The sequence below is a fragment of the Crocodylus siamensis genome, chromosome 9, assembly GCF_052110815.1.
Source record: "Crocodylus siamensis isolate JL-2025a chromosome 9, ASM5211081v1, whole genome shotgun sequence".
NCBI lineage: Eukaryota > Metazoa > Chordata > Crocodylia > Crocodylidae > Crocodylus > Crocodylus siamensis.
In genome coordinates, this window is record NC_143403.1 from 48807855 (window position 1) to 48950584 (window position 142730).

The 142730-nt window shown below is 47.4% G+C and overlaps 3 protein-coding genes across 5 annotated transcripts; all 3 read left to right on the top strand.

Moving 5' to 3' along the window:
- Positions 1–2239: 2239 nt before the first annotated feature.
- CASTOR1 (cytosolic arginine sensor for mTORC1 subunit 1) lies at positions 2240–30981 on the top strand. 2 transcript variants are annotated; one of them, XM_090061962.1, is made up of 9 exons: positions 2240–2416; positions 3580–3650; positions 21287–21480; positions 22690–22822; positions 25514–25637; positions 25961–26074; positions 26461–26543; positions 27361–27455; positions 28433–30981. In XM_090061962.1, the coding sequence occupies exons 1-9, from the start codon at positions 2304–2306 to the stop codon at positions 28496–28498; spliced, it is 993 nt and encodes a 330-aa protein (XP_089918088.1). In that variant the 5' UTR covers positions 2240–2303; the 3' UTR covers positions 28499–30981. The 2 variants fall into 2 exon arrangements, with proteins under 2 accessions (XP_089918088.1, XP_089918089.1); XM_090061963.1 differs by lacking the exon at positions 2240–2416 and adding an exon at positions 2461–2916.
- Positions 30982–36051: 5070 nt separating this feature from the next.
- On the top strand, positions 36052–71572 carry LOC149857518 (leukemia inhibitory factor-like). 2 transcript variants are annotated; one of them, XM_090061964.1, is made up of 5 exons: positions 36052–41376; positions 44239–46092; positions 46620–46696; positions 66074–66222; positions 67826–71572. In XM_090061964.1, exons 4-5 carry the CDS (start codon positions 66103–66105, stop codon positions 68309–68311), a joined length of 606 nt encoding a protein of 201 aa, XP_089918090.1. In that variant the 5' UTR covers positions 36052–41376; positions 44239–46092; positions 46620–46696; positions 66074–66102; the 3' UTR covers positions 68312–71572. The 2 variants fall into 2 exon arrangements, with proteins under 2 accessions (XP_089918090.1, XP_089918091.1); XM_090061965.1 differs by lacking the exons at positions 36052–41376; positions 44239–46092; positions 46620–46696 and adding an exon at positions 61708–61798.
- A 26078-nt stretch (positions 71573–97650) lies between these two features.
- Positions 97651–106768, top strand: LIF (LIF interleukin 6 family cytokine). The gene is made up of 3 exons (XM_090062753.1): positions 97651–97688; positions 101519–101697; positions 103620–106768. Exons 1-3 carry the CDS (start codon positions 97670–97672, stop codon positions 104055–104057), a joined length of 636 nt encoding a protein of 211 aa, XP_089918879.1. The 5' UTR covers positions 97651–97669; the 3' UTR covers positions 104058–106768.
- Positions 106769–142730: the final 35962 nt, after the last annotated feature.

Sequence of the window (142730 nt, forward strand, 5' to 3'; positions counted from 1 at the left end):
AAGTAAGTAGAGCATAGTTTCAAGCTCAGGCTCAGGATGAAACTATTTAACAGTGTTGCTTACAAGGAATGTGCTGCATGCATTGAATTATGAAGTTGGGTCTGGAATCAGCACAAACTCACCACAAAGGCCAAACTCCACTGTCACTGTATAATCGTGATTTCCGGCAAACGTTAACACTGAAACACAGACAAGCTTTTACTGGCATGTAAAGGAGCTAGGAACTTTCCATCAATGGCAATCTTCAAATGGGAAGATAAAATCAGAGGGAGAGGTTGTGCAACCAGCATGGAAACAATGCTCATTAAAGGACCACACAACACTACTGTAGCCACGTCCTGCAAACCAAATACACAATTACTAGATAATAAATCACAGGCAAGCTGGGAACGAAAACCCTGGTGCACAGCACCCGCACTGTAGGCCTCTGTAGTATGAGTTAATGTACAACTTGGATAGTTGGCAGCATGAGTAACCGCATTAGCCCTTTGACTCAGACATTAGAAGGCAACCCTACATACTTTCTTCTTAAGAAAAGATAGGTTATGAGCCACTCTTCAAACTGTATGATTTGTTGCAAAATAAAGCCTTAAACTGACTGCATTTGAAATCCACGACAAATACACTGAGCTGAATAAGAGCAGGAAGAGGGTAACAGTCAGAGCCACCCTAGGGGTGTGAGAGGTCCGGGGGTGGGGGGGGAGGTGTGGCAAGCAGGCGGAGATGGTGTGGGGGGCAGTGGGTGGCAAGCAGCCAGAGCTGGTGGCACTCGGCAGCAGCCGTGCATGGCAGCCGCAATGGGGCCTATACTGCACTCACCGCGGAGCCCCCCCAAAGCATGGGACCTGGGGCAATTGCCCCAATTCGCGCCCCCCCCCGGGGAAGGGACGGCCCTGGTAACAGCGGATGGATTCCTGCACGCTGGTGAGTATTTGTGAGCCCCATGGGGGTCTTCACACGTTCTCTGGGGCTGGGGAGGTGCTTTAATTAGAGCTGCTTTAATTAAAGCGCCTGTGGCATCTCTTGTATTCAGCATCCTGAGCTTCAAAATGGCAGTGCAGGCGCTTTAGCAAAAGCTCATTTGACGAGTGTTTGTTAGTGTCCCTGCTGCCATTTCAAAGCATGGAGCTGCTAAATACACGATGCGCGGCTGCTGGAGTGTGCTAATTAGACTTGATTAATCAAGTCCACTCCAGTGCGTTCACACGCCTCAGAGCAGGCATCCAGCACATGTGTAGGTGCATTAATTCCAATGGATTCAGGATCGGGCCCACTGACTTCACTGTGAGGTGCAGGTGCTCAGCACCTTTCTGAATTTAGGCCATTGACTACAATAAGCTCAGCATTGTGTTCCAGTGGCTGTTAATCTGGCCTTGCGTCTGTAACAAGGTTGACCAGAACACGATGCGTTTCACAGATGCAAACAAACATGTTTCTAGAATTTGTTGTCATTCTGCATCAGTGAAACAGAGACCCTGGGATGTTTAAATCGCCCACAAGAAAAAAGACAGAACCTTTGTTTTTACAAAATGGGACAGCTCCAACAGGAAAGAGTAACCGGATGTCCCAGTGGCTCCAGCTCTCAGAGGATCCCCGGGCTCCAGACTCCAGCAGGACAGACAGAGCTAGTATCTCCGAGGTCCCAGTGCGCACTCTGACCTTTGCCCAGGGTGTTCTGCTTTAGCCACGGGCCTAGGAGAGTTTCAGTTGGGATACTCAAGCACTTTCCAACTGAAAAAGTCCATTTCACTGAAAAATTCCTGGCAACCTGTCTAGTACTGCACGCCGTGAGGGCAAGCCCCTACTCCCAGCACAGCTTGCACACACAGGCTCCTGTTTACCATTTATTCGACTGCTTCTGTGTCTTTGGGGTCTAGTCAACAACGAACTAACATGTGGATGATCGGCACTGTCACTTCGGCACGCAATAACTGTGCACAGGAAGGGCTGCCTACTAGTCCCCGCTTTCACCTCAGGTTTGTCACTTCCCAGCGGCCTGTTTGGGGCTGAGGCCTTCCACGAGCGGCCTGCGCGCGCAGACCGCCCCTCCGAGCCCCCAGCCCCAAACCTTTGCGCGTGTTGCTGCAGGAGAGCCCGGCGAGGCGCGCCCGACCCAGCCGGAGCAACCGCCCACATATACACCCCGCCCCCGTGGGCGGGGCGGCCCCTTTATAGCGGCGCCGCTGAGCACCCCCCCCCGGCCCCTCCCCGTGGGCGGGGCGGCCCCTTTATAGCGGCGCCGCTGGGGGCGGGGCCCTCCTCGCAGCTCGGGCGCGGGGCGCGGGCGCGGGCGCGGGGCTGCCATGGACCTGCAGATCCTTGAGCACCGCGTGCGGGTGCTGAGCGTGGCCCGCCGCGGGCTCTGGCTCTACACGCACCCGCTGCTCAAGCTGCTCTTCCTGCCGCAGCGCAGCAGGTACCGGCGCCCGGGCCGCGCGGGGGGGAGCGGCCCCGGCTGCGTCGCCGTGGGCTCCGGGGTGACTCCGCGGAGGGCCCGGGGAGAAGGCCTTTGCTTTCCGTGGGGACGGGGGCCGCTGGCGAAGATGCCGTCCTTGCCTGCCGGCCTCGGGGTTGGTGTTTGCTCCGGAGACGGCCGCTTGGTCTTTTCCTTTTTTCCTGGCGAAGGAGCTGGCGCTCCCGACCCTGGAGAAGACTGATGTGAAGTGAGAGTTGCAGGAAGTGCCACCATAGTGGCTGCCGGGGTTTGGCGGCTGCCTGCCCTAGCGCTGTGCTGGTCAGGGCGGCGATCTCCTCCGAGCCCCTTGTCCCTGGGGGTCCCTCCGACCCTCCGACCTGCTCATGTGGTGGTGCCGGGCGGCTGCTGTGTGCTCCGCCTGCTGATTCCCTGCCTTGCATCAGGCTCCCTGGTGATTCAGCAGCTGGAGGATTTTCCTTGTTGCCATTTGCTGGCAAAATGTAAGTCTGTCTGATTGGTGTTTGGGAGTGAAATTGCCCCCAGGCCCAGACTCCTGGCTCTGTTTATGGGAGCCTGTTTATGTGCTACTGCTTGCTCTGTGTTGGGTCTAGAGAAGCGCACTTCTAAATTCATGGGTCCTCTTTAAAACTGTTCCTCTGACTGTAACAACCCTTACCCAACTCCTTCCAGCTGCCCGGAGGGTGTCTGCAGGGCATCTTATTTAAAATTGGTTCTTGTCACACTTCAAAGTCTTTGTGTAGACAGAAGAGAAAGTGTTTATAAAGCCATACTGCAGCTAAAGTTGGATTGTATCTTTACAATCCAAACTAACAGCACTGTAGGGATGCTTTCAGCTTGTGGAGAAGGGGAGTGAGGTCCTGTCTGTTTAAAAAGAAAAGTTGTGCTCACCCCACCCCATCTTGTTAAATGCTCAAGAACAGCAGTGTTCCTCATACTCATGGACCACCACAGTGTTTCATAAGTGTCATCTGCTGTATATGTGGCTTTAGTTCCATTTTTAGAAAGAAATGGGGAGGGAAACTGCTTTAGGAGGCAGGAAAGATCCTTACCTCTCCACACATAATAGGAATTGCTTTTGCCTCTGACTAATGAACAGTTCTGTAGTACTGACTCATGTGCATCACCTGTATTTGCTTTGGTAGGTGCAAGTTCTTTAGCTTGACTGAGACTCCTGAGGACTACACCATCATGCTAGATGAAGAAGGCTTTAAAGGTACAGCATGAGGACTTCTGCACATCAAAGTTGCAGTTTATGGTGATGGTGTATTTTATTTCACTGCCGTATAACTACTGTTCCCATTAAAATACCCATTGTATATCTCTGCTGCAGTGAAAACCCTGCAAGTGTTTGTATGGGGTTGTTTTCCCTTCCCTCTTCCAGAGTCTCAATACCATCATTAGTTGTATGGCCTTTTCTTTTATGTCCTCTTGTCACAGCACATGCAGGGCTATATGAATAACCTGTAAGTCCTCTGACCTATTTTTTTGTTGTGGATGCTTATGTAGAGCTGTATTGCATGTTTTGTAGCTGACTGAACATGTTAATGAGGGCTCCTCTGGTATTAGCTTATTGTATGTGAGATGCTTGCAAATATTTAAAAAAGGAAACTACGTGCATCAACCAGCTGTAGAAGGTGCTTAGTGCTTCTCAACCTAATACTTGTTAAGGAGGTTTCTGTACATTAGTAAACTCTTCAGAGCATGTGGCAATGTCCAGACTTAGAGTTATATGTCCCTGAAGAGGAGCTACTAGCTTACACTGCTGGTAAAGTTAACATCACAACAGAACATTACTGGTTTTCTTCTGGAAGTCAAATGGGTACTATTGGTGTAGTCCTGCCAAGTTTGTCATAAGCAAGGTATGACACCTTCAGACTCTTCATAGGTAATCCAGTAAGTGGTAAAACATGTATGGAAAGGCCTCAGGAGACTTTGCTATAGCACTGGGGTCAGCAACTCATTTAGGCAGAGTGGCAAAAGCAGCCCATCCTTGACTTGTAAGATGTCGGCATGCCAGGGGCCAGATGGTGGGGCAGCTGTAAGGGGCCTGATCCTTGTTTTGGCAGTGCAGCTTGGCCCCTTCTCTACTATCCGCCCTGAGGCATGTGTGTCAAGCAGAATGCCTTTGCATGCCACACTCTGGCATGTGTGCGGGGGTTGCAAACCCCTGCTCTAGCAGCTGCTGGTAGTTTTTTTTTTTTTTTTTTGCCAAGACCTGTTAAAAATGCCAGTCTGTCAGCGTGCCTAATGCAGCTGAAGAAGTGCTGGGAAATAAATGCTGAAGCTTCTCTAAAACTGGCAGGCCTGAGGGGCTGGGGGCTGGGAGAAAGGGGGTAGTAGAGGAAGGAGAAGGATAAGCAGCCTGTGGGGAAGGTTCTTTGCAGAAGCTCTATGGTGGAGTAGAGAGATGGTAGCCTAGCTACCATAGTATGGTCTCTTTTTATGCTAATATGATTCTTAATTCTGTCCAAAAAGATGTGCTATCCTTGACATGTCTTGGAATGATATTCCTGAGCCTGTCTCTCTTCCCCCAAGTGCTTCTGCTTACACACATGTAGCCTGGATATGTGGTAGGAATGCAGCTTAAGGGGCACTTTCTCCATGGTATTTCTTCAGACCAGCATCTGGGATGATGCAGGGATGGCTTCAGTACCCTATTTCCAGGTTTGGCATGAGTGGGTAGGAGTGAGTGTGCATGGGAGTTTCCCTCCAAGTCACTGGAGACCCACATAGACATGCCCAGAGTAACTAGTAAATTCTCTACCTCTTACTCTTGCTTAAAGTAATATAAATGATGATGTGTGAATCTCTAGCTATGGATACCATTCAGTACTAGGCTGTCATCACTGTCACAGCAAACCAGGGAGGGCCTGCTGCCATGCAGGAAAAAGAACCTGGCTGATGCTCAATGCCCATGATTATATGGTGTTCTTCAGTACTTGGCACAGGTGTGATGTTGTCCCAGGACACACTGATAGTATAGCTTGGGAGAAACTGGGGGTCCAGGAACCTGTTGTTTTTTATACTCGTCATGTGGGTAGCTAACCAGTTATACTAGCCGAAAAGACTCAGTGAAAACTACCAAAATGGTTTCCCTCCTCTCCCAAACAAAAACAACTGTAGGTTGGGTGATATGTTCCTATGCATAGACTTGTACTACTCACTGGAGGCTTGTCAGGTGAGGGGAAGGGACCCTGTAACTGCAACTGTGTGTCTTTTATGTGTGCTTTATGTAACTGCATCCAGTGACATGGGTGATGCTGGGGAAGGTGAAGCTGAAATAAACCTTGGTGTTGTAGCTTTCTCTGGTGTGCAACATACACATATCAGAGGCCTGGCTTGCTGGACCTGTCAGAGGCTGGGGTAGATCTCTTTGTAAACTGGATGTGTTTGAGTTCCTACACCTGTGCCTTCCTGTTGCAGGACAGCACAGGCTGGCATGGAATGAAATGAATCTTTTTGGATCTAGCCCAGAAAATGTTGCTGACCTGGATGCTTGGCTCAGGTTTCCTACTTCTTCCCAGCTGCAGCACATGGGTGTGTCGCACTTGGTGCTGCAGGCTAGACTGGGTCTGATGGCTTTGCCAGTTGGCAGCAGTTGACACTGGTTCACATAGCATAAATCTGCTACTCGGTGTTCATACTTGAGCTACTAACCTGTTACAAACTCCCCTGACCTGTTGAGGCTGGTCTGGGATCTGTCACTTTGGTGCATGGGGTAGTGTGTTGTTCAACAGAATTTTACCTTGGAAGCTAAAGTTGCTATGATGCAAAGAGCTTTAAGGTCAGGCCTCTGTCAGTCTTAGTGTAACAGCTTCTCTAAAGCTGTTTGTTTTAATGCTTCTGTATGCAAAAAACCCAGGGTGGGGAGGAAGAATGTAGAGCAGTGAATTTGAGAGGAGTGTTACAGACCCTGCTGGATTACTCTTTCTATTCCAAGCTGTAATTTCCAAGTGGGCTGTAGGCTTGGGGCCAGGAGCTGCACCAGCCTTTTCCCAGCAGGGATCCTAGGCTGGGCTTGGGATGGGCTTAACTGTGTGGGGCAGGTGATGGGAGGGTGACTATGGGGGACCTGTGGGGAATTTTAGGTCAGCTATGGCCCCCCAAGCCCTCCCTAGTGCCACCCCTGTCCAGGGCATGCCACTCTGTTGCCTTTTCCTCAAGCTCTGTGCTGGCCCCGCATGATGTGAGATGCATGTAGTCTTGTAGCAGACGGGAGTGCCCCAAGCAGGGGTGGTACTGGGGGGTTTGAGGGGCTATAGCCACCCCTCTGAGCTACTGCCACCTGCCCTGAGCCCAGCCCTGGCCCAGCTCCCCTGCCAGGAAGAGGCTGGCACAGCCCCTGACCCCAAGCCTGCGGTAGGCAGCCTGCTCTCTCCCTGCACACAAATTTGGGGAGGTACATGCCCCCCATGTTTTCCCCTGGGGATGCACGCAGCAGTGGGGAGCCACCCACCTGCACCCCCTGGATGAACTGCCCACAGCTCCATCCCACTCTTGGCCCTGGGTTCTCATTCACCACTGTGGCTGGGCAGCGTCTGACCTTGCCCCTGTCCCACTCTCCTTCACTGTGGGGGCCTTGATCTGCCACCCCATGCCTCCTTCCTGGCCCCCTCCTCCCCCACAGACTTACCGGCAGGATGCTGCTCTCTAAGTTGCCCAGCTGCATTCCTGGCCGTGTGTACGCATGTGGCTGTGCACATGCACATGGCATTTATCGGTGACATGATCAGCTACACAGGCCAAAAAAAGCTGATGGTGCATAGTTTTCCCTTTATATTGGTCACATATAAGATCAGAACCAATATCAGCACACCTCTAGTCTGGCCCCAGCATGGATACTTGGACTTCAGGAAGGCCTTTGATACGGTATCCCACCCCATACTGGTGAACAAGTTAAGGGGCTGTGACTTGGATGACTGCACAGTCCGGTGGGTGGAGAATTGGCTGGAGGGTCGCACCCAGAGAGTCGTGGTGGATGGGTCGGTTTCGACTGGGAAGGGTGTGGGCAGTGGGGTCCCGCAGGGCTCGGTCCTTGGACCGATACTCTTTAATGTCTTCATCAGTGACTTGGATGAGGGAGTGAAATGTACTCTGTCCAAGTTTGCAGATGACACTAAGCTATGGGGTGAAGTGGACGCGCCGGAGGGCAGGGAGCAGCTGCAAGCAGACCTGGACAGGTTAGACAAGTGGGCAGAAAACAACAGAATGCAGTTCAACAAGGAGAAATGCAAAGTGCTGCATCTAGGGAGGAAAAATGTCCAGCACACCTACAGCCTAGGAAATGACCTGCTGGGTGGCACGGAAGTGGAAAGGGATCTTGGAGTCCTAGTGGACTCCAAAATGAACATGAGTCGGCAGTGTGACGAAACCATCAGAAAAGCCAATGGCACTTTATCGTGCATCAGCAGATGCATGACAAATAGGTCCAAGGAGGTGATACTTCCCCTCTATCGGGCGCTGGTCAGACCGCAGCTGGAGTACTGCGTGCCATTCTGGGCGCCGCACTTTACGAAGGATGCGGATAATCTGGAGAGGGTCCAGAGAAGGGCCACTCGTATGGTTAAGGGCCTGCAGGCCAAGCCCTACGAGGAGAGACTAGAGAAACTGGACCTTTTCAGCCTCTGCAAGAGAAGGTTGAGAGGCGACCTGGTGGCTGCCTATAAGTTCATCGGGGGGCACAGAAGGGAATTGGTGAGTATTTATTCACCAAGGCCCCCCCGGGGGTTACAAGAAATAATGGCCACAAGCTAGAAGAGAGCAGATTTAGATTGGATATTAGGAGAACTTCTTCACAGTTTGAGTGGCCAAGGTCTGGAACAGGCTCCCAAGGGAGGTGGTGCTCTCCCCTACCCTGGGGGTCTTCAAGCGAAGGCTAGATGTGTATCTAGCTGGGGTAATGTAGGCCCAGCACTCTTTCCTGCTTATGCAGGGGGTCGGACTCGATGATCTATTGAGGTCCCTTCCGACCCTAGCATCTATGAATCTATGGGTTCTGGCAAACCTCCACCCCTTTACTGCTGACACTGCCAAAGCCACTGGCCTGTGCCGGACTGGTGCTGGGATGTTTTGGCCTGTAGCTTGGAAAGGTAGCTGGTTTCTGTGCTAGAGAGTAAGGCAGGTTGTATCCAAGGCAGGTTGGAAGAACAGAATGGCCAAACCTTTGCAACCAACATTAAGTTGCAGATGTTTGACTCTGAGTGCTGGAGTAAAGACTTTCTACACTTGTGATAAAGGAGTGACTCCCTTAGCTGGTGGTAGGGAGAAGTGTGGTCTGGATGCGATTCACACAGCTGGTTTGGATGTATAACTCACCCTGGCAGTGTGTCGCTGTTAGCTGAGAAAGCTAATAAGAGTCCACAGCCAGCCTCCTTACCTATAAGCAGTAGCTAGGAAGTCAGCTACCCTGGTTGTTACCTGGTTCAGAAAAAGATAACATCAAAGATTGCTATTCATTCACATCTTCCTACACAGCTAGTGTTAAATTCAAGGGAACATTACAAATGAGAAATTATGGTAAGTTTTTAAATACCAGCTCTTACCACTAGACAAATAAAAAATAATTTCTATATATGATTAAAGAGATTAGCAAGGAGGCTATAAACAAAGAGTCAAGAATATCTCTGTGTAAGGTTAATAATGCCTGGCTCATGCCACTTGTCCTGGTTCATTTACTGTCCTTCTTTTCTCCTCTAGCCCTAAGTTTCTAACTTGGAAACCAACCTTCTCCATTGAGATTCTTTTCTGCAGGAGCTGAGTCCTGTGAGAAAAGGGCCAAACAGTTTGAGAGACCTACATAGCTGTGGATTAATTAGGTCTCCTTCAGAGCTAGATGGCTGCCTCTGAGGCTTTCTTGTACACGAGCAACTTAAATGACAAGTGGGGTAGTTTGGGAAAGCATTGATAAACCTGTGATTAATTGATTATAGGACACCACTTATCTGTTGGCTTTGGAGAGTGAAGACCATTATCATTCCTGTGTTGGCAAGAATCTTTCACCCTCAACAAAGGAAGATACAAGTCCCCCAATTCCAATATACGGCAGTGTTCAGCACTCAAGTTCTGACATGGCTTTAGCAACTTGTGTCACTACTGAATCTCAAAGTAACTGTGGGAACATGATTACATTCAAGAACCAGGTTTTCAGTAGCAGAAATTATATTTGATATGTTGTAGACCCTCCAGCAAAGGGAGAAGGTAACAACCTAGTAATTGGAGTTGTGTCACTTAGAAGGCAGGATAGAAAAACCCCAATCCATGAACAGCACATGTCCCTGGTGGCTGGGGGTGGGGGCATGGCTATGCTGGTGGTAAATGTGGAGCTCCTGCAGATGCCGCCAGCAAGAAGGAGGGGTAGGTGGTGAGCGCTGTCCAGGGGTTGGCAACCACTTGTAGGTGGTGGTGGCCAGTGGCGATCATGGACCACCTGCAGATGCCTCCAGCGGTGTTGGTGGCAGGGTGGTGAGTTGCAACTGCCTGCAGGCACTGCCAACAGTGTTAGCAGCACCATTTTGCAAGGGATGCATCGCCATGCTCGGGGTGCACCTGTATGTACTACCTGCACATTGCCTCTGTCCTGATCTCTAGCCAAGTGTGCTTCCTCTCACTGATGTATGACATCCCAGCCCCCTGACTCAGCCTTCTAATCATGGTTGTCTCATGGCATCTTCCCTGTGGGTTTCCCCCCACAATCCCTAGTGATGACCTGTCTTGGTGTTTGCTGTGATAGAGAAGGTGTGCATAGATAAGAATTGTAGCTAAGGATCCTTTCTGATTCTTAGCCAGACAGTTACAGGGCTATTAGCTTCAACCATAGAGTAAGATCTGGGGGCAGACACTGAAGGAAAGGGCAGTTAAACCCAAGCTGCATTGTATGCCACTTACAATCACCTTCTGATTAAAGGTATGGAAGAAAACTGGGTCAGATGAAGTTAATAGTCTTCTATGATGAGACAAAAGTAATGCAGCGAACTTGAATCTAGACAAATTAACCAAACTTTCGATACCATGCTTCATGGTGGGGAGAATTGGCCAAACTTCAGAGGACTGGGATTAAATTGGATAAAGATCAAAGGAGTGGTCTGGGGAGTGGTTACAGAGGGCTCCATCTTGATCTAACCTGTTCCAATATGTTTATCAAACACCTTGGTACCAAGGACTTCTCTGTAAGCAGAGGGTACGTGGACTGGAGACTTCCGAGGAAATGATGGATCTGTGTATTGATCACAGGGGCTGTCCCTAAACTGCTTTATTTAAACTCTGCATGTTCCTGTGCCGAGCCCATCATATGCCCAGAAGAGGCAGTATGTTAGTTGGACCTGGCTTGTCCAACATCTGTATAGATCAGTTGCTTTAATGGGACTTTTTGGGTGCTTTTATTTAATAGCATGGGAGTTTTCAACCTTTTTGTAACAAGTGTACCTTCTGTCTTGGTTTCAGCTCATGTACCCCTTTATTTTTTCTGGTCTTTAAGGGGTGGGGCAGATCAAGACCCCTGCAGAGAGGGAGGGAGGGAGTGGGGCTGGGGCAGGGGCAGGTGCTGCACAGGCAGGGCAGAGTGAGTGATAGGACCATGAGCAGCTCATCTGGGGGATGCAGGCCTTGGGGTCGGCTCATGTTGCTGCATGCACCCTGGCAGAGCATGGTGGGGCGTGTGCATCTCTGAATATATGGGCAGGGCAAGGGTTAGCTGGGGTGATGCCAAGCTTTTCCCAGTGGGGGCTGCACTTGGGGCTGGTGGCATGGCACCTGGAGAGAGCTATGGGAGGTGCTGCAGCCATTTCAGAATTCACTGTAGTGCTCCCCCTCTCAGTGCTGCCACTGGCTGCCCCAACCAAAGCCTGGCCCAACACCCCTGCTGGGAACAGCCTGGCATTGCCCTGGCCCCAGCTTGCAGCAGCACATGCCCCACCCCAATGCCCTTCTAGGGGTACATGTAGCAGTGGGAGCTGCCCCATGTCCTTCATGAGCACAGCTCAGTCTTGTGCCCCTCCCCAGGTGGGCAGCCTCAGCCCCAGTCCCACTCCCTTCCTTCTGCACTGCTGGGGCCTTGATCTACCCCCCCCCCCCACCCCACCATGCCCCTTCCCATATAATAAAAGACTTACCAGCCAGACCTGGCTCGTCTCCGTGCTGCCGGACAGTGCTCCTGGCTGCCTGTATATTCTGCTGCAGCTGCATGCATGCACACAGCATTTATCAGCCGCATTATTGGCCACATCAGTTCTGTGTACCCCCTACAACCTTTTTAAGTATGTCTAGGGCTATGCATAGCCCCGGTTGATAACCACTGTAATAGCTGATTTCAATCAACTTTAGATAAGTGCCAAAAAGCCCTGCTGAAGCATACTGTCTATACAGATGCTGCAGAGCTAGGCTGAAGTAATGTGCTGTTGCTTATGGTAAAATGTGGCTTGTTTTTGTTTGTTTTTTATAGTTTGCAAGTAGCCAGGATGACTGAACTTGCAGTGGAACACAGCTATGGGAAAGGCTAGAGCACTGTTTGAGTATCACTGTAATACACCCTATCTTTTTGGACTCAAGGCACTTCTCACTGAACTTGAGGCAACCCTTCATAACTTTTGAGAACTGAGTGGCACAGAGTTCAAAAACTAACTTCTATATTGCAGTGCTTGCCCCCTTGCTGAGGGTCTGAGTTGGGCAGGTAGGGCGCATCTGGTGTGAAGCAGGGGATGGACCCACAAGCAGTTTATCTGGGGAGCACATAGCCTCAAAGGGCATGGCGGGGGGGATGTGACTCTGGATCTGCCTGTGGGGCAGGGTGGGCTGGGGCTGAGGTGGTGCTAGTGCTGGGAACAATGCCACGGGAGGGGGGAGGTGTAGCCCCCTCAACCACTGTTTCTAGCCCCAGTGCTGCCTGCCCCAAGTGCAGGCATGTGACAGGCCTGGCAGGAACAGTCCAACGTAGCATTCCAGCCCATAGCTGCAGCCCACCCTCCTGTGTACCCACCAGCCCCTGCCCCCCAGCCCTCGGGAGGGGCCAGACTGTGCTGGGCTGTTCTCTCGGGCCTGTCCCATGCTGGTGTTGGGGGCAAGGGAGGGCAGGTGGGCTGCAGCTGCGGGCTGGAACGCTGCTCCTGACTGCTCCCCCCCCACCCCCCCCATGGCCTCACTCCGAGTGCTGCTGCTGCTGCCACAGCAGTCCAGCAAGGAAGAGCTGGCACTGCCCTGGCCCCAGCCTGCGGCCCATCCTGCCCCATTGGCAGATCCAGGGGCACGTGCCTCCCTGTGCCCCTCTGGGCTGCATGCCCCCCATCCCTGCGTGCCTCCCTCCCGATAAGCTGCTTGCAGCTCCATCCCCCACCCCGTACCAGCTGTGTGGTGCCTACCCTTGCCTCATTCCCTACCTCAGAGCTGCTGTAGCTGCTAGTGCTGCCCCATGTTGGGGGGGGGGGGCGGGAATGTGTCCTCCCAATCTGCACAGCGGAGGCAGCTGCTGCTGTTGTGGGCTGGGCTTTGTGCCCCAAGCCTCACTGCATATGCCCCCTGGCTCCCCTACTGACTGACCTGCCGGGTGGGGGAGTGCCCGCATGCATGCAGGTGCTCAGCCTCCCCAGCCCAAGGTCAACTTCAAGAGGATCCACCGGTCGATCGAAATCAGTGGTGACCACTGATGCATGCAGTAGAGACAGGGATGTACCAAAGCCTTGTGCAGTGGTATCAGTAAGACCTCGTTTGGAATACAATGTACACTGACACAAGATCTAACAACTGCAGATTGGTTATGGATACATTTTAGGTTGGAAACAGAAGATTTCCAATGAGCAGAGGAGAGAAGTTCTGAAGCTGTCTTCCAAGTATTCAATGGCTGTCCAACATCTCGGCAGATGAAAGGAGATGTGACAAAGTCAGTCAGTCAGTGGTGTTCGGCTTTGGTGTGAGAGAAGCCTTGTCACGGTGGCTGCAGGTCTGCTCATCAGATGGAGGTTGAAGTGCACTGTTTCCTGGCTTGCCTGCAGGCCTTGGCCTGGGCTCTCTGCAGTGACTGCGTCAGCTTTGGCCTGGCTTCTCCAGACGGAGTGATTGTGGGCAGGGTTTTCCCAGTTGTAAGTGGGAATGCTGAATTTCTTGATCATGCGTGACCGTGTCACTATATTGTAGCTTTGGCCTTCCTCTGCGATGCAGGTGGTTCTCAAGTTGTCCACAGAGCACAGCCTTCAGCAGATGATCTTGAAGCCTGTACTCTGTGTTCCCCCCAGCCAGTGAAGCCTTTGAGCATCCGGAGTAGTCTGGATCCACTGTAGGCCAGTTCTCTCAAGGATCTCTCCATTGTTGATCCCAAGCCAATAGTTTTCTTCCGAGACAGTGAAGGTGGAAGCTGTTTAATCTCTGCTCCTGCTTGGCATACCTAGTAGTAAGGCAAGGAACCTGAATTACTTTAAGCTTGAACAGGACTAGTTCATGGTAGGGAGAACAGTGGGCGTACCACTGGTAAGCTGCTTTGGTGGGGAGGAGGGTCGCTAGGGAGTTGAACCAAAAGACCATGTGTCATCTTGTTTTTGGCAGCCCTCAAACTCCCAGATGAGGGCTTTTACAAATGGCTTTGACAATTTAGCTGTTTCCTCCTGACTTTTCTGCAGAGATCATTTTGGCTTGCCCCTAGTTGATTGAAGAAGGTGGGGGTGAGGTGGAGGTCACAACATCTGCTGGCAAAATCTAGTTGAGACCAGAAGTGACGAGGATCTGTTTGTGGCTTGGGAAAAGGGGGGAGCTACAGCACGGAGTGAGCAGGAAGGAAGCAACAGGGATGCCTGGCTGATGCCAACAAATGCAGCTTTTGCGTAATGAGTTCCTGGATCCTGTCCGGGGTGGACTTGGCTGAATGCTCCAAACTGATTAGAGCCGCTCATCCATTCATATCCACCTTGCTCAGGGCTGAGCCTTGCTTAATTTGGATATACCCTCTCGTTTGGAGAGGGGACCAAGTGGGAGTGGGCACTTTACCTTTGATGTATTCAAATTCCCCAGGAAGGTTGTTGGGCCTTGCTGCTCTGTCCCAAGCCTGCTTAAGTCTCCTGCGGTGCCGGACACTGCCTCAGGCTGGCAACTGCCACTGAGCTGAACATTCAGGACTGGAAGGGTGGCAGGATCTCCTAGTTCAGCAGTTCTCAACTGTTAGGCTTGAGGCACCTTGTGAAAAATGCGAGTTCTAGTTTTCACTTTTTTTTTTTTTTGGTGTGTGTGTGTGGTAAAAACAAACAAACAAAAAAAGCAACTCTTTTGTTGCAAAAAAAACTTGTAAAGACCACAGAATGTTTCTAGCACTGTGAATTTCTATCTGAAATCACTAGGTTTAGTCTGTGAATCATGTTTATGTACCTAACAGCGTGATACCTTGCAGCACCCTTGAACACCTTGTCACCCTGATTTAAGAGTTGCTGACCTAGTCTGATATTGTGTAAATTGCTGGTCACTAAGCTTTGCTCACTCGCCCTTAGAGCCGGTTAACTGAGAGAAACATTTGTGCTCTAGAGCAGGGGCAGGCAATTACTTCAGGTAGAGGACTGCTTACCCAGTTTTGGCAAGCTGTCCAGGGCCTCATGGGAGGCCCCACCCCTTGACAGACTCCCTGCCGCTTGGTCACCATCTTGCAACTGATGGGGCCCAGAGCAGGGCACCGCCTGGCAGGGGTCTGTGGAGCCGAGCTGGGCTGCACCAGCAGGGAGAGTGGGGACCTGGCCTGGCTCCATAGAGCCCCTGCCAGCTGGGACCCCGTGCTCCTGCTGGTGTTGGCCCTGGGACACTGGTGCAGACCCTGTGCTCCCATGCGCACTTACTCCCAGTCCCCCCCCAGCCACATGGTACAGGCAGGGGGCAGCGCACGGCCCCAACCCCCTGCTCACCAGCAGGGAAGGAGCTGGTGCAGAGTGGGGAAAAGCGGCCCTTTGTCCGCACCATGGCTGGTGCTCCCTGCTCCAGGTGCTCGCAGCCCGCATGGGGCTGCCTGTGCCTGCTCGGGACAGCCCCATGCGAGCTGTGAGCAGCTGTAGCGTGGGGTGCTGGCTACAAAGTGGGAGAGGGGCCACATTTCCCTGCACTCTGCACCAGCTCCTTCTCTGCCCCCCGCTTCCCCGCACCTGAGCTTCCTGTGCTGGGGCACCCACCTGGTCCCAGGCCAGAAGGTCCTGCTGGGGCTTCCAGCTGGGGGGGGGTGGTGCGGTGGGCCCTGCTGTTGCAGGAATCAACTGGTCTTCCCCTGGGTCCTGCTGCCCCTGTGTCCTGCTACTTTTGACAGGAACCAAGACAGAAAAAAAATTTTGAAAATTTAAAATTGAGGGGCCCCGCAGGCTGGATAGAATGGCCTTGCAGGTCAGATCTGGCTCGCAGGCTGCATTTTGCCCACCCGTGCTATAGAGACTAAACTGTTTTGCAGAGACCCGGGGTGTTACTGGGCTCAGACAATAGGTAGGGACAGGGATTTGGTTAGTGCCTGTAAGTGTCCCATGCAGCAGAGGACTGTGAAAGGCATTGTGGTCCTTAGCGCTCTCACTTGGAGGACATTCCTTCCTGGTTCCAAACATTAGTCTGCCACTTCAGAAGAGGTCTTGGCTAAACAAAAAAAAAAAAAATGTTTTAAATTGCTTACCTACACAGCCATGTGAGGGAACCACCTACATGAGTGGCAAAACTTCTGTGTGGAAAACACCCATAGTTTATTCCTAAGATGCCCTTCACCTTGGCATTGACACTCTATCAGAAATGCTGTTGTGCTCGCTGCCCAGAGTGTTAAGTTACAGGCAGTATTTAACAGTCAGACTAGTCATTGGATGTTATAGATGTGTCACAGATGAGTGAACGTGGCTGTTTGACTTGACAGCAGATTGGTTAAGGACAGAACTATAAACTACTGACATGTACTACCACATCTGTATGGAAGTTCTGACCAAATTTAAAGCGTCCTAAAGTCAGAATGAAATGCTTGTTAGAGCTCTGTTAGCTACATTAGACCCAAGATTTTGCTGTATTATTCTGAGTCCATATTAAAAGAATGTCGCAATTGAACTTAATTTTGTGACATCCCAAAACCATGGGAGGCTGAACCAATAGAGGACAAAAAAGGATTTCCCTGGATAACCAACTACTAACCAGTGGCACTTGGTCTCTGAGCCTGTGCCTTAAGGTTTTATGCTCTGAAAACACCAACAGCACCCTGTGTCTTAGTTCTGGCGAGTGGAAGCAAGGCGAGGAAGGTATCTTGTCCAGTATGGCACTCTGTCCTGATTGGTCTGTAAACTTCCTGTGTGATCTTTTCTCAACAGGCATAAGAGAGAGAGAAAGTTGTGTGTGATGGGGAATTGATGTTTCAAGATGAGAGAGTGCCTGGTTTGTTAAGGTAATGTCTTTTACTGGATCAGCTCTGTTGTTGAGAGAGATGTTAGACTTGGACCAACTCTATAGTTGGATGAGAAGGTATAGGAAGTATTTAACAGCTCATGCTGTGATGTGTTGCTGCAAAGGTCAATAAATAATCTGACCACTGTATTGTAAGTTTAACTTTGTTTAGGACAATGATTGTAAACCAGAAAGATGATGCGCTATGGGGTACCTTGATCCTTTTAAGTGTCCTGTGGGGTGCCATGCAGTGTTAGCACTTGGGTGTACAAACATGATTCACAAGACCAAATTCAGAGGCTTCAACTAAGAATCCGTATCATTAAAAACATTCTGACCTATTTTGATCTTTCTGAATTCTTTGCAACAGAAGAATTGTTCTATTTTTCTGTACTAACACCTCCCCCCCCCCCCCCCCCCCCCCAAAAAAAAAAAAAAAAACTGAGCTGGTATGTTGCTAGGAATGCCTGGAGTCTCATACAACCTAGTCTCAAGGTTGAAAGCCACTGGTTTAGGGGGTTGGTCCTGAAGAATCTCCAAATGTATCCTCTTGGAGATGCAGCCAGCTTTCCCAATGCATGAGACTATAGGCTTTTATTTTCCCATCTGAAAAACAAAACTATGCCTTTATTGGAATGGGGGCTTTGAATCCTGGGGGAGGAATCTCTCTCGGGGGTCAAGTCGGTCAGCTCTTGCAAACAGCCTCTGGGTTTGGTCAGGGTCTGATTTATTCAGCTTGCTGTTTCTGGATAGTTTTCCATTAGATACCAGATGTATTGGATTGCTTTTGTTTCTGGTCCTTGTTCCTTCTGGTTTTATAAGTAATGCCTTATTGTGGAATAACACTATACTGTGGAATGGTCTCAGTGAAGCAGGTGGGGTAGCTGTCCCAGTTCTACTTGGTGAAAGCTGTGGGCTGCAACTATGCTTAAGGCTGGATTGGGGCCGTCCCTGATTTATTGGGCTCCAGGGCTTCAGCTACATAAATTCTTGCCCAGGAGAGCAAAAGAACCCAGAAGATTTCTTTTGTTGTTGAGGAGGAGCACTTGGCGTATGAAAAGACCAAGTACATTAATTGTTTTAACTTGTTGGCTGTCACCTGGGGGTGCATGTACCCCTAGGGGTTCTTAAAAAGGTTGTAGGGGGTGCGCAGAACTGATGTGGCAGGGGTTTTTTTTGTTTGTTTGTTTGTTTTTAAATACTGTATGCGTGTATGCAGCCGCAGTGCAGCCTGGGAGCATGGAGAATTGTTGGGTCTGGCTGGTTAGTTGGTTTGAGGAGGGGAGGGGGGCAGATCAAGGCCCTGGGGGTGGGAATGGGGCTGCCCAGCTGCAGTAGGGCACAGGACTGAACTGTGCATGGGTAGGGGGGGCTCCCACTGCACCCCTGGGAGGGCATGGGGGGTGGGTGGAGGCAGATGTGCATGCAGGGTGAGGGCAGGCTGCCACTGGACTGGGGCCAGGGTGGTACTGGGCTGTTCCCAATGGAGTGTTGGGCTGGGCTGCGCTTGAGGCAGGCAGTGGTGGCACCAAAACGCACAAGGAACCTGTCTTTTTTCATAAATGGACTACAGGATAAACTCCCCATCTATTCTGTGCAGTTTTACTTGTATTGAATCCAAACCCAATCCCACTTGCAGTCTTGAACTGGGCCTGATCCTGGTGGAGATTGAAGGAGCCTCCTTCCTTGATCTGCATTGAGCTGGGTCTCTGAACACCATTTGGGTTAGAAGATTCTCTTCCTACTGTTGCTGTTCAATGTCTTGCTTCCCAGCATCCTTCAGACACTGGAGACAGATTCATAGATGTAGGGTTGGAGGGGACCTGAGCAGATCATCAAGTCTGACTCCCTGCCCTGGGCAGAAATTGAATGCTGGGCTCATATGACCTGTAAAACACTTGATGACTTGTAAAATGCTTATTAATTAATGTAAGGCTGGAATTCCTTTTGGCTACTTGGGGCATGATTCGGTGTCCTAAGATTTGTGCAAAGCTGGACATAAACCTTCAAGATGCACCAGGCACAGTTGATTCAGTCTAGCAAGCCCTGCCACTGGTAATGTGTGCTATACTGTGCTGTTGGAACCAAGCCATCACTCGTGGCAGCAGTGTTGCCTGTAGAGAATTCTTGAGGTGTCCTGGTCCTGCTAGTACAGTGCTTGGAGCTGGTGAGCCTTAGCAAATCAGTACTAGAGAAACTGATATCACTTGTTGTACTAGAGCAGCAGCTTCAGTACGCTCTCCTGTCAGCAGGTTGGCAATTGCTGCATGGCAAAGGGAGGGTCTTTCATGCATGTTGTTGAAGTTTTATGGATTCCTGTGATGCTCCCTGCTTTTCAACGGCTCCCAAGCCTGCCTGCTTGTTTTCCCTCAATTCAGCAGAGCTGCCTTGTTACAACCTAGAATACAGGGACTGGCTTCCTGCTGGAAATGCTGCAACTATACAGGAAGCTTGCTGGCAGGAACTCCAGCCCTGGGAAGTGTCCCAGGCAGGAAAGGTAGCTGGGTGTGGGAAGCAGCCTTGGCACCTGCTGTGGGCGCTTGTACTTGCATGGTAGTGACCTTCCTGCTGGAGATGCCGAGGAGCAAGTGTTGCAGAGCCTCCCTGCCCTGGAAGCTGGCTGGGGCATAATGGACTCCAGCTTGTGCTGTGCAGCACTTGCTTTTGTTGGCTCCGGGACTGGGAGCTGGGCATGTTCCACGCTCTTGGCAGCACTGGGAGTTCTTGCTTTTGGCAGCACTGACAGCTGCCTTGTGGGGAGGACTCACTCTACTAGTGACTGAGTACAGGCCTTCCCACACGATAATACCATTGCCATGCTGAACAGCCTGCTTAGGGGATTGGGAGCAGTTGTACGACCCCCTGGCATAGCTTAACTGGCTGTACAGTTATGTCTGAAGCTGTGAGGAAGCCATGCACAGACATCCCAACTCTCAACCCCATCCCATGAATTCCCCACTGTAGCCAAGTGGGGATTGCTTACTTGCATGTGCTCTCCAGACTTCCTGTGGTCTCCTTTGGAAAAAAATGGCAGCTTGTCATTCTTGCCCTGCTTGGAAAGGGAGAGTATTTTTTCCCTGCTGGTTACTTGTATGAATGAATGACTTTCATGCCAGCCTCCTGAGTGACCAGGCTAGAGAGCACTGTTCTGGGCATATCTCTGGTACTTACTGACCACATCCCAGTGCAGGATGGACCCAGCTGGGGTCTGCACATTCAGCTCCTTTAACCTCCCATTTGAGCTGCCATGCTCCTGCTCTAGTCCAGGTTCTCCTGTTTGCCAGGGAACTCACCACTGTGCTTAGGACACCTATACACATGCAGAGGCTGCTCCAATGCACTGTAATTGCAGTGCATTGGAGCAAGTTCAACTAATCAAGTCGGCTGGAGTTTGGTAATTACCATGCTCCAGCAGCCTCCTACATCATGTGTATCAATGTCCCTGCACTGGGTACTTTAACTAAAGCTTGTTTGAGCTTTAGTTAAAACACCCCTGTTGCAATTTTCCAGCGCAGGGATGCTGATGCACATGATGCTCCAGGTACTTTATTTAGATATGGCTCTTGGAGCTGCTGTAGTTAAAGCACACCCCCCACGTCTTGGAGTACATCTATAAATGCCCTTTAAAGCCTGGTAGGCTTGAACAGCACTAGTCTCTTGAGTCCTCTTCTCTCCAAAGCTTAATTCTGGGCCAAGCAGGGATTGCATTCACTTAGAACCAGGCACTACAGAGCAGTGTTGCACTCTGAAGAGGACAGCTTGGGGTCAGAAACTCAGGGAGTTGTTCTCACTCGGTACTGAATTGTTGGCCTGTCATATAGTAGAGAAATCCAGTGATCTAAAGACAGCAGTTGCTGGCTTGCATGTGTTTCAGCAGCTGTCAAACTGAGATGCATGAAGCAGTGTAAAAAACCAGCTGAGTCTCAGGTAGTCTTGGCACCAGAAAGAATTAAGTCAGTGTGGGTGCATGTAACCTGCAACAGTTCAGTGCTGTCCCACAGGGCATTGAGGACCTTTCAGAATCTCCCAGAATCCCATTTCAGAAAGCTTTGCCAGGATGTGGAACAGCAATGGCTGGAGAACTAAGTGAGATGGTTAGGGACACCGCAAGTAGATGTGGAGCGCGAGTGTAATGTTAATAGAAGCTTACACTCATACATGAGGGAAGTGTTCCAAGACGGTGATTTCTGCTCTAACTGCCCATGTAGCCACTCAAGTTCTGCCCCAGGAGTACCCTGCAGTCCACTTCAAAAGTAAGTTAAGATAAACCAGAGGCTAGCGCAGAATAACTGAGCACCTCCTCTATATAATGTATATCAATTTTCTGAATTGTAAACAAGCCCAATAACATCAGGTACTTTACAAAAGGTGGTTTGAAGCTCTGGGGAGAGGGGGTTATATGCCAGGTAACATAGCGACCTGACATTATCTCATGATACTGTCTTGAAGTGGAGGCAGAGCCCTTGCAAAAATTCTTACAGCCTCTTTGTATTTCAGAGCTGCCTCTATCTGAGTTCATGCAGGTGGTGGATTCCACCTGGCTGGTGCTCAACGTCTTATCCAATGGCAGATCATCTACCAGCTTCCAGGCTGCAGGAGTGACAAAGATTGCCAAGTCAGTCATTGCACCGCTGGCAGAGCACAATGTCTCAGTGCTGATGCTGTCTACCTACCAGACAGACTTCATCTTGGTGAGTCCCATGCCCATGATCTAGAGCAAGCCCTCTTGGCTATAGGGTACAAGTGGAGGCCCCTATCTGGCCTTAAGGAAGAAGATAGGGAAGCGACTTCACAAAGGTGCATTTGAGTAACAATAATGAGCTTTTGCACCATTCATCTATTGCAGAGGTGTCAAAAGTATGGTGCACAGGCTGGATCTGGTCTGCAGAGCCCTCCCATTTGGCTCCCAGTGCTGCCTCTGAGTCTGATCAGACCCACACAGGGCACAGTTTATACCCATGGTATGAGGCCAGTTTAAAAGGCCATGTCAGGCCTGGGGCACAATGCACATCTGTGGCATGGGGCCAGTCTGAGGGCCAGATTAGGCCCATGTACCCCCTTTTTTTTTTTCCCCCTTCCCCATTATACCGCATCTGACAGCTGCTCTAGTTGGTCTGGAATCAGCAATACGTGCAGCTTAGTATGGCTGGAGTGGCCGCTATGCTGCACACTGCCTGCCCTGGCCAGACTGCACTGTATATGGCTCCCACTTTGGGATGTCCACCACACGTGATGCCTATTCCAACTGGCCCAGGACCTGCATGGCACATGGCACCTGCAGGTTCTGCATGCAGCATAGGTCCTGAAGCTGCTGGGGTGGGCACCATGTGTGGTGTGGTCTGGCTGGGGTGACCACCTCAAGCAGTTCACCTGCTGTTCTGACTAGATGGTGCCATCTTGCAGCACCCATTCTGACCACTCCAGAATCTGCACCAGATGCTGCGCAGATCCCAGACTAGCTGCAGTGGCTGCTAGATCAGGTATGCTGGGGGCGGGGGGTCTGTCTGGCCTGTGGACCAGCCCATGCCACTCTTCTAGCTTGTGGGCCCTGGTGATTTTGATGCTCCTGATCTTCATAGTCAGATGAATGTATTCACTTCCTGGACACCAGGTTGTGATTCAGGGTGTTAGGTAGTGGAATGCTCTTCTGAGGGTGACAAGGGTGAGTCTTGTAATAAAAAGGGAGATCCTAGAGGGATCTTCCTTCTGTCTACAATAGTGATGCAAGGTGCTTAGTTGAAATGTGTTAGATGGGTCAGTTGGGTTAAAGAACTAGTTGAATCTTGGTTCTTCTTTCAGTGTATGAGCAGGAGGAAGGCAGAGGGGACCAGTAGACTCTGGGGGATAGTGGAAGCTAAGCTAAAGCATGAGCAAGGAAACATTTCTCCTCCCCTTCACAGGTACGGGAAAAGGACCTGCCAGTAGTGATCCATACACTGGCAGGAGAGTTTGATATTTACAAGGAAGTGAATGGAGAGTCTGTTCCTGTTAACTGTGATGATGTGAGCAATGGCTTCTTGAAGCCCAAGCCTGGTAAGTTGCCTCCCCCCGGACCCCATCTAACACTTGTCAAATGTCTACATCAAATAACTACTCAGGAGCACCATAATGAAGCACAGGCTGTGTCCTGAGCTAGCAGACAAAAGCAGTGCATCTGCCTTAATGGTGAATGCCCAGCATAATGTTAAACACTCTAAGGGAACAAGCTTACTGCAAGGCTGACACTGCACTGGGCCAAGTGTATTTCCTTTGTGTCTACTGGGTGTCATGCTTCACAGTGGCGTTCCTTTGGTGTGCAGACAGGTGAGAAACGAGGACATTGTCGCTTCTAATCAAGCATGGGTTTACTTCTGAAGTCAGTACAGACAGCAGCCCAGCACAGTCCATGCTGATGGGGCCGGTTTCTCATAGATCAAATTTTGATAGACAACGGAAATGTTTAGAGGTCAGGAAAGAGCTGCAGGCTGGTCAAAGGGTGCCAGCAGTGGTCACTTTTTTAAATTTCCATTTGTGGGTAGTTTACAGAGAATGCTTGGGTGATTTTGATTTATTTATTTTTGTTTAAATGACCTAATCAACAGTCTCTGCTATTTACCTGAATCTAAGACTACTTGAAGTTGAGAAATGCTCCCCGCCCCCTTAATTTCCATGTATACAATCAATTTTAAATTTTGTTATACTTGTTCCACATACAAAATCTGGTTATTTGAGGGTTGTCATTTTAAATTTTTGTTTTCTTAGCATCCCCCACTGCTGTGGTGTGGAAAGCAGTTTGTGTGTAAATGGAGCGGGGGGGGGGAGTTAAGAGCCACATCCCCCATGTCCTGTTGTTCCTGTCTCCTCTCTCCCTCCCCAACTTGCTGTCTGGGGTAGTTGGCAGCAGCCCTGGCCCTGGTCCTGGCCCAGCCAGGCAGAAGTTGCAGCGGCAGCTTTGGGTCTGGCTGGGTTGGAGCTGGAGGGGACAGAGCCAGAGCTCAAGGTAAGCAAGTTGGGGGGGGAGGCAAATGACCACTTGAGACGGCAGGGGCAGACTGCATGGTTCCTTCCTACAAGTGGCACACCACAGGTTTGAGTTGAGCTCCCACCTGTCCTGGGCTTGGTACTCAAGTATAGGATGAGCCCCACCGCTCCCCCGTCTCCTGGAAAATAACCTTGTTTTAGAGTCAAGTAATTACAGTAGTTGCTTCTGGCCATTCAGCAAACCTTTTCTTGGCTCGTTTATAGGAGCTAAAATACAAAATCTAGTGTCTTCAACATGGTCAAATGGTGAGCCTTGTAACCATTTATAAGCCCTCTTATATTAATAGTTTGCATATGGGATAAAAAGGTATTTTTAGTAGCACATCCACCACTAGATGGTGCCAGGACCTCATCTTTGATTCCTATTGGACCCCAGCTCATAGCAGGTGCCAGCTAAAGCTGTGTGCACATGTTTATGGAGTGTCCTGGGGTTGTGCATGACTGGCACATTAGAGTGCCTTTAGAGGCAGGCTCTCCAGCCAGGGGACTTGCCCCCACCTCCAGAGGAGCCTATCCTGGGCTCTCCTGATCTACTACTGGCACCACAGTAATACCTGATTGGGCTGCCTGAAAGCTTCAGTGCCAACAGCTAATTGGGTGGTTCATTTCCCGCCCCCCCCCCACTCCATCTGGACTGTGGCAGGTTCCTCAGTCAAGCCCAGGCCGCTCCAGGGGGGTAGCCTGGGCTGTGGCGCATATGGTGAGTCCCACCACCCCTGGGTGTGTAGTGGGACTGGGGTGACATGGCATCTGGACTTGCTTCCCAGTAGCTCCTGGCTGCAGCCCCTGCCAGCCCTGGGCCTGCTGCCCAGGCATCCCAGGAAGTCTGCCCCACACCTACTGCTGAGGGTGGGACCCATGTGGGTAGGGTGTGTCAGCAGGCAGATGGAATGGGGAGTTGTGTTCAGGAGTGGGATGAGTAAGGGAGGTTGGGACCTTGGGTCAATGACAGCTCAGGGCTGGGACAGAGCCACAAACCACTCTGGTGCCAGTCACAGGTATGCAGGCAGCGGATCACAGGTCTGCTGGGATGTGGGTCAGAGCTGGGATTTGGAGGAGCCCTTGTGGTGAGTATTGGTCCGTGGGGGAGAGGATCATGTTCTGCCCTGGCCCTTTGCTGTCACTGTTGCACAATCCCAGAGGTGCATGGCCAGGCAGAAAAGATGGAGCTGCTTGGTGAGCTGCAGCGTGGCAGGGTGAGGGGTGCTGCAGTGCTGACCTGGCTAGTGACAGCTCACCAAAAGTGTTTGTGGCCCCAATAATTGCCCACCCCTGAGCTACTGAAATCCAGACTGTTCATGGTTTCCCCCTTGCATGAGCAGGAAAGCTGGTTCATACCCAGTGTGGCCTCAAGGTGGCACTGCTGTGATGTGGCAACTGCAAGGACCAAGGCAAAGTGCTCCTTGATGAGTTTACCTGATTGCATACTCAGATTAGCTGAAACTTAAGGCATCCAGGAGGCTTGGTGTTCCCAGTACCCACTGCACAGTGCAAAGCACATCTCCCTTTGGTGCCATGTGTGGCTGTCCTATGGTGCACAGGCTGGATCTGGTCTGCAGAGCCCTCCCATTTGGCTCCCAGTGCTGCCTCTGAGTCTGATCAGACTGACATAGCCTCAGATGTATGGTGTGGAGCTTTTGTAGTGCTTATAGAAGACTGCTTGGCTGGTGCTCGGACTATGCTAATGCTTATGTCTCCTCCCAGCTGCAAACCCCACCGTGCACCCTGTGCAGAGTCCTCAAAACAAGTTCTGCATCCTGACTGTGGCTCCTGACACCCTGCCAGCTATTGCAACCACACTTATGGATGTCCTGTTCTACTCGCACAGGTAGGAGGCTGCAGGGGCTGTTCTCGGGAAGGAAAAGAAAGGCCTTAGCTTCACCTTCCAGTATTATTTCCACTGGGGTGAGCATTGCACTGGTCAGCCTCAGTGTGGCATAATGGACCATTCCTATATCTGAGATGCTGACAATGTGATCTGTTAACTCCAGCAGAGGAGATCCTACAAATGGTTCCACACTAGCTGTCCAGGAAAGCCATGCTTCATGATGTGATAGGATGGAGGGGGCAGGACAATTGTGTATCCCTGCATCTGGGGCTAACCTCTCTTCTGCCCCTTCCACCCCTCCCTCCCACCACTTTGTTTTGCAGTCCTCCAAAGGAAGCTGCCCCAGGCAGCCAGGATTTCAACTCCATCACATTTTTTGCGTTCTCGCTGATTGAGGGCTACATCTCTATTGTTATGGATGCAGAAACACAGAAGAAGTAGGTATCCTCTGGGATGCAGGTCAACCATGTACCAGGTCTCTGATACGTTCCAAGCTACAAAATTCTGCCCATATACTTTAGTACTTGATTGTGGGCGTGGGGTTTCTGAGGTGTGTATACTTCTCCTTGGTACCTATCCACTCCCTTTCTTCTTCCAGTGTCTGTCAGTTGGTGGGCCCTTCAGATGGGTAAAGCATTTAGCAAGGGAGGCCACTGATGTCAGGAATTACTGACCTGTGACTGGAACAGGCAGGAGGGTGGAGGACCCTGTAGCGGGTAGCATTTCTTGGGTATGTGCACTGGCTGTTGGGGGCTGAGGTCCAAGGTAGGGATAATGTACTCAGTGACCAGGTTTATTTGTTGGCTGTCTTCTTTTTTGGTAGGTTCCCCAGAAACCTGCTGCTGACCAGCTCCACGGGTGAGCTCTGGAGGATGGTGAGAATTGGGGGGCAGCCTCTGGGTTTTGGTAAGTGGAATCTTCACAGCACCCTCCATTCATCTGTCATCTCCCTTAAATGCTCCTATGGCCCCTGTCATGTGATACTTGACAGCCTCCATCTGTACTACAGTAGTCCTTTGGTGCATACCTGTGAGACTGGGAATAAGAGCCCTGCCTACCTTAGTGAAGAGCTGAGCCCAGATAAATGCACATCTGCAGCATATCTTGGCAGGGCTGTCCCTCAGTATGACCTGTCGATGCATGCCTATGGCCACTTTCTAAACCCAGAAGTGTGCTGGTAAAGCTGCTTGGCAGCTGCTCAAATACTGCAGACACATGGAGGGGTTCTGCAGGCATATCTCTGCCTTTGAAATGTGGTAGCAGGTGTGGGCATGACCAGTTGAGCTGGGATATGGCAGCCACAGTATAAATAAGCATGAAGTGCCATGCCTAAGGCTGCAGGAGAATTCCATGTCTGAGCAAAGAACTGAGGTCCTTGGCTAGTATTCTGTCCATCCTTCGCCTCGCCAGTATCCAGATGACAGTGATACATGAAGTGAGACTATGTGTCTTGCTGCTTCCTTCTTTCCAGACTTGTACTCCTATTGATGCTCAATGGTAGAGGGGCAAGTTTTAAGTTACCTGAGTGCCAGCTGTCCAGTAAGCCAAGATAAACTTATCTCAGTAGTCACCTTGGGAGTTGTTTTAAGTACAAGTCTAGCAGCTACATATCCAGAGGCCATGGGGGGCAAAGCTGACATGATTGAGCTGTGTGGGGGGCAAGCACTGTTTAGGCTTCTCAAGCATACTGACATTGCACTGTGCCCTCTTCCCCCTTTTGCAGAAGAGTGTGGGATCGTAGCTCAGATTGCTGAGCCCCTGGCTGATGCAGACATATCGGCCTATTACATCAGTACCTTTAACTTTGACCATGCTTTGGTAAGTCGACTTATGTCCCAGCAGACTGAAAAGGCTCAAGGGAATGAGAATGATGCTAGCAGGCTAACTTCCTGTGCCTGATTGGTGAGCTGTTTTGTACTCATTGGAGTCACTTCCTCCTGCCTTGGCAGCTGGTGGGTGTAAGGGAGAGCCCAGTTGGGAGGCTGTAGGACCAGACATTCCACAGTAGTGAGGCTGTCCTGACCTGCACTGTCTGAACAAGGCTTTCCCCGTTGGCCTTAAACCTAGACTTTTCGTATCTGCACAGTGCCAGCCTTACTCACTGTGTCTCCTAGCCTAGAGTGACTGCATGCTGGGTGGCACTTCAGTCTGGTCCTTCTCCCACCAGTGCAGGGTTCAGTTCCCCTTTGTGTGGTGACTGCCAGCCGTGGGAGGCAGTGGAATGCATCTCATTCAAAGAATGAGTGCCATTGGCCCCCACTCCCTTGTGCATAAGCTCTGAGCCTGCTCTGCAGTGTGAGAAACTACTCCTGTGGTGATGCAGAGGCCCTGGGGGTAGTGGGAGGGACCTCAAGGGGAGAGGAAGAGGTTTGTCAGCACTTGGTTGTTGTGGTGTTATGGGCTGCCTGTGCCAACTCTGCATACAGGCCTGAAAGAAGAGGTGAAGTCTGGTCTGGGTGAACCCTGCCTGGCTACCACTTCCTTCCTAAAGTGATGAAGCACCTTCTCCAAGTTGCATGAGGGTAGGAGAAGCAGAAGAGCTGCTGCCCTTGCCAAGTTGAGAGATGACAGCTTGGGAAATCAGACCTGGGTGCCCTTTAAAATGGGGAAACTAGAGCATTCCCAGTGGAACTGCCTAGGCAGCAACTCAGACATTTGTCCAATTATCTTTCCAGCTCCATCTTCCAAGCCCAATTGGTGGCAGCAAAGATGGTGACCTACAGTTGCAGAGAAGACATGCAGCCTGTATCAGGGATTGGCATTGGTAATAATAGGCCTCGCTTTCTCTCTGCCAGGTCCCAGAGGAAGGCATTTGCAGTGTCATTGAAGTGCTCCAGAAACGCCAGGAGAGTGGCAGATAACTGGCATGGTGTCTCCTCTGTGCTCTATCACCCATCTGGAAAGATGAGGGTGTAGTTCACTGCCCGACACAACGCGGTGGGATTGTCGAGCTTTCATGGGACTAGAGAGAGAACACTCCACTCCTGTTTCACAGACGGCTGGCCTGGGCCTCTTGTTAATCTTCCAGGCTTCTGGAGAGTGGTTTGAACTGCTGCACATGGGGTCAGAGGGACATGCATCTTCAGGTGGATTCCAAGAAGAGTTTTCTTGTCACTCTGCAAGAGTGTGAGCTCTCAATTCTTCCCAGAGCATCCCATGAGCTAACTCCAGTTGTTTCCTCTTGCAGGTTCAGTATTGCCTAATTCAGCACCCTTTCTATCCCCACTCTCCCCACATCCTGTCTTGAAACAAGGAGCAGAGTACATGATGCACTATGAACTGGTACTAGGGAGAGATGTTCTGCACACCCCTTGATGAGTTCTCCCAGCTCAGTTCAATTGGGCACTCTCTCTTTTTCCTTTAAGTACTTTCGTAGCCAATTTCACAGTTGCTTTGAGCTTCCTATACTTAATTTCTCCTGATTTTTGTGATGCCAGGTTCAGGCATCTGCTTTTCCTAGGCTGGGTCTGCTTTTCCTAGACTTTATCGAGTGGGCATCTCAAGGTGGATATGGCCAAAGACAAATGTTCTTTTTGTGAGTAGAAGGCAGTGGCTGATTTGCATGAGGAGACATGTTGGCCATTGGGTTGTTGTGGAAAAGGATTCTTGTGGTGGTCTCTCTCTACATGGTCATGGGTGTGGAGAGAAATGGGTTGCTCTGGGTCTTGTAGTGTTAATGACCCTGATGTTGAGAGCCTGGGATAGACATGCTGCCTCCAATACAGAAAACCATGTGCAAATTTAAGCTAAGGGGCTGAAGGTCCCTAAATTGACCTTTTACTGTAGAAGTGCCCTCCCAGGCAAGGAAGGCCGGAAAGCTTGTTAGGACAGCTTCTTCCCCTTGTGGGCTAAGCTCCTCCATGGCCTTAAAGACATTCTGGGGCTGGCTAGCTGCAGTTAATGTTACACTTTTTTTTAATCTTTTGTATTCCAAGCAGTAAATCCACTGTCTTCAGCACTAGTGGTGAAGTGGCGGATTGACAGGTATGCTCTGGACTTCCCAATTTGCCCTCGGGTGGGGTGTGTGCCATGAGGGAAGTGCTAAACAATCCCATTTCCAGAGGATCTTGGGTTGATTTGCTGCCTACTTCAGGGAATGGGCATTGCGTGAAGGGAGGATGGTGGAAATGTGCAAAGCTGCTGGTAGTGAATGATGGCAAGAATTCCCTTGATTGGAGCAGTGGTGCTGGGAAAGAAGCATGTGTCCAAGAGGTCTGAGATGAAACAGCCCATGCTGCCTTTAGTAGTCAGGGTAGTAGCTGTAGCAACACTTGTGATCTACATAGAGGTATCCAGGAGCTTAACTGTTTTTTTTATCATGCTGATTTCAAGGGATAGAATAATCCAGTCACCTTTTCCTACAGCAAAAAGTCAGTATTTCCCTTTGAAATGGGGGTGTGCTGGGAGCCTGGAATTCCATCCTCTGGAAGCCAAGGTCTGTGACCCCTGCTCTTGTTTTTGTGCCTTTTTTCCTGTGGCCTTCTTAGGACTGGACCTTCTTGGGTCTCTTGCCTGTAGTGGAATGCCCACAGCTCTGCCAGTATCCTGCTGACTTCCAGAGAGGGTGGTAGGCTTCTGGTGTGTCACTGAGGGTCTGTCTCCTGGGTGGTGGCCACCCTGTTCAGCATCAGGCTAGGGAAGCTGCTTCTTGGTGAATGGGTGATGTTTGTCTCTTTAGAGCCTGTATACACAATGTAGAGGAGTGACATGGCCCCTCAAGTTCATAGGAAAAGACTTACATGAAACACTCCTGCGCTCATTTCCCCTTTTCAGTGTAGCTGTTTCTTACAGGAAGTAGATTCATTATTTGGCAGTGACTTAGAAGCTGGAAGAATCTATTTTTCTTGGATTTCAAGCTGCTACTCTTTCTGTTTCAAAGGCTCTAACCTCTACAAAAGCCTGGCTGAGTGGACACTACCAACACTCCCAGTTGGGGTAATACTATCCTGATGTCTTACCCCTGCTGTGTTCTGTCATAGCAACCCTTTTCCCCCAAGCAAGCATCTAGCCTGGAACCAGGGCTGTTGGAAGCACTCTTTTAACTGGTGTGCTGTTTTGCAGCCATGAAGATTTAGGTGTGGGGCTTTGGTTTTTACTGGGGCTAAGCTTAGGTTCTCAGAACATATTTAGCCATGGGACAATGCCTTCTGGAAAAGGCTTCAAGTCCCTGGGCAGTGGCCTGTGCCCTCTTGGATACAGTGCCTAGAGAAGACCTTTGACTTCCTATGGAGTTTCTTGCTGATTGGAAGAATGGGTCTGCCAGCAAAACCAGGCTTCCTTTAAAACTTCTATTTTTGCATAGTTTTTAAATGAGTCAATAAAACTCCATTTTCAAAAACCTGAAGTTCTTGTGTGTCTGTCTTGTGGTGAAATGCAGGGAATAGCACCTTCAAGTGACCTGGTATTCAGTTTCACATTACTAAAGGCCAAACATTAGGGAACCTCATGGCATTCTCGAGGGATACAGCACTAAAGGATAGAGAAGCACATCCTCACCTTAAATTGAACAAAAGGAGATTGGTGGAAGATATGATCACTCTTACAAGAGCAGTCATGGAAATAATATTGAGGGTGGGAAGGCTTTAAGGCTGAAAAACCCCAAGCAGTCAAGGTCAAGTAGCTATGGACTTGCCTAGATGCAACTTGTATATAGAAATCGTATTCTAAATTGCCAGGATATCTGAGTAGTGGAGCTTGGGGATGGTCTTCCAAGCCATGTGGTGCATGTGAAGAACCAGAATTGCCTTAAGAATGATCTGTATACACTTATGAAAAACTGTGTCCTATCAGACCATTCCTATCATTCACCAGGGAGTATGTGAGATGTGGACTTGGGTGTTTGCAGTCCCCAGTTTGGGGTATTAAGGTAACTCTCATGGTGTGGAAGGTGTCTGGTAATTCCATGCCTTGGGGCTCTTGCTGGCTGCCAGTTGGTGCCAGGAAATATTATTTTTTTTTCTCTTCCCTGCCTCCCCCTCCCCCCCCAAATGCTATGTGGCTTCTGTTTGGGTGCTTTACTCTGAAGCATTGGTCTGAAATGCACTTGGTGGCTCCTGCCAGTGTTAAGAAAATGCAGCGGTTTCTGGTTGAGCAGGCTGCTTTTTCACTCAGGATCACATTTGATTGCCAAATATGCAAGAATGATTTTTTTTTTTTTTTTTTTTTTTTCTCCCCTTGGATCAGATTGGCATAGCCAGTGGGGGTTCTTTACCTTTTTCTGTACTATGAGGCATAGTCCTCTTAAGATTTGAGCATCTGCTACCCAGTTACTTTCCTGTTGTTGCAGTAGCAGGGCATTGTCTGTACTCTTTTTCTCCACTGCTTTTACCTATGGCAAGTTATGGGGATGTTCTTGGTGTTTCAGGTATTTGCCTTAATTGTGGTTGCGTGAGGATTTGAAGCAATGATTCCTCAGGTTAACAAATTGCCTGTGAATGCATGTGACTGGGCTTGATGTATGAGAAACCCCTTCCCACCCCCTTCAGTCCTACATTCCTATCCTAGTGCTATGATTTCCCAACCTTTGAAATTCTTGAATGCAGAAAATCTAGTCCCAAAGATCCAAGTTTTAAAAGTTCTTTTCAGCTAGTAGGATAGGCTTAAACTATGATGCAACTGTCCCTCCTGGCCAGTCAAGCCATGTTCAGACAATCCAGACCCACTGCTGTCCTTGGGGACAATTGTTTGAGTGTCTGGGGAAATTGGAATCAATCTTGCTGTTTCCTGACCTTTTGGGTGTGTCCAGACAAGCACAGTCGTGTGGTGTATGGTGCTGCAAACATGTTTGCATCACCATAATTTCATAGATTGTAAAGGGCTAGAAGGGACCTTGCAGAATATTAGATCCAGCCGCCACTGCTCTAAGCAGGAAGACAGCTGGGATTAGTTGACCCCAGTGAGGGACTGTCTGGTCTCCTCTTGAAAACCTCCAGAGTGGGTGACTGCACCATCTCTGGAGGGAGTTTATTCCACAACTTGGACACCCTGACTGTGAAGGAGTTTTTCCTGGCATTAAGCCTGAAGTGGTCTTCCAGGAGTTAGTGTCCACTGCTCCTGGTGTTCCCCAGGGGTGCCCTAGTTAACTGCTGTGCATCAGGAGCTCGATGCACACTGAGAGAGTGGCTTACTGCTATCAAGTCCCCTCTCAACCTTCTCTTCTTTAGGCTAAAGAGGCCCAGGTCCTCATACAGCTTGCCTTGCAAGTCCATGATCATGTAGGTGGCTCTTTTCTGGACCCTCAAGTTTTTTCTATGTCCTCATTGAAGTGTGGTGCCCAGAACTGGATGCAGTACTCCTACTGTGGTCTCACCAGTGCTGAGTACAGCTGGAGTATCACTTCCTTAGTTTTATATGAGATGCATCTGTTTCTGCATGCCAGTGGGTTGTTTGCCCTGCACTTGCACTGATTCATGCAATGGTCAATCATTACCCCTAGGTTCCTTTTGGCTGTGGTGCAAGTCGAGCTGTCACCACCAAGTATGCATGCTGAGGGTTGTTTGCCCCCAGATGGTGCACCTTACACTTGGAAGTGTTAAACTTCATCTGGGTCTGGTCTGTCCAACTCTCGAGCCTGTCCAGGTCCCACCTGTATCTGCAACTTATCTTCTGAAGTGACCACGCTGCCCCATAACTTGGTGTTGTCTGCGAACTTGGCCAATGAGCTTTTTACTCCGTCATCCAAATCATTGATAAAGATGTTGAAAAGCAGCGGTCCAAGCACAGACCCATGAGGGAGACCACTGGCCTCTTCACATCTGGATGACAGATCCATTCATGAGAACACTCTGGGTCCTACCCTGTAGCCAGCTTTCCACCCACTGAACCATCAAGCAGGTGATCTCACAATCTTCCAGTTTTCCCACAAGGATACCGTGGGATACTAGGTCAAAAGCTTTTTGGAAGTTTAGGTGTATAACTTCTACTACATCTCCCATGTCCAGGTGGCAAGAGACCTGTTTGTAGGAGGAGATGAGATTGGTAAGACCAGACCTACCCACAACAGTCGTGCTAGCTGTCGTCCAGAATCTTGCCTTCCATGAGCGTATTGCACAAAGATCTTTAATGAGCTTTTCCCAGAATTTTCCCTGGGATGGAGGTTAGGCTAATTAGCCTATAGTTGCCAGCGTCCTCCCTTTTCCCCTTCTTGAGGATGGGCACAATGTTGGCCCTCTTCCAATCCTTGGGATTTCCCCCATGCACCACGAATTTCTGAAAGAGCTTTGCCAGGGGTTCTGTGATGACCTCAGCCAGCTCCTTCAGCACTCTTGGATTGAGACCATTTGGTCCTGCTGACTTATAAATGTCATGGGCATTCAGGAGTTCAGTTTTTTTTTTTTTTCCCCCTGAATATTGGTTACCAGCTGTCTTGAAGTGTTAAGCAGGGTCCCGCACTTGCATTTATTTTCCTTTAACTGCCTGCATACCTAAAGAAGGACTTCTTATTGTCCTTGACTCCCATAACTAACTTAAACTCAGTCGCTGCCTTGGCTTTCCTGATCATTTCCCTACACATACTGGCCACTCTTGTATAGTCCTTTTTGAGGACCATCCCTAGCTTCCACTGTGCATACACTTCCTTTTTCTTGTTTGAGAGCACTGTGGGGGGGGAGCTGGATCTGGAGTTCTCTTGAGAACTGATGGAGGCCGCGTGTGTGTAGTGAGGGGAGCGTACTTGTTGTGCAGTGCCGGGGGGGAGTGGCCCTAGCTCTGCATACTCTGGACTTGGAGACGATTGTTTTCCAGGTAGCTCTGGACAGGTCGTTGTGGCCAGTCTTCTCTGTGGCCTCCTTTCCCCTTCTCCATGTTCTTCTCCTCCATTTCCCTGGAGTAGGGCCTGGCAGTAGTTGTTGATATAGTCTTCATGGGCCAGTGCTGCATAGCTAGTGTACCTCTTCCTCAAGCTCCTGCACTTGGCCCTCCAGGGACTCCGCTAAGGAGTACATCTGGCAAGTTGGGGTGCTCGGGCATCAGCAGCCATAGTTTTTAGGGGCTGGAAAGGATCTTGCAGATCATCGGGTCCAGCCCTAAATATACTGCATAGACTGGTGTTCTCTGTGCTGCAGGGGAACGCTGCTGGAGCGTGCACTGTGCTGGGTCTGTTTTCTGCGGGTGTTTTTTATTTTTTTTAAACTCTGGATATCCAAGGTGTGCCACCGCTACTTGTCCCTAGGAAACCAAATGCCCACGCACATCTGGACATGCCCCTTGAAAGCTGCTAGATTTTACCTATAAAATATGTGAATAGAACAACCATGTGTGTAGTGGTGACCATTGTAGCTGCTTGCTTGAGGCTGCTGAGCTGCCCAAAGACTTGGTACTTAAGTTAGTATGGAGAATACTTGTCAAAAGATGGTTGCTGTAATGCAAGTGGGGGAATAACTGCAATGGAAAGATCCGTCCTAGATCTGGCCATAATAGAGTAATAGGTTTATTGATGGATTTGGTGCCTCTGTAAACTCACAACCTAGGACTGTTGGAGAGGAGAGGACTTTCTAAAGTGACTTCTGTTGAAGTTCTGCACAGCTGCCCTGGCTAGAAGGGTGTTGGGTGAGCACATTGTGTATCCACGTCAACTTTTAGTTGTAATGGTGGCGATACCATGAGAACATGGCATTGGGATAGGCCATTCCAGCCCAATATCCATCTCTGCGATTTTATTAGTGGTCTCGCTCTGTGTGGTTGAAAACCCAGCAGGCTGGGACTGCTGTTGGTGAAGGAGGTGAAGGCAGATGGGTTTCCAGAAAGCTTGCTTGCCATTTCTGCTTCTGAGCCTCAAGCTCTGGCCCCAGATGCTTGTGGGAGTACTTTTACATGTTTTAGGGTTTTTTGGGAAAAAAACCCAGTGTTTAGTACACTGGCTTCACAACTTTTGAAGACTGTTAGGCTGGACATGGGATGCTTAATCTAGTGGGTATTTCTACTCCACAAATGTCTGGGAAAAATTTTGAACATGTACTAAAGAAAATGGATCTCTTAAAGATGTTTCCTAAATGGTAGCTAATAGGAAGCATTCAGAGTTGGCAACGTTCTTGGTGTCCATTGCTCCCCACTGATCAAGGGTGTGGGTGGAGTCTTCCACTTCAGTGGGACCTGCAGGGTACTAGCATAGGGCCAGGTTCACTGGAGTCCAGCGAACACAACTGAAACAGAGTTATTCATACTTCCAAGTCTGAAAGGACCATCCTAAGAGCCTCAGTTTGTTGCTTCCCCATAGCATTTCTTAAGCCTGATTTTAAAAATAAATAAATAAAGGCATTGTCCCTTCTCGAGTCCTGATACTGTAGTGTTCATTTACTAGGGATTCTGTCCAGGATAAGAGCCCTGAATGACCTTTTTGCTCCTTTTCCTTCTGCAGTCTTGTGAACTCTTTGTTGAAATAGATTTTATGCAAACTACAGATTTTGAAGCCTTTTCCACTGCTAAATTGAGCCTACCTCTTGAATGACTGTGAAAGAAGATATTACTTTGCTGGGCACTCTGGGTGTACTGGAGTGAAAAGAAAAGTAGTGGGAGTAGGAGGGAAAGGTCACTGAGCCAAAACTGTCCTGGGTTACAAGTGCATCTTGAGAGCCCAGCTATTAGAGCAGTCTGGGTAAGCTGCTTTTCTAGAGGGAGCTAGTACCTGCATGTAGACTGCAGCTAAGACCTGTTTGGAAATTTAAACAAAAAGCAGAAAACCAAAAACTCTCCTAGGAACAGAGAAGGCAGTTCTCCAACTGGTAAAACTCTCCCTGTGGCAGAGAACAAATCTACAGCCGCAAACCACAGGTCTAATTCTTTGTATTGCCCAGTACTTTTGCAAACAGGCTTTGCATTGGCTGCAGCCATAAAAGCCACTCCTGGCCTGTTCCTGGATGCAGCAGTCAGTGATTGGGATACTGCCAACCCACTTTGTGCTAAGGTTGGCTAGGTATGATTCCAGGCCAAGAGGATCTTTTCAGGTTGCTGTGTCACAATGGTGTACCCTAACTGCAACTCCTAGCTCATGCATTATGGCATTGGCCGGAGTCTGACCCAGAAAGACTAATACAACAGCCATCTGTTCTTATTGCTTGAAATGCTTTTTTCCTTTCAATTCCAAACTAGGTGGAGCAAGTTGACACAACTTGAATTTCCTCTAGGAGAAACCAAATCTGGATTATTGTGATGGTGAACATAATAACAATGATACAAGTGGGCCACTGGAGTGGACACACTGTGATTAGTGCAGAGGCTGTGACCAGTGCTAGGTTGAGAAGTTGTGCACATGTCTTGTTCATCTAGTCCCAGTGCTTGGGGGACTTGGACAATGCTGTTTTTAAAGCCTTCCGAAAAACCATGGCAGGTCCTTGGTTGTCTGCTGTGGAAGAATGGTCCCCATTGCAAAGAGGTGTGAAGCCATGTACAACACAGAAGAGTAAGAAGGAGATATATTAAGACTTAGATGGCTCTAAAGAATGGGAGTTTACCAGTAAATGAGATGGTGTTGGGAGGCTATAATGCCATTAAGGTGCAAACAGTTGAGGTTCGGCTACAGTGCGGCTTCCACTGTTGTAGCTCTCTGTAGTCCATTCTATAAAGTATCTACATGGCCCTCCCACACTGAATACCTGTGCAATTTAATCATGGAGAAGCTCTTAGCTTTGCCATTCTGCTGTAAGGCAGAGTGGTCCCCAATTCATAGAGGAGGACCTGTGGCACAAGTTGAGCAATTTTTAAGGTGATGGAGAAAACTTGAACCTAGCTTCCTGCATTAGTCCTGTATTTTCTAGATCACTTTTTTTTGTAAGACTAGCCCTGAGGGGGAGAATGGAAGAGATCTCCACCTACAAGAGTGGTGCAAGTTTAGCATCCTGTAGAAATCTGAAGGAACAGCTAGATGTGGGGTGAGAGCAGTGGGGGACTGAGGAAGGAGCAGGCAGGATAGGATGTGAGGAGGAGGTGGTGGTACCAGTATTTCAGGTGGGGACATGTCCAGCACAGGTTATGGTCTATTGGCAATGGGAGTGAAGTAGAAAAATGGGGTTTGCAAGAGCTGTGGAGACTTGACCCTGAGAACCAAGGTGAGCTAAGGTGTGCTTCGGCCAGGAGCTCAGAATGAAAGTCAGTTTCTGAACAGAAAATGCACTTTCTGTAAAGGATATGTTTAAAAAAATAAAACCACCCTTTTGATCTGTACTGGAGCAAAACCTTTCATTTCAGTTTCACCTCCTTTGTCACATTTAGTACCTGTAATAACTATCCTTTTTAGATGGTAACTGGATTCATCCTGGATTTTGAAGGCTGGTTCTGGCCAGTTGGTAAAAATTAAAATGAGCTCCAGAATCAAGAGGTGCGGGGAGGCAGAAAGGCATTGTGCATCAGGCAGCTCTACCTCCCTGCTGTACTATTGTTCTGCAAATAAAGGTTGTTGGTTAATTCTCATTCACTATATGCCTGTATCTATTTATTGTACCCAGTAATGAATACATGGCCCAGGCTAGTTATAAAATGAAAGGGCTGCTCATTTATTTTCACTTGTGGGCCTATGTCCTTCTAGGGCTACATTTTCCTAGTAGTGCTGTTCTTGAAGCAGTTGTCCCCTTTCTGTATTGCTGCCACTGGCCCACGAGTTGCTTCTCTTAACAGTAGGGGGACATTTGTAGCGGCTTTCTTCTGCAGCCCCTGGGGCAATGAGGCTGCTGCAGTCTTCCAGGTGGGCATATATCCCATCCCAACATCCTCTGGGAGGGGTCCTTCCCTCCTAACTTTGCTTATAGGGGTTCTGTCGTCTTTAGCAGGACTCTTGGGAAGCGCCTGTGGGGCAGGGGCTGGGGAAACTGCTCCTTTCAGTGTGAATGGATGTGTGCAGTGCAGGGGGTGGCAAAGCCACTGCTTGCTTTCCCCAGAGGGTTGCTTGAAGAAGAAGATGGTGGGAGCTTTGGCCTGTGGGAGTTGCTGGAACAGCTGTTAGCTTTTTTTTTCTCTGCAAATAACCCAGGATCACAATAAATCTGCAAGGGTTTTTTTATGAGGTGAAACTTCTCCCTGTTTTGAGGCACAGCTTGTTCTTTACCCTGCTGGCATGCTGGACTCTGCCAAGCAGAGGTTTTCACCCTCCAGCATGTGGCAGCAAGTCAGTCGCACCCAAATCACTTCCCTTGGTAGTAGGTGAAAGCTCAGTGTTGTCGCACTTGTAAAACTGAGCCAAGAGTCAAAGCTGAACACAAAGTTTTCTGCCAAAGGGACTTCCCCTGCCCCCACTCCCTTCCCCTCCTCCTTCACTGGGAAGGTGTCCTGGGGTAACATTGCATGGCTTAAGTTTTAATACTTATTCAGTGGGCTCCACATCACAACTTCTCATTGTTTAGCACATGGCGTGATCACCCAGGTGCCCAAGGCAGGCTGAGCAGCAGCAGGGAGGTGGTGTGCTGCATCCCTTGAGGTTTGTCTGGCCCCTCCAGGCTGTGCAGCTGCTCTGGAGTCTGGCCATTTCCACCACAATTACAGACAAATGCTTCTCCCTTGGCAGCTCAATACCAACACTGTGCAAGAGGTAGAACCTGTTAACCACAAGTTTGGCAGCTTGAGCTGGGGAAGGTGTTAAGAGAACTGATGCATCTTTCCCAGCCAGGAATCATGTTTACATGCTTATAAGGTGGAAAGTATATTCCGCATTAGCCAGCTTCCTCTTCATGCCAATGACTGTCTCTCGGGTACAATTATGGCAGCATCTGCCTTCACAACAATGCCATGTTAGCAGATGCCACTACTAGGTTGTTGAGCCAAGAAAACTTAGCAAGCTGCACTGAGCCCCCTTTCAGTCCCATGCTAGTCCCAGTCTCTTCTTCCCCTCGTGTTTGCAGATTGTGCGGTGAGGGCATGGCCTTCCCAGTTTTACTCTTGCGTGTGATGCACACCTTTCCTGTCTGAAAGCCCTGGCAGAGCTTGGAGAGAGGAGCCTCTGATCACTCTACTAGCACCAGGGGGAGCACAGTTTAGGGCAGGGGTTTTCAGCCTTTTTTTGGTTGGTGTACCCCTGGTGACCAGTCCAGAAGCAGGGACTCCCCCAGCTGCTTGACTAGCTGGGGTGGGGAGGGGTCCCCCGGAGGTGGAGTGGGAGGGAAGGGCTGGTGGCAAAACCAGAAGTGCCCCCTGCTTCACTCTGCTGCTGTATACCCTCTGGGGGATTCCCAAGTACCCCTAGGGGTATGCATATCCCCAGCTGACAATCCCTGGTCTAGGGTATAGGACAGGGGATGGGGACTTGGAAGACCTGAACCAAATTTCTGCTGGTGACCCAATATAATACATGGGGCAGGTCTGTTCCCTTTGTGCTTCAGTTTGCCCTTGGGTGTTTCTCTTTTGATTGTAACACTAATTTACCCTGAGACATCAGCTTATGCCTGTTCTTCAGCTTGAATAAGTGTGCCCATGCTTGCTGCTATGATGGCAGCTACAGCATGGAGCTCAGCTTGTGTAACTGCTGGAGTATGTCACCACCTGCTCAGATAGGTCAGCAACCTTCCCTGAGCTCAGTAGTAATGTGACTGCACTGCTAACAGTACTTAAGATGACTCGTGCAAAGCTAGCTCTGGCATGCCTACACCAGCTGCAGTGCAGTTGTACTGTTTGTATGCTACTTTGTCTAACGGACCTTGGTCTCAGCTGAGATCGGTAGGTGCTAGTGTAATAGATGGAATAATGCAATGAATGCTCAAAAATAAGCAGACCAGTGTGACAGCACATGCTCTGGGACCTGGCAGATGTGCTGTCCGCTCCTGTATGGGCTTCTCTCTCATTTTGAGAGCCTGGATAAGCTATGCAGCAGCTGTGTGCCTCCATTTCCCTTTCTGTAGAATGGAAGCTGTCCCCACTTTGCAGGAAGCTGGGAGGGTGATTGAGGGGTTGTTGTATGGTTGGTATTGTTGTTCCGTTGCTTCTCATAGCCTGACATTACCCCCACCCTTCCCCCACCACCCACTTGCCAGTCTCTTTGAAACCTTGACCAGGCTTTTCATACAACACATGAGAAACTAGTCTTAGCTTTCAGGTTTACAGACTCTGCAAGCCAGTGGGCTCAGGTAATGGAACCAAGCAAGATGCACTAATTTGAGTAATACCCAAAATGCTCTTCCTGCTTATACAGATTTCCTAACAGGTATGTGGAAAAGGGCCAGGTTGTGTTTGTGCACGAGCAGCGCTCTTTTTCACAGCTAGATAGGCAGCCTCCATGCAGACAGAAGGCAGCTGAATAAAAACCAGCTGGAGCTACAAAAGGAAGTGAAGTTTGGATGTACCTGGATGCCACAGACCTGGATTTTGTCTCTTCCTGGGTGTACGGTGCCTTATCAGCCTCAGGGGTTTTTGTAAAAAGTCAGCTATGGTGGGATCCTTGGAAGGGGTCCTGACTGCAGAGCTTTGCATTAATGGGTCTTCATCTGAAGAAACAATATTGTTTATGGCAGCAGTCAAAGAAGCAGGAACATGTGTATAAGCTGGTTCCTGGAGGATCTACATGAAGTGGTAGGTGAATTAGGGTCTGGTGGATCTTATGTCTCAAGGTGAGGAGAGGATTGTATGGGCCGTTGAGACCAGTCTCCTGTGTTCACTCACAACTATGTACTTATAACATTTATCTGACAGGGCCTGTACAGCTGTCTTCTCAAGCCCCATTTGCACACCACAGCCTCAACACAAAGCTACCTGTGCTGGAGGAAGAGATGGAGAGGCAAAGCTGTCACCTGTGTCTTGGGCCATGTGATGGCAGGAGATTTCTTAGGTAAAATATCCTCAGATGATCATAGGAGGTGAACCAAACTACACTGTGGAGGAAGGCAATACTCCAAATAGACCAGGGGCAGGCAATTATTTTGAGCGGAGGGCTGCTTACTGAATTTTGGCAAGCCATCGAGGGCTATATGACAGGCGGACCAGGGCAGATAAATATTCATTTTCTAAATTTTTTTAGGGGGCCCATGGGCCGGATAGAATGGCCTGGCAGGCTGCATCTGGCCTATGGGCCGCATTTTGCCCACCCCTGTAGACCTTGCTGTTGTGACCTGAAGGATAGTTCCTTTCAGACCCCAAACCTGACAGTTCTTCATCAGGTGATCTGGTCAGGAGTACCAGTGCATGCTACCCATAATCTCCCACTTCTGTCCTCGGTCAGTGTCCAGTGCTTCAAGGGGAAGTGGGGAAGGGATGCCATCAGAAGCCAAATAATACTTTTAGAAAGGGGAAAATAACCAGTAGCAGCCCTGAGGCACTGGGTTACCAGACTCCTTCCCATACACTTCACTCCTCTTTTGCTTCGTGTTTTCATTAAAGCTGAGTGCAAGCAGTGATTTCCTTCATTGGAAATCTCTCTATGGTCTCTAGCTCTTTCCCCCAGCACTTGTGTTTTGCAGTCTAGTGTATTTATCAACAACCCTCAAAGGTAGGGGGCAGAGCAAGGCGACAACTTAGACTAACTTGTTTAGAAAGACTTGACCTTGTGTAGGCTGCAGCCTTCTTCATCAAACACTGTGAATGGACTACCCGCTAAGGTAGGGAATGTTATTATTCCTATGGGACCAGTGGAGGACAGACCAAGTGTCATGTCCAAGGACCTGGTTGCAATCCAGGGTTGAAGCTGTTGTCATCCCATCTTCAGCGGTACGGTCTAAACTCCCCTTGGCAGGGGCACTTCCACATGGGGATAGCTTGAAACACGAGAATTTTAATGGAAATTCGTTCCACCCGTTGTTACTCTGCATTGGGAGCTCTTCCCATTTCATTTTTGCTGTGTATTGTGTCCCAGAGCAGCGAAGGTTGTTACACAGAGGGGGGGAACAGAGGCACAGAGCAAACCATTGACCTCCCCAAGGTTGTTCAGTAAGTCTGTGGTAGAGCTGGGTCAAGGAGCTGGTATGTTCCTGGATCCCAAACATTGGAGGGCAAAGGACCTGGCCAGTCTGCAGCCTCTACAAAGCCATCGACCTCCCTTAGCTGCAAATCTGCTGCAGTCCTTCTCCTCTGCCTCCAGGGGATGAATGGGTCCCAGCCCATGCACTCTCTTTGTTACCCAAAAAGTGAGGGAAGAATCTGGCCAACCTACAGACCCTCAAATCCAGCAGGCCTCTTTGGGCAGGTACCATTTGTCATTGCCCTTTGGGGAATCTTGTCTGTGGGTTGGTTGTTTAGTGTAAGGCAAGATATAAATTAAATAAATAAACCTGCTGAGTCCACTCATCCCTAAAGCTCTTCTCTCAAAGACCTGTTGTGCTGCACTAACCTCTCTCCTTGGCCTGCTCTCCTGCTGCCTGGCCCTGGGGTTGATCATAGTCCTGTGAATGTGTAGTCATGGGCTGCTGCCTTTCACATGCATGGGATTCCACTTGGCCACAGCTATGGCAGGATCTTCCTGAGTCATCAGGAGCCCAGGGCAGCCAGGAAGCCAACACAGAGCAGCGTGCAGGGGGGCAGGACTGATGTACTCCAGGGACATGGTCTGTCCTATAGTCCTGTCCCTCCCTCCCCCTGCCCTGGCTCCCCCCACAAGCAAGCACCAGCAATCCACAAGCATTACATCAGGGAGCACTGAGAATAGGAGAGCTGCGGGGCTCTTTATGCATAGAGTTCCCAAGGCCAGGAAAGGCTGCTGGGATCACTAATAACACCCACGTGGCTGCCCTCCCAGAGCCCTCCGTTCCTTCTGGGCATTCCACCCTGGGAAGGGCCTTATTGCTCAGACATTTGGAATATGTCCAAATATGAATATTCAGGAATATGAAATCAGAAAATAAAGGGGGACAGGAAGTCATAGTGCCATAGGAGACTCTCCCTGTTCCCAGGGGGGCTCAGCACGGGGCTGGTGTGACTGCCACTGCCCCCAGGTTCCTGCCTCTGCTCCAACTGCTTCATCACATCTGAGGTACCTGCAGCCTGGCCCATGCTGAGTTTATTTGCCCAGAAAGTCAGCCACGTGCAGATAGCAAAGGTCCTTTGGTGTGCCAAGAGGAAATAGTGCTGCTGCTTCAGGGTTTTCTGAAGGGCCTTTTTGAAATGGTCATGCAGAGGGTGTTGGTGGCAAAGAAGCAGCTTGCTGGGGCAGGGTTGCAGTGCCACAGCCTTAGAGTACTGCCTCAGTTTCTTTCCCTTGACACAGTCTACCCCACCAGGCTTCTCCATGGCAAGTATGTGAGTCCCCGATACCATACCCATCCTTCCCATGGGGTGTGTTAGGTCACAGCCTAGAAGTACCTTCAGTGAACCAGAAGGTCCTATGAAAGCATCTCCTGGTCCTGATGCCCCTTAAGGGGGTTTCCAGGTCTGGGTCCCTTGCCAGGGTTCATCACATTGCTGCTGATCTTGTGCAGGTGACACCTAACAGCTCCCTCTACTATGAATGCCTGTGCTGGCCTCTTGGTAACATCACTGGTTTGAAAGGGCAGTGTCCCTTGGTAATGTCACTGGTTTGAAAGGGCAGTGTCTCTGTTCAAAAGGGCAGAATTCACTCTTTGTTAAGAAAGCAAAGGAATTGCTACTGACCTGCCTCTCCCTTGTCCCTCTACTAGAGGTCTTTGTCAGGATTTTCCCATGGTACTTAAGCATCTCTCAACTATTCTTGGACCCTATCCCCACAAGTCTTCCCTTTCTACAGGTGGGGAAACGGAGGCACAGCATAGTGAGAAGTCACACTGGAAACGTACATCTGCATAGGAATTTGAATTCAAACGCCTTGAGCTCTATCCACTAAGCTATCCTTCTGGCTCAGCCATGTGTTCTGTCTAGTTGAGTACCCTGCCTCTGAAAATGGCCCTCCCAGACAGCTTGAGAGGACAAATGTGAACAACCCCTGCATTAGACTCTGGGCTCACCTGCCCCAAGGAAAGTCTTCCTAACTCCTATCATCAGAGGAAAGCTTTTATGGCAATTGCAATCTGTCATATGATCAAGCCAGGCCATCTCCACCTGCCCCACCCAGCCCCAGCTCCAGCTCCAGGCCCAAGGTCCTTTGGAAAGTGAGAGCACAACTTCCTTGGGGAGGATGGAGACTCCAAGACAGCCTGACTCCTGCCTGGACTGACCTGCCTGCAGCAGTGAAGATGAAAGGGGCTGTGTAGCAGGGAGAGGGGTGAGCTTCTGCCTGCTGAGAGAAAGGTCCCAGATTCAGCCATGTCCAAGGGCTTGACTACATGGGGACACTGACCAGAGCCACTCCTCCTGCAGCTGTGATCTGCTGGACTGTACGTCAGTTCATCCTGGAGGAATGAGTGAACTGCCAAACCAGACCAGTTATCTGCACATAGAAAATCAGGAGAAATCGGTCCAGAATACCATCACATTTGTTCTAATGGTTTTTCCACATAGCCAAGGGTTTGTCAGGTGAGGAAGCTGGCTTGTGGAGTCTCAGTCACCCTTATTCCTGTGCAGACACCCAGGGCAAGGGCTGGGCACTGCTGCCATCCCACTTGGCACTGGAATAACATTCCCCTGCGGGGAATAATTGTGCTCTGCTGTATCAGGAAATTTTCTGCTGAGGAGGAAGCGACCACCTGTTAGGTCTCAGGCTTGTCACTGCTTGCCCTCCCTTGTAGTGCCTTGCTGCTCCTTAAGAAAGGACAGGCCAGAAAAGAGTCTGGTGCTTTTGATCTGACAGGCAGAGCTGTGGGGTAGCTGTGGTGGTTCAGTGGCATTGTTAGAGCTGGTGGCCTCACAGCCCTTGTGCTATTGTTCACACATGGTATATTTTATTTCCCCTGCCCTTTGGTAATGGAAGGTGGGCACAGGTGTGCAGATTCTTCCTTTGGCGAAGGGGGTTGAAATCAGACCTGAAGCACCAGTCACTGTGTCTTGAGAGCTGGGACCCCTTTAGCTGTGACATGGTAGGAAAATTCATAGTTGTAGAGCACCAGGCAGAGTGGGTCCTGATTCATGCCTGGGACTCCTAGGTTTAGTCCCATTATTTACAGGGATTAATGATTGCACCCTACTAGATGAGAGTATTACCAGCGCTTCTTTTCATATGAGTTCAACGTGAGTATCTGCAGGCCTGCCAGGCCACATGTACCTAAGTAGCAAAGCTCGGCCTCCTTGATCGTTTGGGGTAGGATGTGCAGTCCTTTGATTGGCCACAAGAGGGAGCTGTGATCACTTGTATGACCAATCTGCCCATACCTGTTTCGCCCGCTACCCCCTCCCTTGCCCCTCTATTGAAGATACTTGGCTGGCCTCCATTATCCCATTTCCTGAGCACTTTTCTTCACAGTCCTACTGGGTCGGCAGGGCTATTTCCCTCATTTTGCACAAGGAAGGCACAGAGAATCTAAGCAACTTCCCCAAGCTCACGCAGGCCATCTGTAGCAGGACAGGGAATTTACATATTTCTCATGTTTCAGGCCAGTGCCCAAGCCCACAGATGATCCTCCCTCTCTTCTGATAAAAACTCTCCCCCAAGACGCCCGTGAGCATGATATCCAAGAGGAAGCAAATAGAACTGCCTAGGTGTGGACAAGTAAGTGCACTGCTATGAGATCTCACCTTTCTTGCATGCTGTCTCCTCCCCTCCGCCCCACACACATACCTAGTTGCTCTGTCCTCCCTGTGAATGCTTGTTGAATTCAGTGTGGAAGTGTAGTGGGGGGGAGGCATCTGTGTATTGTCAGGCTCCTTGGCCGTAGGCTGTTGAATAATTGTGTCATCCATTGCTACACCTGATACTGTGATTGATCAAAACAATCAACATAGGATGGCTATGGCTTTGCTAATGGTACCCACTCTTTGCCTTGTCCATTGAGACTGTAAACTCATCAGGGCAGGGATTGCTTTTTGCCACATGTATGGGCAGCATCCAGCAGACCAGGCACTTGGTCTGGCCTCAGCCCCAAACTCCCCCTAATACACAGAGTGAAGAAATACATTGATATTGCTAACTTGTGCTCACACCCTCATTTTTTCACTTCTCCATATGGGCTGGTCTTATGAAGTAAAATCCTCCTTGTTCTCATAGGAACATCTATGCCTGGTTATTTTCCTTTGCAGTGCATTGAGCTGATCTACCTGGCTTGAAGTGGTAGAAGCACGGAGCACCTTCCTTCTGAAAATCAAGCTTTTTGAAGGTATCTTGCACTGGGGTCCTAACATCACTAGTTCACTTCTGAAAGAGCCTTTGGTCCTTTGCCTTTCTCTCCCATGCCCTATGCAGTCACACAGAGGCCTAGGCTTGGGGTACAGGGAAAACCAAGCTCACAGGCTTCTCTGCTCTGGAAAGGATACACTAGCTGTCCCCTACTGATCTGCGTTCATGAAATACTCCTCTGCCTGGAGGGTGTTGGGAGCTCGCACAGCAGCTCTGAGCAGAGTAGGTAGTCTCGTGTTTGCTTCCTTTCACTGTCAGGCTGGGGAAGGGCTGATGGAAGAAGGGGAGAGAATACCAAGGCTAAGGGAGTGGAGCAGGAGCTACGTGGGTCAGGTTCGATTTGCTGCTTTAAGACTTGAGGGACCTGGAACAAGCTGTCTGCTTTCAATACTTCCTCTACCCTCATACATTAATGAATAACTTCTGCTTAAGTCACCAGCTAAAAATAAAGTGCCTCTAAGCTGGAGAAGGAAGTTTCTCAGGAACCAATGGCTGCAGGCACTTTGCAGGGGACAGCTGCCTTGTGATCTGGGGCAGGTCCAGCTCTTAGCAACACAGTTGTATATCTAACCTCAACCCTGCCCCTGGAGTGAGAGCAGAGTCTGTATTGCATACCCCTGCCAGCCCTGCCCCCTCACATCCTCTGTGCCAGCCAAGCCCAATGGTCCCTTTTCCCATATGTCCTCACTCAGCTCCAGGCCCAGTGTTTTCCTGACACCCACTCTCAGCTCCTGGTGGGATCTCCCTACCTCACCCCAAGCCTTTATCTAAGCTGAGAATCCAGATTGAGAACGGTGGAGCGGGGAACGTTGCTACGATGCCCTGCAAGAATTCGTCTCCTTGTTCCTCAGCTGGGGCTATCCCCGGGCCGGGGTTGATGTCAGTTCCCAGGTCTAATACCTGTGGGAATGAGTTTGTTTCCTGTTGGCTACATGTTCAGCTCCTGGGTTTTTGTCCAACTGGCCATGGAGTTGGTAGCTTGGCCAGACTTCTGTTCTATGACACTCATTTTAAAGTTGAAGAACATGGATAAAATACAACCGATTGTCCTTGGATAGAGACTGAGGAGGTACACAGACCTCAAGCCGGCCCCCTCCATGGAAGAGAAGTTCTCCTTTCATTCCCACTCATTTTTTACACAGGCATCTAAGGTTATGGGAAATTAGTTTCAGTAAGGACTTTGATAGAGCCTGTTTAGGAAACCCCTTTGGTACTACCATCATTAACCCCTCCCCCCCTTTCCTTATTGAATATACTGGACCCCTTCTGATGTAATCCTCAAGTAAGCCACTGACCTGGAGAAGGACGTGTGTCAGTGAATTGAGAAACAAAATGAATTCAGGGAAGTCTTTGTCTTATATTATACAGGAAGTCAGACTAGACGATCACATTTTTCCCTCCTGCCTTTGAAACTCTGACACTAAAAATAGAATTTGGGATTTCGTAGATTTTTAGGGTCAGACAGGACCTCAGTAGATCATCGAATCTGACCCCCTGCCCTGGACAGGAAAGAGCACTGGGGTCAGATGACCCAAGCTAGGTGCTTGTTCAGTCTCCTCTTAAAGACCCCCAAGGTAGGGGAGAGCACCACCTCCCTTGGAAGCCCATTCTGGATTTTGGCAACCCTCACTGTAAAGAAATTTTTCCTAATGTCTAATTTAAATCTGCTCTCCATCAGTTTATGGCCATTGTTCCTAGTAAGTCCAGGGGATGCCCTGATAAACAGAGTATCCCCTATTCCTTGCTGCTCCCACTCAATGAATTTGTAGATGGCCACAAGATCCCCTCTCGGCCTTTTTTTGCAGAGGCTGAAGAGCTTCAGGTCCTTCAGTCTCTCCTCATAGGGCCTGACCTGCAGGCCCCTAACTGTACAACTAGCCCTCCTCTGAACCCTCTCAAAGTTATCCACATCCCTCTTGAAGTGTGGCACTCAGAACTGGATGCAGTACTCCGGCTGCGGTTTTACCAAGGCCACATAGAGGGGAAGTATCACTTCCTTAGACCTGCTCGTGATGCACCTTCTAAAGCATGAAAGAGTGTGGTTGGCTTTACTTATCATTTTGTTACATTGACAACTTATGCTCATTTTGGAGTCAACTATGACTCTGAGATTGCTTTCTGCTGCTGTGATGTTTAGACAGTTACCTCCCAGTCTGTAGGTGTGTTGGTGATTCTTTCTCCCTAGATGCATCACTTTGCACTTATCTGTGTTAAACTGCATCCTATTCTGTTCTGCCCACAGAACACATCAGGGCACATGCACCCCTTGAGAGTGCTGGTGCACCCCCCGACTGCAGCATTCCTGGGCAGCGGTGGCAGGCGAGAGCACCGGTGCCCCCCATGAGAGAGCTGCCCGGGGAGTGCACCAGGAGAAGCAGTCCCCCCGCGGCCGATCCTGCTAACCCAGAAGTGCCAGAGACGTGCCGCTGCCAGTTGTGGGTCAGTGGGATCAGCCATGGCCTCCCTCCCCCCCGGCTGTGCGGGGCGACCTCCCCCCAGTTGCTGACTGTCCGCTGAGATGGCAAGTGCCCCCCCACCCTCCAACTCAGGAGGCACCAGCCGCCCATGCCACTTTCCCAATCTATCCAAATCCTTCTGAATCCGCTCCCTGCCCTCATCCAATCCACTGATGAAGATGCCTTGGGTCAGAGCAGTCTGAAAAATAATATATTCATAAGCTACCACTGGTGGAGAGAATGGCAGGTAGAGGTTGGATTTAAGAGAATGCCCACCACATCCCTGAAAGGAAACTGCCGGCAGAATAATACTTAACCAAAATGACTTAATTGGGATTCTTGCGAGCACCCAACCAACTCAAGTTCCTTCTGCTTAGTTTATTGCACTTTAAGGATCTTGAGTTCCTACAAAGTCTACAGCCTCCTTCCTTCCTTCCTGTCTTGCTCCCTTTTCCAGAGTCATGAGACAGTTGTGACGTGTTCCAGAGAGATTAAGAAACTACACACAGTCAGTGCAGTTACACGGGCTATTTTTAACTCAACTTGGCTTTGAAAATTCCTCTCCCCATCCATCTTTCATTTTTATCTTGTTTCAGCTAATGTAACTGAGAGGTTCTGACCCCTGATGAGCAGCCCACATTTCCCCCTCTTGGGTTTCCATGATCAAAATCTTTCTCTTTGCACTTGATTCCCACTAGTGATTGCTTGCATGTCTTTTAAGTGGTGACTAAGAGAGGAGAGCCATCTCTGTGAAGCACCACATGTACCTGGGGCATCCTCCATGCAACACAATATCCTGTGGGGCTTTCATCCTTCCTTTGGGTCTCTTCTCTTGCCATCTGGAGATTGTTGCACCCATGATGCATGTGGCTAAGTAGGTTGTTGCCTTTGACACCTCAAGCCTCTCTGAACTGGTTAGTGTCCAAGGTGCCACCTTGCCCTACCTTTTAGGGTAGGAGAGATTTCTCCTGGAACTAACCTCATCCACGTCACCAATGTTTTTCTTGTATTCTTTTAAAAAAAGTATAGCATGGCCAACATTGAGTGCAAATACTAGAATTAAGGAGAGCACAATCCCTTCCCTAACAACATTTAACTCACTCACAGAGGATGCTCTAGTATTGTAGCTGGAACATGTCAGGATCCAACTCTGGACCTTCTCTCCTAATCCATGCCCTTAACTGCCTGAGTTGAAAGAGAAGCTCCAACAACCACATGCTGGTAGTAGGACATGTCTTTTTCTTAAAGGCCTTCCACAATTACAAGGGGGGCATAATACCATATGGAAGAGAGCTAAAGAATATCCCAGCCTGATAGTAGGCATCTGTTTGTCTCCTGAGACAACAGAATTATGCTGAGGGAGACATCAGCTCGCTGCATGTAATCCTTGCTTGAAAGATAAAGTGAAGCTCAAGTGACCTCTCCGGGGTAGAGAAGCCTGGGCAGTGTGTATGGAGACACTGATCTGCCCACACACCAGTGTTTCACACTCAGCCTTGCTGGTTTAATCCAAAAGAAAGGGAGGCGCCAGTATGTTTGGAACCAGTTTAGTTGCACAAGTGACTGGAACAAAGGAGATCATCCATTTGTCCATCTGTCAGAGCTCCACTCCTAGACTGTACGCTGACCAAAGTTAAAGTCTGATGGAGACCACTGAAAACCCACCAAGGTGAATGGGGCAGTAGAGATGTGTAAAGACTGAAGAAAGACTACTTAGAGTGATAGCCAGCAACAATGGGTCCTAAGACCCTTGGCGAATGTTTAGCAGAAATGCAGGCAAATTGTGGGAAGCAATTAAAGTGATTCAGTGCTGAAAAACTAGGAAGCATGGGCACAGTAATGAATTCTCCATAGAGCTTGTGAAGTATTTGGAAGTGTAATCAATAATCATAGATTCATAGACTGTAAAGCTGGAAGGGACCTCAGAAGATCATCGGTCCAGTCCCAAAATCTCTGGGAATATATCTACCGAGAACTCTCGCTATACCTGTGAACCATGAAAATGGGACTCCTGTTTGGGAATACTACTATTTTACAGATCTGCTCATGTTTGAAATGAAAAATAAAAGTACCACATTTTTAATCCATTATGCATAGAAAATGGGCTATGGTCTGCACCTGAGGCGTGAGTATTTTTAGCTGGTGATCTATGGATCATCGGTGACCAGCAGAGTGCCGTCTGGTGGAGAAGGAATTGCAGTTTTTGAGAACTACACAATGGTGGTTTGAGAAGGTGGTAGAGAAGCTGGTTCTTAAGATCTTTCTCCTGAGTGACTCATAGGGTGGATAGGTTGGAAACATGTTATAACAACTGTAGAGTTGTCATCCACACAAGGTTACATCACTGCTCCAGCTAGTCTAGGATACTTCCCATCTACAGCAAAGGAGAAATAGTCCATCCTGACTCCCACAAATTGTATGCCCCAAAACATGCAGGGTCTTACCTCTCTACAACATCCTAACTTTGTTGAGCTGTTTGTTGTACCAATATCCTGCAGCAGTGAGTTCCACTGGTTAACCATACATTTCAGGAAAATAAGTATTTCTTCTTGAACAAGTGAATGAGTCACTTTTTCTCTTCCCCATTGTCATGGAGCTTTTATGTTTGTTTTGTCTCTTAATCTAAAATAGAAGCCACCTGCACTGAAAGTGCAGATGGGGAAAAGTGAACATTTCTTTACCCACCTCTGCAGATCTCTGTTGTCTCAGTACCTCAGGTGTTTTATGACTATTGTATGACCCTTATTTTCTAAATGAGAAACCTGAGGCATGAAATGGTTATGTGATTTGCCACTATAGGAGATAGTGACTGAACTGGGATAGAAAACATATTACTCAAATCCCATTGCCTTGGTTCACACCATATCTAAACAGGGACAGGAAGCCAGTAGGGCAAATCAACAGAAGTGATGAAGTTGTCATCATCTGTCTTTCATGAATGTCTTATCTGTGGCTCTGAAGGTGGCTGACAGGGCCAGTTCGGGATTGACAGGTTCTATTGCAACTCGGGTACATGTTTCTGTGCCGAGTGGGTGGCACTGTTTCTGCCTCTCCTGCTCTTCCATGTCCTGTTGTTGTCATAAGGTTTGAAATTACTGAGATCCTTGCAGCAGACTTTTCCTCCATTTGGGGCAATCCTGGGTGATAGTCTCTCATGAGTTGATGTCAAAGTTGCATTTTTTCAAGTTGCCCTTGAGGATGTCCTTGAAGTGATTTCTCTGCCCTTCTTTTGAGCATACACTTTGACAGAGCTGGAAAAATAAAACTTGCTTTGGGAGTCTGGAGTCAGACATCTGGATGATGTGGCCAACTCAGCAAAGGCAATGTCAAATGATTATCGGCTTGATGGATGCTCGTGGTGTTTGCTTGCAAGAGGAGGCTAAAGTCGCTCCATATGTCTTCCCACTGGATTCAAAGGATCTTTCTCAGGCAGTGTTGATGGTATGTCTCCAGTGACTTGAGGTGTCTGCTATACGTTGACTGCATCTCATGTCCGTATAGTAAGGTATGAAAGATGACTGCTTGGTAAACCATTAGCTTTGTTTTGAATCTGATGTTGTGATCTTCAAACGCCTGTTTCCTCAGCGTCCAAAGACCACATTTGGACATTTGAGGTGATGTTGGATAATTTTTGTCGACGTCAGCCTTCTGTGAGTCTCTCCATAAATCTGAATTACCAGAGCTGGCGACTGCTCATTAAGAGCTTGTTAAGGAAGGACCTTAGTCTTCTGAATGTTAAGCCTCAGTCCCATTTTCTTGTATGCCTCAGTGAAGATGTTAATGATTGCCTTAAGATCTACTTTCTAGTGAGCGCACACTACAGCATCATCAATGTACTGGAGCTTGATAACTGATTCTGGGGTAGTCATGGTTTAGGCCAGGAGTTGGCCTAGATGAAACAGTTTACCATCCATTCAGTAGTTTAGCTCCACTTTGACTGGAAGCTTGTTGGTGGTCAGATGTAGCATCGTAGTAAGGAATATCGAAAAGAGAGTTGGAGTGATGATGTGGCATTGTTTAACTCCAGTCTTAACCACAAAGGGATCAGCGATAGATCCATTACTGAGGACCACTGCTTGCATACTGCCATGGAGCAGCAGAGAGTGGTGACAAAATTTGGTGGGCATCTCTACCTCAGAAGGATCCTCCGCAGTGCTTCTCAGTTAACAGGGTCAAAGGCTTTCATGAGGTCAAAAAAGGCCATGTAGGAAGATGTATGTTGTTCCTGGCATCTTTCCTGCAGTTGATGAGCAGTGAAGATCATGTTGATTGTGCCTTTTGATGCCCTAAACCCACACTGAGATTCCAGGAAGAGCTCTTTAGCAAGTGGAAGGACGTGGTTCAGGAGGGTTCTTGCAATGATCTTTCCTGTGGTGCACAGCAAGGCGATCTCTGTGTAATTTCTCTCCCATCTTGAAGGTTAGTATGACCGTGGCATCCCTGAGGCCATCTGGGATTTCCTCGTCATTCCAGATCCTTAAGATGAGAGCATGGAGCTGTGCTGTGAGCTCCTCTCCCCCCTCCTTGAAGATTTCAGCAAGGAATCCATCTGCTCCAGGTGCCTTTTCATTTGCCATATGCTTGATGGCTTTCTTCACCGTGGAGGGATTCCAAGTTCATCTCTGACTGGGTGCTGCAGGATGGAGTTGAGAACACTCTCACCAACAACAGAGTCTCAATTGAGAAGGTCTTCAAAATGCTCCTTCCAATGGGCATTGATGGCTCCCCTTTCCTTATTCAAACCCCAATACCTTGGTTCATGCTATGTCTAAACAGGGACAGGCAGCAAGTAAAGGAAAATCAACTGAAGTGATGAAGTCAACACATAACTGAAGGCACACTGAGCCCCCATGTACAAACTCTTATTTGGGATTATGGTGTCCATAGAGAATTTCTCCCCTGAGAAAGACTAAATTATGGCAATTTTTAAATTGTTTCAGTCTAAATGAGTGCTTCCATGTCAGGAACTTAATATGCTTTAATTTATATGTAATGATTGTAGACCTGTAGATGATTTGCCTTAACTAACCTGCCCTTACCCTGGAGCTAAGCCCTCTGCAAAGGTGCTGCAAACTGATTTCATTATTTTGGGAACCAGTCTTATGATTTTTGACCGTTTCGGCTTGGCAACACTGGGAGTCAAAGGAAAGGTTTGGGTTTTACATATTCGGAATGGAAAGTCGGCTGGAGCTGTGTCCTGCTTCTCTGGCTCCCCCATTTTTTAGAAGGTCAGCATAAACAGTTCTGGCTCTAACGCTTTTATAATCACATCTCAGAGCTCCATGCTCCATGACACGACGTAATCCCAAGACTTCATCATCCAGTCCCTGCAGGAGCGGTCCTGGGAGGCCTGTGCAGTGGATATTTGGTCAAATACAGCTGCAAGAATGTCCTTTGCATCAATTAAAAACAGTTCTTATTGGATTTTGCCCAGCTGAGCTAGAATGATTGAGAAAAGACCCCAAGTACTTTAAGCATAATGTAGTAGAGAGAGAGAGTGGCAGGCAAACAGAGTATGGACACCCAATGCGGGCATTTACTATGGGTAAGAAGGAAATCTGGAGCTATCACAAATACTCACAGTCCTGGAAAGGAATTTAAACCTTGTGCTTCAGGAACATGCAGGGATCAAGATGAGACCTGGAATAGGGACTGATTATCACACATCAGCTTGTAGCTCTTCTTGGGAAGCAGCTGGAGCTGCCACTGTCAGAGGCAGGGTACTAGACTAGGAGGGCCTGGGTTCTTCCCTAATTTGGCAGTCCCTGTATACATGCAACACAGTCACAATCAGTGGCTATACCATGTCAGGCAAATCGGCTTTCATATGTAGTGCCAGGATATAAGTGTGACTGTGGACAGGGTACACTACGCTGGGTATTTCCCTTGAAGGCCTTTTTGAACACTTTTTCACTACAACAGGGAATTCGGGTGCAGTGCACAGGACCTTAATTGGAGTTTCTGAAACCTGAGCTGCTCTTTGCATTAAAGCCCTGAGAGCTTACAAACAATGGCCACATTATTACTGATTTAAGCATTCTTATGCAGCAAGAAAAGAGAGCTTCAGAACAGCCTTTAGCTCCCTGCTTTCGCTTCAGTTGTCCTTCCTGTAGCAATTTGTTGTGCAGCTGGAGCAGTACGGGTTCTGCTCCTTGCTCTGCCCCGATCAAGTGACTTCTTGCGTGTCCTTGTTTGTTAGGCTGTAAGTTCTTCAGGGCAGGGCCCATCTCTATGTGAATGGTGCCATGCACGCACTGGACAGTCCCAATCTAAGCAGTAAGTAAGATGCAGAAATTGTAGGGTATCACTTTGACTTTGCCTGTGTGTATATATATATATATATGTGTGTGTGTGTGTATATATATATATGTATGTATGTATATTTGCCCCCAACTGCTTACACAGTTTTTGTCTTCCCCTTCTCCTTCCCCTTTCTCTCTTCTGTTTTTCCCCACCTTCTTTTTATACCCCTCCACCCCCACAGCAGTGGCTCAGATATTCTCATCTACCCAGAGGAAATATAAGAACAAGGTCAGAGAGATTTCCCATTGATTCACTTATGTCAGGGATTTCACCGTGCAAGTGAAGTCGCAAGGATGGCGAGGGGACACCCCTGAGATATGAGACCTCCTGGACAGCCCCAGCCTGCTAGCTGGAGGGCAAATCAGCAGCCATGGGAGCTAGGAAGGAAACACCTGCGCTGGGGAAACTTTTTTCAGCATTTCAGTGAAACAATGACTAGGAGTCAAACTAGCAGCACCTTTGCTGGGCCAGCATTTCCTACATTGTGAGCAGAGTTGTACGTGTGAAAAGTTCATCTCTGAAAATACCCTCCCTTCACTGCACAAGCTGGCGGGAAGCAGTGCTGCCCAACGTGGCGAGAAAGCAAAGGGCCACATTTGCCCCTACACAGCACCAGGAACTTCCTGTATCTAGCAGCCTCAGGGCCGGGCTTGGGCACCAGCACAGGCTGAAGGAGCCCTGCGAGATGTGCAGTATTGCACCACTGGGGCTGCTCTGAGGAAACAGAGCAGTGAGTGTGTTGCGGGGGAGGTAAGGACTCCCGTGTCACACCCCCTCTGACCTCTTCTAGATGCCAGCCAACTGCTGGCCTGTGCAGTGCTGCTGCTGCTTCTTTTTTGTACTGTATGCAGTTTCATTTTCAAAGCTCCAGTTTCTAGAGTCATGTTATTACCTGGAAATATGTGTTTTCATTTTAGGGGGAAAAAAGGAAGTTTTTAGCCTTTGTGGTTAGGGAGAGGAGCTTAAAGTGACTGTAACTGAAAGACTCAGGAACCAGCAAGCAAATGAAATGAAACAAAAGAAATGCGAAAGCCAGTATGTAAAGAAGGATTCTGAATTGGAAGGTGATTTGGGGATTTTGGCACTTGACACTTGATTTTTCAATGCACCAAGTTCCCACAGTTCCTGCTGTCCCTTGACTGCAGGAGAAACACAGAACAGAAGGAGGGGCTTGTACCACCTCTACTATTGCCTCAGGCCACCACGGTGAGGGAAAAGTGGGCCTTGGGCAATAGGAAACAGGGCCCAGAAAGAGGAATTCCCTTTCCTGAGATGAATCTATTCCAGAGTCAGGATTAAACCCCACAGCTGTGCTATAACTACATATCTGCTTCCCCTCTCCTGCCTGCAGAGATTTGTCTCTTTTCGCTCCTTTCTGTACCTTATTTTCAGCTAGGGTTCAACAACTCCAACAGGCCCTTGGACGTTTGCATGACTTGGCCTGTCTAAGCTAACTGCTGTGGGGTTCTTGCTAGTACTCTTGCTATTGGGCTGAATGAGTTGACAGGAAGAGTAAAGTGAATTGGTTTTACTTTGTAAAGTGACTGTAAAACTAGCCCTTTTTTGCTCATCAGGTCTTCAGCCCATATATGTTTTCATTAATATTACTTCCAGAAGTGCCTAAAATGTAGTAGGCATCCTTCCTCTTATTGCTTCCAAGAGAGATGGGACTGTCCAGTGCATGGCACCATTCACATAGAGATGGGCCCTGCCCTGAAGAACTTACAGCCTAACAAACAAGGACACGCAAGAAGTCACTTGATCGGGGCAGAGCAAGGAGCAGAACCCGTACTGCTCCAGCTGCACAACGAGTTGCTACAGGAAGGACAACTGAAGCGAAAGCAGGGAGCTAAAAGCTGTTCTGAAGCTCTCTTTTCTTGCTGCATAAGAATATTTAAATCAGTAATAATGTGGCCATTGTTTGTAAGCTCTCAGGGCTTTAATGCGAAGAGCAGCTCAGGTTTCAGAAACTCCAATTAAGGTCCTGTGCAGTGCACCCGAATTCCCTGTTGCAGTAGTGAAAAAGTGTTTAGAAACATGCAGCTTGCAAAACCCATGTAAACAGGCAGACAGCCAGGGTTCAAACTTAACAGCTAGGGACAGACGTTACACATAAACTGGTTTAAGTGATGAGAAACTGGTTTAAGCCTGTAACAGAACAGATGTTCAGTGCACATAAACCAGTTTGAAAATGGCTGAAACCGGTTTGAGATAAACCTGGTTGAATGTAGTATCAGAGTTAATTGATCTGGCTCAAACCGGTTTATGCAATGTCTGTCCCAGACCCCTTCTTGGTTTAAGTTAAATCAGAATCCTCCAGCGTCCCAGTGGATTTGCAGTTCTGGGCATGGCTCTGCTCTCTGCTCCAGCCCAGCAAGGTTGGCCCTTTCCCCTGCTCCCTGACTGCAGTCTCTGTTTGGCAGAGACTGCAGATACAGCAAAGTCTGCCTGGCTTCCTCCTGCTTCCCCCCCTCCCCCTCCCCTCTGCTTTACACAGACACCTCTCAGCATTAGCTACCACATGCTGGTGAGGGTCCATGCTGTGGGAGATGGGACAAAGACAGACAGGGCAGTGTCAGGTTAGGGGTCTTTGATGCTAATCAACAGGTAGCTGGTAATGTCCCGCCTTGGAAAAAGTTGTTTAAGAAGAGCTTGAACTAATGAGCGATCTTTTTGTTTTGCCAATGGGGTGATAAAGGTTCCCTGTGTAACTTCCTGCTGTGTAAGTAAATGCTGTGCAAATCCCTGCTGGTTCCCTCACTGACTGAGGGGGAGGGGGAGGGGCACACTAAGCAAAGCATCCTGCTGGCGCCTGGCCACACCCCCCTCAGCTCAGCATTGTGGAAGGGAAGAGAGGGCTGCTCTAGTCCTGTCCTCCCCACTCCCAGCTTCTAGCCTGAGCCACTGTAGGCATGTGCCTGCAACTTTTCAGTCCAGAGGGGATGTCTGTATGGTTACAAACTGATTCAGCCTAGGCAGGTTAGACTAACCTCCAAAGATTGAATTAATTCAGGCTCAGGCTTTTTGAATGTCTGTCCCTAGCCAACATGGTCAAGTTGTTATGCCCATAGGACCATGGCTGGTCTAATCTTTAGGGAACCTATATTTGGCTTGTGAAGAGAGACTTGGGGCCCTGCTGGGAAGATGAAACCTGGAAAAGATGTGGGTGGGAATTTGGACTTGATTGGTTTTGCTCTGCTTTTTCTGATCATGGGAATGAGAACCTATTCTGGTTTGTCCATAGTTGTTAGCTATGTTCTTCCTGGAGAAGCATTATGGTCAGAGAGAGTAAGCTGGAATGAACCCTGCTTGATTCCCAAATCTCTTGCAGAGACTGCAGGGATAGTAGGTCTGGGCCTCAGTGGGTTTCAAAACACTGTGACTCAATAAACATGAACTCTTAAGATGCTATTTTTAGGGTTAAATATTAACAGTGGAACCATGTGAAATCACACCATAGTATTTTCACACTTTAACCAGGTGTGAAACTGCATGGTTCAGCTGATCTGTCTGTGATGATAAGGTGCGTGTCTTCCCGGGTTCCACAAAATTTAAACAAAGAATATTGTACATGTGCTACAGACACATGCAGCAAGAGCTCAGGGAATTGTGTAGCAACCCACTGTGGAACAAAAGAAGCTTGGGTCCAGAAATGTCAACATTGTACATTACTGTCAGTCTGTGTAAAAGGGTGTAGTGGATACACTGAGAAGAAAACAGGGAGGCACAGTAGGAAACACGATTTCAAAGTGAAGGTAAAATTATATGATGGGAGGGACAGAGGCTTTTATCCAGATGCCAGCAAATCAGTTAGTGAATGAATGTTCTTCTGCCCAGGACACTTGACTAGGCTCCAGGAGGAAAGGTGTTGCCTCAGTGGAGTAAGATGATAGTCATCACGGTACGTGTATGCAGGAAGCTCCCCTTGGGATCTTAAAGCACTCTAAGAGGTGGCAACTATTGGTCCCAGTGTACGGATGGAGTAATCCCCCCAGACCAATTTGAATGGCTTTTTCCAAGAGTAAGATATCCAGCCAGGTGTTGCCTGAATTGCAGACTAAGCCCAGGCTTTCCAGGCTTATAGCTCTGCATTTTAGTTACTGTCTCATATAGATACTCCTCCACAATCTTGGAGCCTCAAAGGCCTATCATTCTTGCAAGGCAACTTCTCAGTGAAGGATACTGACAACAAACCCCTGTCCTGCAGGACAGCTGGCATCCAGCAGAGCTCTATGCTGCTGCAGTTCCACTGAAATCAATGGAGTAATGCAGAGGCTGACCAGGCCTCCCACTATGCATGGTTCCAAGGCATCAGACTGTGATCGGTTACTCAATGCCACGAGCCAGCTCTCAGCAGAGTCTTTTATGTGTCACTTTCCGGTGGCTGCTGGAGGGGCAGCTTCCAGTTTAGATCAGCAGTTCTCAACCTTTTTAGACTCAAGTAACACCTTGTTAGACTCTAAGCATCCCTCGTTAGACTCAAGGTCCCACTCAGAACATCGTGGTTGTGGGGGCAGGGTGTGGACATGTGAGGTCCCCCCATGGCAGCCCCTGTGGGAGGGGAGGGCGCAGGGAGCTCCTGCCCAGCGCAAGCGCTGGTGCCTGGTGGGGCACGGCTCCGGCCAGCACTGGGTGCGGAGGGATGAGAGGTGCAGCCTGCCTGGCCCCTCTATCCTGAGGGCTCCATGTGCACCTGCAGCTGCCGCCCTCGCACAGGGCTGCCCTGCTGGACCCCATGGGGAAGCAGGGGGGACTCCCTCCACTCCTGGTCTGTGGAGCTGTGCAGCAGGGCCTGGAAAGGAATAGCTCCAGTGCAGGGCTTTCCCCAGTTCGTAGCCCCGCCATAGAGGCGGCAGCAGCAGTGGACCGGGAACCGTAGAGCTGGGCCAGCTCCTGCTGTGTTTTGTGTCCTGGGAACCATGCGGCGTGACATGGCATGGAGACAGCTGGCCCAGCCGGGCACCGCATGGGAGCCATGGTTCCCAGCTGCAACACCAGGACACAGGACGCAGCAGGAGCCAGCCTCGCCTCACAGTTCCTCGCTGGCTTCTGCTGCCGCCGGGTCCCAGTCCCACCTGCTGCCACTTCCTCTCCCCCCTCACTGTGGCTGCCACCGCTGCCCTTCCCCTGTTGCTTTCCTTCCTTCCCCACCCACCGCCACCGCTCTCCCCTGCCCCGCTCTGCCCGCCGCTCCCCACCTGCAGCTCCAACATGACGCAGTTCTGGCCACAGGGCCGGGCCGCATGCTGCAGTGGGAGCACCATGCAGCCGCCTGCTGGGCCACGCTGGGTCCTGCTGTGTCGCGATACTTCCCTACCCATCCCCCGCCCATTCTGACCCAAGTTCCCCTCTTGTATGGAGCGAGGCAGGAACAGCCCTAGGGCCCAGGGTCCAGGCCCAGACCCTCCGCTAGGGCAGAAGCTTCCAGGAGGGGGGCTGGGGAGGGAGGCTGGGCTGGTGGGCCTTGCTGCTGCTGGGTCCTGCCACTGTCTCTTCCTGGGTCCTGCTGCTGCTGGCTCCTGTCATCTTTGACAGGCAGTCATGGGAACATAAATATTAATTTTTAAATTTTTTTAGGTGCCCATGGACCGGATAGAATGGCCAGGCGGGCTGGATGTGGCCTGTGGGCCATATTTTGCCCACCCCTGTTTTAAAGTAACCAATGAATCACAGTGCTGATGACAAGGGCAGAGTAGCTCCTTCCTCCTTTTTTTATTTACAGCTCAGCCAGGACTTTAAGGAGAGGCTGCTTACCTCAGAGATCTAATGGGGATCAAAGCTGACTTCGAGGAATTTATTCGAAGAACCTGGTATAAGCAGCATCATTTCCTCTGGGTAGCTGCAAAACACAGTATTCATTGGTGCTAGTCACTCAGTAAGCGTCTCTTTATTTTTCCGTTGCATGGGGTAGTTGTTGGCTAATCAGTGTACTGAAAAAAAGCAAGTTTCCCCATTTTTGGTCATTAGCAGAGGAAGCAGCGGTGCTTTCCACAACGTGCTCTACAGCACACACACTACTCTGAGCATGCTGTGGCGCTTAAAGACTTTTGGCACTCTACTAGGTAGGTTCAGATGTTTTCTTTCCATGCTTGCTTCTGGCTGTTGCGTTGCTGTTGTGGCCTCTTTTAAAAAGTCCCTCTTGTGAGTCGTTGCTCTTCTCTTTTGACAGTGGCTTGTTTATGATCAGAAGGAAAGAGGGGGCTGTCAGCTCCATGGGCTGTGTGGGGTTCAGTTGGAGTGTGCATGTAGATAGATACAGGCCGTTAGGAGACTGACTCACCCGATAGAAAAACAGAACTGTTTCATCAAACTGAAATTCGAAGGTGAGTTGATTGCTCTAGAACTTCTGCTAACCTGGGTCAGTGGAAACTGATAATGTCTTTCTGGGAAAATGTTCCTTCTACTGGAAACAAGTAAAAAGCAGAGTGAGAAACCGTTATGAAAAGAGGTACTTGTTCCTTCACAGATGGCAACAGTTTGTGACAGGTTAAATGAGCACTTTCTTTTGGGTTTAAACTCTGTGGTTGCTAGATCCCCACTTGGGGAAGTGGTATAAAGCAAAAAGCAACTTTAAGGGTTTGATGGGGGACTGGATTTAGGGTAAAGTGGGTTTGGGGATTGAGAAATGGTAGTCTTTGCCTTTTAGCTGGCAGTTTAAGAGTCTGTGCCACTGCTAGCAGTGAGTGGCTAGCAGCTGAGGGATGCTCCTTTGTGTTTGTGAGATGAGCTCACTAAACCTTCTAGCAAGACAGAGCAGCGATTACTAGCCAGCAGGCACTAGCTGTTGATGGTCACAGCAAAGTAACATCAGACAGGAGGTAATGGAAGCCCTAGAGCTGATTCTTCCATCTGGGGGCTGGTTGGGATAGAGTAGGTGATGCTGAGCCCCAGGATGCACCTGTTCTAGGAAGAGCTGCAGGCCCCAAGTCCAGGGCAGTCACCAGCAAGTCCAGAGCCTTTCACCAGCATTGAAGCCAAAGGAGTGTTTTGGTTTAGAGACATGCACTCCATATTTTTAAATGGGGCCAAGCTACTTGTAGGAAATGTCTTGATTGATTTAAGGGGCACATGGGCACCTTTGCATACCGAAGGAACATCGGCCCGAAGCTGCTTCTCCTTAAATATTGGAAGAAGCTAACACTGAAATGAAATTAGCATGAGGTACCTGTGCATTGTGACTCCCTGCTGTTGGGGCACCTGTTTCACCAGTGTGTGAAGTCAAGACATGTGATCACCTAGGAATATAAACACTACTATATATATATTAGTGGCATTTCATTTTAATCATGGAAAACTATGGATTTTGGGTTACTTTTTTAAATCTGAAAATTAGGGATTTTTTTTTAAATCAGAGAACACCAGGATCCTTGGTGATCACACATCTAAAAGCCACATCAGTGCTAACACTCTGGTTACATCTTTCAGCTGCTTTCATTGAAGCCACCCTTTAGCTGGCAGATGACTTGGAAGCTAATGGAACAAATATGGATCACACCAGTTTTCACCACAGTGTCTAAGTGATTTAGGAACAGACTTCTAGGGTGTCTAAGTGATTTGGGAACCTCAGTCCTATTGAGAAGTTTTTACCCAGCATCACATAAGGATACTGGAGAGTCAAAATCCTGTGGACAGATATTGTCCCACAATACCAGGCCTGAGAATTGTTCTTTTAAATTAGCTTAACCTCATTCACAGTGACTGTGGTGCATTAGTTGCATTAATGACAGTAATGATTGCAGACCTGCACTGGGAATACACAAGCCCATCATGTTATTGTGGTTACTGAGACATACCCATGGCATTTGGAGATTAGCAGCTCTTCGGCAACAGGAAAGAACAAGTCAATTCTGTCCTTGCTAACTTTTGTGCAGTCCAACCCCCGCTTGTTTAGACTAGGTTGAAGAGGTAGATGGGAGGAGAGTTTGGTGCAGGATGCTTTGGCAGATTATTAATCTAGAGACAGATACAAAAATATAATGCAATACCAGATGAGTAAAGATTCATTTTGAGAAAAGGTCACCACCAGCTTGATGACTTGTGCTAACTTACTACAGTTCATTTAATCATATGCCCAGAAGTGCAGGCTACATTCAGACCTAGTGTAGGTGGGGACATTTCCACTCATGTCAAAGAGTTGCACATCCTTGTATCAAGTTTTGCTTCTTCCCACCTGGATGCCATGTGTGTTGCATCATGAAGAATAAACATGCTCACAAGGTGCTGAGCTCTGGCAATGGCCAGGTGTGTCCTGGCTATTACAACTGCTTGGAAATGGGATTTGTATCCCATCAAAATGTTGGAGCTAGAGACAGAGTGTTCCCAGGATTAGGCAAAATAGCAGAATCTTTTCTTTTTTAGTGGGACTGATATTGAGAAATCTTTGATTTTGCATACAAGCAAATGTTTCTACAGCCCAGTGGCCTGACTGCTGGGTGGGTACTCTTCCCAAATCCCCAGCTACCCAGTGTGTTAGCTGCCTGGCTGCCTTGGAAGCCAGTTACCTGTGGAGCAGCCAAGTGCTGGAGGCCAGCTCCTTTAAAAGCCAGACAGTTCATTAGTTTCATAGTTTCATAGTTTCTAGGGTCAGAAGGGACCTGAGTAGATCATCTAGTCTGACCCCCTGCCACGGCAGGAAAGAGTACTGGGGTCAAATGACCCCAGCAAGATGTTCATCTAACCTCCTCTTAAACACCCCCCGGGTAGGAGCCTGCACCACTTCTCTTGGAAGTTGGTTCCAGATCCTAGCCACCCTGACTGTGAAGTAGCACCTCCTGATATCTAGCCTAAATCTACCCTCTGCCAGCTTGTGACCGTTATTCCTGGTCACTCCTGGTAGTGCTCAGGGGAACAGGGACCCCCCAGTGCCTGCTGGTCCCCTCTGACTAGTTTGTAACAGACCACTAGATCCCCCTCAGCCTTCTCTTGTGGAGGCTGAACAGGTTCAGGTCCTGCAGCCTCTTCTCGTAGGGCCTGCCCTGCTGCCCCTGATCATGTGAGTGGCCCCACTCTGGACCTTGCTGACCTGATTTCTGCTGTATGTTTCAACACAAGCAAAATGTTCATGCAGAACATTTTGACAATAACGAACCAGCATTTTCCAAACGGTGGCAGCTCTTTTATTGGAAAAACTTTGCCCTGCTTTATGGGTGCTACCAGATGCGATAATTTCCCAGAGATTGTGTTTAGTTCAAGAACCAGTTGGCTGCAACTTGTCATTAAAGCCAACAGAGGGAATCTTGGTAGGCATGAGAGAAACCGGCGTCTGAGGAAGTGATTTCTGGTGGGTGTCTTATAGTCCAGCTACTGAGCTAATGCAATGTCTATAGTTTTAGTATGTGGAATTAGAGAATTGACTCTGGGAAACCCAGCACGTTTTTGACAGGAGACTCCTGGGTTGTTGGTGCCTAGACTTGTATCCACCAGAAGTTTAAATTACTGGGCCGAGTTCTGGGACTTGGGCCACAGGGGCCAGAGAAGAGGACCAGAATGGTCTCTCCAGACCTTCAAATCCAGGAACTGTGTGCAAGAACTTATTAGGTATCCTGGGAAGGTACATGCAGGTGGGATCAGAGCCTGTCACCTGCCTCTCCACTTGTAATGTCAAAGTCTTTATGTCAGGATGATGGTAATAGTCCCAGGGCAGAAACCAGTCTACATCGCTTAGCTTCATCTCCATCATTTACAGCGTCAGTAGGCCTTCCTGCGGGGTTGGATGGACACTGGGAGCTGCTTTACTCCAGCCTCTGGCACATTCCACGTAGGACCCGAACTTCCACCTTCCAGGAAGCCAACCCTTGTCTCAGCAGGTCACCTGAGCATGAAGCCCCAGGGAAGAGCATTACAGATTAAATGATTCAGGGGAAAGGAAAATGAGTCCTTCTTATGATCTAAGAGATAGAAAAAACCCATAGGGACTTTAACTGGCTTCTTAAGAAGCCGGCATGTAACTATTCAGTAGACTAGAGCACACCCCCGCCAGCTAGCCCTAAATAGCAGTTGGAAAGGTAGTTTCCAGCTCCCTGGACACACTAGAATCTGCTTGCTTGGGACTAGTCAGCTTCCCTCCGGGCATCCTCTCCAGTTGTTGTGGGCCCCCAGTTGCTTGTGGGCAAGTATCATTGTGAAATTTGCTTGCAAACACGCAGGAGAACATCCGAGTCCAAAGTGAAGCTGAATTTTTATTAGTGCTTTAGTCCCTCTGTGTCCCAGATTCATCACTGCATTTGAACTGACATCTACCTCTGCCAAGGTCTCAGAGCTGTAGCTAAAATCTAGATAATCCAGAAACATGTAACTGCATTATGCATGTCATGTTCTGTGCAGCTAGTAGGCTTGCTCAGCCATTTCCAACTTTAGAATAGACACTCTGTGCTTTGATCTCATCAGTGTTCAGAGGGTGGTGTTTACCCAGTAGCTGATGAGAGATCTTTGAAGGAAAAACAGGTATGTGGTACTTTTTCTTCCTTCCAATGAAAGGATCCAGTTTCCAGTTAGAATCTGTCACTGTTAGATCCAGGGTGTTCGAGGTGGGCTAGAGAATCTCAATGCCTTCCTACTATGTGCAACAACTGATGTGATTCTTTCCCACTCTTCTCCAGCTGTAGCTCAGAATCTCTTCATCTTATGCATGGAGCCAGTGAACTCCAGCTGTGCCTCTTGCCAAAGGTGCCCCAAAGACCCACTAAGCAAAATCAGAGCTCAGACAAGGCTGATGGAGAGGCAGGCCCGCGATCTTTCCAACTCCTATGTAAGTGGTGCAGAATGTAGTGCTATCATTTGCCTTCCAGGGGACATGGCTGGTTGGGGGAAGTCTCACAGGTGACACTCCCAGTCTGTACAGAGGACAGGGCTCTCTGCCAGCCCTAGGAGTTCAAGGACAACTTTAAAAATCAGGAGAGGGAAGCTATGCTGGCTTCGTGTTTCAGACTGGTACAGACTGATGTATACAGACAGGTCGGGACCAATGGACCTAAAACGATCTCCCTACCTATAGGAAGCTTTGGGACTGGGAGGTGTCCTGTGGAATTACTCTTTGTCATAGTTTGGTGGAACAATTAAACCCCCTTACATATTTGCTGAACCCTGTGTATAGCATATAGGGGCCTCTTCTATCTCCTTCCTCAGAAGTGGAAAGATGCCTCTTGGCTTTGGAGATCCATGCTTCATTTGCTGTGTCCAGCAACATGGTGACTGTTGCAGAGACATATAGTGATTCTGAGATTGTCCTATCCAACAAAGGCATAGGGCTTTTATCCTGCCCTTACCAGGGGGACAAGAAATTACACAAAGCCTTATACCATGCAATGGGATAGAGTCAGTAAGACTGTCTGAAACTGCAGCTTGGTGTGCCGGAAGTCTTCAGGATGTGCGTGTGTGGTCGGGTGGGTTAAACTGTATGACCTAGTCACTTTCCCTCAAGCCAGAAGATTCCTTCAAAACCCATCAATGCTTCCCAGCGCTCTGGGCAGAGTGTGTGTGTGGAAAGGCATTCACAGATGGATGAATCACAGATCACAGGAATGTTCAGACATGCCGGTGCCTCCAGCTCGTGTCTTCCACCTGGATGTATAGTTATCAAACACTTGTTGGCCCATATCTGTTCCTTTCAATGGCACTGTTGATTCCATTTCTACACACAGCCCCCCACAGGATGGCTTAGTGATTTAAGCTTTGCCTCTGACGCACTCACATTCTTAAGAGCACCACTGACTTGTAGCCCAGCAGGAGCAGCATAGCCTTCTAGCCTTCCCTGCTGTAGTAGGAGAGCTGGGATGCAAGGAATTTAGTGTGGGAGTCTTCATACAAAGTTATTGAAACCACAAGTCTGCATGGTCTGTATAAACACAGAGCTGGGATTCTAGTTGTGTCCTCAGCCAAAATTATCCCCTTCTCCTGCTGTTGTGCAGCATGCCGGCTGCTACTCTCCACCCCAGAAGCAGCTGCATCTCCACTATATTGAAACCACGTGTAGTCAGTAAAACACTTGCATCCCTCCAGCACAAAGACTGCAATAGAGAAGCACGGTCCTGTGACCAAAGCACTAATCTCAGAACCACCAGGGATTGAATCCTTGCCTAGGTTACCAACCTGCAGAGTTGCTTTATCTCTTTATGTATCTTGATTTCAACATCCATAAAATGGAACCAACAATGCTGGCTTACCTTGGTGGGTGGTTATGAAAATTAATTCATTAATGTTAGCCAAGAGTGTTGAGATTCTAAGTGAGAAGATGCTATCTTTTCCAAAGATAGTATGTTGCCATTAATTTATAATGATTTATTGGCCATGTGACCTGCTCTGTCTCCTTTACACTGGTTTTCTTTGCATGTATTTTTTGTTTTCCTATCCAGGTGATTCACCAAGGATTGCACAGAAATCATATTAACACCCTCTGCCATGAGGTGGTGCCTGGGTTTCCAAAGGGGACGATAGTAACTCAACCAGAAATGGACATGCTCCAACAGCTATACAGGACTATGGTGTACATGAACCAGTCATTTCAGGTTATCAGGGAGCATCAGCAGGATCTGAATGAACCAGATGCCGTACTGCTTCAAGAGCTCCGACATGCTCACCTGGCCGTGAGAGGGCTCTTGTCCAATATTGTCTGTGCTTTTTGTGTCCAGGGGGCCTCCCCCAGTCCTGTCACCATCCCAGAGAGGCCTACAGTGACAAAAGCTTTCCAGCAGAAGATAGAAGGATGCAAAGTGCTCTGGAACTATGCTAGGTTTATGGAGAGACTGACTAAGAGTCTTAGGGAAAACAGAAAGCAGGTACGGAGAACCAAAATGGGAAGGCGGCAAGGCAAAAAAAAAAAAGCATCCCCAGGTTGCTGACTGAGCCAAGCTGGTGACACAGACTGCCCCAGACTGCTGTTGCCCAGGCTCAGTGACAGGAATGTCCAGCTTCTTTAATCCTGAGAAGCACCAGGACCAAGCTAAGCCCAGGTACACCAGGCCTGTCTGTCATCTCCTTCTCTGGGCAGCCATGTCACATCCTACTTCCCCAGATATGTGAGCTAAGGCAAACAGCCCCAAGGAGCTGGATTTTCAAAAGTACTCAGCACCCAGGAGGAACCATGCTCCTCAGTGTGGGGATGAACCTCGGTCTTGTTCACCACGACTGGTGTGAGAGTCTCCAGAAGTCCTCCCTGGGTATAAAGAAGATGCTGTGTTGTTCTTTGGGATGTGCTAACCTTATAGCCTACCAATACCTCTCTGCAGGACTTCGGCCCAGTTAGACTTTAGGCCCAGTTCAATTTTTTCTGTGATAGGCATAGTGAATGTCTTGGAGTTATATTTTTCATGCTGGTACCAGCGAGAAGAGGAGCAGGTTTAGTATCTGCTTAGTTATTCCCAGCAGCTCAGTGCCCGTCCAGCCTCCCAGCATGAAAAGCCATTATTTCTGTGGCCAGTCAGAGCAACCTATTACCCTCGGTCGAGGCAAGTCATTTATTTCTGGTACTGTTGAACAGCTACTGTGTTTCATTGTTACAAACAAGAGGAACAGCCTGAATCATGGCTGGCTGCAATAATCATCTGACAAATCAGGGACTCTTTCCATTGTTTATCCAAACATAAGCCATAGAGATAGCTGGACCCTGTATTAGCAGTTACAGCTGTACAAAGCAAGTACAGATTGCTATTGGGAATGATAATACTTTGCCCCTAAGTTTGTGTAAGTATAAATAATGATGCAAGATGCAGGGTGGGAGGAACCAGACCTCCAGTCACATGCTCCTGTGGAGATAATTCTGTTGGGATCACCAGCAGCATAATTTATTGAAAAAAAATTACTATTAATTTCTAATCACTGAATCAGGTATCAAATGCAAATTGTCATTTCCTCATTGGTTTATAAGACATGACCCTCTTTTTGGGTTCTTGACTATCTCCACTAAAAGGTTCATATAACACATGCACGTGGACGCACACACACACACCTATCACAAGGGAAAGACTATCAGGCAGTCTGGAGGAAAACGTTCATAATGTGGGGAACTAAACACACCCAAAACTTTATGACCTTTGAATTTCAAGATTCGTTGCTGCCTATATTTTTTATATGGACCTCAAACGATGTTCAGTGTCTTTTTCATTATGTAGGTATATCATACAGGTTAGAAAGAGAGCAGGTTTGTAGTGGGAGGTCTTTTCTGCACTCCTGAATTAATTCCACTTGAAATGGAGCTCACACGTTGACTGAAACTTTCTTTGCACTGAATCATCATTAAAAACGGGTCAAGTCCAGGGAAAGAGGCCCTGGTGGAAGTGTTGCTGACATAAGCCAAACTGCCTTTCTCCTTTCCAAAAATTCTGTGCAGCTTTGCAGAGATAATTCATTGCTACAAGGTTTGGGATGTTTGCTGTAGAACAGACTAGATTCAGAAAGAGCCTGTAGAGTCAATGTTGAAGACCTGTTTGGGTGTTTCAACCCAAGTTCAATTCAGTGAGATGATTCTGTACTTAGTACAGTTGTTCAATACTTAGTACAATGTGGTGTAACAAAATGCAACAGAAACAAAATGACAACAGCTTCCACTTAGTTTGGGTTGGCATCAGCATAGTCACAAGTTACTGGCCAATAGAGAATTTGGTCTGAGGTACAGAAACCTAAATTGTACATGAGGTGAAGAGTTTATGTAAAATCACCCGCAGCACAAGGCCGAGAGTTGGGCAAGTAGTCTTGCTAATTCAGTCTCAAAACTTTGGCTTCCTTGGAGTAAGTCCTGTTTTGCTCTAATATAGGACAACTGGATTCTGGGAGGCACATTTATATTGCTCACTTGCACGGCACAGATCAGAGTATGAGGTTATTTAGGGCTGGCAGCAGTGACTGTCCAAATTGAACTTGTTTTTATAATCGGCTTGATTTTCCAGTGATTCAAAGGTCCAGTGACCCAGCCTGACTAAGTCACTGTGTCGCAGGGGGTGAGTGTCTCTCTAGCTAGAATCCAACGACAACCAGCACATGATCTTAGCATATGGTTACTCTCTGCCTGCCCTTTGTTGTTCTTTCCTGCAAGGTTTTTATAGTTCACAACCAAAAGACCAGATCTTCTACTTCTACTTGCTCTAATTCCATAGATTTTGATAGTCACAGAGTGCATCTACATGTGCAATTAATTTGAAGCAATACATTCTGGAGCAGTTTGAGTCAGAGTAAACTACTCCCAGGCATAGCATCTACATGTGCACCTGGGACAGCAGCAATTTGAACAAGGATAGAGCAGTTTATGCCAGGGCTGGGAGCACAGGGGCAGTCCCAGATGGCAGCAGTGGGCGGTGGGCAGCAGAGGAGCTGGCTGGGGCATGAGGATGCTGAAAATGCAGAGTTGTGTGGCTAGGTGTGGCTAGGTGGCAGGCAGGAGTCTGGTCCCTTGCTGCCTGGGCTGATTTATGCCCATCTACACTTGGTTTAATCACAGTTAATTAACCTGCAGTAAGATAGTAGAGTCCCAAACATTACTATCTTATGGCGGCATTAATTAGTTTACTGTGGCCTAATACTGCTGCACATATAGACAGTGGCACTTTACTCCACAGCTAATTAGTCTACTCCATAGTTAAGTGCCTGTGTCGACATGGCCACAGTGGTTAATACCAGCCAAGCATGTGGCCTGGTCTTTTACACTGCCATCAAGATTACTTGAGCAGAATTTAAACTCATCACTAGTATCTGGGAGCGTATCTGCTGCTGGTGCTGTGTTGCTGTCTTATGGTATTACCACATGATACCTGCACAGGGTAGGATGACACTGACTCCAACTTAATGATCTCTGACCTGTGACAACCATCACACCATGGTTTAAACTAATTTATAGAGCAATATTCATACAGTTTCTGTATTTATTAGATGAAGTGATTTAATTTAAAATATCTCTGCACTGGAATATCTATTTAAAACTGATATTTTAATATATATATATATTTGTCTATGTTTTTAATATGTTAAAATGTGTGTAAGCATATTTTATTTATGGATTGAAATATTTTTCTATTGTGGGCAAGGCCTACTATGCATTCATTTCCAGGAGGTGTAAATTATACCCATTTATTTTTGTATAACAAGATTTTTGATTAAGTAAAGTAATGACTGTCCCAAATAGTTGTCTGCTCAGCTTAGTTGGTAAAGAAGTAGCTAAAAATATGGGATGGGTCAGCACACCATCTAATTCACTTCTGCCTTTTGGCTAGCAGGGATTCACCTGGAAAGGCTGTGGACACATCCAGATGAACACACACATGCGGGTCACAACACCTCAAACCTGTTTGAGGTGCCACAAGCCACATGTGGTGCCTCATTTTATGTCACAGTGTAACTGTGTGCAAATTTGATACCAGGAACTCTTGGTATTAAAAAAAAAAAGTAGGAAGAAAAAGTATTATGACACATGGTCCAGGAGCATGTGCCAAAGCAACTGGAAGATGGATCCTCCAGGCAGATGCTGTCTATGCTGGCCAGAGCATCTCCCCTCCTTTAGGACCACCCAGGTTCCTCCAGCCTGCTAGGAGCCGGGAGAAGCAGAAAACAGGTAGTTTGCCCAAAGCAATGCATTTTGCCATGCACTGCAGGGGCATGTGCAGCAGCCAATAGTAGTGGCATAAATTTGTGCTGCTATTTTTTGTGCCACTGCAAGTGGATGCCCTTGTGTGTGGGGACACAGTCCGTGAGTCTAATATTGGGTGCTGCACACTGAAAGTGATACAGAAAGAGACTTGTAAAAGCACCTAATCTCTGAAAGTCAAGCTGGGTGTCTTCCCTCTAGTGTAACATCGGCATGTCATAATAGTTTCACAGGACCATTTCTGCCCACACCGTTAACGGGTTTCTTGCCAACCTGTAAGCAATGGGAAATTAGCAAGCAGTTTTGTTGGTAATGCATGAGCAGGAAGAGAACCCAGTTCCTTTTCTTCTGCAGTGGAGGAAACCCAGATAAAACCTTCCCTTAGTCACTGAAGTCAGCAGATACAATTTAAAGTGCCCTGGGCAGATCTTTTGTGTGAGCAGGGGGATTTTTTTACATAGATATTTTTAAGAGTAGATCAATACTTCCAGTTTCTGAGGTACACACCTTCAAGCCTATCTCTGGACAACCTGTTCTATATCCAACCACCCCCGAACAATGAAACGCTACAAAATCTGGCTGTCATGAAGAGCTTGTTTCTTTCCTGCTAGAGTAGTCTCCCAAAGTCAATGGGAGATTTGCCTGAACAGATGGTCCATCCATGCTAACTGTTTTTCTTAGGTGTTCCCCATAATCATAGTTTGCCATTCCCTAATGAAAAAACAGTTCCATGGATGTCAGGTTGGCCTGAGTGCATTTGACGGAATTGGAAATTCACTTCTAATTCCCCTGTTTTCCTAACTTGTGTAATCATTCATCTTACCTGTTAGGGAAGGAAGTGGCCATTGTTGAGAAATACAGCATAGCAGAGATAACGGCTGGAGCTACTTGGGAATGTAGGAATTGCCAGAGTGGCTTGAAAAAGTGATCCATCCTGTCTGTGGCAGTGGCTATTAGTAGATGCTTCAGAAAAAAGTCATACATTCCCTACAATGTTCAAAGGGAAAGCTTCTTCCTAGTCCTACTGTTTGGAGACTGGGTTATCCTCTGCAACATAAAAGTTTCCAAATTTTTTGGTTTGGGAGAGGGAAAAATAACAGAAACACAGCATTTACTCAACTAAATCAGGACACTGGTTTGCTTTGGCAGCTGGAGATATGTGGTAAGCCGCAAAAGCTGTTAGTTATTCTAGACAAGGGGGTTTGGCCTGCATCTCTGGTACCTCCTTCTGAAAGAGTACAACTTTGGCGGATATTTCTACAAAACTGAGGATCTTTCCAGCTAACTGGCTTTCTCACATACCTCTAGTAATGAGACAACTCTACTACTAGCAGGGAGGAGAATTAAGGTACAAATACATGGCATGATTAGTATGGAGTATTTTACCCCATATTTTACTGTGTGGTAAATTCACTGTAGTAAGGAGTGGACACATTACCAGCTCTCAAGCTAGCTGCCTGATATTACAGAGCCTGGCTAATAGATGGGAGGGAATTAGTTTGCATTGAGCAAAGAACTACCCACAGGATGAATCTGCCTAAGAGACCTGTGATGGACCTTGTGGAAAGGGCAAAAGGCTTGCTGATTGGTGTTGTCCAGGCTGGAGAACCAGACACCAGCCTACACATCTCACATAGACACCTTCCCACAAGGTAAAGTTATTGCACATTTTTCAAGGAATATCTTTATGCTGGATTTAAGTGATCTGCTCTGTACTTGCATCTCCCTGAATCTTGTATCTCCCTGCTCAGCATTCCTAGCTATGAGGCCTCCTATGCCCTGAGCGTCCAATCCTGGTTTTCCCAGACTTGATAAAGAAAAGTATATAAGATCAGAGTAGCCAAAAAACCTAAGGGTTGAAGAAGTCCTCATTGTGCAGATACCTGTTATAGCTCTGCAAATTGTTACCTTTGGCTGTTTTAGAAGGTAATGGAGAAGAGGCTACATGTGCTAGCTGGGGCAGTTGGTGATAGCTGTCTTAGTAGAAGCTTGTCTTTTACTGTTACTTTCAATACGCTGCATTATAGTTTGTGGACTCTGGCTATCTGACTTGTTGATCAAGGTACCAGACAACACACCTAGGATAAGGAGACTCGGGTTCCAATGTCCACTAGAGTTGGAGTAAGGACATGAACCCACAGCCCAAGGAGGTTCCCTAAATCCAGGTTGCAGGGTGTTCTGGGTTAGGTTACTGTCAGCCTCTTCTGTACAGCTGTTCTACTTTATTTACTTTATTGGAACAGAGAGAGAAATGGGACATAGGGAAGAGCTACAAAAAGGTCGTTTTCAGGGCACCCACCTGACCCTATGGGAGACCTGGGTTTAAGGTCCTACTCCAGATCAGGTAGGGCAGAGTTTAAGGCAGGCTTCCCATAGGCTAGGTGAGTACCATAGCCACTAGACTATTCTGGTGAGAGAGATAAACTGATTTTTTTTCTCCAGATTTTGTGTGTATTCCATCCAGTTTAGGCATGCTCTGAGCACACCCACAGAATCAGGCCAAACTGACAAGAGAGGCAGGGAAATACCTAATTTGAAGAGAATGGTGTGTCTACATATGCAATTAATTCAAAACAATAAACTCTGCAGCAGTTTGAGCTGAAGTAAACTCCTGGGTACAGTGTCTACACATGTAGCTGGGACAACAGCAATTTGAGCTAGGGCAGAGCAGTTTATGGCAGGGCTGCTCCTGTCCTGCTCTGCCTCTGGCTCCAGGTGGTGGCATTGGGTAGTGGAGGGGCTGGCTAGGGCACCAGAGTGCTGAAAGTGTAGAGCTGTGTAACTAGGCAGCAGGCAAGAGTCTAGCCCCTTGCTGCCTGGGCTGACCAGGTGCAATTTATGGTTTGGGAGAGGGAAGTGTCTACATGTGTGTTTAATTACAGTTACTTACTCTGCCATAAGATAGGACTGTCCCTGACAGTACTGTCTTACAGCGGTGTTAATTAGTTTACTGCAGCCTAATACCATCACATGTACAGACAGTGATGCTATACTCTGCAGCTAATTAATCTACTCCACAGTGGGCGCTTCTACGTGTGTGCATTTACTGCACTGTAACCAGAATTACTGTGCAGTACAGGCACTTGTTTACACGTATATGCCTGTACTTTACAGTAAATGGCAACTTATGCTGATCTGAGTGTGAATTTGATACTTGCATCATGCAGGTATCAAATATATGCCTGATTAGTTACTATACAGTAATGCACATGTAGATGCCTTACTACACAGTAACACTGTGTGTGTGGACTAATTTAGGATTAACTTTAGTCCAAGTCAGTCCAAACACAGCATTAATGTGCTTGAATGCCTGCATGTATAGATACCAGCCTATTCCCAATTACTGCGCAGTAATTTACTGTGCAGTAAATTTAAGCCAGCATAAATGCATGTGTAGACACACCCAGTAAAGTGCATGTGTAGACATGGGCACAGTTATGGGTAAGGCATCAATGTATTCTGGCAATTGCCAGCTATTGAATTGGCCTGTTGGGGGTCATTACCAGCCGGGAATGCTCCCAGCAGCCTTGAGTATATCCTAAGATCAGGAAGACATAAAGATGTCATAAAGACCTCCCTTCCTCTCACAGCTTTGCCAGAAACTTCTCCAGCCCAGCTTAAGAGAAAGCCCAGCAGAGTATACTAGAGAATGGGTGAAGATCACACTTTTAGACTAACCTGCAAAGATTGAATCAACTTTAGCTCAGGCGTTTTGAATGTCTGTCCCTAGCCATATTCACTAAAACCCCACCTCCTTTTCTGCAGTACTGTAGCTTGACCACTTATTCTCTTTTTGTAGTTATGCATTTGCTTATTGAATTTCAACTGATTTGTTTCAGACCATTTTTCTAATTTATCCAGGTCACGTTGAATCCTAATCCTATTGTCCAAAATATCTGCTGACCCACCCAGTTTGATGTCATTTGCGAATTTACTAAGTTTTCAGTTAATCTTCTGAGTCATTAATGAAGATACTGAATTGTACTGAAACCAGGACATAGCCCTGGGAACCCAACTTGATACCTTTTTTCTGGTTAGACATTGAGTCATTGATGATTACTTTGTGAGCATAATTATTCAATCAGTTATGCACAAGTGGTTTCACCTTATTTCTTATTTATGAGCATGTAATGAGGGACAATTCCAAGAACCTTGCAAACAACAAGTCAAGTTGTATCTGCTTTCCTTGCAACCACAGAGCCGGTGACATTACTGAAGACAGAGATCAAATTGGTTAACCATGACTTACTCTTGACAAATTCATGGTAATTGTTCTTCATCAGGTTGACATTCCATAGGAAATAGATACTTAGGAACAGATTCTTTGATGATATGCTTTAGTACTTTTAGGTGTACAGTAGTTGGACTGAACAGTCTTTATTTCCTCTATCCTCCTTATTACTTTAAGGGGTTTTTTAAGATTTATTTTCATAAATATTTGCTTTTATTACATTTTAAATATTTAAAAATATTTGCTGTTTTTCATTCTCCTGGAATCTCACCTGACCTCCATGGGTTCTTGAAGAAAACAGCCAATGACTTCTGCAAGTACCTGAGCCAGTTCCTTGAGTACTGTAGGTTAAGTGCCCAAGCACCCTACATGGTGCATAGGAAGAGTTAGGTACCCAAGGATGAAATCCTGAGGATGCACCTAAATGAGCCAGGAGCACAACAGAGATACCTTAGTCACTACTGTTGCTTTGTATATGTTGTGTGCCCACTTCATTTCTCCTAAACCACAGGGCACTGTGGAGCTTGGTCTTACCATGGCTCAGTACTTTTGAGGATCAATCTATTAATGTCCAGGCTAAGTTTGGCCACCCCTAGCAGAAAGAATAGCAAAAGAAAGAACACATTAATATCCATTAGATTGAAATAACACAGTGAAATGAGATCTGGTGCTCTGGGCTCAGGGGTGCTTGGGGAACTAAGTATCCTGGGATATAGTTTCATGGGAGAAAAATGTTGACAGTCTTAAGGTCACAGTAAAATATGTGGGTGATCTGGGAAACATGGACTAAAATTAGCTTTGAGTCCCAGGAACAGGACAGAGATACTGGCCATGTCTGTCTGTCTGGTTTCCCCCCTAATCCCAAGCCTGACAGAATAAGGCAGAGCAGACAGGTTGTCAGTGGCCCTAGGTAGACCTTAACTTCCTTCCCCCTGCTTCCCTTGTGCCACTGTCAGACTCCGCAGAGAAAAGAGCATAACCATAATTCTGGGCTACACACATCAGCAGTGGACTCAGGGTGAGGAGGAAGACTGTTTAGCTACCTTCTGCCTTGAGGCAGCCCCTCCATGTCAGAGCTGAGGTGCACTGAGATAGTGCAGTGATATGGAAGCTCCTTGTATTGTATCTGTATGTGGGCAGAGTAGATTTTACCATCTTTTTGCTAGCTGTGCATTCACATCAAGCAGTGATTGCTAATACCTACAGGAATGAAGACCCTACGTTCCTGTCCTGCTCTCTATCTCCTGGTATCAATGAGCACTAACTCTGTAGACATCAGAGCAAAGCTGGAACCCCAAGCAATGAGCCAAGAAGATGACCTCATGAATAGGGGGCTTGATCCTCAGCTGGTAGGCACTGACTTCAATGGAGCTGTGCTGGTTTACTCCAGGTGAGGGGATGTCTTAGATCAGAAACTCACCTGACCAATGGTGGCAACTATAAAGTGCCTGATGAGAACTACATTCAGGCACTGGAGCCTCAAATCTAACCCATTCCCATAGTGCCTTGGCCCTCATCATTTACCTTAGTGGCTTTGCAATGGATATCAAATTTTAGACTGTCATTCTAGCCTTATCCCTCAATGCCATTGTTTATAGGTTGTTTATAGCTTGTTCTGTCATTCAGTTGCTGTATTCTATATGAATAAATAAATAACTGGGATGGTAGTATTTTAAACCCACTTTGGACAAGTGCCATTGGTGCAGGGCACTGGGAATCAAGGTCCCTCTTTCCTTGAGGCATTTGTCCTCCTATTCTTGGCTTTGAACAAGCTTCAGAGCTTTGCCGTGATGCCTTGGAGTACCTTACATGGTTGCTTTGGGCCTGATCTGCTTGTTAGTTATGCTGGTGTAAAGCAAGAGTAACTCTCAAATCAGTGTAGTCAAACTGGTGTAAATGAGAGGAGAATCCAGTCAGCTGAGTCAGAAGTCCTGGACCATGCACCATCCAGTCATGAGGACAAGCAAAGTCAGTTGTTCCCTTATGTCTGATCATGGTCACTGAGCACTGCCCAGATCAGAGAGCTGGAGGATCAGCTGGCGTCTATGCGAGTCAGCCCCTGGGAACATCACAGTTAGGTGGCAGTGGCAGGGATCAGAGGGAAGTAAACTCTTCTGTCTCGCCCAGAGCCATCACTGACAACTCCCTCTTCGATTCTTCTGGGGAACTGCCAAGCCTGATGGCACAACGTCTTTCCTCCGCTGCCCCAGCAGCTCAGATCTTTCACTCACAGCTTTCCAGCTCAGCCAATTCCCAAAAGAGTAACTGAGAAAGGACAAGAGAGGGCAACAGCAGTTCCAGGGAGGAGTCCACCCATCCTCTAGAAAGAGGCAGCAACTGGAGAGCCAGGCAAGATGTTATAATGAAACATCCAGTTTCAGCCTGCATTGCAACTAGTGATTGTGCTGTGTCCCTTGGGCTGAGTGACTGGATCCATGCTCTGTCTGGTGCTCTCTCCCGGCTCTCCTCAGTGGACGCTGTCTTCATGAGCTCTGAATGCAATGATTGAGGTAATCTGTTTTCTTCATTAGCTGGTTGAGGCATCTTCACGAGTAGGGCACAACTGGAAACTCACAGTAGAGCAAGCCAAGGTGCTCTTCTAAAATGCTTACCTGCATCTTTGCAGCTCACAGTCAAAATGTGGTATGGCTTTGCAGGGTCAGACGGCAAAGTAATTTTTCAGAAAGGTGGATTCAGGAGAGAGGGCTTGCCAAGGGTGTCTTCCTCAGAAAAGCAGATGGGCGGCAAGTAGGTCAGTAACAGGAACCATTGAGAAGCAAAGGCTGAGAGCTTGGGTGCAAAGGAGTACTGAGCAAAGTTCTCCCCAGAAAAAGCAGAAAGCCATGCAAGTAACACTTGGGAAAACTAGGTAAGCTTTGTTTGAAGAAAAGGAGATAAAGGGGGTACGATAGCAGTTTCTGAATGCTTGAAAGTCTGTCATAAAGAAGAGGGAGAACACCTGGGCAGGTTTAAATTGCAGCAAAGCAGAGTTAGAGTGAATCTCAGGAAAAAAACTCCATTACTGAAGCATAGTAGGATAATGGCACAGGCTGCCCAGGGATGTTGTGACACCTCCTGTCTTGGAGGTTTTCAAGGAAAAGCTGGATAAGCTTTTGTCTGGAGTAGTTTAGGAATAGCACATCCTGCATTCACGCAGGGTGTTGGATTAGCTGGACCTTGAGGTCCCCTTCAACTCAGTGACTCTGATTCTAACACTAAGTGCAGAAATCATCACCGAGCCTGAGTGAAGAGCCCGCTAGGGGAGGTCAGGGTGGACTGGAGCTGCTAGGTGCCCACAGCTTTACAGGCAGGCAGAAAGTGGCTAGTGCTAGCTTGGCAAGGCAGGAAACAGGTTAGTCGATGGGGGGGTGAAGGGAGTGTATCCTGCTGGCACCCTCTCCCTGCTAAACTCCTATTGAGCCTCTGACATGGAGACTGAACTGCCCTGACACCCAACCCCTCCTTCCACCCCAGCTGAATGCCCCGGGAGGGTGCAGTGGAGTCTGCTGCCTCCTTCCAAAGACGAATCCACCTGACTCGAGTATCTCTCATCCATGTGCCTGAAGCTAGCCCCAGGGAAGAATTTAATACAGGGGCTCAATAAAGGTAATCCTTTATATCTGCCTTGAAAGATGGCAGCTGGAAACTACTCAAGGGGGAACACCATGCCCTGCGGGTGGAATGGCTGCCCACTCAGCTCCTTCTCTCTCTCCCTCCTGTTATCACCACATACAGGACACTTAACGTCGACGACTGAGGATCAGTGTTAGGGAGCCACTGGATTTAGCTTCTGAGGAAGTGAGGGGAGGTAGGCTAGAGGTGGGGCAGAGCTGAGAAGGCTGGAAATTACTGCCTGGTGGCCAACACATGAATCCCCCTGGAATTGTTCCTAAACGGCCAGTGGAACATTCTGCTAAGATTAAGAACGTGGAGTCTGTTTTTGCCTGCTTTTTCCTATTAATGCCCAGTTGCAGAAGGCCTGTCTATTTGGTTAGAGCAGGTGCTGGTATTGGTATTCTGTGCTGGAGTAGGGCATGACCGGACATTTGTGTAAAACTGTTTTGGATGAGCTAAAACGCTGCAGATTTGCTGCAAGGATTGCACTGCCCCTGCTTTGTCTGGTTTCTCTCTTTGGCTGTGCAAAGAGGGATGAAACTAGCCAGGCCCTTGCAAGCATGAATTCTCAGGGAACATGCAGCTGGCAAAGCCAGCTCCTATATTCCCACCTCCTGCAGTCGCCAGCTCTGGAAGCGTCTGACAGCAGGGAGGGGTGGAGCATCCTCTTGCTATCCCTGATTGTTTGATGTCTTCTGAGTAGCTGTAATGACTGGCAGAGTTTAGAGCAGGCCTCAAGCTATAGGCTGGTCTAAAATTTCACTGAAGATGCAGTGGGGTCCAAACCTGGCTGTGGGCTCCCTTGTAGTAGAAGCTATTGCAGTGGGAATCTGAATCATTGGTTACCTGTGCATTGCTGACAAATTTATGCCTGTGGTCTTCTGTTGGACTAAGGCTCCTTTCTTTGTCATAGCCTTGACATTTGTGGAGACAACAGCGTCTTGGAGGAGGTTTCCTAACAAATTTCCCTTGAATCACTTATGCCTGTGCCAAGGAGATGTAAAATGGTTTGGAATCAAAGTTCCCCACTGACACAGTGTTGAGGCATCGTGACAGCTCTGGCAGGGTGAGTGCAGGGAATCAGAGCCAAGCTCTTCTGCCCACAGCAGCCAGCAGCTGAGCAGCTCTCCCAGGGATTTGTGTAACTTTGTCTCTCCTGTGGCAGATTTTTAAAAGAACCCAGCATCCAACCCACACCCAATGTGCTGGGCTCTGCAGAGAATTTGACTGTTGGTTTATAGAGCCAGAGTCCACATAACCTGGCCCTGATTGAACACCAGCTTTCCTTGTTCACTGTGGAGAAATATGAAGGGATTTTAATCTATGAATTAATAGAAATGGTTGCTAAATCATGCTGTTGCAAAGCAGAAGAGTTTGAGCTGGAATGACAAGTCAGGACCTTTTCTTGGTTCTTTCTGTCCCTTGTTTGAGATTTGCATCTTTTTGCCACTATGAGGTCTTGATGCTTCCCCCTACTTGCCATGACAAACAGCCAGCTTTGTGCAGGGCTTAAGAAAGAGACCCTCAGAGACTGGGCATGGAAGCCTCCTTGTTTTCATGTGTAGGAAAGTCAAAGCCAGGTCCTCACTTCTTGCTCCTGGAGGGCTTGCATATCCTATAGTGGCAGTGTGTCCTGTGGAGCACAGGGCTTAGCATCTCCTACCCAAATCCATCCACTGATGTGCTCTAGGGAAATAACATAACTAGGGGTTGGTGGGAGGGCCACCAGCCACAAGACCTGATGTCCAGAGGGCACCAGAATGGTGGCTTCAGGGCGGCCTGCACTGCAGCAGCAGCCCATGTGCCATATGATTCTCCAATGGTCAGCATCCCTGGCCCTTGCCCCCAGTTCTTTCGGGCTTGGCAACCCCTTCCTTCTCTAGCTTCAGTGCCAAGGTGCCAAAATTTCTAGTTACTCCCTTTCTGCTCCAGACAGTTTGCCAGTGAGCGTGCTCCAGCTTTAGCCCCAGTGCTTGCTTTTGAGCTTTTGGTCTTCAGTGGCCCTGAGAGGGGACCTGAGGTAAGTCTGGAGCAGCCTCATGAGTGAACTTCCAGCTCCAAAGAACATGAGTAGGCATGGTTGGGCAGGGCATGCTCAGCCCTCTGCTCCCTGAGACCTGCTGCTGGTGCTGAATGAGCAAGCCCTGAAAGTCTCAGAATTTCCTGGGAAATTACATAGCTCTAACCTGAAGAGCTGAGGGCATTGAACCCTTTGCTACTGAGAGAGAGCTTTTAGTGTAGGTCAAAAACAGCCTGGACTTATTATATATCTGTTCCTTAAAAAGCGCTTGGAGTGGTCAGAATGCAATGCTCCCTGCAAGACACTCACTGTAACCCTTGAACACAGGAAGCAGTTGATGACCAAAAATAATTTAGCTTTTCTGATAGAACCAGAGACACTGGTAATTGCTAACCCCACCTTTGTGCAGATCCAGTAGCACAGCAGGACTTCAAGCTGCTCTAAGAAGCTGCTGAAATTTCCCTGCATGTAAGACTGGGTGGGGGCTACACTGCTGTATAGTGCACTCTGCAAATTGCTGTTGGCATCTTGACCCCTAAGAGCTCTAATAATCCAACTGCATTTCAAACTGGCTCCCTGTAGCTCTTCCAGAACCATGGTTGAACCCCTACCTTTCCTGTGCACCAAACTCAGCCTATGCAGCATCATGATAAAGGAAATCAGAGTGACCTAACTGTTAGAAACACTGCCAGCCTCAGCTTCAAACCCTGGGGATGCTTGCTTCTTCCCTCACTCCACTTCAGAAAAGGGACAGGTCACTAGCATCTAGTTCCTTGCTGAAGCCCAGATTCAGCAAAGCACATGCTGTACTTGAAGCGCGCACTTCAGTTCCATTAAAGCCAGGTGAAGGCTGCAGCTTCTTCTGTTCCAGCGGTGTAGTATCCATCAACCCAACGATGCACTCCTCCAGCAAGAGAAAAGCATTAGCTCCAAAGGAGGCGATCCTTAGCTAATTTGATTTCTTTTCATAAGTACCAGTAGTGTCATAACCCTGTGAGTTCATTCACTGGCCGGAGAGTCTGCCATGTGGAAACCCTAATGTACAAAACAGCATGGAAACTTTGAATCAGCCAACCAATAACTTTCAGGTTTAGAAAGCACTTATGGACCTACAGGTTTTCCTCACTTTATGTGGGTTCTGTATGTATGAATTCACTCTTATGCGATGACCCTTTTTATATAAAAAATTCATTATATGCAAGGGAAATTCACTCTTATGCAATCAGTGTGGTGGAAGCCCACTGTCAGCTGCTTTGTGCAGTGGACCGTGGGAGTGACATGCACCAAAATATAGTCTCCCGTGTGGATCTGTGCTCCTCACTCATTTTCTGTGACACATTTCTATAGTTGTCATCCCCATTATGGCTTTTAAGTGCCTCTCTAGCTTATCTCCTACCCCTCTCCCTGGTCCATCAATGAAGTGCAAAAGAACTTCACTAACACTAACACTCTCCACCACCCCCTTTTCACCCCAACTAAACATTCACCACTGTCTGCTGTTGGTGAGTACCAAAATTGTCTTGTAAAAGTGGTAGAAATGGGTCTGGGGGTCACTACAGTTGAGGTCTTGGAACATATCCCTATTTGTTACATTGTAAAGTGGATTCCCTTTATGTGAATTTGAGTTATGCGCCATTTACATAAAATGCATGTGTAGGCCCCATTACCTTAAAGTTAAGTATGCACTCAGGCATCGTTAAGACAGGGGCAATTCAGCCACAGTTTCTTAGCTCTGACCATGGAAAAATCTTTCTCCTCTGAGTCAAAGAGGAATCCATTGCCCATAATTACTGAATCCTGGGCTTCCCCAGACACTGAGCAACCTCCTGAATTCCTTACTCAGTCTTTCCCAGTACATGTGCAACAAACCCCTTTGGAGTGAGCTCTGAGCTCCAGAACTCAACTTCTGTGCCCGCTAGAGAGGAGGGTAAATAGTAAAGAGGTGTTTTGTTTTAATCCAGGCCAGCGTACCTGAAGTTCCAGCATGCCAGGAGAGAGCCTCCATCACTCTCTTAGTCCAGACACAAAGGCCAGAGTTAATAGATATGGGCAGCACATTGGATGCCTGTGCCTAATTTTCCAAAAGTGAAGCTGGTGGGAACAGTAGCTTCTCAGTGCTACCCCTCCCAGTGATCTAAGTGGGTAGAACAGTACAGCATTGAATTTGTATAGCTGAGAGAGGCAAGGATTTCTTAGTATGATAGCTTTTATTGGACCAATGGTGTAGTTGGGATAAAGTCAGACAAGCTTTAGAATGCAAGACATTCGTCATCAGATTTTGCATTTGAAAGCTTGTCTAGCTTTATCTTAACTTCATCATTGTTCCAATAAAAAATATCATGCTAAGAAATCCTTGTCCCTCATATAATTTCTGGACCACCAAGGCTACCCCTCATAGCTGCAATAACTATTGTCTAACAATAGCAGACAATTGGCCATTCATACCACATCTGAAATGGCACCTTTACACCAAAGCAACTAGTGCATTATAGTGAGAGGATGGAGGCAGAAGCGTGGCTAGATCTAGCTAGATCATAGCTATCCTAGATCAGGCAGTAGTCTATCTAGTTCAGTGTCCTCTCTCCAAAAGTGGTCAGTAAGAGATTCTTCAAAAGATCCTTCAAGATGCTTCAAAAAAGGAGCAAGACTTTCCCTAGTGGACAGTTAAGGAATAACCTACCCATTGTGGAAGTCTCCTTCTAACCTGACTCATTTAGTAGTTGGCTCATGTCCTGCAGCATGAAGATTTAAATTTTCAAGTGTTTATTATCCCGCCTAAAGTACCGGTAGGTTGCCCCTCTCCAAATACAAGTCTAATATTTTTTTTAGATTTCAAAAAAAGAAAATACGAAATGCTGAGTCCCAGACATGATTTATACTGTAGGAATATGAAATATCGGCTGGATGGAAATCAATGGAACTTTTGCCATTGACTTAAGTGGGGCCAGGATTTAACCTTATGTCTATGCAGCATTCAGCAAAATGGGGCCCAGATCCTTACCTGAAACCTAGATACTACATACAGAGTGTGTCTACATGAGGAATTAATGAGTCTGCATTTTCTGCACAGAAAATTCAGGTTCATTAAACTGTGGCCCAGCATGAATCTGAACACATGTCCTTTGGGAGCAAATTTGCTCCTGACAGGAACAGTTCAGTCTAGGGCTGCTCCTGCCCTGCTCTGCCCCCCTGCAGCAGCCGGGGGAGTTCCAGGCTTCCCTGGGTGCCATCCCTGGTCTGGCAGGGGGCACAGGGGCTGGTCCTGATCTCCACGTGGCCGGGAGGCAGCATTCTGCTCAGCTGGGACAGCTCTCCCTGCCTCCTGTGACCCCCGGCTGCCTGGGAACAATTTGCTACAGGGCAGCATCTAAAATATGCACTTCAGTACATTAGTTTAATGCGCTGATTTCTAGTGCCTGTATCTATAGGTACTAGAAAACAGTGCATAAGACTAATCTATTGCATAATTGTTACTGCACATGTGTAGATGATGATGCCTTACTGAGCATTAGATTAATCTAATGCACAGAAAAGCATCTCATGTAGATGCATCCACAATGAACAACATCAGTAGTAGGATAGGGTTAGAATATATTGATAGGTGTGTTCCAGCTCATCCTTGTTAGTAGGCTGCTGAGAACAGAGGACAGTCCTGTAGAACACTGAGAATCCAAAGGCATGACGTAATAATCCAGGCAGTAATGCCCTTTTCAGAGCAATTCAGGTCTTCTGACATTGAGGTATGTTCTCTCCCAAGTCCCTCTCTTGATTTGCCCCCTCCTCCCCCCCACCGAACTCAAATCCACCTTCTTTTTAGAACATTCCTTGTTCTGTCCTTGTTCAGATTCCAGTATTAAATCAAAAGAAGTTTAGTTTGTTAGGAGGGCCTTGGTTTGGATCTAGCAGTTGGCCCTGCAATCCCTGGGACCACAAGTAAAAGGATCACCAGGTGAACTGAGTACTTGATGTGCTGAGCCAGAGATGTTGCAGGTTCCTGAATTGACAAACTCATGTATAAAACAAAATCTCCTTAAACAATATCTCAGGCTAGTCTAGCTTGCTAAACACCTGTATAAATAGGAAGATTGTACAGATTTTCTAGATGTCCAGGCTTGGGCTCTGGTAGGCCTGAAGGAGGAAGGAATTCCAAAGCTGAGGAGTGACTATGGAGAGTGACCTCCCACATGGTTTCACCAAGTGAGCTTGGCGCATTGATAGTACTAGTAGGAGGTTGTTCCCAGCTGACCTTAGGGACCATGATGGAGCATAAGGGAGAAGACTGTCCCTTGGGTACTTAGGGCTCAGACCATTTAGGGCCTTATAGGTTAAAACCAGCACATAATTGTCCATCCTTAAAATGTTGGGATATATAGAACAAAAGCGGTGAGGCTGATGAACATTTGACACTTACTTTGATAAAAAATCTTTAGGTTGTTTAACATGGGTTCTCCTTGTGATCAATATTCAACAAGCATCCAGAGGTGAAATTTTTCATTTGTTCTGAACATTGGACCCTGCCTCAGCCAGCATCTCATAGTTAACTGATGGATGATACATCTCTCATTAACTTTTCACAGGCCAGACTTGAGTGCTTTGGAAAACCCTGCCCAGAATAAATGACCATCTTTGTCCCAAAGTGTTTACATTCTGGTGAACAGATTAAATGAGTGAAGCAGTGAAACAGAAGAGTAACACTAATCAGTTGAGCATGGTCCTTGCTTGAAGTGGAAGACCATTGCCAAATGGGAAGGAAGATGACTGACTTGCCATAGAGTTCATTGGGAAGTGAACCTATCTGCAGTCTTTTCTGACTCCACAGCAGAAGAATAGGGTGTGTGAGACTGTTCAGCAAGTGTGTTTTGAAACTGAAGAGGGAGCAAGTCATGAGGTGAACTATAGGGTTGTATGGACAGATCTATACATTATTTAAAATGAAATTAAAGCTTTTCTTTCTCTAACACTTAAGACTAGGCAATGTAGCCTAAAAAGGGGGAAAAAAACTTGATTTGGCTGCTCCTACTTTTTTTTTTTTGTCTCTGTCATGGTCTGGGGTCCCCAGGGATGGTCATGATGCCCCTAGGGCTCCGTGACCATGCCAGCTTTGTCCATGGTGCCTTTGAGTCTTTCTTGCCTTGTTGTCTTGTTGGTTAAGAAAATAAGTGGGGAGGCTGCCCATGAGTTTCTATGTAACCATGGTCCTTTTTAACCCCACTAGACCCTGCATGTTCTTGGATCCCTTGCCAGGTCCTGATCCAAGTCAGTGCCGCACAGGATACCCTAAACCTTATGAGCTAGATGCGTGGCTCCACAACCTGCCCTTTACCATGCCCCATGCCCCATGCCTCGCAGGTGGTACTTAAATATTGGCCCTTTGCTGAGGTCTCGGTCTAACTTGGCCTGTTGTGGTCACTAGGCTCTCTGCACCCCTGTCGCTAGGCCCTTTCTGGCGCTGGGGCTCTACACAATAGCGTGCCCCATCCAATGAGGCCTCCTCCTCCCCTATTAGCCTCTTCCTGGTCCACCAGTATGAAGGACAACATAAACACAAGCCCTCAGGCTACAACATAACAATAGCAATGGAGGCCACACTCTGCCCCTTTAAGGAGGCAAGCTTCTCCCTTAGTGTTGTGTATCTCTTGGAGCCCTGTTAATCTTGCAGGCAGCAAATCAGGTTTCCAAACATCCCCAAGTAACTCTTTCACACAGGAGTTGTCCCCCCTGGTGAGTGCCAGAGAACTAACCCCCACCAGTCCTAGCCCTGGGGCTTGTGTGTGCCCAAGACCCTGCCTTCTTCCAGTCAGCTGACCATGTACAGGGGCCAGCTAATTTCCCCATTAGCTTGCTTCCTCCGGCAACCTGCAGCTGTGGAGCTCTGCCTTGCTCACAGGGCATTCTAGCTAGGCTGCTTTTGCTGTTAGAGGAGCAGGCTCGTCTTAGCACCTTGTGACAGCCTCATCCATTTTTTGTTCAGTAGGACATGAGGATTTGTGCTTCTTCAGAAGAACTGTGACAGTGTTCTGCGTGAGCATGTGTCTAGCTTGTCCTATCTCGACCAGAAGAAATACATTAAATGTAGGATACACTGTCTTTGACCTGTGTTGTAGAGGGGTACAGGTTAACTGTATAACCTAAAAGCATGTAGAACCCATTCTGGGTTTGCTCCAAAGTGGAATGGACTTAGTTGTATTAGATGGACACAAGCAGAGCATCATCTTTATTTGGAGCAATGTTATGAACATCAGCCTTAATGCTCAACCCCATTGTTCAAATAGTCTCTAATAATTTATACCAGGAGGCTCAACAGCTGATGTGAAGAGCAGACATGAAATGGTGGAGATGTAGATTTCTCTAATTTACTGTCTGAACATGAATGATTTTATATTAAATCTGTACTGATTTCAAGGTGGTCTCTATTTTAGGGTCTTCAACAGCTGATGAGGCCCCTGGAACCAAAACATCTGCAAGATCTCAAAATGATCCTTTCCTGGAGGCCATCTTCTGATGCCTTTTCCAAATCCATAATCTTGGACATAGAAATTATTACTATTACCTTTAAATGCTTTTTCTTTTGCCTCTTGGAGCTTTCCGAATGATGTAGCACTTGGCCATCCTCTGACAGCCTACATTCAGGCAGGACAGGTTGAACATAAGAAGGGGAAGTGCATTATAAAAGGTAGGGTATAGAGTTGGTGATCAGGAAATCTGGGTTATAGTCCTCATCCACTGATTTGCTATATGACCTTGGTCAAGTCATTTTATTTTTGCTTCCTCCCCTGTCTATTTGGATTTTAAGCTCTTTTGGGAAGAAGCTGAGCAGAATCTTATTTCATGCACCTGTATGCATCTAAAGTGACACATATAACTGTGCACATGCAATTTAGGGGACTTACGTGGTTTTTTAGATCCAGTTTCAATATCCCCTTGCACTTCATCTGTTTTATGCCGTGAATATTAAATAAAGCATGCAAAAGAGATATTAGGGCAGAGGCAGGCACCCAGGCCCCGCTCCTCTTCATAGGCAGTGTCTATCTCACTGAGGTGCGCACTCCCTTTTCTTGATCTGAAATATCTTCCTCTTCTGGCTGTCAAGTAGGTCAGCTTCAAGAGGAAATCTGTAGACTGCCCTGGGCAATGCCTAGTCATTGCCAGAGCACTTCGATGAGCAGTGGGGGATGCAAGTTCAGACTTTGAGTGAGGAGCAGAGGTAAAACAACACAACTGGGCTCCCACACACAGAAGCAGAAGCAGCTTCTGATTTTGTCACACCACGGACTTGATTATGCAGCTGGAGCAGCAGCTACTCCTTCCCCTCGTTGCCACCCCCTTTCCCCCCAAATCAAGTCAGCACCAGGAGAGGCTGCCTTGGTCACCACACCCTAATTACAGCACTGGTGAGGAGGGCCAAAAACTTGGGATATCCAGTGCCCTAACCATTGGGCTTTTGGTCCAAGAGGCATAAGGAACCTTCTCCAACATCACACAATCACTAGTCCTAGTTTTTCTGTGACTAAGATTTTGGGGATTTACAACACAGCATGCTCAGAGGTAACCATGGGGTGAGTGTAGCCACACAAGTGCAAATAGAGTCCATGTTCCCTCAATGGTACTGACATAATTATGTAAGCACCACTGTAAGCACTTGGGAGGCCTATACACATGCTTTGATGTGTTCTAATTAGAACACTATAGCATTGCTGCAGCATCATGTGTATAAGCCCCAGTAGGTTTAAAAATAACCACTGGGGTGCTTTAACTAAAGCTCGTTGGATGAGCTTTAATTAAAGCATTGCACGACCATTTTTAAATTTGTTGCAGCTTAATACACAAGACACTATAGCATTTTAATTAGAGCAGCTCTCTGGAAACTGCTCTAATTAAACCCCCCCCCCCAAGCATGTGTATAGGCACCCATAAATGTGAAATAGGATCTAGCCCATTGTTTCATACTCTGTATGTATACAGCAACTACCTTAATACCTTGTTTTCAGGTAGGGTCACCAGATACCAGTGGAAAGCAAATATATCATGGGCATAGGGGCTTCTGGTCAGAAAACAACTTTCCCAAGGTTGCACATCAACAGAATCTGATCTTGTAATATAATACCAAGTCTAATGTATTATCCACAAGGCCATGCTGAATCCCAGCTCTTGGAACTGAAGATTGTAACTCAAATGGAACATGACTTCTCTGTTCTCTGTATCTTGCATATGTCCCTCAGTGAATACTAGCAGCCTCTTGTGTGTGCTCCTACAACCAAACCAGACCAATCATGTAACCATGTGGAATGGAGCCTCAGAAAAAGCAGCTCTATGAGCTGTATACACCGATTTTCCAGTTGCAAAGGAAGGGGCTTCGCAATGCCAAGATGCACTCAGTTATTGGGCATATTTATCTTTGGAAATGTGCTCCACTGTGGAAGCTGTTGTTGGCAGTAATTGGTATAGTCACCTTGCACTGTCTCATTTACAGCTAATTTAAATAAATTAAATCAATTTTAGATTCTAGAAGACAGCCCCTGAATATGATGGATTTGCTTCATCCAAAGCAAAGTAAGTGGTCAGAAGGAACATGAACAATGTGAATGCTTTCCTATTTGTACCTTCGCTCTCAATTATTTATTTTCAGGGCTAAAGAAAAGTAAGCTCCAGTCTTCTCATGAGATTTTCCCCATCAGGATCTGAAATGTCATAGTAAGTCTAGATCTTTCTTTATTTTGGATATTTGAGCATTGAGAGTGCCAGTGGAAAATGTAACTACAAATTCAAATCCTTAGGCAGTAGCAGAGGTTAGTGATGAGACCACTCAACTGAGTCTCAAGCCCTGCTTGTCAATCCCAGCTCTGCCAATGACCTGCAGAGATACCAGGACCTGGTACTGGAGCGAGCATTTCAGAATCACTTTCCTGTACTGGAGAAAGAATTGCTTATGCAAGAGATGGATATATTTTTCCCGATTGATTTTCTTTAGAATTTGCACGAATGTTAGATTCTGCTTTCTCTTGTTATTTGTTGGAGAGTTTCTTGTATGACTCACTGTTGGTTTTTGGCAGCTGTCTCAGTTTTAACGGAAGGAAGGTCAAGCTGAGTTCTTAACAATCGTTTTCTTTTTTGAACATTCAGGTTTATTTGACAGCAACAGCCCAAATAAAATCTCTCTCCTTTATCAATGAATAAGCTTTATCCCTTCACTATATACAAAGGAAAGAATCCCACTGGCTCTGCAGTCTTCCATAGGTTGTCTAGGGAAGAGAAGACTTAAGGGGAAAAAAGTGGGGGAGGGGAGCAGAGGATAAAATATACTTTTTACATTCCTGCCCTCTACCCTGAGTGCAAGCAGCCCCTAGCACGGATAGATTCTGGGCCCTGTCTGCACACTACAGGTGCTCTCACAATGTAAATAATAGTAATATTTAAATCATACAGGCAGCATAGACAAACTCAGCACATGCCTAGGGTCCCAAGTGAAGAAGGGGCCCAGTTATGCTTATTTTACATATTATAATTATCAAGTGAAAAAAAAGTAGGGGACCATGAGTTTGTTTGCCGAGAGCCCACTAAAGAGTTAATCCAGCCCTGCATACAGGTTTTCTTTTTCTGTCATAAAGATGCCCAAATTGACCAATTCAAAATTCCCCTTTGCATTCTCCTTTAAGGTCAGTGAGTAATGAAGCAATGTGTCAGGGGACAGGATATAAAGTAAAACAATTGCATTCTTTGAAAGGTTCTGCCCTAATTGGTCAGCACTAACCACGACCACTGTGACTATCTCACAGACCCCTTGCTTTCGTCTCCTAGGCCCATCATGCTTTAACATTTGGCTTCAAAGGCATTCAGCTCTGAATCAGTTTCAGAACAAATGGCTGTGCTTAATTTGCAGTTAGAAGGACGTGAAGTTAGTTACCTGAATATCAATGACATTCTTGTGCTCTCTGTAATAGCCATCTCTGGGGAGGTGAATGACTCCATAATGCATTAGAGGAGGTTCACAGGCCGCAGAATGTTTGCTAAAATCTTTGCTATGCGATTGTGATACGTCATCCTCTAGACATGCTGTTTTAAGCATTTATATATTCTCATACATGCCAGCATGACCTCTCTCTTGCTCTCTATTTCTTTCCATATTCTAATATTCCTAGGCATGCATCAGACATGCCTGGAGACAAGGTAATTTTCTCATGGGCATGCTACTGTGCATAGTGTCTGCTTTCTCCCAGCACTAGGGTGACCATAATAATTTAAGGGAAATCCAGGATGGGGGGAATTGGGGGAGCCAGCGCGCACGCACACACACAGACACACACACACACACACACACACACAGAGCTCCAACTCTGTGGCTCCCAGGAGTGGGGCCAAGTGGGACAGCGCAGCACATATACACACAGCCCCAACCCTGCAGCTCTCAGAGCAGGGCTGGGTAGGACAGCATGGTGTGCACACATGCACACACACAACCGTGCAGCATACGTGCACACACACGCTACTGTGCAAGTGACTCTGCTTGCAGCCCAGCAGGGTCCAGACCAGGGAACAGCCCATTGACTGGGCTCCCTGAAGAAAATCAAAGCAGAAGTTCCAGATTTGTGCAAATCCCTCTATGTGTGTGGGCAGGTTCCCACCAATCTGCAACTTTTGCTTCAGTTTTCTCCAACAGCTGGGGTGCTGAGACAGCCTCTGAAAGCCAGGACCAATCCTGAACATTTGATCACCCTACCCAGAACTGGCCATGCTGGAACAGAACTATTGGTTCATCCCGTTCAGTAGAACATAGCCCTTCCCACACTAGAACAGGCAAGGGATTCACCAGGTTTGGAAAGACTTTTGAACACAGTGCATAATTTGGCTGTTGAACTCATGGCCATAAGACTTTATTTAGCCTAAGAGTTTAGCAGAAAGGGAGTGGACATGTATGGGCACCTATGCACGAGCAGTGAGGCTGCTCTGACATGCTTGAATTACAGTGTGGTAATTACTGCGCGCCAGCAGCCTCCAGCATCTCGTGTATCAGCATCCCCACAATTTAAAATGGTGTCGGGGTGCTTTATATACTGCACAAGCAACTCTGCTTGCAGCCCAGTGGGGTCTGGACCAGCAAGCAGCCCATTGGCTGGGGTCCCTGGAAAAAATTGAAGCAAAAGTCCCAGATTGGTGCAACGCCCCCTCCCTCTCCCGACTCAGGAGCCACACATGTGGGCAGGTTCCCACCAATCTGTGACTTTTGCTTCAATTTTCTCCAGTCCCTATTCTCTGAAATCTGGGACTGTCCCAGCCAGTCAAGGATATATGGTCTCTCTAGACAGCATGGACAAATAGCAGTAGGATAATTCCTTTCCTCTGGGGACAGAAGCTGGGACCAGAACCCAGGGCTCTCTTTCCTAGGGTCACATCTACTTTAGTTCACTGGGAAACAGCTTCAAACCCCTCCTGGCTGGGAGGGATCTAAATCTGGGTTCCACATTCTTTGGACAAATGTCCTATGCTCTAGACTACAAGACTAAAATGTGGGAGTTGTCTCATCCTCCACTATCAAACTAAAACCTTGGACTTACCCAACATTATTGACATGACTAGGATATCCTAGCCTGTCTGAGTACCTACATGGCTAGTGTGCAGCCTTCCGGGCATGGAGGGGTGTGATTAACCCAAGCTACACTGAAAATTGAAACCCTAAAAGTTGCAGTTATGTGACTATGTAACTTCAATTGAGATACAGAAAAGTGAAATAGGATTTAGCCTTTAATTTCTGTGGGCCTTCCTCCAGCTTGCAGCAGGGATGATTTCACCTTGCCACAATCTAGCCATGCATAGCCTATCTGTTGTAACTACACAGATGCCTTTTTATTTGTGCATATATCTAAGCACATGTCTTACTTCGCTGCTTCTAAATATGCCATAAGGCATTTCTATTTATCAATTTAGAAATGTAATTGTCCTTGCTCTGATTTGAGTTCTGTGCTTGACTGATACTCTGAATTATGGGAGTGACCTGCTCTTCCTGAATTCTTTTTTAAAAGTCCTTAGCTTTGTAAATGTTACACAGCCCCTCTGCAGACTCCAGCTAATAACCCATAAGGGTTGTAGTTACTTTTGAAATAAAGCTGGACTCATAAAGCTGAGTATTTGGTATCAGCGAGAATGCTGGCCTTCCCAATGATTTACCTTCAACTGCATCCCTCAGAGCAAAGTTTGCCTTTTAGTGTGTTGTAAAAAGCACTGTTTTTGCCTTGATCCTGCCCCATCAATAGCAATGGTTCATTTTGCTCTGCTATAATTTGTGTTGGTTTTACAGTTTGAGACTCTGACTTAGAATGGGGACTCATTGGACCTAACCCTGTGTAAAGGCATAGCAAGAGACAGTCCCTTGCCAATCTAATTAGACAGGCTAAAATTGCTATCCCTGTTTTACCATGGAAGAACTGAGACATGGAGGGTGCATCTACATGCAAAATTAGTAAGCCTGAATGAATTCTGGCACAATTCACACTGGAGTTGATTGCTCCCAGACACAGTATTTACATGTGTGCCCAGGCAGGGCCAGATTAACACATAAGAAAACTAGGCACATGACTAGGGCCCTGAGCTGTGGGGGGGGCCCAGTCCTTCCCTCCGCGGCAGTGGCACAAATGGCCCTGTCTGCCTCCCTTCCCTTCCCTTCCTCTTCTCTCTGCTGGCCTCACCACCATGGTGGTTGCAGCCTAGCAGCAGCTCCAAACCCCACTCCCTGCAGGCAGCAGCAACAGGGGTATGGGGGGGGGGGGTCTCAACCCGCCCACGAGTTTGTTTGCCTAGGGCCCACTAAAGGGTTAATCCAGCCATGTGCCCAGGATTGCAGCATGTTGAGCCAAGGCGGGACAGCTCTGGCTGGCAGAGGACCCAGGGGTCAACCTACCAGCCCAGACTCTAGCTCAGCGTGCTGCAGAGGGGCTGACTGGGGCACGAGGATGCTACAGTGTGGAGCTAGATGGCAGGCAACACTCACACTGTAACAACCTTGGGCTGCAGCCAGCCCCAGTTACTGTCTACACGTGCGTTGAAGCAGAGTAAATAATTCCTCTGTAGAATATTACTTACGTCGTGCAGTACTAACCTACATCAGAGTTAATTAGCTTACTCCAGTCTAATCGTAGCGCTGCATGCGTAGACAGTGATGCTTTACTGCGGAGCTAATTAGTCAACTCCACAGTAAAGCATGTGTCGATACCCCCAGTGAGATTATAATATTACATATAAATTCTGTGAGCCTTCAGGCCTTTATGTTAAAACTGTAATGTTTTACGAAAATTAACTGAGCCCTCAAGGCGCTAGCAAGTTGCCTACGCAGCAATAAGTGTTGCAGAGTTATATACTACAGGTAATCAGGATGCAATTCATTCAGCCCTGAAACACAGCCAATTCTGGGATGGGATGTGGCTGCTGACTGGCAGCATGCAGCAACGCTGCACAGTAGAACAATTCACCAGACCACAGGAAGTAAAGCCAAAACCAGTTCTGCTGGGGGTAAAGCCAAATATCTTAGCATTTCTCATTGCTTCTGGGAATGCTTTATGGGCCCAGACAACTCAAGGCCTCATCTTCCTATGTGATTTCTCCCAGAAAACTGGTCAGTCCTTGGGTTATTCCAGACCTGCAAATGTAGCTCCCTGGAGCATTTCAAAAGGCAATGTAAATACAGACTGGACCCTGTGCACAATTCAAGTATGTAGCAGTTTAGGACAGGACGTAATGACAAACTGTGGAATTAACACTAACAGAGTGTCCCAGGGCAAAGCATATAAACTGGAACAGCCCCCTGCCTTCTCTGGCAGCTGTGTGGGATCTTTACTGATTGTGGGTAGTCAGGACTTGAGTTTTACAGCCCACTGAAGAAGCACTGCTTCTGTCGCAGCACTTCCATACAGATACATTAGTTCTGTTGTGTCACTCAGTAGGAAGCATTCACCCTTCACACATTACTGACGGAGAACAGCACCTACTACTCAGTCATGCACTTTACCACCTTCAGTATGAGCCACTGTAGCCTTATCAGCACCCGCTGATGGACAATGGGACTCAGAAGAAGTCCTCACCCCCTTTTTTGATTCAGACACCTTTGCTGCTTCCTAGCATCCTGGTGATGGCATTTGTTCAGTACTGACTAAGGAGGCTGGGTACCGTTTACCGAAAAGCAAGTTCTGTGGAAGTCTCCCATCCAGATCCTGAACAAATTCAGTTTGCCAGTGTAAACAGGGCATACACTGGTTAAACCAGCTTAAGGGTTGGAGTATGGCTTTAAAAATTACTTTAATCTGTTTATATCCACTTCTGGCAACACAACTGTGCTCAAGGACAGTGGTACTGCTGAAGTCACTGGAGCAATGCTGATTTCCACCAGTGGAGAATCTGACCTGAGTGTTCAGATGGTGTCCACGCAGGGAGCTGTAGCAGAGAAGAGGGTAAGGGGCATTTGGGGAGGGAGCATGGAGAGGAGACATTTTCAGTAACATTTGATTTGCTTCTGAAAAATAAAGCATGCATCTTCTCAAATGGGTCAAGGAAACAGCTTAATGCTGAGAGCGACCGTGCTTAGCAGGGTCCTAGGAAGGATGGCTCAGATGATTCTTGCAGTGCTAATAAAGCCAGTCCCACCTGGGCCAACAGCAAGATTTAACCTCATGATATATGGAGTTAGAAGGATAAGCAACTATCATTTGAACTAAAGAGAAAACTACTCTAGGTGGATGTCAGTAGCATCAAAAAATGGTCTGAACTTTCTTCGTAGAAACATTTTCAACAGAACATTGGATTTTTGACTAAATGATTTTTTTTTTTGAAAGGGCATCTGCTTTTTGCCAAAAATACCCGAAAAAAACAAGATGCTTTTCTTTTTAATGAGGTAGCTGCTGCAGAGAGCTGGCATAGAACCCGGAAAAACAGAGTACATAGAGATACCACGAAAAGTTCAAATCCCCGCTGCTAGAAGACACCATTCTGAGCTGCATTGTAACACATGAAGCTTCTTAATGACATGTGAGCCTAATGATATGAGCCAAACTCATGCCTTCTGAGTCCGGATGCACACATAAGCACTTCATCTCCTTTAAGAGAAGGAGACTGCAATTGTATTTAAGCTGTTGCAAGCAGTCTCAAATGGAAGTGACTTTCTTCTTGGAACCTCCCCTCCCACTTTCCTGGCCAGACTGAAATTTGTTTTCCTTCTGTGTCATTTCTAACACTTTCATATCCAATGCTGATGTCTCACCTCTGTGTTACCCATAACCAGAAATAATGAAAAGTGTCTATACTTGAGGGAATCTCTGCCTGGGGGTGGCAAGGGGGTGGGGGGAGGGCAGGAGATGAAAGTTTCTAAGGGCAGATGAGTCAGCACCAGTGGCTTGGTTTGGAATTTGGTGAGTCGAGGTATTATTTATGGATGTAGGCAGACTTTTCCTCCACTGCCTAAAGAAGCTAAGGAACAAGGAATCAATCTTCAAATCTGTGGGGTTTTTTTATCAACCCACAGCACCACACAACCATGACCTCAACTTATCAAAAAGAAAAAAAAAATAAATCAGCAGCTTCTTAGAAATAATGCCCATTCAATGTTTCCAGTGTTTCTACTTCCTGAATCTTTAATGACAGTTCTTTCCCCCACCCCTCTTTCCTTTCTTACAACATAGTGAACCGGTATATAAACCAGTGAAATTCCCCATATGAACATGAATTTCTGAAAACTCCTGTCAACACAAAACTCTTATTAAGTTGCTCCTGGGATCCAGCTCACAATGAAGTTCATTCCAACAGGTAAACACTTCTTTGTCAAATTTATTTGATCGCTTCTTTTTTTGCTTTGTAACTTTGTATAATGTTGAAACAATCACACATGTTGTCTGAGGCTCTGCAGTTGTAAAGAGAAACCCTCAATAAAACTTTCTTCCTAGTATTAGCATCTCTGACAATTGGCAGCAAAATGCAAGAATGCCTGTTTGGCATATTTCAGCCAACATCTGGTAATTTATATATCTCTAAGTATTTCCAGAGAGTTTTTGAATTCCTTTGTGCCTCTGTCTCTCATTGCTGCAAAAACCCCTGATAACTCTTATTTAATTAGATTTAGGGAAAAAATGTAAGATGAAGAATATGCCAGTTGCAAAATATGTTTAGGTTTGATCATATCAAAACTTGAATAACTGATGCCAGAAGGTTGTTGCTTGACTCAGATACAAATTAATATTTCTGTGGATTGTAGAACATATATTGCACAGTACAAATCTATGGCATTGAGTGAAAAGCAGCTGGTTTTGAGCAAAGCAGTGGTTTATCAGAGATAGTATGGCCCAGTGAATACCAAACATGTTGGACCAGAATTGAGGAGAACATGGTTTTTTTATTCTTGGCCCTGCCACTGGCCTAGCAGGTGACTTGGATTAAGTTACTTTCCCTTTCTGTATCCCAGTCTATCAATCTGTAAAATGGGTATAACAAAACTGACTTGCTTTTCAAATTACCCCTCAACTTAAATGCTGTATAAGAACAAGGGATTAGGAATATTTTAGCCAAGAAAACCTAAATTGGATCACACAGTAGTAGTAGTTCGTTGCAAACCTCCAGTAGCCTGGGAATTTACATTGTTTCTGGCCTCTCTAGGAGGCCCAGAGATGAAAAATGCATACAGAAAATTTGCATAATACTTGCCCACATTAATTCAAGCTCCATCCTACTGTTACTTCATTGACATTAGGTTAGTAGTGTTAGGGAAAAGTTTGGGCATTCAGGCTCTGTCTTTTGCTATCCAAGTTCCTCCTTGCTTCCACTGAAAATACCTTTTCACTGAAAAGAAATATGAGCATTGCTATTTTGATGATTGCAACATACAAGGTAAGTCCTTTCAATTGCGGTATACAAATCTGGGCACGGATGCTGCTGCAGTCAGGGTAAATAAAGTAATTATTGTATTACCTGTGACCTGCAGCAATTCATAGTTTCTTACAAGTGTGGACAACTTCAGAGTCTGTCAGATTCCAATGTAGTTTTTCAGCAACTGTATTGGCACCTGGCTGGTGGGGCTGTTTGCCTATGGTCCTGATCCAGCAAAAATATGAGCTTCTTCTACAGGAAGGGGCTCTACGGCTTCAGGATCAGACCGTTAAAATCTTCTGTGGCTTATAGAACTGAATGACCTTCTATATAGAACTGAATTTTCTCCCATGCTGTGTAAATTGGAAGAGTTGACCATGTTGGAGGAAGGGCAGGGGGAGTCAGAACCTGGGTTCTGCCTAGCTAGGTGCTTTTATGTACATTTGAGATCTCCTACCTAAAGTTTTCTCACCTCTGCTACTGACTTTGCTGTGTGACCTCAGTTGGCCCACTGTGTGGTTCAGTTTTCCCATCTGTAAAATGGGGATAGTAAGGCTTTATCCGCCTTTGTAAAATGTTCTGCATTCCTGTGGTGAAAAGCACTTCATTAGTGCCAGCGATTGCTATTGCTATTGCTATTTCAGTGCTTTTGCCAATAGAGGTTAATATTCCTGTATTAACCTCTGGGTCAGCAGTTAATAAGGAACAGCATCCAAGAGCAGAAAGAGAGAGAGTAGGGAGAGAAATACAGCTGATTGCTCCTAAATCTGTTTGATCTAACTCCTGTAGTGCTAGCAGCTCCTGAACGTACAAATTCACCACAAAATCATGAGATGTCACTAAGGAGCCCTTTGCAAGTCAGCAAAAATGTCACTAGACAATTTACCAAGTATTCCCCACAATAAACTGATAGAGGAGCCTTCATATGGACACTTCATCACAAAGATCCCCCTGAAGTCCCTAAGGAATAGCACAGAAATCTCTAGGTTGGCAACACTGTTATGCAAAGCCCTCTCAATGGCCTCTTGATCATCTGGGAACTGAGCCTCAGCGATGTGGGTGCATCCTTGTGACCGACTGCTGAATTTAGTTTTGCCCCCCTAGGCAGCTGGTGCTGTATAGCAGGTGAGCAGAATGGAGAGACAGTTTTAGGCTCAGCACAGATGCAATGGTTAATTCAGAACCTTAGTTAGTGTCCTCTAATGCTAGGTTCAGTTCTTCTTCTTATTAACCCTTTGTATTGGAGTGGTGTCAAGAGGCCTCAGCTGAGATCAGGCTCCATGTGCTATTTGGTCCCTGTCCCAAGCAGCTTTTAGTCAAAGTAGAAACCAGGAGTATAACCTGGGGTGTAACCCCACTGAAGTCACCCTCCCCTGTGTTCTGGCTTACAGTCCAATGCCCAAAGCACTGCATCACAAACACTCCTCAGAAAGCAGTTGGGAGTGATGCTTTGTTGGCTGCATTAGATTCACCTGCCCCCTTTAGCTAGGCTACTACCTGGGACAGGGAGGCAGGATCCTTGGATCTTGTGGGGCTTGTGGGACTGTGTCATAGGAGGAGCATGTGAAACAGTAGCCAGGTAGAGACAAGACAGCAGCATATAGCTGATTGCAGCCTGCCTATAGGCTTTACAGGAGGAGCTCTGGGGATAATATCAACCTCCTTATTCTAATCAAGCCCTGTGTTCAGTGGTAGAAGAGAGCAGCTTTTCCTGTGATTCCTTGACAATTGTCCAGAATTGTGGAGGCTGGAGGTGTCGTTCCGACTTACCCCCCACCCCCAGGTGCAGTACCATATTCTGCTGCAGTTTTGTGTTTTGTTTTACAACACTTTCAAACAGCAAAAGCAGTCACTGATTTACAGGGACTATGGCTGTGATACTAATACTCTCCCCTGGTGCTTTTCATCAGGCACTCTCAAAACATTGTTCAGAGAAAGTCAGCATATTGTACCTATTTGATAGACAGGGAAACTGAGACAAAGGGAAGTGATCTGACTTGTCTGTGGTCAGCCAGCATGCCAGTGGAAAAACCAGAATGGGGACCCTGCCTGCTGAGTGCTCTTGACACCTAAGTCACCCACTATCAAAACCCTAGTCCTTGATTAATTCCAACAACATGAGCCTGGGCACCATAGGATAACGGTCAGGAAATTACTCTGCATGTTTGATCATACCTGACAGGGCATTTGGAGTGGTTGTGAAATCTGGGAACAAAACCGGTTGGCTCAGTGTTGCACAGGAAGGAATAATGAACAGGGGAATTCCTGTGACAGCGCAGGTCAGGGCTGAGCCAGGGCAGGTGAGGAGGTTTGAATGGAAGAGGTGGATGACAGAAATTGGGAAGCAGGGGCAATTTCTTCCTTGTGATCCTGCGAGAAGTAAGAAGAGAATTTGGTCCTGTAAACACAGGCTACGGGCAAAGTCCAGCTCCTGTTTCTGGGAACACTGAAACTGTGGGCTCAGGAGTACAAACGAGAGCTTGGCATGTGCAAGACAGCACAAGGGAGGCAAGGTACGCTCCTGCTCTACCAAGGAGTAGCATATGTTCCTAACCAGACCGTCTTCTGGTGGGTTCTTTCCCTTTTTGCTCTACCCCAGCATTGCCATGCGACATAGGAGCTAGCAATGTCAGGCTGAATGCTGCTGAGAGCTTTCCAGCCAGAGATCTCCAAGCTCTCTTCTGACTCAGGGGGATGTGAGCTCCGAAGCCAGTGGCTCTGAGAACCCATTCCTCTTGGCATCATCTCTCACTCCTCCCTCTATCTTTTGCATGCAGGTGTTGCCTCCTTGCTGTTGGTTATGCACTTCAGACTGGTGGCTGGCAAAGCACTGCCAGTGGACTCCCCCAGCCCCCTGTGTGAGAAGAAATACACATGCAGCAACAGGGTCTTTGAGCAGATCCGGAAGCAAGTGATACTGCTCAACGGGACAGCCCAGGAGCTCTTTAACATCTATGTAAGTTCCCAAAGGTCCTTTGCAACTTTGATTCCTGATTAAAACCTGTATGAGTTGCTTACCTGCTCATCCATCCTACTTGCCCCTATCAGCTGTATGTTCCACAGCACATTACACTTCACTTCACATTACATAGACTGTTTGCTAGAACCACAATGGGAATGTTTAACTGACACTGGCAGATGCTTGCTTGCCCTTGCAGTGTGTAACTGCAGAGTACAGTCAATTCTGCATCTCAGAGATAGAGCAGCCATGGATGTGGCCAATGCCCCGATGGGAGTAGAAGCATGCCCTGGGTTCGTCCATCTCAAACCTAGCACCCCGGATCAGGATTGGCAGCCATTGTGTTGGCCTGCTGGGAAGGAAAGCACCTGGGCCTTGCAGGAGGGTAGTGCTGTGTTTACCTACCAGCTTTTCATTGGAAAAAGGTTTTAGTGAGTCTTCACCTGGCTTTGCTGCTTACATGTCTTTCCCCCACCAATTTTCAGCAGAACTGCTCTCCATGAGCAAAAAGAGCTGCAAAGCAGGACTAAGGCACATTGGTAGGTCTTCCCCTGGTGTAGGCAAGGAATGGGTTGGGGAGAATGATCCAGTGACTTAGGGTGCCATCATTGGGCTTAGAAGACCTGGATCCACTCCCTGCTTCACTAGAGGTTTCCTTTGGGCATGTCTACACAAGACGCTAATGCTCAGTAGGCTAATTCTACTGCACATTAGCACATCACAGTGAAAGTCATGCTAATGTGCAGTAAAATTAGTCTACTGTGGATTAGTGTCATGTAAAAAAACATGTGCCGGTGCTACTGCCCAGTAGTGCCAATTATGGTGCATTAAGTTAGTACCTGTTATTACAAGCACTAAACTTAATGCACTGTAATTATGGTGCATTAATGCACATGTAGACGTGCCCTTTGTGACATTAGGAAAGTCATTTAGGCTCAGATCTTCAAAGGTAGGTAGGTGTTTATCTCCCCCGAAAGCAATCTCCCAAAAGCTACTGAGATCAGATTGACTTAAGCAACTAAAACCCTAGGTATCTAGGCCTTAGACTATCAGTACCCCATCTCTTCTAGTATGGATAATAGCACTGCTATCACAGTAGCTGATAAGGATAAATGCAGTACAGCACCAGGTCTTCAGGTATGACAGTGAGTATGCATCCATATGTGCCCTTTACTGCTGAGTAGACTAATTAGTTCTGCAGTAAAGTGTCACCATCACATGTGCACCAGTATTAGGGCACAGTAAACTAGCTCAGCCATAAAATTGTACTGTCAGAGATAGTACTATGTTATGGCAGAGTAATCTACTGCACTGAAATGCATGTGTAGTCTGACCAGGAATATAAATTGTGCCCAGTCAGGCCAGGAATATAAATTGTGCCCAGTCAGGCCAGCCAGCCAGGGGCTGCTCTGCCCTGGCTCAAATTGTTACTGTTGCAGGTGTGCATATACTGTGCCCAGGAGCAGTTTACTCCAGCTTAAGCTGCTCCGGAGTTTATTGCTTTGCATAAATTTCACATGGAGATGCACCCCGAGGGTCCCAGACTAGTACTACTAAAGCCACTGCAAGGAGGAAAAAAATGAGCTTGGTTTAATAATCATGATACTGAATTAGTTTAGGTTCTTTCTACTAAGGTTTTTTAGCTTTTAGGGCACCTTCAAGGTCAAGCCTTTTTCCACAAGGAAGAAGGCTAGAAACATCCTTTCTTAACAAAAGCTAAGATTTTCATATGATTCCAGGAGCTGTATTTTTAACAAAAATCAACAAATATGAGGAGGTGATAAAAATGTTTGGCAAAAATGTATATTATTAAGTGAGAAAGGTGTGTGTGTGTGTGTGTGTGTAAGGGGGGGGTGTGAGTGAAGGAAGGTGATGTGTCTTAGATCCCCAGTAATTGTTTCCTTTCCCCCTTTTCCCAGGTGAAATGGCAAGGTGATACATTCAGGAACCACACTGATAAACTTTGCAACCCTGATACTATCTTCTTCCCTGCCTTCCACGTGAACCAGACAAGTGAGAAGAAGGAGATAGTGGTAGCCCTGTACAAGATCTTTGCTTTCCTGAATGCCTCCCTGGGCAACATCACCAGGGACCAGGAGGAGCTCAACCCCAAGGTCACTGAGTTGCTGGAGCGGCTCAATAACACCACCAAGACCACACGGGGCCTGATGGTCAACCTGAGTTGCCTGCTGTGCACTAGGTACAATGTATCTCAGGTAGATGTGATCTATGGTGAGAGCACCAAGGGTAAGAACCACTTCAAAAAGAAGCAACAGGGGTGCCAGGTGCTGGCAAAGTATGTGCAGGTCATCGCCAAGGCAGCCCAGGTCTTGCTACCTCACGTTAATGATGTATGAGCTGCCAACCAGACTGGCTGCTAGCATCCTCTGTTGCACTCCTCATGCCTTCCATGCCAGATCAGTGGATTGGAGAAGAGCAACCAGCGTGATGGGAGCTCTGCAGGTAGTGACTCATAAATGGCATTGGTATGGGTGGCAGACAGTTAATAGGGGGAACACAGCAACCAACTACAGATGTCAGAGCTTGTGATGATCTCTCTTATGTCACTCACTGTTAGTTTGCGGAGCCTGGCTAGATTGTTCAAAACAACATTCTTAAGGAAAGATGCCTTAAAATACCTGTTAAGAGGTCTGCCATGAGATCTGCACACAACAGCTTCACAATCAGAAACTTCCCATGTGTCTGCCACTTCCATCCAACTGTCTGTGCTTGCCCAAAGCACCCCCCAGAGACTTCATCGAAAGACAATTTATATTCAGTGATCCCTATTGGCCTTATATTTATTACCTTCCTCCCAGTGCCTTTTTAATATTTGAATGTTACTGAGGATGATTTATTTCCATGATGATTGTGTTGCATTTCTAACTGTTTTTTTAATGAAATGTCTTAGTGCCCAAGAGCCTTAGAATGAAGATGCCATCGTAATTAATTTTTGTTGGAGTGGTTAACTAGGTAAATGGGGCTACACTAAGAAAGAGGGCAGACAGGTCTTATCCACCTCTACCTTTTCCAGGACCTTCTTTCCCCTGACTTACATGTGGAAATGAGATTTGTTGAGGTCCTCTGTGGAAGGTGGGGGTTGGATGTCACTGCTCATTCTTGGTCCCCCTTCAGCCTCCACCGACACTTGGTGCCTTCATTCTTAGTTAGGGAACAAAGCATTGTAAATGCACCAGGCCTGCTTAGAGAAACCTCTGTGTTCCACGAGGACTCTGGCTCCACATGTCACTTACGGGTATAAGACAGCCAGACATAGGGCCTTAAAAACAACAGTGTGAGATTGACCTGTTTTAGACAGAGGTGCCCAGCTGGTCAAGTTACTGAGTTGGACGTGATGGTAACAGACTTAGGTAGAGAGGGTATCTTTCTAACACACCTGTCCTGTGTAGGCAGGAGGTAATATTAGATGATCACATCCTATGTATGCAGGAGGTCACATTAGTGGTCTACTTGGTGAATTTGTTATTTATGGACTGTTGCAAAGAGAAGTGGGGAAAGGGACAAGCACAAGAGCCGTCATGCTCTCTGAGCAATATTGTAAACTCCCATGTATTTACCATTCCCTGCCATCTCCTCATGTGTGTCAGGAGACTGAATGGCTCAAGTGAACAGCACTTTCTTTTCTATACTGACATCTTTGAGTTGCTGACATTGGAAATGTGACTGTTTATTGTACATTTTGCTCGGAATGTTAAATAGGAGTGATGAGAAATATGCTACAATTGAAGGCCAATGAGTAAGAGTTTAGGTGCCAAGCATCCAGTTGCTATAGAGGAACATTCCCCTTGGTAGTGAATCATGGATTATGTCAGTTCTTCACTTATGTTTTGGGGAAGAAGATGACAATCTGCTCGTGGTCTTCCCTGCTAAGTGTGAAAGCACAACCAATGTCATCGCTCCAGTGGTCGAACTTTGTCTTGAACTCACAGCTACAAAATCAATTTTATTTTCAGGAAATCTGACTTTTCCAGTAGCAGTACCTACTGCAACCTCATCCCTGTATTAGGAAAATGCTTTTCTCATCACAGGGATAAAAAGGGCTCAAGCCCTGTGAATGTAATGAATATGCTCTTTTAAAGGGCTCCTTTTTTGTAGTAATTGATTATTAGACTATTCTGGAAGAAATGTAATAACTGCACTATGTGGATTTAATGGGTCCTGGCTCTGATGCCCTTCCTGCTCAGCTTCTTATGCCACTGTCTAGCAGGGGAGACGGGATCAGAATCTGGTGCCTAGTGCTGTATGAATGTTGGCCTTGATTCCCCTTGTGCGCTAGCTTAAAATCAAGAGTCAGAAAGGTGAATGTCTGAACGAACCACTTTGCCACCATACCACAGTTAAATTCCTGTGTAGCTACAAAGGGACTGGGCCTGTGATGGGACTGATCTTTGTCTTCTCCCTTAAAGTAAGCAATATTAATATTGTCATTTACCGCATTTACAGATGGGGAAACCAAGGCAGTGAGATTTTGACTTCTGCTTTCCTGTGCTCAACTTGAGGCACCCAGAACCTGATTTTTATATAAATCAACACAGCAGCAACTGCAGAGAAAGTCAACAAACTGCCTTACCTCTGAGAATCATGTCTGGGTGCTTCAGGTTGGTCACAAATAGCTTAAATGTTACCACCTCAATTCAAATGAACTTTGGAGGATGCATTGTAAGTATTCTTATACTGACATGTGAAACTTATACCCAGACCCCAGAGGCAGCCCAAGCCAAGAAACAAGGAGCACCCGAGTTCTAAGCTGAACTTGGCAAATTGCTTGAATTCTGTGAATTCAGTTTCCCTTGTTATTTATTGGTGCAAATTTTTGGTTGTACTCATGCACTTGAAAAGCAAATCCACGCAGCTTTCCCCATCTGTGCAACCACCGTAGTTCTGTTCACTTACCTCCAGGGAATATAAGGAGGCCCTGTACTGTGTGGCGATGTGAGTGCTAATTTTTATGAGCTGGACTAACTATTTATTTGCTTCACGGCAACAGGGTAGTTTGTGTGTCTTGGTGTCTGTAAAGCATCAGGTAATCTTATACTACTAGGTACATGTTTGAAATGTCTTTTAATAATATTATTAATAATGATAATATATTGTATATTTAAAATATTTATTTTTTATACTTTGCCTTTTTTAAAATAAATATGTTGAAATAGTTTTTGGTCCCTGCATTAGCTTTATTAGTACTCCCTGTCATCCCAATGCATTTTTTACAACTCTACTTCCCCACACAACTGTAATTGTAGAGCCTGCAAATGCATCACCTGCTATGTTGCAGGCCAGCAGCACTGGATAAGTTTCTTCCCCAAAGATAATAGATTAAAAACTTGAGTCAAAGGTCATTCTAGGCAACAGGAATCTTTGGCTCACATCTGATGACAGCTTTTCAAATGCTTATTGGGGTCAATATTGCCAATGCTTCATATAAGCAGGTTTTCTGTCCCCTGGTTCAGCCTCCAAATGTCATTGTGGCCCTGATGGGAATCTTCTCCTTTACTGGCATTGTTTAGGACAGGCATAGTGGCAGGGGAAGGGCAAAGTTTAAAGGAAGCAGGCACTCTGGTCATTCTTTTTGGCATGCCCTGGGGAGGATGCCACAATTTAGAGTAGCCCTGGCTTCCTAAATTATGGCAAGGCCATTAAAGTCCCTGGAATTCCAGCGCCCAGATGGCATGAATCTGCCTTTATCCTCCATTGTTTAGGTCTCTGTATCCAGAGACGGGCAGCACTGAGCCTTTATTGCTTTGTCAGGCCTGGGATCCCAGGGCTGAAGCTGCTTGAGTGGAAGACCTGACTTTGGCACAGGAGCTGGCTGTACATTGCCCATCCACCACCTCTGTGTTGGGAGCACATCATACTACATCACTGTGAGAACAACCTCTGCTCAGCTTCTTGAGGGCCCTATGTAGACTGCTCCAAAACTTATAAATAGCCAAGGAGCAGGATGCTTCAGTGACATTGCTTTCCCCAAGCAGTGCTCCTAATATGACTACTACATAGCCCTGACTGTTCCACTTCTGTGCCTGCCAGGGACTGCCCTTAGGCCCAGAAATTCCCCAAGGGGACACAATGACAGTTTTCAGATACTTCATGCCATCAGCACCTGTTAGGCATCAGTGAGATGGTATGGTATAGTTTAAATTATCCCTACTTAGAGAACAATGAAGATAAAAGATCTCTTCACCGTGGTACTACGAAATCTCAGGAACCTATAGGAGGAAACAAACTGAACAAGATAAAATAATATCTTTCTAAAAGACTCCAGTCCAACCCTTGGAGAGGTTCAGAAAAGGCTGGCTGCGCCCAGGCCACCTAACTATCTGACAGCAACACAGCACCCGATGCGGGCCTCTAGAATGGGATTGTATCAGTGAACAAGAGGGCGATTATGAGACATTCAAGGAGTATGATGAAATCCTCCTCCAGAGCCTGTTAAGCCTCTTGCCAAACCTCCCAGGCATGAGATGGAAAGCGGATGAGCTAAGATCCTGTTTGATCATCCCTCGTGTCTCAGAGGAGCACAAAATCCCTTTCTCCTAATAACGTGCCCAGTCAGGTTGCTTTCCCTTGAATTTACAAAGCTGGGAAATCACATTTTCTTAGGGATACATTTGTAAAAGAGAGCTAGAGAAAGATCAGAGAGAGAGTCTACAGTTATCAACTGACCCAGAGCAATGCAAAGTTGTTAATATCATTTATTCTTTGGCAGCCTCTGTACAAATTAAATTCATCCATGCCCTATGGATAGCTTTATTCAGCAGTAGAGTTTGCTACTTTGTATGTGTCATAACTGCCATCAGTTGATGACATTAGGGCAGCTCTTTTGTGCATCTCACATCATACACAGTGAACATCTTGTGGACATTCTCTTTTATTTCCGGGACTGGGGCCTGTGTTTGTGGAGCAGGGAGGTCTCAGCCTACCTCTGCAGCATGCAGGAAGCAGTCATGGCTGAGGCCTTAGATAGCCATGGGTTTGCTACATTATGAGGCGGGATGGTCTGTGGTTCCTCAGGAGCTGGGACACTGATGTTCAAATCCCTGTTATTCTCCAGACTCTCCTCTACCCATAAGGACATGTACAACTCATTAGGCTATATTCTGAAAGGAGGATTTAATCCAACTTCTGCATCATTAAGACCCTTCATCTAAGCCTGGAAGTACTTGAGTTTCCTTCAGTAAAGTCCTCTACACCCTTATTTCTGTTACTGGGTAAATGTATAGGTCTTGAGAGCTCCAAGCTATTCAGTGTTTATCTCATGCCTAACCCCACATGGATGCACAAAGGAGGTATTCCCTTACCTGCAGGTGATTAGAGCAGAGACTAGGACCTGACTCTCTCAAATTTCAGATAAGCACCCCTTCCATTATCCATTATGAGCATCTCTCTCACTGGCCCAAAGAATATTGAACTGGAACAGCTTCATCAAAAGAAATCAGGAGATTTTTGACCCAGAATAACCTAGGACCTAGTGACTAGACCTCACCTGAGAGGTGGGTAACCCAGGTTCGGGACTCAGATCCAAATTGGACAGAGATGGGATCTGACCTAGGAAGTCCACAACTGGGGGGGAAGGAGGGTGGTGTTTTAACCACTGGGTTGAGAGACGGATAGTACCTCAGTCTCAGGTTTTGAAAGAAAAGACTAACTGTGAAGCCTGGAAACCAGTGCTTCTCTGGAGCCTGGATTTAGGCATCAAATATTTGTTGAGAATTTAATTTAGTCTTACCTCTCCTAGTATTTCCTACAGGCTAGATGAAGCAGCTCCCAAGTTCAGCAAGCTGGCTTCTGGCTTTTTTAAATTGCAGCCCAAAGAGTCTAACTCACCCCATGCACTACAGAGAATACTTGGGCACCTTGCTAGGGGATGTGAAACTCACAACCTAGCAAAGCAACCTGAACCTCAGTATTGCAAAACTGATCCAACCTTCCCCCAACCCTTGTGACTCCATTCCTCAGCCCCCTGTGCCTCAGCTTCCCATCGGCAAAATAAACAGCTTTTCCTTTGTCACAAGGTGTGGTGAAGAGAAATGCTCTCAAGATTGTGGGGTGCTCAGATACCAGGGAAGGGGGGCGGGTAGAGCAGTGAAAAGCAACGGAAGGGACTTTTAAATAGACAATTACGATTCATAAAGAGACATCCCAATGCCAGGTTACAGGCATCAGTTCTAACTGAAGAGCCAAGTTCCCCACCACATTCACCAAGCAAATACAATTCAGCGTCCCACTTTGTTCATCACAACCCTCTGTCTTGAATCTTAGCATGCAGGAGTGGTCCAGTAGAGAAACTCATTTTGCCCTAAACAGTCCAGACCTTTAGGATTTTGCCATGAACTCAGAGGAGCTCTGGATTCAAGCCCAAAAGAATCCAGACCCAGCTCCTCCCCTGGTTTCAGTTCATTATTTTAGGTCCTCACAGGAAGCCAAAAGTAGTTATTGCATTTTATGGTTTTACCAAAAAAATAAAGCTGCACTAATCAGTGTGGTGACACTCCCCAAGACAAAACAGAAGCAGGAGTTTCTGCGTGACTAGGGTCATGCAGAGTGCCAGTTGCTCTCCTCATTTACATTGCTGAGAGCTTAAGAACAAACATAAATGGCAAAGGGTCGACAAAAATATCCACATCCATCTCCTACAGTGCTGGAACAGTTCTTCCTCTGAAACCAACAGCTTATGGGCGAATCCAATGGCCACAATAGCCAACCTTTCCATTGGCCTCAATGAGCTTTTGATCTGGCCCTGAGGCACAGATTTTCACATATGCATTTATCTTTGAAGTATGCAGCTCTTTTCATAGGCTTATATGGTTGGAGTTTCATACAGTGTCACTTGGGAAATGGATACAGAGTAATTGTTGCTATGCAAAATAAGACACATGGTATGGAGTAAGGGACACAGGTACATTTACACAAGCTAAAACTTACTGCATGGTAAATTACTGCGCAGTAAATGGGAATAGGCCAGCAGGTATCAAATTCACACTCAAGTTGATGTAAGTTGCCATATTTACTGTGCAATACAGGCGTGCATGTGTAGACACATGCTCATACTGCGCAGTAATTTTGGTTATTGCATAGTAAATGCGTACATTTAGACATGCCCAGTTTGTCTAACAATCAGTTTCTGAGCTAGTCTGTGATGGGGCAACTAAAGCTACCACGATAACTAAGGGTGGTGAATGGCCACCTATCAGGGATTGGGGAATGAGGATCCTACCTCCGCAGTTGCTGTTTCCCTGAAGGCTGGTTACACAACTCTCAGTCAGTCAGAGCTATCAGCTTCAGGAGCAGGCCCTGAACTTTCGATGATAAATCATAAACTAAAATACTGGTACACTGTTCAGTGTGTGCATGTACGTGCATGCAGGTGTGCATTCAAACATCATTCATAGCTACTTGGCTATATGTCAGAGTCATTACACAGCTGCTAAGACAGAGTCTTCATAAGTTCAAGAGGTAGCAGATGGAAACCTGCCATCTGTCCTCATGGTCACTCTGAAGTTATATATACCCAAGGAGTGGAACGACTGTGACGTGCCAGCTGACTACAGATCTGCTGCAATAGGAATGCTGCCCAGCTAAGCAGCTCTTGCCCTGTCGCTTTGTGTTTAGTTAGGGTGATCATATGTCCTGGATTGGCTGGGCCAGTTCCAGATTTTAGAGGCTAGTCCTGGCCAGAGGATGAAAATTAAAACCAGTGTCCCAGGCATGGGTTGGAGACAGAGCAGCAGAAGCTGTGAAATGGGAAGGAAGTCCTAGCAGATAGCAGAATTTCCTATTAACACTCATTGCTACTTCACAGGTCGTTAACACCTGGTGAAGTAAAAAAAAAAGGGTCATTAATGGGCCACTGACTCCCTTCAGCAGCGTGAGGGGGTGTCCTACCAGTGTCAGGGATTTCCCATGTCCCAGATAGCAGGGATTACTAAATGTTTAGATCGTGGATCCGCAAACCTCAGACTGGAAGTGACCAGCACACTGCGGAGCACCAGCCAACCCTTTTTATACTCAGTATAAAAAACTGTTGGCTGCTGGTCCACAGTATGCTGGTCATTTCCAGACTTCCAGTCTGGAAGCCAACCCTTTGCAGCCTAGTACCCGGCCATGGCCTAGGGGGTTGGAAACCTCTGCCATATAGTCACCCTCTATTTAGTGCTACTCTTTGGAAGATTAGGTCAACCTCAGAGAAAGGATGGTGGGTTAATTTCTTTTAAGGGCTAGGCCATTCCTACTTAGGACTCATTAGCAAAAGGACTACCTGTTAACTCTTCCTGGCTGAAGGGTATGTGTATACAATTCAGAAAAGAAAAAAAGCACACTTTAAGTCTGAATTCTTCTGAATCCTTCTAGGAATTATGTTGGATCCTCCCCTGAGGCCAGTATCGTGGTCTGGGAAACAACTGCAGCCTTTTTCTTGACCACTTGCACAACCCCAACTCCCATTGGCAGTTAGTGGGATCAGACACTCAGAGCACAGCCATCAGAGGAGCATGTTGTGCTAATGGAGGAGCACATGTTACAGTGCTGGAGTGCTTGAGGCTTCCCTCCCATGTGTAGCAACTGTGGGGAGCACCGGCGATACATACTGCCCGGTGGAGGTTATGTCCCTTGCTGCAGTGTGCAGTGCTGGCCAGAGCCATGCCCTGACAGGCACAAGCCCTGAGTGCCCCGCCTGCTGCTGCGGCTGCCACTGCCACCACTTGTTGGGGCTGTGCGCCATGAGATGGATGTGGGGTCTGCAGATGTCTCCCCACATACCCCGTCCCTCACACCCACACTCCCACACCCTGCCTTATACCCACATACTGCCCAACCAAGCTCTGCGCTGCCACCGCCCCCCCTGGGTGTGGGCTCTGTGCTGCTGCTAGCCCCAGCCACACTGTGCGCTTCTGCCCAGCTGCAGCCCCATCCCTGCCACTTCCCTACCTGCCGCCCAGAGTCACCAGGAGGCAGGGGAAGTGGAGTAGCCCTGTCCAGAAGCTACTACTGGCCAGGCCACGGGTGGGAGCGAGGTGCAATAGGTTATGTTTGGGGGGGGCGGGGTGTAGACATGGGCACCTCGCTCCCACCCTTGTGGGACTCCTGGTCTAGGGGGTCCTTGTAACTCAGAACTCTTCCTGCAAAGCTTTCTCAGTTACAGTGGGGAGCTGCACTTCTGTCTGTGCCCCATGATTTTCCCCTGAGATTGTCACTGCATGATTAACTGCTAAATTTTGGACAGAAGATCATTCTGGCAGGCAGAAGAGCCCCTCCATGGGCCCCATGGAGTCATTCATTCTAATCAGAGTAATGCCTTCATTTCAAAAGCTGAGGGAAGGAAAAAAACACAAAATTGCAGCCTGGACACACAAGACATTTAAACCAGTATATACAAGTTGATTGTATACACTAATGCTAACTACACAAGGAACAGCTACCCCAAGATAGCTGCATGTGGTAGGCTTCTATTATACACCTCTACACTAGCAACAAGGAGGAGCAGGTAACAGGCTGTTTTTCCTGAGTGCACAGTTGCGCTAGGATAAACTGCAGGCACACGACAGACATGAACACAGCTTACACCAGTGGAGTTTAACCTCCGTTTTTTTGCCAGAGTAATTCTATACTGAATTCAAGTAAGTTACAGAGATGTAGGGCTGTGTGTCATGTGTCCACCCCTCTTTTACACTGATTGGAAGGCTGATGACACACTGGAAATGTGTTGTGGGTTCAAGCCCTTGTTCCTTACGCTGTGAATGTTTTTATTTTCATTTAGTTCTGGGAGTTGGAAAGACTCCACATGTGAGAAATTGATTTTGTTCAAAGTGAAATCAGTGTGTTGTTATGGGTGTAGCCAGATGAAGGCCAGACTTTGCCTTGAGGGGTCAGATCATGCACTAGCTGACTCTGCTATAATCCTACTAATTTCACAGAGGCTGAGCAGGGTTGAAGTCAGCAAGAAAGAACCATGTGGAATTACTCACAGCTCTCTCCCCACGGACTAGTCCATTGGGTGGGCAAGTAGGACAGAGCATCATACGTGTGGAGAGTGAGCTATTCCGCCACCCCCACCCAAACAAACATTTCCAGCTTAAACAATCAGCTTCTCCCTTTTTGTGGTTACAGAAACCCATTCAGCCATTACTTGCAAATGTTGGAAGGTGGAAGTAACCAGAGGAGAGCAATAAGAACAGTTTAGAGGAGATTGGATGACCTGTAATGTAATCTCTGTTTACACTGGCAGTAAATTATCCTTGGAAAAAAATTAGCAGGAGTTGTGGTGGTTTGCCCACAATGTTTGAGTATTTAAATTGTAATTGGATGCCTGTCAAAAAGGTGCGTTCAGTTTAGCTCCATGGTTCTCAACTAGGGTGTTGTGGCAACCTGGGGTGGCTTGAGAGCCTTTCAAGGGTGCCATGAGGTGCCACACAATGTTAGCACTGTTAGGTGTGCAAACACAATTCTCAAGCTATATCCAGAGATTTCAAATAGGAATCTGTTGTGTTAAAACCATGCAGACTTGTTGTGGTCTTTCTGAGTTCTTTGCAACAGAGGAATTGCTATTTTACTTTTCTGTACTCAAAAAAGAGGGTAAATTAAGAGCTGGCATTTTCCAAGGGGTTCCAGGAGTCTAAAAAGGGGTGCACTGAATCTAAGGCAGGTTAAGAACTACTGGTCTAGTTCAGTCATAATCAGGGATCTGGATTTTCTGTTTGCACCAGAAAAATGCGGTAAAACCCAGATTCTCTCATTTTAAGGTGAAAAACCCAGATTTTCTCTTTTAAAGGAGAAAAATGTGGGGAACAGTGGGTTTCTTCTTGCAGGCTGGATAAGTTTCAGCCTGCAAGGGGCTGAGGGGAGCAGGAGGAGGGCAATCAGCAGGGGGCACCTTGTGCATGTGCATGTATACATATGCACATGGCTGCCAAGCCTTTTTGTCACTTTGAAGCACATGGGCATTGTCCACTGAGTTTCTTATTGGCCTCCCTCAGGCAGGGAGACTACAGGAAAAGGTCCCAATAGATTCTGTGAGGCAAATCATAAAAAAACAGGGATGGGAGTGCTGATCATAGGTTCAAAACAAGAGTGCCAAAGGGGGACACTGAGCACAGCACACCGGACAGCTCCCACTGGCCCTCAACCAAGTCCAAGGAGCCAGCGGACACTGCCCAGCGATTCTCGACTTGGAGATGTGAGCAAAACAAGATGGAAGTAGCCCCCACAGTCGCTGGGGACCCTCCCAGCCAGAGCCTTCTTCCTGCTCAGGTACACGGACAGCTTGGCCAGGGTCAGAAGAAGGTTAACCAGGAGGTCCAAGGCCTTGGTGGGGCCACGGACACCAAATGTGTAAATAAAAGGGTGAGAGAAATCGTGCAGCTAGAACCTCAGCAGGAAGTTCTGGAGAAGGTGGTGCAGGGGCTGCAGCCCGGCGCACTCCAGGTAGGAATGCACCAGGGTCTCCCTCTGCTCACAAAAGTGGCAGGACTTGGGGGCATCCGTGAACTGCCCCAGGTACATGCCCATGGCGACGGCTCCATGGAGGAGCCACCAACCACATGGCCACTAGGCAACCTAGAGAAGAGCTCCCCACAGCTAAGTCTGGCAGTGGTGGGTGGGGGTTGGGGATTGAGGCTCCCATAGTAAGGAAGGGAGTTGGGTAGAGCTGGGGCTGGAGCTGGGGATGCTGCCCAGCCTTGGCAGCATGTGTGGCTTGAATATGCATCTGCGGGGCCCAGGTGAGCAGCAGGATGGGGCTGCAAGTGGCTTGTCCTGGAGTGTTGGGGGGGGACCTGGCACAGTAGGGCAGAGTGGGGCAGGAAAGCTCAGTGCCACTGCTGCGAGTCCTGCACCACCATGGTGAGGCATCCCCTGCCTGTCTAGCAGCAGCACAGGTGGCAGCATGGAGTTGTGCCCCTCACTGCTGCTGGGCAGACAGCAGGTGCCTCACCAGGGCAGCATGCTGCTCCTGGCAGCAGCATTGAGCTTCTCTGCCTGGTCTCACTCTGCCCTGCCATGCTGGGTCCCATCCACCGGGGCACAGAGCCTCTGAGGGGAGGGCATCAGGGCAGAGAGTCCCAAGCCCACAGTGGGCAGGCCCCTCACCGCTATGAGCTCCACTCAGGCCATGCTGTCTGTGGGGGAGGGTAAGCTGAGCTCTGCTCTGCCACAGCAGCCACCACCTCCCACATGTGGCAGCCAGGGCTTGGGCGCTGCTGCAGGGGTGCAGGAGTTCCACGTGCAGCGATCGGGGCAGCAACCGCAGCTGGGCGGAAGATGCTGCTGGGTGCCAGGAAAAAGCAGGACCTCATGGTGGGTGTGGCTGCTTCACCACCCACACTGCTGCCATGGCACTTCTTGCTGCAGCCTCCCAGAGCCTGCATCAGGGCTGCCCTGCAGCTCCTCCCTTCCACTGCTGCCCTGCTAGGTGCAGGGACCTGGGGCGGCTTGGAGGTGGCACTGGCGGCGGTGGCAGCAGCAGGAAGGAGTTACAGGGCAGCCCTGGCACAGGCTCTGGGCAGCTGCAGAGAGAAGGGCACTGGCAGCAGCAAGGGGGAAGCGGCCACACCAGCCACCAGGTCCCACTTTTTCCCAGCACCCAACAGTAGCTTCTGCCCAGCTGCCACTGATGCCATCACTGCCTCCATGCCTGGGCTGCCAACACTGAAGCCAAGCAGCAGCACAAATTTGGGCAGCAGCTCCAGCCTGTCCTTGAGGTAGAATAGTACCTCTATCTTCATGGCTGCCAGCTGCTGCCAGCACTCATCATGGCCAGGGTGGGCAGGTCCAGAGCAGGAACTGCAGGGACCCCAATTCCCCCTTGTGGGGCAGATTGGCTCGGGGTACCTGGGCAGCAGGGCTGGGTCTGGCAGTAGCAGCATCTGGAAGGAGTTGCTGTGGCTTCCAGGAAATGGATTCTGGCCACCAAGATGCCTTAGCCCCACTATGTGCCAGGGTAGGGGGGACACGCCACAGGCTGGAGAGTTCCTGAGCCAGGTGGAACCAAGGGACCTCCTATGGACTGGACAAAATCTTTGAGTGGGCCCTTCAAAATCCTTCAGATCTGTCTCACAGGCCATATTTTGCCCACACCATCTTTAAGAGATTTTTAAACCAGAACCTTTGCTGTTTCAGGCCCTATGTTTGGTAGTTTGAGGATTTGTTCCTGGAGTTTTTAAGAACAGATTATACAAACAGCTGATTGTTTGCTAATCAGAGATGATCCTACCTTGGGCAGGGTAGTTGAACTAGATGACCTCATAAGGTCCCTTCCAGCATTAATTTACTATGGTGTAAGCACTCTCCAAGTTTGGGAAAGTCCAGACTGTTGAGATTGTTGACCTGAAATGCACAGGCTTGGGCCACCAGTGTTTTCCTCTTATCTTGAATTAGCTAAGGGTAGGAAATACAAACCTGCTGCATATAGATTGGTTCTAGCCAAAGCATTTATTTTATTTTTCTATTGTATTGCATTTATTATATCATTTATTTGATTTTCTATTTATTCTGTTATTCTCTTTGAAGAGAAATGCAGAAATACAGGCCAGATTCTGATCTTTTTGTGGTGTAAATCAGGAGTAACTCCATTGCCTCTGACAGAATTACAGAACTGCAGAGCACTCAACGAGACTGGAAACAGGCCCCTGAGTGGCCTCATCTGTGGTTGTTTGAGAAAGCTTTCATCAGCAAGTGCTTAGTCTCTGCGTAACCAAGCTAGGGTTCAGCTTTCAAAGGAGCAGACAAAACAATGAGCGCCAGGAACAGAAAAGTGTTGAGAAAGAGTAATAAAGTGGCAAATCACTTCCTTGCCAAAAAGCAGTATGCTTGGAGGAGGTGGAAGACTTACAGGGCTGGAAATGAGTCTGCAGCCTTTCACTGCTTCGTCACTACCTTGATCAGGACCAAACTGCCAGAAAGTCAGAATCTCACAAGGTTTTGTAGCCTCCATAAGAAGCTAGAAGGACTAGATCCAATTCCTAGCAGATAAATGTCCGCATTTGGCTAGTGTTAAGGTTGCATCCTTGTTGCTAGCTTTGATGGAGGAGGCTAAAATTACATGAGTCATAGGGCTATGTCACACATTACACTTAGGACATACTAACTGCACTTAAAATGCCAGTGTCCATGCTTTCAAGCAGTAAAACACGCACTAAGTGTCATCACATAGTGGCTGAGTTAGTGTTTTCCTCAGCGGAGTATCTCCAGATCGTAGCAACACATGTTCAGCTATCATAATACTGCTCCACAGAGATCATATGAGTAGTTCTCACCAGCTCCAGTACAGCGTAGGGATGGGGGCTGACAAAACAGCTGTTTGTCAGTCTCAGCCCTGGGACCCCACAGGAACTGGTTCAAGGCTCTGTATGGTGTTAGGGCTGGGACCAGCTGCACAGCTGACTCCAGCCCAGTCCAGAACGCTCAGGACTTGTCGTAACGCTTACTATGATGTAAATAAAATTTGTGCTGAGTGTCGTGTGTGATAAGACCCACAGAGACTCAGCTACTGCATACTGTGGCAAGAGGTGTGCCATAAGTATTGAGAAGGAAAGAAAGACTGTATTCTCTCTGCCCATATAAGTGGTTGCTCCAGGTTAGGGTTAAGACATATTTTGTGTTTTCTGCTGCAAGAGCTCAGTGAAGAAGAGGATGTTGCTTCCATAGCAGGGCTGCCCAGAATCTTTCACCATTGCTAAAATTCCCTCCATCTTTAAAAAAACCCCAAAAAACTAAAATCAGGGGGCTCGGGAAAAATAAGGCCGACTATATAAATGGAACATTCTGCTTTGCCTTTTTCCTGAGATAGCAATAACGTTGTGTTTTATCATTACCAGCAGCAGCTCAATCAGCTAAAGCATCTGATCAAAACTGCTATCTTGGTGCTGTTATCTTGGCTCAGACTGAAAACAGAAAATGTGGAAACTTTCAGTATGATGTCTATGGGTTTTTGCCAGTGATGTGGCCACTTTGATAGAAGCATAGTAGGTAATGGGGCTTTCAGACACATGACATTTGAAAAGGAGGCCTTAGGATAACAAACGAGGTCCAGAATGATTAATAACTTTCCTTTCCTTCATAATTAATATCCAGGCCTTACTTAACACTTTCATCACCACAACTGAAATAACCTCATAAGGGAAGTGACAATCATTCCCATCCTACAGACTGGGAAACCAAGGTACAGATTACGCACAAAGCCACCCAGTAGTTCACTGATTAATTCAGGAATAACCCTAATTACTCTTGATTTTTTTCCACTGCTACACTCTGAAATTTCAGCAACTTTTTTTAGCAAAATATCCTCAAAAACCCCAAAATGACCCAGTTAATGAAAGAGCAACATATTTAGAACTGTTCAGAGTAGGTCAAATTAATCACATGCTTAAATATTTTAACATATATTTTAATAATATTTTTAAAATGTTTCTGCTCATTTTTTTGTTTAAAAAATATCCAGAATTTCTACTCTGATTGTACACTCGAGAGGTCTCCCTGAATGACTGGTGAACTTGAGTGGAATCTTTTTGGGGAAATGGAACTCTTGACTAACAGGTTTTTTCATCCAAACATTTTCAGGTATTTGAATTAGAGAAAACAACTGCGAGCAATTTGACCCCAAACTCCATCCTAGTGAATTAGGTTTCACCTCCTTGTCTATGTAACCATCACAGTCCACTTACTTCTCCAGTTGTCAACAGCCTTCCAGGAGAAGAAAGAAGTGACAGGATCTGAACTGATAATATGACAAAAGAAGCTCAAACAAAGTCAACTGCCCATGCGTTCCATATCAATCATGAAGAAATAAAAAAGGGGAGAGGGAAGAAAGATAGGTCAGGATTTTTAAGGAAATTTGATAACAGCCAATACAGTTGGCAGCAGCAGCTGAGAACAAGCAAACTCTTTTAGCATTTAATAATGGCTTGTGCACAGACAAAGAGAAGGCTAATTCTAGCCAAGAAGTAACATGCAACTGTGAGCATGAGTCAACACTCACCTGTTCAGATGTAAAGAAGGGATAACGCCACTGTGCTCAGATTTACACTGGTTACTTACACCAGTTCAGTTGCATCAGCCTCTATTACAAAGCCTTGAACTGGTCCAGATCTCCATTTGGACCCTCCTATTTCCAATAAAGGATGCTTTATTGAAGTTTATCTTTAACATTTTCCTCATAGACTTAAATAAGTCTGATTTCAGCTAAATTTTTAAAAATTATGTGTTTATGCATGTATGTATGTTTTTATTTGTTCATTTATTTTATTTATATCCTCCCTTCCCAACAAAGGCTCAGGGCAGTTTACATAAAGAGAACAGAATAACTTACAACACAAGAGAGCAACAATAGAACAAAACAACTTAAAAGGGAACTAGAATATCAACATAAAACAGAGCCCCCAGACAACGTCTCCATCTAGCTTTGTTTGCTAAACACCTACTCAAGCAGGAAAGTCTGACAGTGCTTCTGTGTACAGTGTACAGGCTTGGGCTCCGGTAGGCCTCAGGCGGGAGAGAATCCCAGAGCTAAGCACAACCACCCATGTGTTTTTTCCAAGCAGACTTGACATACTGATGATCCTTGTGCAAGGTTGCTCTTGGCTGACCTTAGGGATCACAGTGGGGCATAAGGAAGAAGGCTGTGCCTTAGCTATGTAAGGCTCAGACTGTTTGGGGCAAAACATAACCTTGAATTCCACTCAGGAACTACTAGGAGCCAGCGCAGATTCTGGAGCACTGGAGCTATGAGCCCCTGGAAACCCACCCGCAGCAGAGGACAGGCCTCTGCGTTCTACACAAGCTGCCACTTTTGGACAGTTTTCAAGGACAGCCCCACATAGATCACATTGCAGTGATCTAACCTTGAGGTGATGAAGGCATGGATGGTGGCCAGACCCAAATCTGAAAAAAGTCACAGCCTTCTCACCAGATGGAGCTGGTGAAAAGTGTTTCTAGCCACGGCCACCACTTGAAGGTACAGTTGCAGCAAAGGAGCCAAGGCTATGCATCTGAGTGACAAGGGGAGGCTGAACTCCATTAATGAGAAGAGTCCCAATCCCCCTGCTCTCTAAGTCCAGTGGTCTACCTACTATCTTCATCAGCTATATACCTCGCAGTGGAGGATGATTATCTTCAATGATTGTCTTATCTGTGAGTCCAAAGATGGCTGACAAGGCCTATCTAGGATAAACAGACGCTGTTGCAGCTTGAGCATGTGGGTCCAAGTGGGTGGGTGACTCTGGGTTCTTGGTTTGGTCTGCAACATGCTGTTTCTGCCACTCCCATTTTTCTGGCTCCAGTTGTCATTGTAAAGTTTCAAAGTACTGAGATCCTCGCAGCAAACTCTTTTTCATAGTTTCATAGTTGCTATGGTCAGAAGGGACCTCAACAGATCATCAAGTCTGACCCCCTGCTCCTCTCCCACCCCTCTGCTGCATCGGGCCCGGACCCAGGCCCAGGCCTGCTCCTCTCCTCCCACCCTGCTGCTACCATTTCAGGCCCAGGTTTGCTCCTCCCCCTCCCTCCAAATTACATCAGGCCCGGGGCCACTCCCTCCTCCCCCCCTGCCGCTACTTTGGGTCTGGGCCCACTCCACCTGCTGCTGCTTCCTCCAAGGAGCAGGAGGCGGGGCAGGGTGAGGCCAACGGTGCGGGCTCGCTCTCTGCCACACCGTCACTGCTGCCTCCAGGGAGCAGGGCTGGGGAGGCAAGGGCAGCAGAGCTCGCTTCGCCCCCGCCTGCTCTGTCCTTTGTTGCCCCCTGTTCAGAATGCTTGTGGAGCACTCTGATTGGTTGTTTCAGACAACCAATCAGAGTGTGAATAAAGTGTTATGGACAGACAGACTAGGGCTTTTATAATATTAGAATTGAACAGGTGGGGTGACAAGACCTCTGGGTTGGGACAGACATTACACATAAACTGGTTTAGGTGATCAGGTTTAAACCTGTAACGGAACAGACATTCAGTGATCATAAACCAGTTTGAAAATGGCCAAAACCAGTTTGAGATAAACCTGGTTGGATGTAGTATCAGACTTAGCTTATTTGGTTCAAACCAGTTTATGCAATGTCTGTCCCAGACTCCTTGCTGGTTTAAGATAAATCAGAGACCCCCAGCATCCTGGCATGCCCTGTGGACTGCAGCTGGGGTTTGCCAGCCCCAGCTGCACCTCCATGGCTTTCCTGCAGCCAGGCAGAGACAGAGTTAATTCCTCACTCTGTCCAGTTCACCTGCAGCCAGGGAGGGGATTAATTCCACAGCAGTCCTGGAGCGGGGGAGAGAGGCAAGCTAGTCCCCTGTGTGCAGATCCAAGATCTACACCTGTAAGCCCAGATCGAAGACCTGCAGGACCAGACTGAGAGGTGGGAAGTGTTGGCAAAGACAGAACAATCATCACACATATGTGCTGGAGATGGAGTTAAGGGAAGTTGCAGACAGCTTCTAGCAGGGCTTGGAGCTGCTCTGAAGCTGAGCTGGGATCTTGTGGCCATGCCAGTGTGGACTGGAGCCAGGGCAGAGCCATGATCTCCTGCCTGCACACCCCTGCCCAGGGCATGAAGGCTGGAGATCACATCTCTGCCCTGGCTCTAGATCACATTGTCATCACTGCAAAATCCCAGCCTGGCTGTGGAGCAGGTCTGCGCTACCTGCTGTGTGCTCTCCCAGCAGGGAAAGCACTAGGGCAAATTTGGGGGTGGGGGGTATAGCCACTCCAAAATTCCCTGTAGCCCCCCATAGTTATTCCTCCCAGCACCGCTGCCACTGTCGCTGCCCACTCTGCATAGGTTGTGGCAGCTGAGCCCACTTCTCTCCTGCCTGCAGCACAGTCTCCTCCCCCACCGAACACCTCCACCAAGGAGAGGCTGGTGCTGTTGCTACCTGCCACCACTGATGGGGCCAGGCTCCATTGAAACCTTAGCCTGCAGTGTCACGGTGTGTCTGCTGCTGGGGTCTCCATGAAAACTAGCTCCAGCCATATGGGCAGAGCTGCTGGGAAACTGAATCCACTGCCCGCTGGATCTGGCCTGGGGGCTGGACTTTGCCCACCCTGTCCTAACTGCTATTAGAAGGGAGGTGCTCTGACTAGCAAGCCTTAATAAGCTGTGGACAGCTAAGCAGAGGCTAAGCACGTCATCTGAGTAACAAGATACAGAGCCTTAATGAGGCATGAAGACCTAAGAACAGGGTGGTCCTACACAAATCAACAAGCTAGCTTAACTTTCATTATTGAATACACTGGGATTCAATAAGGATTTAGCCATTTCCATGACTTAAAAGGCTGCCTGCCTTACTCATGGATTTCTTATTTCTCCTTCTTCTCATGTCTCAACACCACATTTGACCATTTTGTTACACGTGTGTGCTCATTTATTGTACTTTGCAAGGTCTTTTATGGTGCATATGCCTTCAAGCAGCAGGCATTGCAACACCTGTTGCAGTCTGAGGTTCTGTGCCGCAGTCAAAGGTGGTTGAACCAATAGTATAGTCCCACTTCTTCATTAGTTTCTTGGAGTGTCCAGCTGGTATGTAGGTGGTTGAGATGTCACCACCTTTGTCATAGTTCATCAGCCTCTAATGGTAAGGACTTGGCTGCTGGAACGTCAAGTTTTCTGCTGTCAGGTATTTTCTTCAGCTTCTCGTTCCGCATCTGTAGTCATGTCTCCTTAGGCATGGCATTGAGAGATTGGGTGTTGGTAAGGAAGCTGCTGCATGACTTCAGATGTTTGTGTGCTGCAGGGTAGTCATACAGCGGGTGTCTCACATCTTTAGTTCGTCTTGATCATTCTATTTTGCTGGCCACCACTCTTCTGATGTCAGACAGAGCAATGCCAGCCAACAGGTACACCCTGTTTAGATTGGCAGGCTTCAGACATCCTGTGATGCATCATCAGCTATCATTCAGAATGGGGTCAAGGTGCTTAGCGTGTCTGGATCTCTCCCATACAGGACATGCATACTCGGCAGAGGATACGCTGAGAGCCAGAGCAGTGGCTTGGATGGCTGAGGAGCTAACTCTCCATTTTGAGATGATGAGCTTATCTAGAACGTTGTTCTGAGTGCTTACCTTTCCTTTTGTCTTCATGGTGTGTTCTTTGTATGAGGGGGTTTGATTGAGGCTGACTCCAAGGTAAACTGGATTTAGACAGTGGGAGAGTGGGGACCATATAATGTTGAGCTGGCAGTTGGCCTCATGGTTTGTCAGCTGGAAGGCACATACTTGTGTTTTTACTCGGTTGGCACATAATTGATTTTCAATGTAGTATGAGGTTAGGCCAATTAGTGCCTCAGTGATTTTTTAATATGGTCAAAGCCAGTGTTTGGGGCTGTTATGCAGAGGTCATCTGCATAGATGAAATAATTTGTATCCAAATCAATTGGTTGGTTGGAATTCTTAAGTGGCTTGAACCCCATCCGCAACCATTCTCTTTGTTGTCAGTGCAGGTAAAATACATCTGTAATTTAGCCATGTGTGTTAGCCATGTGTAATTTAGCCATGTGGACTGTCTCCACTGCAGTCAGGGGTGTGGCTATAGTTTGTATAGGAATATCCAAGCTGTCTTTTCACTAGCCAGATTGGGTACTGACCGCAGTGGAACCACAGCAGCATGAAGCTCAGCATGGGCTGCAAAACCCGCTGGGGACGCTGGGCAAATAGGCAGCTAGCTTGTGCTGAGATCCGTTCTCGTAACAGCTGCACTGTTACAGGTACCTGAACTTGATCAGTTAAAGATGTCTCAGGAATCTCTACCTAGGTTGCAGTTCCACCTTTTACTTTGGTGTAGACCAGTCCAGGTTATCCAATGGGATACACCAGAGCTTGCACTTACCTGTCCTGACAGTGAAAGCTGTTCCAATCCTTGTGTGTGAGTCAGTGTCCTTGGCTTACCACTAATACTGGAGGTACCACTGCATTAAGTAAGTGGAATGACTGGAAACCTTTGGTGAAACCAGCACAACTATCCATGTTCCTTTTCTTTCCCAAGCAATAAAACAGCCAAAAATTAGCTGCACAGAGGAGGAAATTTAAAAAAAATGGAGGTCAGAATTTCCATATCATAGAGATATGGTTACATGAAAAACCTATGGCTGATAGCTAATCTATGTGAAGACTTTTTTAATCATTTAATCTCTGCAAAGTTTCCAACTGTTCTTTTTTGCACGCACTAACACCAACGAACTGCAGCTTCTCTGGCCAAGTGGCTCATTGCAGACATGAGATGGAAGAGCCAGCTTCTAGAAATCTGTCTTTTCTCTCCGCCTTTAACACCCTAGGACCTTGGACCTTTAGTATCTTAGGCAGGTTAAAGCCCATCCATGGAGTTGCGTGGGGGTTTTCTCCACAAAACCTGCCAGTGCCTTGCTTCAGGGGCTCCCTGTACTGTGCCACAGGTGTGGAGTGAAAAGAAATCATAGAATCAAATTAACCTGGAAACCTCCCCCATGTCAGTGAATAAAATTTTTTTTAATCGAAACAGTTTCATTTGTAACCCGGGCGGTACTCCAAGAGGTACCCCCTCTCCAACTGAAGGGATCAGAGCAGGTGCACAAGTGCTGTGGGAGGTGTAGGGGCTCTCCTTCCCCTATAGAGCAGAGCCAGACCACCAATGGGGACTTAACCATATACCTTTTAATGAGAGAACAATACTGGGAACATAACAGGCACAAATCAGGATGTACAGGGGACACTACAATGCCCCAAGGGGGCAGGATTCAACAAAGGTTAGAAACTTACAATCATTGACAAAAGACAGGGTTAATAAAATGTAAAACACAAACAGCAGAACAAACAATCCTGGTTGGTGAAATATAAAAGGCACAAAATACAAAATGTCAAATAACAAGGAATATAAGGCCTAGGTACCTGGAGGGGGTGGGGGGGAGAAAGGGGAAACACAATGCCCCTTTTCCACTACAACAAGGATTTCCCCCTGTTACTTCACTCAACCCAGCGGGTACTTGAATTCAGATCTCCTACAGGGAAGTCAGAAACTCTACCACATGGCCACCAGTGCTGGGACTGCTCCTAGCTGCCAGGGGTCTTGACCTTCCTGGGAGCCCCCAGCCTCACCTCGAGCTGCCTGGCCTCTGATTGGAGGAGCTGGAAGCAGAGCTGGGAACCTCAGGTCACTGCTCAGATCCTTGCTGGAGCTGGGGAGCCTCTCCTGCTGGCCGCAGCCTCTCGCAGGGGATCCTGGAGCCCAGCGGGGAGCCTCTCCTGCCGGCCGCATGCCGCGCTGCTGAGGGTCCCACTGCTGTCTGCAGCTCCCACTCCTTCAGGGTCTTCTGGGCCAGCTGCTCCTGCCCTGCTGGCCCAGCTCTTTGAGACTCCTTCCTTGTGGTCCCTCATCATCTTTTACCCCTTCAAAACCCCTGGGCCAAATCATTACCAGATTGGTGAGGAAAGGGAATCCCAAGTCCTCCAATCATCTTTTGCCCTTTCAAAACCCCTGGGCTAAGTCACTGCCAGCTAGCCCGTCACACACTAGACTAACTTAAGTGCATCCATACGACCCAAGCTGAATCAGTTCCTGCCTTTGTCCCACACCCATGCTGGTGCCGTCTGTAACTGCGCACTTGAAATCTCAGTACCTGTCCCACAGGTCCAAACCATTCTCATGGAAGCAGTGCGCTCTGGAGGCTTTCACACACCACTGGCCTGCTGGAGAAGACTATCAGCTTGGCTGCCTAAGCTGTAATGTTGTCTTTACGTATGCTCTGGGGTGGGAAGTGGGGAGGGCATATTAATTAGAGAGCTGCTCTAATTAAAGCTCCTGCAGCATCACATGTATTCAGAGTCCTGTGCTTCAAAATGGTGGCGTTTAGTTAAAGCGCCCCAGCCACCATTTTGAAGCATGGGGGCAGTAAATACATGTGACATGGAAGCTGTTGCTAATTAGCACACTCCAGCAGACTCGATTGAGTCTGCGCCAACACGTGCTACTTACCACGTCCAGCATGTGTATAGGTGTCCTAATATAGTTCCAGCTAAACGGGTTCCTCTTTAACAGGTGATTCAGGATTCAGGCAGGGGTTAGCTGACTATTAGACCTTTCAAAAGAATTGTAGGTTTGGAGCAACCTCAAGGGCCAGTCAGTCAGGATTCACTGTTCCTAAATCATCCTAGGGAGCTGCCTAGCCAGCCTCTCTTTGAAAGCCTTCAGTGAAGGAGATTGCACAGCTTCCCTGGGCAGCTGAGGTTTATTTGCGTGGACATCAAGCATTCGAGGAGCTTCATTTGAATTCATTTTTCTAATGGAGACCAGACCCCAGGTTGCTTTCTGACACTTAGAGGGCTCATCTACACATGCCCATTAATGCAAAGCAGTGATCTCCAGTGCATATCACGCCAGAGTTTATCACTCCTGGGTGCATGTGTAAATATTGAGCCAGATCAGAACAGCCCCAGCTGGCAGGGACCCAGAAGGTCAGGCTGCCAGTCTGGGGCTACTCTGACCTGGCTCCACAGGCTGTGGAAGGGCTGGCTGGGGCACAAGGGTGCTTCGGTGTAGGATTAGCTGGCCAGCCCTCACACTGAAGCACCCTTGTGATCCCACAAGCTGGGTCAGTGTCTACATCTATGTTGCTGTGCACAAAAAAACTACATGGCAGGATAGTGCTTGCATTTACAAATCTAACCTGCAGTGCAGTTTATTAGTTTCCCGTGGCCTAATAGAGTTGCATATATAGATGCTGAGATGTTTGCCGTGGAGCTAATTAGGAAACTGCAGTAAATGTCTTGTGTAGACATACCTAGATTTGCTCATTTGTAAGGCTGTACTTCCATTGCATAGCACATTACCAGGATGGGATAGATGCCTATTTGGGAGGAATGCAAGACTGTGCTGGGAGCAGAAATATAATCGTTACAGGGTAAAATCCTTCCCTCCCTCCCAGTGGCAATTTGGCTCAATGTTTCCATCAGCAAGAGGCATTTTGCTGCTATGGACCAGCCTGCCTTGAAAGTGGTGAACTTCTGGGGCTGCATTGTGCAAGCTGCACTAGGTTACCCTGATGCGTAACTGGGCAATTCACAGTGTGAGCAGATTTGAGCTGTTCTTCTCTTTATCTTAGTATTATGACCTCTGAGTGTTACACACTCAGAACATGGCAGCCCACATCCTGGATGGCTGTGAGAACTGGGTCCCTGTGGTAAATGGGAAAGCCTCATAGTTTCCCTAAGGCAGGCAGGTCATGGGCTGATTCAAGACTTCAGGGATTACCACGGGCCGGATGACCTGTGAGTGGCAGCTTTATTACCCTGGCTGCAGGACAATTCCCTGGTGTTTCAGCACAGCTCCAGAACCCAGGGGGTTAATGCCACAGACACTTTCCCCCTTTCCTTCCCCCCATTTTCCTTCACTGCTGCTCTTAGTCATTGGGGCAACTGAAAACCCCAATTTCAGCGGTGGGTAAGAGGTGTGGGGGAGGTGAGCAGTGATGACTCCCTGGCTTCTGGACCTGCATCAAAATAGCAGGGATTCATGTTGCCACCACAGGGGCTCAAGCAGTCATGGCAATGAGCCCCGTGGATGGAATCCAGCCCACAGGTATGGGTGGTCCAGCCCATGACCCACCTCCCCAGGTTGGAGCTGCCTTATGGACCATATGTTTGACACGCCTGCTCTAAGGGGTCTTTCTGACAGCTGGGAATAACAAGGAGGTAGGCACTTCCTGTCTTCCCTGCACTGAAGACCAAAGGGATATACATGTCAGCAGAGTGGCTGTACATCACCTTTACATACTCCTGCACAAGGCAGATCCTCGGTGTAAATCAGCTTTCCATCACAAGAGCCAGGGTTAGGGCTAGGATCTGGGTCTGTGAGTCAGCTATATCTTACGAATTCCATGTTCCCTGGAGGACGTACCTGGTTTACCGGATTTGTTGGATATTGAAAGATAATCTGACTTAGGGAATAATATTAGGGAAGAGGAGGGCACGGAGTATGATTCACAGTCAACAACAGATAGTAGTAAAATCTTTACAAGGGTGGCCTCTTTGCTGCCTGAACTGAAAGTCCTTGAGTGAAATCCTGACCTCATCTAAATCAGTATGAGTTCTGAAGTTGACTTCATACTGGCCAAGATTTCACCCCACAATGAAACATGAGAACTACTGTGACTGTGGCCTTCCATCTGGCGATCTTAAAGTTGATAGCAAACAAGGATCCACCCAGGCCCTTGCTTTCCAGCTTGGAATCTTATAGTGCAATGTTGCTCACTCCTAGCCACAGCTGGTTGCAAGATGGTCAGGAGGTTTTATAATATTTAAAACAGTGTTGGTACTTTTCATGAAAAAGTTGCAAACAAAGCTAGAATACCCAAAATCAAAAAATGAAGTGTTTTCCGTTCAAATTATCAGAAAATTTCAAACCTTTCTGTGACAGTTTCCATGTTCCTACAAAGTCTATTGCTGCTTGAAAAGAGTTTTGAATGCAAACGTTCAATTAGGTAGATTCCTAGCAAGCTAATCTACTGGAGTATTGGGCTCCACAGAGGGATGAGAGTGACCCTCCACGTCAGGATAATGTTTTTCCAATAGGAGTAATTAAAAAGGACAGACTTCTCCCAAAAAGCAACTCCACGATCGATCCATCCATCCATCCTCCACCAACACCCACTCACCTGTAGTTAAGCACATTGCAGCAAAGAAGACCTTTGATTAGTATGGACTACTTTATTTTCAGTCATGAGGAATATAAAAGCTTGTATGCTATGTGATGACACCACTTCTGAGCCTATGATAGGTTCATTTTCATGTAGTGGTGGGTGAGTGTTTTTGTGAATGTCTGGTATGTAACTATACACGGGTATATCTGCATCTCTGTGTAGGTGTATATGTGCATGTGTAGTTATGTTTGCATCTCTGCATCTTTGTGTACGTGTGCTTCTGCATGTCTGTATATGTCTGTGTTCTCGTGTGTGTGTGTGCCTCTGCACATGACTGTTTAAACTATGCTTCTTAGGAAACAGAAACAAGATAGGAAATTTGGCAGCTGTTTCTTGACCCCTGCGTCAGCCCAGCTTCCAGACAGACAGTAACCACAGGGCTGATGATCGAGCACACACACTTCCTTTCAGGAATTTTTAATTGCACTGTAACATTTGCTGAAACAAAGGAAATTAAAAAATGTATTGACAGTAATAAATATGTCAGAAGAGCAGCAAAAGTCAGTCAGCTCCACATGTGTCTGGAAAAACTGTCCTCACCTGCCTTCCCAGGAAAGTGCATTTATAAGCAATGTGTGGACCAGCTGGACAGCTGACAAAAGCAAAGGCAATGAAGCCACGTAAGTGGCTCATAATAATAGTGGAAAAACACCATTATAAGGTTTGTGCAAACCCTGGCAGAAGTTCAGGCCAGCAGGAGCTAAGTTCTGAATGGATGGTTCTCTTTAGCTTCATAGGCCCTTTATAGATGATGCTTTAAAGAGGGTTTAAAATGGGTTAAATGCCTTTTGCACCACTTTAATGGAATTGCTGTTTGCACATTTGGTGGAGTATTGTGTGTTAATTCCAGTCACTGTAGCAATTCAGTGGCGTACTGCACCTTAAATGACTTCACCTTAAATGACTTCGGGACACAGCAAATGACTTTGGGGTGCTGCAAAATGAAACACCTCTGAGGAGTTTGTTTCCTAACCAACAGCCACAGAGGGAAGCACTGGGCTCCGTGTGGCTCAGGGGCTGTGCAGGCAGCTTGTGCAGACAGCCCAGCACCAGCCCAGGAAGGCAGGCTTCACAGAAGTGAAAAAAAAAAAGCTGCAAGCCTGATCTTTTTTTTCCCACTCCCCCAGAGCCTCCGTGCCCACCTGAGCTGTGCAGAGGCCTGGTGCTTCCCTCCATGACTGCAGCGCCCCCCAGGATTGCTCAAGCCAGGTGCCACCTGTGGGGGGGAGGGGGGAGGGTAGCACCAGGCCACCCCCACACAGCTCAGGGACTCCTATGTTCGCCAGCAGCTCCCCTCTCTGCTACTGGAGGGGCAGGTAAGGATCGGGCGGACATGGGTGTACACAACACAGGGGTTTACTTCACCCTAAATTGAAGCGGTATTTTTAAAAAAACACTGCTTCAATTGAGGGAGAATTAAACCCCTATGTCATGTACAAATGCCCATATAGGGCTTCAGCTCTTTATCAGGAAACTCTTGACCATTTTTAATGTTTTTAGGTTTTCTATCTGAAGCCCAGATTCAGTGAGAGCCCTTTCCTGTTAAGTCCTGAGTCCAACAGACACTCCTTTTTTCATGTAACCTTGACGTTTGTTAGGTGATTGGGGCCTGTTCACTTTCTGAGTTGTCACAGTCTTATTACAGCAGTGGACACATGGGATCTGATAATAAAGGACTGGACATGTATGATCTGATACTACCAACATGTCAGCACAGGGCTCTCAGAGGAAGAGCATCCTGCAGGTCAGATCTGCTCTACAAACTTGTGTTAGCAGCGTCAGTTAAGGGTGTGACTAAGAGTTCCATAATACTTCTATGCTACCAAAAACTCTAGCATAGATACAGTTATACCAGCATGATACCTTTTACTGGTATTGCTACTTTAGCTCAGGGAAATGATATAGCCTATGCCAGAAGAAGCAACATTTTGCTTAATGAAATGGTTTCTGCACAGGAGTGGTTTGCTGATAATTATGACAAGATATAAGCTACAAAAGCAAAGCTTTTCTAGTGTAAGCTAGAGCTTGGTCTTTGGTAAAGTTGCTTCCTTTGAATCTAGGGCACAGAGGGATGGAGAACAGTCACTCTTCTGGCTTTTGACTCAAAACTGTCTTCTTATAACCAACCCAAGGAGGAAGACAGATGGGCAGAGAAATATCTGCAGGCCAGTTCCCTGGAAACAGCAATACTTTACTCTGAAAAACAACCCAAATGTACTGGTGCTGTCTGTCTCTGTTCAGCCAATGAAGAGCCGCCTCCCTGGATTCCTGTATCTTTTCATTGCTGTAACACAGAGGGCCAAATTCTACTGCTCAATATGCACCAAAATGGCAGTTTTCTGTCCATGTAAGTAGCTTTGTTGGCACTTGAGCACAGTTTGCCATTCTGTCTTCTCTACTGTATGAGCACATAAGCATGGATGCATGGATTGAATGCATGCAGTAGGTGATGCACTGGCCAGGTAGGTATGCAGCTATATATCTTCCCATAAGCCTCAAGAAGGCCAGGAGAAGGGCAAAAGCTGGGTGATCAGGATACTCATCCAGGAGGAGCTGAGGGATCGAGGCTCTAGAGTCCCCTCTGCAGAGTTGGAACCTAAATCTTTGAGATTTCCAGTATATCTCCAGACCTCCTCTTGAAGCTGACCTACTGCCTCGTGGATAAAATAGATGGCAAACAGTGAAGGAGTTTCTGTCCCACTGAAAGCAAGGGTCAAGGCTAAATGTATGGCCTCCTTCCTTCCACAGCAGCATTCACTACACTGAATCACACACCATACTGCTCATGCTCTTCCCCTGGCCCCACATATCTCCCTCCCTTGGCTGCCCAGGGAGCCAGCTTCAAGAAGGCTAGAGGATGGTTACTGCATGGTGTTGGGAAGTCATGAAGATGCATGTTCAAACACCTTCCAGGGGATGGTGGCTTAGAATCTAGCCACCTGCTCATGGATAAGCACCCTAACCACTGAGCTATTTGGATATACTAAAAGGCCCCTTTGTCATGGGTTTTTGCCAAACAGCATTTGGCAACTTAGCTACACCCAGTATATGTGCATGTATAGATGTGTCACAGAGCCCTTAGGTGCCATGCTCCTTTTTAAAGATGGGAAACTGCTAGGGAAGAGCCCTAACCAGAGTTAGCTGGTGACCCACATCTGCCGGCGGTCAGCTGACTGGAAGGGGCAGGGCCTGGCTCACATTTAAACCCCAGGGCTGAGGCCAGGTTGGAAGTTCCCTTCTGGAAGCCAAGGGAGAAGGAGCTCTGCCGGAGCAAGCAAAGGGGAGAAGCCTGACTGCACGAGCAACTCCTGATTGCTGTTATGGGGTGGAGAATTCCCTGGTAGGGATTGCATGATGTTTTAGCCAGGTGGCTTGGATTTTATGTTATAGCCCCAGGGCTTGTGTTTTGTGTTTGCTGTTTAGAACCAGTGGCTTGGGTGAGGCTATAAGGGGATGGAGGAAGCCTCATAGGGGACCCACGGCAGCATGGATACCCTAGCTCCAGAGAGGGGGGCAGCGAGAAGCCCCAGAGAGGGGGCAGCATTGATGAACACCCAGTGAGGCACTGCGTGAAACAGGGCTACAGAGAGCCCGAGCGCCAGTGAGGGCGCGGAGCGTGACAGGGCTGCAGAGAGCCCAGGGAGGACAAGGGGGCCAGGGCAGAATAAGGCCAAACGATGTGAGTACCATCTGTGAGGCTTGAGCTGTGGTGTAGGGGAGGAAAGGAGCCGCAGATAGTGTCCCCTTGCATCAGGGCAGTAAACGGGCAGCCTCCTGCTTAATTAACATTTTCTAATTAATCAATTAACAACCAGGCATGGCAGGAGAGGGGGCAGGCAGTTGGCCCATAACAGGTGGGCGGGGTCAGTAGATGGACCCCAAAGGGGCATACCTGTGACAAGATGTCTACTTGCCAAGTCAATGTGTAGCCTACCGAGCATGTGCAGTAGCTGTGCTGCTTTTTGGGCGCATAGAGGATAACAGAATTTGTCCCATGGTGCCTACTTAAAAAGACAGCAACTGTCTCTTTCTTTCCTGTTCATATATCTGTCCTTAGGTTATAGTTTTAGTGCAACTTTCTGTTAAGGCCTTTAAGAGGTATTAACAGAGTTCCACACATAAGTCATCTCTGGCAAGGGACATCCTAATAGCAATGCAGAGGGAGCTGGCTCCATTAAAGTCAGCCTTTTGGCAAGTTGCTTGGCACAATGCCTTACATGAAGGCAAGGTAGAAAGAGCTCCGGGCAGATTTTTATCTTCACCCAATTCCATCCTTCTATCAGTTCCCCAAGAGCATCTTTTTCCCTGTCTGTGCAAAGGGCTGCTGCTGGGTGTGGATGCTGAGCTGCTATTTCCTTTCATAGGAATTGAAGAGGGAAGGAAATGTGGTTGCTCTGCATCCTCTAAAGGGTGCATGACTGACAGGAGTGGCTCTATATGTTCTCAGCCATTCCTACACTGTCAATTGCTAAGCAGGTTTCTTGTAATGGAGTGTGACTGGTGAGAGGAAGATATGGCCCACACTGTTAGCCTGGAGGGTTGTGTTGCCAGCACCAGTGATTGGATGTCCCTTATGTGGAGTCCTTTAAAAGCAGTCTGTAGGCCCCTTATGAAGGCACTATAGGGCATGCATATTTTAGGTTGTTGTGAGCACTAGCATCAGACAATTCTCTTATACTGAAACATGATGGCTTAGGTCCAACAAAAGACATAGGTGCCTAAAAGTTAGATGGAATTCAGAATCCTGGTCTGGCCCTGAGGCTCCTTAAATGGTCCATGAGGTGAGTTAGTGGCCTTAGTGTGGGATCCCAGACAGTCAGCATCAAGAAAAAGGGAGCAGTTCAGGGTTTGCTAATAGGGAGCACTGAGGGCAGGGCTATGCCTGAACACCTGGTCTCACTCCAAAGCTTAGGCTATAGCAGATACCTCCATCTACTCATCCACAGCCTCCATCTACACATTCCTGAGGGCAGGTGCCTATAACTGCTCTTGGCAAGATCTGAGCAAGGCTCACACTTTTCTCTTGAAAGAAAGAGAGGGACATTCCTTGCTGCTCACCTTCTATATAATAACCTTGGAGTCCCTCACCCAGGAAGAGGACACCCGGGTTCAATGCCCTGCTCAGAGGGGGTTCAAACCGGCACCTTTCACTTTCCAGAAGTGTATCTGGACCAGCAGGCTACAGAACTGTCTAGATGGGGGCAGCCTCCATCCCTCCTGTTAATCTTGGGTCACTGCCCAGGAGCCAGTCAGCTATTATGTTCAAAAGTGGGCTTCATCCATGCATTTTGTGTGGGACCTGACTCCTTTTGGGCTAGGTTTGAGGCAGCCATCTGGTATCTGGAGTTCAAGCTGGAGCTTAGTTGGGCTTAGATGGGGAAAGGTGCTCTGAACTTGTGCACAAGCAGGACTGCAGGGAATATTCAAGTCAGATAAGAAGAAAACTCATGGGATCAGGGGTCTTCAGGGGAATAAACAGCAGGTGAGCTAGGGTTTTGAGGATAGCATATTTGGACTACAATTCCTCCTACCTCCATGGTGAAGCAGCTAAGTCCTTCACTGGCTCTATCCCTATCCCTGAGAATCCAACTAAAAGCACTATGACAAGGCTCAAGTAAATGGGATGTCTGTATCAGTGCAGACAGGTAGAAGTCTTTCCTTCACTTCTAGGAGACAGATGGGTGAGCACACAAAGGACAGATCATCTAGAGTGGCTGAATACTGTTATCTCTCCCTGAGCAATTGATTTCATCTGGTGCTAAATATTCCTGTGAGATGATAAAGAATTTTGGAATAAATATTAAATCTCATGCTTCAGAGCCTAAATCAATATTAAACTACTAGGGACCAGAATGAGACCAGATGGGTGCATCTACATGAGATGTTTACTATCCAGTTGACTATGTAACTGCACAGTAAACATCTCAGCATCTACATGTGCACCCCTATTGGGTGCCCAACACATCCTAACCTGCTGCAGAGTTTTTTTCTGTGCAGCAGCACATGTGTAGCCAGTCGGGTGGGTGTCTAAGGCACAAAGGTACTTCAGTGCAGGGGATGCCTGCTGGCTAGCCCTGCACTGAAGTACCCTCATGCCCCAGCCAGCCCCTTCACAGTATGTTGAGCTGCATTGGAGCAGCCATGGGCAGGTGGGCTGACCCCCTGGATCCCCTGCCAGCCAGGGCTGCTGTAATCCCACTCAATGTGCTGCAGTCCAGGCAAACATGTAAACTGTGCACCCAGGAGCTTCCTGGAAGCAATAAACTGTAGGGCAATAATTTCCTCAGTTTAATGTTGGGCATTAATAACTTGGGTAGATGCACTCAATATGTAGACAGATCACCCCTCATCTGCTTATTGCAGGATTCCTAAACTTCCCTGAAGAATCTGGTATGGCTACAGTCACACGGAAGGGACTAGGCAGAATGGATGTTGAGGCTGATCCAGTCCAGTGATTCCTATGTTCCCTTATTACCCAACTGGACTTCATGGAAGAAACTTTCCTCCCGGCAGTGGCTTGCCTTGCTCTTAGCAAGAAGAATGGAGTATCCCATTGTTTTAGAATTTGTACTTATTCAGCAGATATCCAAACTTCCTTGTATTTTAAATAGCGTGTCAGCTTCCAGAAGAGCAGCAGAACTGCCTGGGCCCCATTCTCTTCCCTGCCATGTAGATGAAATATGCTCCCTGCAAAGAGCTGTCTGTTCATGTGCTTCTGCAGATGTCAGCTAAGGTATTTTTCTCAGAACAGAGGAAATAGCTGGGGGGCTCTTCAGGTAGAGGAGCATTTCTTTTTCTTCTTCCTTTTTAAGTAGGTCCAGCCTCCTTCATATTTTATATCTATCCCTCTAAATTCTGGTTCCACTGAAATCAATGGCAGAACTCCTATTGAGCTTCAGTTAGCCTGGATTTTCATTTCAAATCTCATAACGGTGTGAGTAGGGGGCTGAAATTAAAAATGAGTATGGGGACCTAAATTGTCCAGAAGCAATGGCCTAATGAGAAGCCCAGTTCCTCACCATTGGTCACTGAGAAAGAAGAAGCTGCTGGGCCTCCAACAGATCACTTGTGTTAGCGTCTTCTGCCATTGGCTCCTTCTTTTGTCTCAGTTTCTGGGTAGTAGCTGTCTGAGAAGCATGATACCCACCCTTCTGTCTCTTCTGGCTTCTGGAGAAGAAAGGTAACCACTTAAACAGACCGGCTGTTTTTCTTCAAGTAAAATATTAAAAATTATTGGTGAATCCCAAACCAAAACAGGTTGACTGAAATGTTCCTGAAGTGCATTGTTGGAGGCATAAACTTAGTTGCTCCATGGCCCATTCTCCTTTGTGGATTAAGTTCATCGATGCTATATATGTCCCCTTGTGCACCTCACTCTCCTTTCCTGGAGAGAGATGGTGCATCATAGCAGTCACAAGCCAGTGGTGGAAGACATACAGTCTGGCTGGGGAGGCCTGCTCATAAAAAAGAGGGCGGGGATTAGACCAAGGGACCATAACTCCCACTGAGTTATGATGGCAGCATTTCTGAATTGCAGTGTTTCTGGGATTAGGTTTCAGTTCCTCTCAAAAATGGCTGTGTAACAGAAGGATCAAATGCCCCTTCCGAGGGGAAGGGGAAAAGCTCTTCCTTGGTGCTCTCCAGGACATAGGCTTTTTAGCCTCCCTCACCTGAGAAGACCTCAGCCCCAGCATGGCGTCACAAGGGGCACCTCTGGCCTTGAGACGATGGCTCTTCTCAGTCCCTGGCTTCCCCAGTAATCCTTAGCATCCCCACCTCCAAGAACTCCTTTTTTGGTCAGCTCACAGGAAGGGGGTGTGCTTTTTTCTATTAAAGAGAAGGGGTATCTGAGTGCCAGTGTCCCAAACAACACAGCAGATTCTGCTCCAAAACAAAGTCTTTGTTGTGCCATTTGACTTCCTTCTGTCTTCACTTGGACTTTGCTCTGTCCTCCCCAGGACTACTCCTTTTCTCCCCGTCCTTCATGGGACTCATACTCTGTCCTCCCTGGGACCTTGGCCCTTCAGGTCCCTCATTCTCCTTTCTCCTCAGGCCCAGACGGCCACACTTGCAACAAAACAGTTACAAAACTACAGTATTCACCTGGGGACAACACTCATTCAATACGACAAATCAGTATGTCACGGAAAACCAACCAGGGAGCAGGTTTTGGGCCCGGCTGCCAGGCCCCGACCGCCATCTCCCTCTGGGGTAAAAGGGGCATCTAGATGTCCTGCTTAGGGAAGTATATACAAGATTCATTTACAGTGAAGCCTGCTTACACCAAGCCGCCAAAGAAAGTGCTCCCCGCCAGAAGTGCAGGTTACAACCCAGCTCGTCGAGCTTCCTTGGTCACAGGCTCCAGCCAGCAGACACTTTTCATGAAAAAATGTATTTAGTAAAAAAAGAAAAAAACATGTTCTGCATATAAGTCTCTGCTAGGTTCATTTGGCAGTGAAAAAGGCAGGGTCCAGTTACCACAGGTACTCTCAGAAATTTAAACAGCACTGACTAGATCCCAGAGCCAGAAACGAAACTAGGGTTTATCCAGGTCAGAGGTATGATGAGCAATGTTGCTCCTTAGGACAGCATGGCCCAGGGTGGGTGACCTGCCCTGGGCGCTGCTTTTGAGGGAATGCAGTAATGGTTCCTGCCAGACAGGTCACCATCACTGCCCCTGGGGCACAAAACTGCTTGTAGTGCTTCTGTCTCCACATACAAACAGTGGGTGCCAGGGCTTAAATGAGAAGGACTTTATGAAGGGGAAAATGGAAACACAGTAAATCAGTAAATTGGAAAACCTGAAAATTAAGTGAGGCTGCCACCCCAGAATACCCTGGGACTAGTGCTCCACCTCGCCCTCCTTCCACAGCTGAGAGTGACTGACAGGACAGCTGTCACTACCTGCCACCCCTCGGGACGCCCCACTTCGAGTGTGATGTCCTGGCTCATGGGAGTCCCAATTAAGGCAAGATGATTTCCACCTCAGAGATCATGCAGATTGCACGGGGTCTGTTATTTCTCTCACGTGAAATGAACACAGGTTAATGCTGCACAAAAAGGCCCTCATGACACTCCCTCATGCAGGCTGCTATTCTCAGGGGCATGAGCCCAAAGTGACCCTATTTCCAGCTCATCACCTGCCACTCCTGGTCCAGCTTGGACATCAGGGTTCAATCTGAGGACTGGTCTCATCAGCCAATGCCCTTCATCCCAGCCAGCAGCAACTGGCAGAAGGATCCTCTTTTCTGTGGCCTTGGTCTACCTGCCATTTCCAGGGAGCTCTGGGCCACTCTTCTCCCTGTTCATCATAGTGGACTTCTGCTCTTTTAGGGCCACGGGCCACAGACTTACAGACAAAATAGTTTTGATAGATACTTTATGATTAGCCTGAAGAGCATTCTCAGTCTCTCCTGCTCCAAGCTGCCTCCTGGCTGCTGACCACACAAGTCTGGGGCAGAAAACGGGGAATGATTTGGCTTGTATATGGGCTAGGAGGGTCATGCAGTGTTGCTATGGTGGACTGTTTTGTTTCTAAGGAAACTGAACGTCCCACTTCCTTTGGCACGCTGCTCCCCATTAGTTAAGCAGTATCTTCAAGAAGATACTTCAAACAGGGGGAGCCATGAAGCTTCTACCAAGAGTAGGGAGGGAGATGGGACATCTGGGTACTCTCAAGAAGCGCTTTGGGGCAGGGTGAAGTGCAGGTCACTGCAGTTAGCATAGACACAGTGGGCCTGTCTGCAGAGGCAGCAACGTGTCCCAACCTGGCTGTCTGCAGCACAGCCTGCCCACCCACACCCACAGGCACTCTCCAGACTGACAGGGTGAGGCTGCTCTGGGGTCACCCCCAGTGGTAGCTCTCAAGCATGCGAGAAACTGAGATCATGGAAGCAACAGGGATGCCCAGGAGCATTTTAACACATGTACTTCTGGGTTTGGAGTGGGTCTCTGGGAACAGGTGCCCAAGAACAGCCAGGCAAGGACACACCAACGTCCGGCGATTCTGTCAAGATGGACGGTTCAGTTGAACACAGAGAGTTTGGGTGGGGAAAAAGAGAATACAGGCCATCCTGAGGGTGTGACCCTAGCCATGCAAAAGCAGGCAGTGACATTTTCAGAGCAGAGCCTGCAGGCTCTGACAGCCAAGAAGGAAACAGTTATCCCCCACTCGCCCCCCTTCCAGAACAAAGCCCTGGCCAGTACACCACACCTACCTCCCCAAACTGTCCAAGTGCCTGCATGGGCCCTTTCAATCATATTTTTATTGCAAAGCTTGTTTCACAGTATAGATTTTTTTTCAACATGTTTATTTTCTTCTTGTTATGCTTTTGCATACTCAGCAGTTTCCTTTTCCTGCTCTCCCCAGCATTTCTTTCCCATGCCTCAATCTCTCAAAGGATGCTATCCCAAAGAGGCTGCTTTACTGATAGGGATGGGCAGAGAGGGGGTAGGCAATAGTTCCTTTATGTGGCATGCTGTATACCCTGGAGAATCAACTCCCTAATTCCCAGTTTCATGAAACTCAAGGAAAATTACCCTCTGCTTTTGAAAGGGCTGCAGAAACTTGGAGTGTCATTAAAACTCTCATAATCAGTAACAGGACCAAGTGCTGGACAGACCTCTCAGACCAAAGGAATGCAGGAGTGGTCAGACTGGCTCAGACTTGAGATCTATCTAGACCAGAGTCCAGTGTCTGAGAGTGGGAGCAAGATGCAGAACCCTCTGTCTGTCTGTCCATCACATCATCTGGCACAAAGGCATGGGTAGAGTCTACTCACAGAGGAGCTATTAAAACAGTAGAGTCTAGTAGTTAGGGCATTGGCTTGGATTCAGGCATCTGTGTTTGAGTCCTGGGTCTGCTTCATAGTGAAGTTGGACTAGCCCTCCCGATACATCTGCTTCCCCAACTTTAAACATGGAGATAATGATGTACACCTTAGGCACTTTGAGATCTACAGATAAAATGTCATCTTACGTAGCCAGGGGGTGGTGTTACTGTCCCTCTGAGAAGACCTTTTGTGTGCACTGCAGTTGTTCTTCTCCGCTTTGTAAATGTTCCAAATTTGAAACAGATCCAGTATGTGCACCAGACATTCAGAATAAAGCATCATATGACACAATGCAGATGAAAGATCGAAGTTCTTCTCTATGAACACAAACACTCCCTTTAAAGAAAGGAATCTCACCTTTCCAGAGTCTATTTCACAAGGCTGTCCAGGTATTTTAAGGGGAGATTAAATTCTAAGCAGGGTTTAGATATTTTTATTGCAAATTCCAGACAAGCTGATTCATACTAGCTCCCCTGCTACCTAGTAAAGAGGCACAGTAACAGCCACTTACTGTGGGAACAACCCTAGGGTAGCCCTAGGTTCCTCAGTCCTGATCCCAGGGTAATTTACATTGGTATGCAAAATTAATGTAAATTAATGACATCAAGTATATGTGTATCTGTCCATGCCCTACATGCTTCAGGGTCTCCATCTGTAGAATAGCAATAACGATGTTTGTTTTCTTTTGCCAAGTATTTTATGATGAACAAATAAGTTGCTGGGGGTGTTAGTAAAAGTAGTCATAGTATTTGTATCATTTTAGGAAAGGAAATACCAAAGACTTAAAAGTCCGTGAACATTCCACATTTACACAGAAAAAAAATTTCCTGTTATCACAAAGCATGAAGCCTCAAATGAGTATAAAGCCCTCCTGATGTAATGAATCAATGAGCAATGGGCTGTCTGCACGTCGCTATGAGATCAGATCATGTCCAGTAGAGCCTTTCATTTTTCTTGCCAATAGCAACAGCCACAACCAACATATCAGTTCAATGGAGTTTCTTTAGTGTTGAAGGAAACCAGTAGCAAAGAGTGCCTAGAGAACAACTTCAAAGACACCCTTGCATTAGCAAACCCACTCTGACACTTCCGTCTAGATGGCTGGCTGAATTGCAGGTTCATGGAGTTTCACACACTGCATTCCAACAGCAATTATCAAAGCACTTGAGTCATACAAATGCTCATGAGTCTTACTGAGTGCTTCCTTTGTCCAGCATGGAAAGACTCCAAGCTTTGCAAAATCTAGCTCTGGCACCCACTGGTACCCTCTGACATTTGCACTTGTTTCTCTCAACAGAGATCCTACAAGGAAAGCCGTGTTCTAAGGCGCTGGGGAAATTTCTGCCCTAGCATCTTGACGTGACTTTTTTTACAGAAAATCCTGACTCATGAAGCTGTGACGTTGCAGAGACTGCTGTGTAGGGGCTGAGAGAGTCAGTAACATGACACTAACTTGCTTCATGGAGAAGAAAGCAAACCCCTGGTCTCAGACACTGTTAAGATCTGAGTGGTTTTATATTACTACGTAAGGGAGGAAAAATCACTTAGCAATGCCTGAGTAATTACATTATAATAGGCACATCTACATGGGTTGTTTACTGGACAGTTGACTAATTAGTTGCACAGTAAACATCTAGTGTCTACACGTGCTCCACTATTAGGCTGGAATAAACTTATTTACTCTGCAGCAGGATGGTACTTGACCCCTAGGGTCCTCTGCCAGCTGGGACTTCTTCACCTGGACTCCGTGTGATGTGCCTGACTAAACTGTGATGCTTATTGTTCTAGAGTTATTGCTCCTGGGCACACATTCAAATAGCATACCCAGGAGCAATTAGCTGCAGAGAAATAAGTTCCGCAGTTTATTTAGGCACTGTAATTGCACGTGTAGCCATGTTCAATGTCCCCTTGTTGAACAGCAAGATAAGTAAAAGGAGAAATGGACAATAAATGGATTCTCATTTGCCTTGCAAATCATGGCTGAGATGCTGACCCCCTCCTGCACTGAAAATGTCTTTCCACCACCTCCTGGAGTCAAGTGTGCTGGCTCTTATATTTACAGACCAGACTCAGAAAGAGAATGTGGGCCAGCAAGCAAATACCGAAACATGACACTGAGAACTGCACTGGCAATTTGTCAGCATGGCTAAAAATAACATTGTAAATGAAAACATTAAAGATAATCTAAATACAACACATTTAAAAACTGAAAATGAAGCCCCAGTATATGTTGACTTGTGCATATACCTTCCATTATGGCTTATCGAGGGCTGGATTTTCAAAAGCTGGTACCTAAATTCCATTCCACCCAAAGGTCACTTGCCACAAACTAACCCTGACTCAGCAACTGCAAAGTGCTTGAGGGAACCATTTGCTCCTCAGAACACATTTTGGAAACATCTGCATCAAGGTCACTGGCTAAGCCCACCAAGCAGAAATTGGAGAGAGAAGTGTTGTAGGATGAGGAGACAGCTTCTGCTCTAAATAATTCCTGTGCAATCCCAATGGACCAGTGGTTCAGAAACTGGGGTAACAGGAAGAGAA

What these genes read in the sequence shown, in the direction of transcription:
- CASTOR1 (XM_090061962.1), top strand. Translation starts at nt 2,304, where the DNA reads ATGGACCTGCAGATCCTTGAGCACCGCGTGCGGGTGCTGAGCGTGGCC. An exon ending in GTCCTGTTCTACTCGCACAG is followed by an intron (nt 25,638 to 25,960) that starts GTAGGAGGCTGC and finishes TTTGTTTTGCAG; the next exon opens with TCCTCCAAAGGAAGCTGCCC. An exon ending in GGGGCAGCCTCTGGGTTTTG is followed by an intron (nt 26,544 to 27,360) that starts GTAAGTGGAATC and finishes CCCCTTTTGCAG; the next exon opens with AAGAGTGTGGGATCGTAGCT.
- LOC149857518 (XM_090061964.1), top strand. Translation starts at nt 66,103, where the DNA reads ATGGAGCCAGTGAACTCCAGCTGTGCCTCTTGCCAAAGGTGCCCCAAA. An exon ending in GCGATCTTTCCAACTCCTAT is followed by an intron (nt 66,223 to 67,825) that starts GTAAGTGGTGCA and finishes TTTCCTATCCAG; the next exon opens with GTGATTCACCAAGGATTGCA.
- LIF (XM_090062753.1), top strand. An exon ending in AGGAGCTCTTTAACATCTAT is followed by an intron (nt 101,698 to 103,619) that starts GTAAGTTCCCAA and finishes CCCTTTTCCCAG; the next exon opens with GTGAAATGGCAAGGTGATAC.